This window comes from Notamacropus eugenii, chromosome 2, assembly GCF_028372415.1.
Source record: "Notamacropus eugenii isolate mMacEug1 chromosome 2, mMacEug1.pri_v2, whole genome shotgun sequence".
Classification (NCBI taxonomy): Eukaryota; Metazoa; Chordata; class Mammalia; order Diprotodontia; family Macropodidae; genus Notamacropus; species Notamacropus eugenii.
The window spans coordinates 81,685,771-81,829,949 of NC_092873.1; the positions used below are offsets into that span (position 1 = coordinate 81,685,771).

The 144,179-nt window shown below is 38.6% G+C and overlaps 2 protein-coding genes and 3 pseudogenes across 7 annotated transcripts; 2 read left to right on the forward strand and 3 right to left on the reverse strand.

Moving 5' to 3' along the window:
* Nucleotides 1-21,138: 21,138 nt before the first annotated feature.
* LOC140522690 (heterogeneous nuclear ribonucleoprotein A1-like) lies at nucleotides 21,139-30,893 on the reverse strand (annotated as a pseudogene).
* Nucleotides 30,894-34,501: 3,608 nt separating this feature from the next.
* Nucleotides 34,502-51,700, reverse strand: LOC140525801 (serine/arginine-rich splicing factor 7 pseudogene; annotated as a pseudogene).
* Nucleotides 51,635-75,314, forward strand: MGAT1 (alpha-1,3-mannosyl-glycoprotein 2-beta-N-acetylglucosaminyltransferase). 6 transcript variants are annotated; one of them, XM_072641484.1, is made up of 3 exons: nucleotides 51,635-51,721; nucleotides 53,763-54,251; nucleotides 72,319-75,314. In XM_072641484.1, the coding sequence occupies exon 3, from the start codon at nucleotides 72,508-72,510 to the stop codon at nucleotides 73,849-73,851; it is 1,344 nt and encodes a 447-aa protein (XP_072497585.1). In that variant the 5' UTR covers nucleotides 51,635-51,721; nucleotides 53,763-54,251; nucleotides 72,319-72,507; the 3' UTR covers nucleotides 73,852-75,314. The 6 variants fall into 6 exon arrangements, with proteins under 6 accessions (XP_072497585.1, XP_072497582.1, XP_072497586.1 ...); XM_072641481.1 differs by having other exon boundaries at nucleotides 51,719-51,883; XM_072641485.1 differs by lacking the exon at nucleotides 51,635-51,721 and adding an exon at nucleotides 51,950-52,681.
* A 2,301-nt stretch (nucleotides 75,315-77,615) lies between these two features.
* Nucleotides 77,616-81,081, reverse strand: LOC140522691 (etoposide-induced protein 2.4 homolog; annotated as a pseudogene).
* Nucleotides 81,082-137,543: 56,462 nt separating this feature from the next.
* Nucleotides 137,544-138,479, forward strand: LOC140523582 (olfactory receptor 2Y1B-like). Its single transcript, XM_072638393.1, has one exon. The coding sequence runs from the start codon at nucleotides 137,544-137,546 to the stop codon at nucleotides 138,477-138,479; it is 936 nt and encodes a 311-aa protein (XP_072494494.1).
* Nucleotides 138,480-144,179: the final 5,700 nt, after the last annotated feature.

Consider the following 144,179-nt stretch of genomic DNA (forward strand, 5'->3'; position numbering starts at 1 on the left):
CACTTAACCCTGTCTGCCTCAGTTCCTCATTTGTAAAATGAGCTGAACAAGGAAATGGCAAACCACTCCAGTATCGTTGCCAGAAAAACCCCAAATAGGGTCATGGAGAGTCAGTCACTGAAGTAGCAACACACGTAGCACACTTAAAAATGTGTCATTTCAGGAATTGGGGATATTTGAAGATGTGGCTATTTACTTCACCTTAAAGGAATGGAAACTTCTTATTTCCACTCAGAGGGTTCTCTACAGAAATGTGATGCTGGAGAAGTATGGAAATGTGGTTTCAGTGGGTAAGGACTCACTCCCCTTCAATTTTCCACTTACCCCTACAAGTTCTTTTATTACATTATTTGCTAATGGCTCTGGGGTTTCAATGACAGCCACTTAAGAATGGCTCAGCTACACTCTCAGGGCCTGTCAGGGAGTTTATTTTCCAGCGGTTTCCCCAATTCTGTGGGACTTGTCCCTGTGAAACTAGGTGGCTTATGTATATGTCCCCATTCTTCCACCTCCCTGTCAAGGAACTTGACCCTGCTCCCTTGGGCCTGAGACTGTATTCTAACTAACTTCTGGGTCACTTAACACATCATCTCGTGCTTTTTCTTTCCTAACAAGTAGGATTCCCATTTTCCAAACCTGCTGTTTGGAAACATCTAGAGCAAGGGGAAGAGCCCTTTGTTCAGCATCTCCAGAAAACTGAGAGTGAAGATGCCCAGAAGAGTCTTTGCTCAGGTAAGTAATAGAGAACCTGGTATTCCTTCCACTATTGTCCTTCCTTTCTCTCTTTTTACCATTGAAAACTGGTCATATGAGCACACATGTTGAGGTCTGTTCCAATTCTGTGTCTGAGTAATTGATTTAAACATTCAAAAAAAAAAAAAAAAAAGGAAAGGAAGAAACAGTCCTGCACTCGAGGAACTTCCATTCTACTCAGGTGCCTTTGTGCACATAATATCCCATATGCCTGGGTTTCAGTCCCTTCTTAACTTTGCTTCTTAGATCCTTAGCTTCCTGTAAGGCTCAGTTCAATTGTTACCTCCTACAGGAAGCCTATCCCTATCTACCTGTTAGTATTCTCTCCTTCCTGATGACATCTTGCACTTATTTATCTGTATGGATTTGGCATTCCTCTAGTAGAATATAATCTTCTTCAGGGCAGGGACTTTTTCATTGTCTATAAACCTATTGCTTGGCAACTGGCAGGTGCTTGGTAAATGCTCGTTGAATTATTTTGAAGCTCCCCAGAAGTGGGACTTTATAGAAATTCCAAATATTAACAAAGAGAATCAGAGTATCCACCCTCCTACACCAGTGAGTCATAAGAATAAGAGTTCTTCATATATGATAAACATGGCCTGAGATCTCTTCTTTCACATTTTCAGTTTAGCAAAAAGCTGGATAATTAAGTCATTCTGAAGAACAGTTCTAGAATTATGCTAGAAAATGACTAAACTATCCATGCCCTTTGACCCAAAAATCCCATTCTTAAGTATAGAACCTAAGGAACCCAAAGGTATTAGCACTTTAGTGGTAGCAAAGTACTAGAACAAGAAGGTGTGCATTAAAGGAGAGACAAACTGTGCCACATTTGTGTAATGGAATATGCTGTACCACAAGAAACAACAAATGTGAAAAAGAGTGCTAATACCTTTCAAATGCAAAAAGGACATGACTTAATTATTTCACAGCTTCAACAAATGTATGCTTGACTTCCTACAGCAACAGGCACCCGCTTTTGTTTCCAGCTTGTTGCTATCCTGAAAATGTACTACTACAAATGTTTTCATAGATATGGGACTGTTTTAGTTTTTACTTCCTTGGGGTATATTCTCAGTAATTTTTCTTTCTTCTTTCCTGGGTAACCATATCAGAATCCTGACTGATCTTCCTGACTCTTGGTTTTCATGCCTTCTTTTAGTCCATAACTTCTTCATAATTTTAAAACATTATGCAGATGTGACATTGCCATTCATTCCTGATCTGGTAACTCATTTCTTGGCCTTCTCAAGTGCCTTCTCCTTTTTTTTCTAGCAGAGTGAACAGTTAACATCTTATTTTTAATTTCTTTTAGGGTCAAATGTTAAAATGAGGATTGAAGATGAGGAATTGACTACAGAACAAAGAAATTTTAGAAATTCAGACTATAAAAGACTCCAAGATAATGTTTCCCACATACCTGTGTTTAGAGAAGCTAGCGAATGTGATGGTAAAATACAGAGTTCATGGGGTAAACCCAAGGCAGAGAGCCTGAGAGAGGAAAGATGCTTCACTGCAGTGACTGCCCAAACTAAGAAAACCCTGAGGATAAACATAGGGGGAAAAGGTAAATTTGGGATGTTTCCATCAGAATGCTAAACAACTTTCATATCATAAAGTTGCTATTAGACTAAGAAAATTCACAAGTGAAAAATATGACCACAGCTCCAGTTCACCACTTCCGCTACATCAGGAGATGCACATTGAAGAGATACCTTATGAATGTAAGGAGTGTGGAAAATCCTTCAGGCACAACTTGGGCCTTAGGAAACATAAAAGAATTCACAGGAGGCTTAAATTCTACGAATATGATGAATATTGGAAAGTCTATTATATGAGCTCAACTGTTCAGAAGCATAAAAGAATCCACACTGGAGAGAAACCCTATAAGTGTGATAAATGTGGAAAAGACTTCAGTGAGAAGTATTACTTTATTGAACATCCAAGAATCCACATTGGAGAGAAGATTTGCAAATGTAAGGAGTGTGGAAAATCCTTCAGTCACAGTTCTATACTTATGCAACATAAAAGAATTCACACTGGGGAAAAGCCTTATGGATGCAATGATTGTGGAAAAGCTTTCAGAGGGAGCTCAGCACTCATAGAATATAAAGAGTTCATACTGGGCAGAAGCCATTTAGGTGTGACCAGTGTGGGAAATCCTTCAGTGGGCGGTCAGATCTTAGACAGCATCAAAGAATCCATACTGGGAAGAAACCCTATGAATGTAAAGAGTGTGGAACAGCCTTCAGCCATAGGTTTGGACTTAGACAACACAAAATAATCCAGTGGAGAGAAGCCATATAAATGTAATGAGTGTGACAAAGCATTTAGTCAGAGCTCACACCTCACAGGACAAAAAAAAGTCCATACTGGGGAAAAGCCTTATGAATGTGGTCAGTGTGGGAAAGCTTTCAGTCATGATTCACACTTTACTGTGCATAAAAGAATCCACACAGGGGAGAAACCTTATCAATGTAGTGACTGTGGGAAAACTTTTAGAGTGAGTGGAGACCTGCCTGTATATAAAAAAAGAAAACATGGGGAAGAAATCTCATGAACTTGGTGAATGTGGAAACTTCTTTAATTAGAGTTTATCTTTCCTCTGTATCATTTCATACCAATGTGAAAATTGATAAACATAAATATGAAAAATAAAGGCAACAGCTGCGTATATCAGTCATAAACAAGTTTCCTACATCAGTCAAAGAGTCCACAGCGGGGTTGCAGTAGGTAGATTCAGGGATGGGAGACTTACCATTTTTAGTAGAAAGGAGAGGCCTTCCTTAATGTAGACAGTAGATTGTTGTAATTTTGGGAGAGTTCTTAAACGAAACTTAAAGCTTTAGGAGGTAGAAATCTGTAAAAAGACCAACAAGACAAGATAAGTAAGAATGTTGTGTTTCATGAGTTTGATTATACCAATTGGATTATAAGCAAATGTACTATTAATGATATAGTAGATATATAAATGTTATGATGTAAAAAGTGCTCATCTTTGTTCTAAACACTCTGCCTTGAGAAGGACAAGTAGGTGCATTGAGTTAAGAAGGTGGACATCTAATAAAGCAGTTTCATATGCAAAAAGTACATGATTTTGAATTGAAACATTAAGAGGAGAACTGTTATCAGTGCCAGGCTTTGCCTGAGTGTATTTGTAGTTAAAATCAACCAAACCAGGCACTACAGTATATTAGAAAGAACATTGAAATCAGAAAACCTTGGTTGAAGTCCTTACTCTGTGTAACTAGAAAAATGGGTCAAAGGAAATGACTTTTTAGCATAATTCCATAATGGGTTTTGAGAATGATTGAATTGATTTACAGCTTCGACCATTGTATATTACTATGCTTGTCTTTCTGCAACAGTAGACATCCACTTTTTTCCAGTTTTTTTTGCTACCTCCAAAATGTGCTATAACAGTTTTCACATATATGGGACCTTTCTTGTCTTTGACTTCCATAAGGATAGCATGTGAGACTTTACCAAATACTTTGCTAAAATCTAGGTAAACTAGAGATGTAACAATCACCTTTAATAAACCTTTCAAAAAAGAAAATGAAGTTAGTCTGATGGCATGACATTTTTTAAATTCTAAAATATATTTTTGACACAAATAATCTTAATTGATAATTTTTACATCCTATATTTCCCAATTATCCTTCCTCCCAAAGAAAACAGTTTAGCAAAATTTAGAAACTTAGGGGAAAAAATGACACCTTTTGTACATAGCACCCTTTATCCCCCACCTCTATAAAGAAACTAGGAGGGGTTCTTTTACCATATTCATATTTCATCACAAACACCATTTCTTGCAAGTCATATTCTGTTATATTCACATACTACACAATTAATGAGCATGTATTTTGTTTCCAGTTCTTTGTTACTACAAAAAGTGCTGCTCTAAATATGATGGTGCATATGGAGCCTTTTCTTTGATCATACCTGGTTCTTGATGAACCTATGTTGCTCTCCATGGTTCCTTTCTTTATAGGTATTAATAATTGACATTACATAGAGTCACAAGGTTTGTAAAGTACTTTTACATACAGTATCCACTTTGGGACCCACTACCCTGTGAGGTAGATAATACAAGTAGTATGATTTTCACTTTAAGTATTAGAAAACAGGTAACATGTCTTGTTCAGTGTCACTGAGTTAGTAAGCACCAGAAGCATTCTAATAACACTTCAATTTTGGCAGAAATTAAAGTCAAGTTAAGCAGTCTAGTTTTCAGACTCAGTTCTCCCCCTGTCCTCCACTTAAAAAGAAATCAGGATGTTTGCTAGTTTGCCAACCTGTGCTATTTCCTCAATTTTCCACATATTTTCAAAATCGCTAATAGATTCAGTATTTCATATCTACCAGTTCTCTCAGTTCCCTAGAATGTGACTTGAATTCATCAAGAACAACTATGTGCTCCCATCCTTATTCAATCTTGAGTATCAACTCCTTATTAGCAATATTTATTTGTCCTTTCTAGTCCAAAAACCATTGTCTCTGGTGAAGAATGTTAAACAAGGTAAGAAATAAGCAGTTCTGCCTTCTGTCATTCTATTTTTTCAACTCTCTGAGCTTCAGTTTTCTCTTTTCTAAAATGAAGACATAATAATAGCATTTGTATAGTGCTTCAGCATTTTCAGAATGCTTTACATGTTATTTTAATCCGCACAAATGTGTGAGGTAGGTTGTGTTATTTTTAGCATTCTACAGTGACTTACCCTGGGTCACACAGCTGGTAAGTGTCTGAGACAAGATGCAAACTCTGGTCTTCCTCACTCTATGTCCAATGTTCTATTGGGCCACATAGCTACCTGTAATAGGCTGATAATGCTTTTTGCCGCCTATCAGCATTGTGACAAAGCTATAAACCTTAAATCATTTAGAGCAAATTGGAAATGTTTTTAATTTTGTTCTCATATTGCTTCAAGAGAACATCAAGAGAGCAAGTAGAATGTGGTAAAGACTGCAAGTTAGGAGCCCTGAGTTCAAATCATTTCTGACAGTTATATGGGTACCCTGGCCTAGACAAATCACATAAAATTCTGAGCCTCATTTTCTGAGACTTCATTCTACAAAGTGAGAAGAATATTGCCACCAACAACTTTAGGTCTGATGTTGGGAAAATGCTTTACAAAACCTTCAACACCTATATAAAATATGACACAGTACCTTAGTGTGCTATACTAGAATGATATTGGGAGGATATTGAATATTTGACCATATGTGTGTGTGTGAGGAAATTATTGCATTAAGGAATATTGGAAATAAAGTGCTCCTCTTTATTCACAGTTTCATATATAAACATCGTTAATCCTTTGTTTAATTTTTTGGTTAATTGTTAAGTTCATAATTAAAAAATACATTTTTATTTTCTTTGAAAAATATCTTTTCTGGCAGAACACTACTTGCATCCCTCTCAGATGTGAACTGGTTGCTAAATTTAGTGCTGAATTAGTCCAACCCCTTTATTTTACAGATGAAGAATCTGAAGCACAAATTGCTCCAGTGGTTTACCAAGAGTTACATTGGCAATGAGTAGAAGAGCCTGGGCTTCTGAATCTAAATCCCATACTCTTTCAATTGTACCCTATTTTGTATGGCTAACTATTAAAGGCTTTATGTAGGAAGGCTTTGATTGAGATCAAATTTGTTTTGAATTCAAAGAGAAACATTTACCTTTGGGGGATAAAGAGAAAGGTGGCCAGGCAGAGAAAGTATGGCCAATCTCTATATGGGAGAAGGGGAAGAACATCAATTATTGTATTTCAAACCTAAAAAATGAACAATAGATTACTGAGGATAGTGTGTTTCAGAGCAAAATCTGTTCCTTCAAAAAGGGACAGAAACCTTAGGAGGAAAAGTATGGTGATTTAGAACAGTTTAAAACTCCTAGTTTTTAGTTTAAAAGATATTAAATACCTACTATGGGCAATTACAGACTTATCATTGGAAGGAATTTGTCATTCTATTTGCACTCAGACTTATAAAAGTCTTATAAAAGTTTTAGGTATTAATCTGTAAATATTTCATGGAAGAAATGATATCTGAAGGATGGCAAGTTTTCAGTGTAATTCTGAGGCAGGTAGAGAAGAATATGATAAATGAGAGACTGCAAAAGGAAAGTAAGCGGTATAACAAAAAACTTTTGATATCAAACTATTTGTGGATCAGTGGAAGAAACTGGAAATGCTTACCTGGAAGGAGACTGACATAGAAATAGATGTCTTTCAAATATTTAAAGGGCTAGTATGTAGAGAAATGATTAGAAGTATTTTTTATATCTGGTACCAAAGGGTAGAGCATGGGTGGAAGTGGCAAAGGCAGAAGCAAGCTTGATGAAGGAAAGAAGCAGCAGCACACAGAAGAAAGAATAATGAATTTTGAATCAGAAGATCTAAATTCAAATTTTAGCTTTGCCACTTAATACTGTGTGACCTTGAGCAAGTAGACCTGAATTTCCATATCTGTAAAATGAAGGAGTTAGGGAATGGAGCCCAGATGGAGTAGGAAAGGTAGGGACTTACCTGAGTTCTCCCAAATTTTCCTCCAAACAACTTTAAATATGCCTCAAAATGAATTCTGGAGCATCAGAACTAACAGAAGGATAGAATGAAACAATTTTCTAGCCCAAGACAACTTAAATGTTCAACAAGAAAGATCTGTTGCATTGGGGTGAGAGTGGAGCTCAGTCCAGCACAGGCTACACCCCAGCAGGCCAGCAGCAGACCTTGGAATAACTGATTCAGCAGTGGTAGCTTCTGGAGCTCTCAACCCACTAATAGTAAAGAGGTTTGACAACTTCTGGCACCGGGAGCAGGACTCTTGCATCATCCATACATTGTTCTGGGTCACAGTGCTATAGTGAGGAAAAGTACTAGCACACTAGAGCATACAGCCACAGGAGAGTGGAGACCTTGGTTACAGTTCCAGGGTGAGAAGAGTACTTGTGATCACTCCCAGACCAGAACACAGGCCAAAAGAGCAGAGACTGCACCTCTCCTTAGATCATACCACCATGGAAGAACTGAAAGCTTACAGACCCCAAGAATTAGATCTAGAAACAGCGGCATAAAAAACCCGAAGCCTGGGACAGTGCTCTCCTCCACCCCAGAAGCAGATCCCAGTTTTAACAAAGTTAAAAGTCAAGAAATAGACTAGAAAAAAAGCAAAAAACAAAACAAGTACCTTACCATAGAAAGTTACTATGGTGACAAGGAAGATCAAAACACAGAAGAAGGCAAAATGTCAAAACTGTTAGATGCAGAACCTCAAAGAAAAATGTAAATTGGTCTCAGATCCCAAAAGAATTCATGGAGGCACTCAAAAAGGAGTTTATTAATCAAATAAGAGGGAAAAATCAGGAAAAGAAAGGAGAGTGATGCAAGAAAATAATGAAAAAAGAATCAGCAGCTTAGTAAAGAAGACACAAAAAATACTGAAAGAAAATAACATCTTTAAAAAATCAGAATTGGCCAAATGAAAAAAGATGTGCAAAAATTTACTGAAGAGAAAAACTACTTTAAAAAACTGAATTGACCAAGTAGAAAAGGAGGTACAAAACTCAGTGAAGAAAATAATTCCTTAAAAATTAGAATTGGCAAAGGGGAAGCTAATTACTCTATGAAACATCAAGACACAATAAAACAAACTCAAAAGAATAAAAAAAAAATAGAAAAAAATGTGAAATACATTGGAAAAACAACTGATCTGGAAAGTAGATCAAAGAGAGATAATTTAAGAAGTACTGGACTACCTGAAAGCCATGATTAAAGAAAAGTGTAGGCATCACATTTCTTTCCAGCTGCTTGCAGTATTTTCTCCTTGATCTGGGAACTCTGAAATTTGGCCACAATATTCCTAGGAGTTTCTCTGTTCAGGTTTCTTTCAGGGGGTGACTGGTGAATTTTTTCAATATCCATTTTGCCCTCTGATTCTATAACATCAGGGCAGTTTTCCTTGATAATTTCATGGAAGATAGTGCCTAGGCTCTTTTTTTGATCATGGCTTTCAGGTAGCCCAATAATTTTTAAATTATTTCTCCTGGATCTATTTTCCAAGTCAGCTATTTTTCAATGATTTCTTTCACCTGATCTTTTACTTTTTATAATTTTTGGTTTTGTTTACTAACTGCTTGGTTTAACTCTTAGTCATTCTTTTCCCTGGACTCAATTCTCTCTTTCAATGAATTATTTTGTTCAGTGAGCTTTGGAACCTTCTCCTCCATTTGGCTAATTCTCCTTTTTAAAACCTCCTTCTCCTCATTGCCTTTTTGGACCTCTTTTTCCAATTGAGTTAGCCTCTTTTTGAAGCTGCTATTTTCCTCAGCATTTTTTTGGTTCTCCTTTATTAAGCTGCTAACTTGTTTTTTAAGGTCTTCTATTTCCTGAGCCAAGTTTAAGTTCCCTTTGGAGGGAGGGCCCTTGACTTCTTCTGGCAGTATGCCTTGTTCTTCCTCATCCGAAGGGATGGGGGGAGACACCTGTTCCCCAAGAAAGTAAGCTTCTATGGTTTTATTTTTTTTCCCCCTTTGCTGGGCATTTTCCCATCGAGTTACTTGACTTCTGAGTTTCCTCTCCACACCCACCTCACCTCCAGTTCCACTCAGCTAGTGCTTGGGGGCTGAGAATCAAATGCTGCTTCCCAGCCTCAGGGCTTTTGGCGGGGTCGGGGCTGCTATTCAGTGTGAGATTAAGTTCAGGTGCTCAGGTGGGGGCAGGGCTGCCACACAGGGCTCACTTCCTTCAGGGGGTTTACAAGGAGACCTTCAACAATGGATCTGAGCTCCTGCCTGCTTAGGGAGCCCCTGTCCATTGCTGCCTCCGCTGCTGCCTTCTGAGGGGGCCTGAGTCATGGGGACACCCTGCTCCCCCCTCAGCGAACTGAAAAGACCCTCTCCCTGACCTTTGGCGCCTGTGGGTGGAGGGACCTACGCTGCTGCTGGATATTCTGCCCCTGAAGCCTGCTTGGATCTGCTCCTCTCACAAGGCAGGGCCAGGCTCTGCTCTGGTCCCAGTGCACAACAGACCTTTCCTGTCAGTTTTTCAGGTCTCTCCAAAACAGAAATCTCCCCCACTCCATTGTTCTGTGCCTTCCACTGCTCCAGAATTTGTTGGGAGTTCTTCTTTACAGGTATTTTATGGGCTGTGGGTTAGGAGCTAGCATATGTGTGTCTTTCTACTCTGCCATCTTGGCTCCTCCCCTAGACATCACATTTCAAGAAATTCCTAGGACTATTCCTATTACAGTAAAATAGAAATTTTAAAAATCCACCAGTCATCTCCAGAAAGAGATTCCATGTTGAAAATGCCCAGAAATCTTATAGCCAAAATCCAGAGCTCCCAGGTTAAGGAGAAAATACAACAAGCATCTAGAAAGAAACAATTCAATATTACAATCTCCCTGATGCCAATCATAATGACTTTAAAAATAAACAAACAAAAACATTGTCCCAGAGTGCCTACATTACTGCACTGAATACTAGAGTATGTTTTGGTAAGCACTGAGATGACATCATAGAGGAACTAAAAGGCATAGATAGTAGGGTTACCAGGGACAGGAGATAGCTAAGAAATGGGGTTACACATAGGTAGAAAAGTCACCAGACAACTTGGGAATCATCCTGGAAAACTGAAGTGTAGATCTTGCTCCTCCCCTAGCAGTGGGATAATTAAAGGGAAGAAAACAAAGTTCATATCATTTCTGTCTGACCTGGGCCACACACTCCATAGATAATGGCAGCTCTAAGGCAAGGTAGATCAAGTGTTGGGCTTGGAGTAAAAAAGACCTGAGTTCAAATCTTACCTCAGACACTTATTATGTAACCCTGGACAAGTCAAGTAATCTCTCTCAGCCTCAGTTTCCCCACCTATAAAATGTAGATAATAATAGCAGCTACCTCACAGGGTTGTTGTAAAGATCAAATGAGAGAATACATGTAGAGTGCTTTGCAAATTTTAAAGTGTGATATAAAAGCTAGTTATTATTCTGAATAATATGTAAATATTCATAATAATATGTGAATATATATTCACGATCATAAGGATGCATATTTCCACTCTCTATTTAGAATGATAGAAACTTTCCTTCTAGCTAGTTTAGAAATATCAAATTCTCAACACTATATTTATGTGTAATCCTTCTGAAAAGGTAAAGGAGAAAGGGGAATGGCAGGATGCTAAGAGATCTCACTCACCTTGCCAGAAATTTCTCTGGACATCTCTCATCTCAGCTTCCTGCAAGTCTTGAACAGAGTTCCTCTCCTCACTCCAGTTGAGAGATCATAGCAATTTTGGGAAATGAGAATCTTCTTTATATGAGAGATCTGAGAGAGGAAGATACAGAGCCGTTTTTAACACTTAGTTTGTTGCCATGTTGTAGGGCACATAGGAGTGGGAAATATCTATAGATAACCTGTAGGTAGTTTAATACTGTTCCTTAGAGGGCTGTGTGGGCAATGACAGAAAGTCAGTGATTTGGGCCAATGTAGTCACAGATATATATTAGTTTTCCTAGGTTTTTCTCATTGGGAGAATAGGAAACTGCCTCAGGTAGGTAATCTACACTGGGATTCTGGAGAAAAGCCTCAGATCAAGGAGAGTTAAATATTGTCTAGTAAAAAGAACTAAGAGGGCAGGAATGATGAGGAATTAGGTGAGAAAACTGCACAGCTTAACTCCCCTGGAAAAGGGAGATATATTAGAAGAAATATTGGAGAGGATCCTTACCTAGTGAGACCACACTCTCATAATTCTCCAGCATCACGTATGTGTAGAGGTCCCTCTGAGCAGGGGACAGATGCTGCCATTCCCTCTTGGTAAAGCAAATAGCTACATCATCACACAGCAGGGATCTGCTATCCTGATGACAGCCCTATAGGTCTCAAAGGTAAGGACAAAGACATTGGCTGTGTCTGTGCATACACTTTGGGTAAAAGTAAACACAGAAGAGACCAGAGACCTAGGGAGATGATATGTATTTCCTAAGGGACAGGAAAATACTTAATACAGAAGCCTGGTAGCCAACCCTAACTAGCATGTACCATATGTATCCAAAGAAAGAAGGAACCATGACTCACTGGGACTCAGGCAACTGCTTTTGACTGGCATCCTGGTTTTCCCTCCTGGATCAATACAGAATCCTGGGGGAAAAGTGGGTCAAAGTTGAGACTAGCTTCGCCCAGGATTTTGATTCTCAACTTTTCACTTTTTCAAAGAAGAGACTCTACCCATCTATAGTAATGGCTAATTCTCACTTCTTGATCTACAATCTCATAGCCCTACATTGAAACCCGCTCCCTCTATATTTCCCAAATTAATTTTTCATCACTTCGTACCATTACTATTACAACGAGTCACTAGATAACACAGTAAAGTGGAATCAGGAACACCTGAGTTGAAATTCAGCCTCAGACACTTACTAGCTTTCTGGGCAAGTCACTTAACACTGTTTGCCTCAGTTTCCTCATCTGTAAAATAATAAAAGCACTTATCTCCTAGGATTTTTGTGAGGATCAAATGAGATGATAATTGTAAAGTTCTTAGCATATAGTCACACAACTGGCAATAGTAAGCGTTACATAAATATTATCTATCATTATCATTACCCCTTTGTTTCAGTCAAGTTAGTCTTGTTCATTATGAGCAAACTGAGATGGGAGTGGAGGAGGGAAGAAAATAAACATTTATTTACATGTGCCAGGTACTATGCTGAGTTTTACAAATATTATCTCTCATTCTAATATCAACTCTACAAGGTAGGTGCTGCTATTATCTAAGGATAATAGGAATGTAAGGCAAACAGGGGTTGTGACTTGCCTTAGGTCACACAACTTACTCCCCTGTTCACCCTCTCCATCCCATTGCCTTTGCTGAATATTACGGTTTTCCTGTAGAAAATATTCTCCATCACAGAGAAACCTTCATAACTTTAGCCACTACTCTAATCATGTCTTTCATTTTGTCCCATGGATAATGTGAAAAGAGTTCTCTTTGCCTGGATGATTCTGTAGAAATAAATTTTTAGGTAGAGGTTTCATAAGATAGAGCTAGCTACTAGGTAATTCCTTTGCTGTTCACAAGATCATCTCTGAGAGTAGTACTTCTTTGTGAGCAAAGGCTCCATACAGCCTGGAAACAGGAAACATCATGGAAGAAGGTTAGAAAAGGTGGGGAAGGCTGGTCTTCCAAAAGGTGGAGAAATGTCAGGAAATCACAATTAAATTCATCCTGGAAGAAAAAAAAGACATAGGAAGGGGGAAAAAAATCACAGTTTCATTCAGTTTCAAAAGGCACAACCTGAATAATTTCCTCATCTATGAAATGAAATAGAAGATATGGCAAACCACTCCAGTATCTTTGCCAAAAAAAAAATGTCAAATGGGGTTACAAAGAGACAGACATGACTGAAAATGACTGAACAAGTAGATAGACACCGCTTAGAAGAAACTACAGACTAGCCAGGGAAGACAAGAGCAATATGTCATCATCCATGTTTCAACTTGTTTGGAGACCATTTCTTCCTAATGATCAAGCAAGCACACATACTCATTCCTCTCTGCTATACTCCTTGGAAGTATCTTTTGAGCAGAGTACAATAGACTAAGAAAATTATCTTTGATGTATTGACAAAGTATCTCAGAGAAGTATAAAAAAACTTATTTCCCCAGAGATACCCAAGGCCTAAATAATTATCAGAAAACTCCTGCTCCCATATGGGGTAACTTACAACGTGATCCCATGATAGACACACTAGACACTTTCTGGGAGAAGAGAAATTGTCTTACAGAGCTAAGGGACTAAAAACTGCCCAGCAAAACGCAGGTCTTTTCACGGGGTACATGAATGGATTCCCTCAACCCACCTGAACCTCTGGGATATTATCATTCCCATTTTACAGATGAGGAAAGTGAGGAAGACAAAGGCTTTGTGTTTTACCCAGAGTCACACAGCTAATAAATATCTGAGGTAAGATTTGAACTCAAGTCTGACTTCAGGTTCAGTGTTCCATTCACTTGTGCCCCTGTAAGTGTCTCTGTTTAAGAATATAAGTACATAAGAATCTACCTATCCTTACATTTTTTTTCTCATACCTCTCGATCAAGGCAGGTCTCCTATTTTTATAAGAAACAGAATTAAATATCGTAGTGACATCAATAATTAACAGCTTCATAAACTTGTGATCAGAGGTGACTGTTTTTTGACAGATAAGGTAAACTGGAGGCTCATGAAGATTTTTTTTTAAAGGACCTACACAAGGTCTTCTATAGGATTGTCAAATGTGAGAGGAAGATGAGGTGAAAGGGGCAGGTTAAGATAGATCCATCAATCTATGTATCCATCGATACATAGTGTTTTGAGGGGGTAAGGGTTGGAGAATAAGAGGATAAACTGAGGAAAGGGATAAGGAGATGTTAAAGGGAAAGAATGGAAGCCCAGTCTCCTGTGAGGCTGGGGTCCTCAGCAGGCCCTTCTCCATGTAGGGGAGCAGGGATGATGTACACGGCTCCCTCACAGAAATAACAGTTTTCTGGGGTGCTGCGGGGCAGGGATAGAAGCAGAGAGGGGTCAACGGAGGAGTTGTGGGGGCAGAGGAATGCACGCGCCGGGCCTCAGGCACTCACCTGACCTGAAGACCGTGCTGAGAGTGTGGGAAACTCGTCTAACATTTTCTTCATGTCTATCTATGATTTCCCTTCTAGGAAACCCGTAGGACTGACTCTTCATGTCGTTGGTTCTGTTCCATGGTATTTGGGCTCACGGTGGATGAATCCTCAAAGCATAGGTTCCCAGTCTTTTAAAGTACTCTGACACACACACACACACACACACACACACACACACACACACACACACACACACACACACTCCTCTGCTTTCAGCAGATCTTCTTGTACCCTCTTATTGAATATGAAAGGAAATAAATTGTAGCATTTAGTATGTATATGGATATGTATATGTATATGCATGTATATATGTATGTACATTTTACCAGCATATGTGTCTGCTGGTAAAATGTTTTAACAAGGAGCTCTCAAAAAAAAAAAAAAGTTTGACAGTTTTAAGTTTAAATGCTGCATTATTCAGCATTAACTTTTTTTCTGTCACTTTCCTAAGTCTAGACAATGAATGTAATAATAAACCAAGCCTGGATATGCAGTGTTTGCCTATTTTCAAGGTAAAAAAATAACTAAAAATTTGTCAGCTCAAATTGGATGTGGTTCTAGTATATCCCTGCACATGGGGAATATATGCAAATATATATTGAAATGAGAATAGGGAATCGATGGAAACATGAGTTTATGAGTAAAAGCAACTTCCTTTACCAAAGCAGACAAGCAATTTATAGTTTTAGAGGATTGCCTGGTGATGGTTGGATGGGAAAAGGAACATTTATCTTTATAGTTAGCATCTGTTTTATGTCAGACACTGTGCTAGGTGTACAAATATTATCTCATTTGATCTTCACAACAACCCTGAGAGGTAGGTGCTATTATTATTTGCAGGTGAGAAAACTGAGGCAAGCTCAGGTAAAATGACTTGCCCATGGGCACACAATTAGAAAGCATCTAAGGCTACATTTGAACTCAGGTCTTCCTGACTCCAGGCCCACTGCTCTATGAATCACACCATCCAGCTGCCTCTGAGCAGTAAGTGACTGGCCCAGTCACTTTTGTCAAATGGTAAGACTTGAACTTGGGTCTCTCTAGTTCAGAGGGACACTTTGTCTCTGCTGCCAGGTTGACACACACAAAAAATGCACAAAAGAAATAAAGTAGATTTTTTCATAAAGAAAGCTGTTTGGTACAAAATAACATTTTGATTATCAAAAAGTTGTTGAATGTTTATCAGAACACAAAATAGATTAGAGAGACCCTTAATTCTGTTTCTTGTGATCTAGTCATTTTGTTCTCAGAGTACTTTTTGGAACAGATACCCACATAGGTTCAGCTTCCACTTTGGTCTTTAAATTTGATTGAGAATAGGACTGAGAATCTTGATCTACAGAGATAAGTTGGAGAAATAAAGGCTTATGTCTTCGTACAAACTTAGGGAGGTTCAGAACATGCCAAAGTCTCAGTACAAGGAAAAGTGGCAGTTTCCTTATCTGCCACTTATGGTGCCAAGAGGATAAGCCCAAGGGGTACCCTGGTTTGGTGGCAGGAATCCCTAATCACAACCCTGGTATTAGAGAGGAGGGCACCAGGAGCTCCTGCTTCAAGGCACTTCTGATTTCAGCCTTTGCTTTCTAAGTAAAAGACTTTGGTCATACATAGGGCTTGCCAAATTGCTTGTCATGGTTGGCTGATGTTTCTAAGGAGAGGCTACCACCATCAAAATGAGATTGAAGAGAAAGTGAAACAAGTATTTTTGAAAAGGACAGTGCAGGGGTAGTCAGGGAGGATGGATAATAGGCTAGTCTGCTGGAGTCTTGGATGGAAATAGACTGCCAACATAGGTTAAGCAGACTGCGTTTTTAATAGGGATCTTATCTGGGTCAAGGGACACCAAAAATCAGAAGCAGGGGCTTTTAGCAAAAACCATCAAAAGGCAAAATCCATCAAAAGGCAAAATCCCCAAATGCCTCATACCATGATTTAGCAAAAAGCTTTCCCTTTAAGGAAACAAATACATTTCTTGAACACTTACCATTTACATTCAAGGCCTGGAACTATGAAGGAAATAAAGTTATAAAGAAATGTAAAGAAGTGGAAAAAATAATATATTGGAGGCAAGTAAGAGACTCAGGTTCACTTGTGACACAATAGCAGCTTTATTATTTGCAAATAATTTAATTGTTCTGAGTCTCAGTATCATTATCTACATAATGAGGATGTTAAAACTTTCATTATCTGCCAAAGGTTGTCATGAAGGAGACACTTTATAAACTTATTAATGGGAGTGATTGTATATGGTTTCTATAATGACTACCTTCAAGTAGATTTACTATCTAGTAGATGAGATAAGATATGCAAAAAAACCGAACAAAACCAAAATCAAAACCAAAACCTTAAAACAGAATTGTACAATAGATATGAGTTTAATGAGTCTTGGGGAAATCACTTCTTAGCTTAGCAGAACAGAGAAGGCTGTAATAAAAGAGATGTCATTTCAGTTCATTCTTGGAAAGATACTTAAGATTTCAGCTGGTAGGCATCAGGAATTGAGGGGGAGGCTACTACAGACAAAGGAAATATATAGGGACAGGCAAGGTGATGTGTGGGTATGGGTGCGTCCAAGGTGTAGATGGGTGAGGAATATTGGATATGTGTGGGAGATAGCAAAAAATCTAGTATGGATGGAACAAAAAGTACTTATAGTTGAGGCCTGGGATATAAGACTGATGAATATTATTGTGACCATTGAGTTTCAGAACAGTATTTTTTTTGTACTCCCTATACCCTGCAATCCCTCCTCCCCTCAGGTCTTTTCCAGTCCATCATTCTTGCATTGGCTACATTCTGTTTTCTTCTCTATCTCTATCCCTTGGTAGACCAGTTAAACTTTATACTGTCCTCTACATTTGGTCCTCTATATTCAGCCCCATTGTCCTCTTACAGATCTTTCTTTCCCCCCAAATCCCAGCCTTTGTTGATTACATCCACTACAAATTTATTATACGATCCCAATTGAGCTTTTACAAGAACAAGGTAATCTTTTTACAACTCCCTAAGCAATTCATTATCCCATTCACAGTGACAATTCCTACCTCAACCCTCCCATGGCACTACATTTTAACACCCTCTCAACTGAGGGCTTCGACTCATATTTCACAACAACAACAAAAACCAAAAATGAAGTCTTGAGCTATCCTTTCTCCTCTCCTAATCTCACATCAGTCCATACCATCTCTTCCATCACCCCTGTCTTAAATGAAGAGGTATTCTTTTCCTTGCACAAATGATCCCAATCTAGTCTGTCTTTTCCAGAAGAATGCCTTCCAATCATCCCCTCTCACTAATGCTTAATTTCTTCCTATCTTTCCTGTTGCCTATAAAACTGTTAAAAAATGGAACAAAAGCCAAATACACCAACATAATCCATCCTAAATAGCTGTCATCCTTTATCTCTTCTCTCATTTGCAACAAAACTCTTTGAGAGAGCCCTCTACCTTGGTGATTCTATTTTTTCTCCTCTCATTTGATTCTAAACCTTCTATAATCTGGCTCCCAATTTCATCATTAAATTGACACTGTTCTCTTCACAGTTTCCCATATCTCTTAATTGCCAAAGCCTTTTCTTAATCATCTTTCTTTTTAAACTTTTTGCAGCCTTTGCCACATCTCCTTGATATTCTCTTCTCTCTAGGTTTTCACGACACTGCTTTCTTCTGATTCTTCTACCTATCTGACCATTTCTTATCAGTGTCCTTTGTTAAATTTTCATCTAGGTCATGACCACTAACTTAGGGTGTCTCACAAGACTCTATCCTACACCTTCTTCTCTTCTTCCGTTCTCTTCATCTCATATTCCTTTTCTATCACTCCCACTGTCTCACCCTTTGAAGAGGTTTCTAATGAGGAGGTAGCCTTTCTCTTTGTTAAGCCAAACTCTCTACACTCACCTGAAATTCCATCCCCTGTCATCTTCTCCAGCAGAATGCCCTATCATCTTCACCTTCTCTCTAATTAATCTTCATTCTTTATCTACTGGATTCTTCCTTACTGTCTACAAACATTCCCCAGGGCAACTAGGTGGTGCAGTGGATAGAGAACCAGTGCATGAGTCAGGAAGACCTGAGTTCAAATCCTACCTCAGACACTTGACACTCACTAACTGTGTGACCTTGGGCAAGTCACTTAACCCCAGTTGTCTCATCCTGGGTCATCTCCAGTCATCCTAATGAGTATCTGGTCACTGGATTCAGATGGTTCTGGAGGAGAAGTGAGGCTGGTGACCTGCACAGCCCTCCCTCACTCCAAACAAAGTCAAGTGCAAGTCATGTCATTATTTCTCTGATGGCATGGTATTCTTCAGGCAACGAAGGAAGAACACACACAAATATCCCCATAAGTTCCCCACCCTTAAAAACCCTTTCTTTTATCCTACTATCCCAACTAGTTGTAATCACATATCTCTCCTTCCTTTCCTAACAGATTCTTTGAAAAAGTCATCTACATCCCCACCTCCTCTCCTTTCATTCACTTTTAAATCTTCATCATTTTGGCTTTTGGCCTAATCAGGCAACGAAAATTACTCTGTTCAAAGTTACCAGTGATTCTTTTGTATTTTCTACTTGGGTGCCAGATCATTTTAGGTGGTCCGAGGAAGCGCAAAACCCTTTTCACACTTTTTTTTTTACATTTCCTAAATTTCCCCTGTATACCTCTACCACCCCCACCCTATCCCCTTTCTAGAAAGTCATCTCTTGTAATATATAAATTTCTGAAAGAAAAAGAGGAAGAGGAAAAATTTCAGCAAAATTGGTCAGTTGTAAACAGCAGAAAAAAAAATATATATCTGACAATATATACAAAGTTTCACACCTGTGAACTCACCTGTTGAAATAAGAGGAGGGAGGAGTCTTCTCATATTTCTTCTTCCAAGTCAAGTTTGTTCTTTGTAATTTTACAACCTTAATTTTTAATTGTTTTTGTAGCTGTCATTCCTTCCATTTATACTGTTCTAGTCATTATGTATATTATTTTACTGGATTTGTTAATTTCAATTTGCATATACTCCATTTTGTATCAGTTCATTTAAATATTTCTGTGCTTCTTGTATCCATCATTTGCTCTTTCTTAAAGCACAGTAATATTCCATTATATTCATGTACCATAATTTATCGGCCAGCCCCTAACTGATGGGCATTTATTTTGTTTCTAATTCTTTGTTACCACAAAAAATGTTGCTATATGTATTTTGGTGTATATGCAGCTTTTCTTTTTTATCAGTGACTTTCTAGTAGCAGATTCTTTAGGCAAACCAATTATCTTTTAATTGTCAAATTTATCGGCAAATTGTCAAATTTATTTTCGTAGTCCCCATCCATCATGATCCTTTTGCAGCATTTGGCACTATTGATCACCTTCTCCTCCTGGATATTTCTCTCCTTTCTGGGTTTTCATAATGCTGCAAACTTGCTGCTACCTGTCTGACAGCTGCTCCTTTTCAGCTGTGGGTATATGCCAAGGCTCTCTCTCCTGAGCCTTATTCTTTGTTCTCTTTCTACTATCTTATTTGGTGATCTCATCAGCTCCCATGGGTTCAACGATAGTATCTATGCAGATTTTTCCTGGATCTATAAATGTAAGTCTCTTTCTTGAGCTATAATTATCAACTGAACATTTGAACTGGATGTCCCATAGTTACTTCAAAGTTAATACTTCCAAAGCAAATCATTGCCTTTCTCTCCTTTCGCTTTTCTAAATTTCTCTATTTCAAGAGGGCCACCTCCTACCCAGAACCCAAGTTTTCAAAATCACTGTTATCCTTGACTCCTCACTCTCACTCACCTCAAATATCCAAACTGTTGCTAGTTGTTTCTATTTCTGTCTACACCACATTTCTCTAACGTCTCCATCTCCATTCATGGATATATTTCATGGGTGCACTGAAGCCACTTCTAACCACAGAGTAAGCATTTGCACTTCTGTTACAAATCAAAGTTTGATTTTTTATTTGTTGAGGGTCTAGATAAGAAAGGATTAATAATGCAGATTAAACTTGAAAGTGTGTGTGCACATGTATTTTTCCCCAGAGAGGCTAGTTGTTAAATATTTCCCAGCACACCCCTGTATTACTCTATAAACACTACTTGAGCTGAGCAGGAGGTCAGTAGAAGGTTCAGGGAGTAAAGTCATCCTCTGCCTGGAGGCCTGGTGACTGTAGGCTAATAATAACAGTAATTGGCATTTATACAGAGCTTTCAAGTTTGCAAAATGCTTTATATTCATTATTTCATTTCAGTCTTAAACATCCCTGAAGATATCATCACCGGTCTCTCTTTTCACTCCATTATGTCCTTCTCACAACTGCCAAAGTGATTTTTCTAAAGACTAGGTTATATACCATTCGATAAATTTCAAAGGCTCCATATTATTTTTAGGATCAATTAACAACAAATATTTTCACATATTTAAAAAAACACTTATTTAGCATCATAATTAGGCTATTACATTCAGCCAACAGCATGGGTATAAAAAAAATCTTCATTTAAATTTTTTGTTAGAATGTTCCCACAGAACAGAAACTAAAATAACCCGTTATAAAGTTAGTCACAAATACAGTCCTGATGTTTTGTGGGTTTTTTGCCCATTCATAAAAAGTATCATCTAAAACATGTCTTGTTTTAATTGCACCCTGTCACCACTCTTCTAGGCTGAGTTGACAAATTTGTTGTAACTTGTAGCTTCCCTGTCACTTCTTTGGCTCTCCTCTCCTGTTAAGCTTTGTTTCCTAACAGCAATTGAAGTCTTCTGCAGCTGTCATAACTACTGTTCCTACTGGAACCACCATAGCCATGTTGGTTAGATGGTTTAGCAAAGTATTGGCCCCCCACCATAAGTGCTGGAGCTCCTGCCTCCAAAGTTTTTCCCTTCATGGGACCAAAATTTTAAAACATTGTAGTTTCCAAAATTATTGTAGCTTCTACCACCTCCAAAGCTGTTTCCATCATTGCCAAATCTATTGTAGCCATCTCCCCTTCCACTATATCCTTCACCATTCCAACTGCTGCCCAAACCACCACAATTACTGAAGTTTCCATCACAGCCAAAGTTATCATTTCTACCAAGCCACCTTCATGGCCACCACCAAAGTTTCCAGAACCACTTTGACCTCTTGGACTACATGAAGCACTGACTATTTCTTGCTTAGATAAGACTTTCCTTACTTCACAATTGTGGTCATTTAAAGTATGGTATTTTTGAATGAAAATCTTATCCACAGTCAGGGTCATCCTAAGTGACGAAAGCAATACCCTGCTCCCCTAACCCTTCACTTTCCCCACTAACTTAGTCAGTCATGATTTCAATCACTTCCATTTTCCTATAATGTTTCAAGTAGTCTCTTATGTGATACTCCTACGTGTCTGTCTTAATGCCACTCACAAAGATCTTTTTCACAGTTAAATGAGAACCTGGTCCTTGAGAGACTCTCAAAATAGCTCTTGTTCAAAAACTCTGCCATCAACTTTGTGAGGTCTTGCATTCATGGCTGCATCTTCCTCTTCCACTGTGGGATATGGAACAAAAACAAAGCCCTTGGAATACTTGGCAGTTAGATCTATCATTTCCCCCCACTCAGTGAGTGGGTCCCATGGGTCACAATGACTCCTTAGACCCTCATCTGTCACCTTGAAGCTTCAAGCCTCTGGTGAAGAGCTTTCAGCTGCTTGAGTTTCTTGGGGGACTCTAAATTCAATATGATGAGAGCAGACTCTTCAGTGATCCTTTTCTACTCTTCGTTAAGGATGGAAAGCAAGTATTTACTAAGCACTTCCTGTGTGCAGGCACTGTACTAAGTAATAGGGATACAAGTTAAAGAGACTAAAACATCTTGCTTGCAATGTGTTTACACTCTACTAGGGAAGATAAGTATATACACAAATATATGCAACATACATATAAAGTTAAATACAAACATTTGCAAAGTAGCTAAATACAAGATACTTTGGAACAGAGAGCACTTGCAGTTGAGGGGAAATCAGGAAAAACTTTGGGTAGAAAATGGGGCCTGAGCATCTTAAAGGGATAAGAAGAGGATGCTTTTCAGACACATGGAAAAGCCAGTGCAGTAGTAAGGAGACAAGAGATTGAGTATGTCATGTAAGCTAACCTCAATCACTGCTTGAGCCTTGCCTCAGTCAAACTGAGACCTGGGAAAGACTTTAACTTACAAAGGTCAAGATCTCCCACTGCATCCCAGGCCATCTCCAGTTGTCCTGATCTATGTCTTTTCACTGGGCCCAGATGGTTCCAGAGGTGAGAGTGAGACTGATGACTTTGCACAGTCCTCCCTTGCTTAAATTCCATTCATTTGCAAGTCATGGTATGGTCTTCTTGATGTCATGGTCCTCTTTAAAGAAGGAAGGACAAATAACAATGTTATGTATGAGGAACAGATTATATGTGCAGTTTGATTGGACTGCAAACCGTGGAATTGGGAGTCACATCCAGAAAACTAGTTTGGGGATTGGTTGAATAGAACTTTAAAAGCAAAGAGAGGATTTTATATCTAAGCTTGTAGACAATAGGAAGCCACTAGAGTTAATTGAGTAAGAAAATCACATAGTTCTGTGCTGAAGGAAAATTATTTTGGCACAGTGTATAAGGTGGATTGGAGGCATAAGCAACTTGAGATAAGGAAAGCAATTTAGGCAAGAGGTGAGGAGGGTCTGAGCTAAGTTGGTAGCTATGTGAGTGGAGAGAAGGTATCAGATGTGAGAGATGTGGAGGAAAATATAGTAAGATTTGGTAACTGACTAGATATGGAGGGTGAGGGAGAGTGATGAAGAGGTTATCCTACATTTCTATTTTTCATATTCTCTGACCCCCCTCTACAATCCAGCCATATTAGTCTATTTGCTTTCCCTCACATACAATAGTCCATATTCCCCATTTCCATGCCTTTGTACTACTTGTCCCTCATGCCTAGAATGCTTTCCCTTCTTCCAGACTTAATTTAAACATTTCTTGGTCCTCTCAGCTGCTAGAGCTGTCCCTTTGAAGGCTAACTTCTGAAACTGACAGATCTGACTCAAGCTGGTCCCCTATTTGTTTTGATTTGGTGTTGGAATGAAATGATGCATTTAGGGGCCATTCAGTAATTAATAAAAGGAGGTTTATGTAGACATAGCATAGAAATGGATATTCAGCAGGAATGCTAGCAATGGGGATAGGATCTGGATCTCTAAAAGAAAAAGACCATATCTTTGGGAGCTGGATTCCAAAGCCCCTGAACCCAGATCTGTGGGGTCACTTGAGGTACCCTGCCCATCCCAGTTAATAATTCTTTTAACTGTCACTTCATTGTGACTCTCCAGCCACTTAATTCCCTCAATTGCCTGTACTTGGCCTACCCAAGGCTACTTGCCACTCCTTAATCCCATCCAGATCTTCCACAGTCTTTCTGTATAAAAGTATCAATTTTATCTTTATGAAATGCAAAGATTCCTTAAGAATCTGGCAGGCTTGTATTGGTGTCACAATATCACAGACTCACTAGGAGGCAGACCGGCTTGATATTACAATATTCACTACTTGGACTTAAAGAAGGCTTGAGTGGTCAATTTTTTATTTTTGAGGCAGACTCCCTCTCTGTATCCAAAATTCTTGGATTTTGGGGCTCCTACCACCCTAGACCACAACACTAGCACCTTTCTTGTTATTTCTAACATGATCTCCTTAACCTCCGTATGGAAACACATCAAGTCAGTAGGGCTGGGCAGCAATCACAAAGGTGATTTGTATAGTCTTGGTATATCTGCCAAGTCTGAAAGGCACTGACTCCATGTAGGTGGACCTTTTTATTCAATTAGGTGGCCAGAAAACTGCGCCAATTTGGTTATAGGTCACTAAGAAGCTGAATCAAGGAAAATATAGCTTGCGCCTGAACCCCCTGGACCAATCAATTCCTGGGGACAGCCATCACTTTTCAGGGGAAAAAACAAGTAACAAAACTAGTGTAACTCATGTATTGGGAAAAATGGAGGGGAATAGTTGTAGATAGTGGTCCTATCATACTCTTGCATCTGCTCTTGTTTGTATATCACATTTATAAGTAGATATTTACTGTTGTTTCCCTCCTTAGAATATAAATACTTTTAGATAATTTTTGCATTTCTTTTTTCCCCCAGAACTTAAAAGAATATCCAAAACACAATAAATGCTTTTTGATTGATGATCTTCAATTTCTCCATCCTAAAATTATCTCATAGTATAGTGGAAAGAGATGAACTCTGAATCAATAGACATTGGTTCTAGTTCTAGTTCTGCTGTGTAACCTTGGTCAAATCCTTAAAACCCTCAGGATATCAATTTTCTCATTTATAATCATGTGGTTAGATCAACAATTCTTAAACTTTTTGGTCTTAGGACCACTATACACTCTTAAAAATTACTGAAGGCCCAAAAGAACTTTTCTTTACATGTATTGTACGTGTCAGTATTTACTGTATTGAAAATTAAAACTGATAAAATTTTTAAATATTTGTTAATTCATTAAAAATAACAATAAAAATCTATTATATGTCAACATAAATAACTTTTATGAAAAATAACTTTATTTTCCAACAAAAAATAATAATGACAAGAATGGCATTGCCTTATATTTTGCACATTTCTTTTATGTATGACTTCATGGAAGATTGCTATATTCTTATATCTGTTTTAACATTCAATCTGTTGTGATGCTGTTTTGGTTGAAGTATATGAAGAAAACCCAGACTCACACAGATATGTAATTAGAAAAGTGAAGAATTTTCACAGCCTTTTCAGATAATTGGGGATATTTTCTTTGATACCATACCAAAATTTGACAGGTAGTAGTTTCTTAAACGTTAGATACCTTATGGAATCTAGAAGCATTTCAGCGAACTTTTCCTACTGAAAACTGTGAAATTTTACTTCTTTTCATATAGGAGCCTAAGGCTTCATCAATCCAGTTCTAGAAGAAATGCTGTTTGCAGATATGGGGAGCACAAGGATTTTGTTGCAGGGCAGAAGTAGAAGAAAACCACAGGTTCCACAATGTATCATTGTGGGTGCATGGGGGCAAGTAGAGCAAAGGTTGTCATTTTCACCATAAATTTAGCCATACCCTTTCAGTATTATACCTGGGGCGTTGAACAACTCAAGATAGAAACAAAAAATAAGAAGGGATTCATAATATAGCATATGTTGGACTCATTCTCCCAACCCACACTAGGACTGATGGGTCAAGGCCACACAGCTTTACTGACTACATCTCACCTCAGAGTTCTAGAGGTATTTGTAATGTTAAGGTAATTTGAAGATCTTTCCTGCCCCTTAATAGGCCCATATGACCTACTTTGGGCTTTGGCCCAACCCACAGCCTGAGTCACATAAAGCCCATGGTGGGAGGAAGCAGTAGGAAGAGAGAGTGAGGTGGAACTGAGAGAGAGGCAGCAGGCACAGCAGTTACTGTGAGTGGGGAAGGGAGTGATTTTGCCTAAGAGAGCTTGTTTGTAGGGAGGCCTGATGGAAAAAAGACTTGGGGATGGTGGTCCTCACTCTATTGGTAATATGTACAAACTTTCTTGTTACCACGGTGGAATTGGCTTTCTGCTATCTAAATAAATATTTTGGTTTTGTCTTTGAGGAAGAGAGTTTATATTTTGTGAATTTACCCTGGAAATATGCCTGCATATCCACCACAACTGCTGTGGGTATTGCATTGGTGCTATGGTACCCTGGAAGTGATTGACATTGTCTTTGTCTTATTTTATAGCTCATGAACCCCAATGCAGGGTGTTCTCCCAATATCATTTGTCCATTTACCATCTTAATATCATCTAACCAGTATATGCTGCCTTGGTCGCAACTGATCAATTATCTCTTCAATATCATTAATAACCAGTTGACATCAATTAGTTTTTAACAAAAGGATGTTTCCTCAGAAATATATAGCCAGAGTAGAAATACAATATTCTAGCGCCAATGTAATACTCACCGCAGCCTATGGATATACATGTGAATTTGCAGGGTAAATTTGCAAAATATAAACTCTTTTCCTCAAAGGCAAAACCAAGATATTTATTCAAACACTAGAAACCCAAATCCATCATAGTAAGAAAGAAATCTATACACATTATCAATGCAACAAGCATGGCCATCCCCGAGCCTTCCCTCTATCAGTCTCCCTACATACAAGCTCCCTTAGGCAAAATCATTACCTCTCTCACTCACAATAGCTGCTCTGCTCTCTCTCAGCCCTGCCTCCTCTCTCTCTCTCTCTCAGATCCACCTCACTCTTTCTTCCTGCTACACCCTTCCTGCTCTACCCATTTGGTGGCAAGCTTCTTCCACCATTGGCTCCATGTGAGTCAGGCTGTGGGCTGGGCCAGAGCTCAAAGCAGGTCAAGTGGGCCTATTAAGGGGGCAGGGAAGATCTTCAAATTCCCTTACCACTACAAATACCTCCCAAACTGGGAGCTTACTCTCCTTGAGCACTTGAGTCCCTGGGGAGAGTGGGCTCAAACTTAACAGTGATTGCTTCAAATATTCCTGCCACAAAATTCACTTCTGAGTATGCCACAGCATATGGATGAGTTAAGTTCTAGCTTTCAGGACATCATATTTCAGTGGTTAGGTAAATTCACTGCTGCGCTGGGTCAAGCAGTTTGGTCCTTAGGATTGGCTTAGGTTCTGCAGTGGTAATGGAGAGACTCTACTAGAAACTCCAGCAGCTGGGTGGTTTTTTCAATTTTTCTAAGCTCACAAGTTTGTAACTTGGTACGGCTAACTTGTTCACCTAAAATTAAGAAAGAATAGACACAGCAAGGACAGAAGAAACAAAACCATCATGTGTTCTTGGCTATGTGGCTATCTGGTGGAAGAGGAGCTCCCCCATCTGAAGAATTTACAGTATTTCATTCTCTTCACTTGAAACCTGCCCAGAAGAGTGGTACACATTCAATATATGCTCAATTCTGACTCCAACAGGCAGGTAAGAGGTTTGTCATCACCATTCAGCAAGCCAAAAGGACATAGTCACAGAATATTCATACATGTTCTGAATTCCGGGTAGGGGTCCCTAATATTGTTTATAATTATAAACCATCACGAAGTTCTGGAATCTGGCTCCATGGATTGCCAGCACGCAGAGCATACTGTACATGATTCAGGGACCAGATGCTCATTGGTCACTCTTAGAATCATAAGATCATAGATTTAGAGCTAGAAGGAACTCAAGGGTCATCTACTCAAACCTCTTCATTTCACAGATTTGGAAACTGAGGTCCAGGGAAGTAAAGTAACTTGTTTGAGATCACACAGGTAATAAGAAGGGTTCGTTATAAGAGAATTTCTGGTCCAACTTTACTGCAGTCATTTGCTTAAGACAGGAGTGTCGCATAACTAGCTATAGCTGCAATGTCAATGATTAGTCTGAAAACTCCAGCTATATCCTCAAGATTTACTGTCTAGTTTATTATTTTGCCTAATATAGATCTTCCCCTTCTGCTATCTGTTCTTTGATTCATAAATCATTATCTTCTGTAAATTTACATTGTATCCTTTCTGCTGAAGGAGTCAAAACCTATATAATGTAGTTTAAAACTGTTGCTAAGGATCTACTGGCTTTTATATACCATGGGTTTATGCTTCAAGCATATAACAAGCTAGTTTTCACATGTTTCTGCATGTTGATAAATGTGATAGGTGGCAGTATCTATCAGTGAATCTCTGGACAATTTCTGTCACAGGTTTAAACACAAGTCCTCTGGGAAGGAATTTTTACATCACAGCTACAGAACTTTCAGTTCTGCTCACAGGACAATTTGCACGGACTCAAGCTAGTGAACTAAGTATGATAAGAATTAAAATGATGTTCTCTGGTGTTGTTCAGTTACAATTTCATTTGGGGTTTTCTTGGCAAAGATACTGGAAGGATTTGCCATTTCCTTCTCCAGCTCATTTTAAAGATGAGGAAACTGAGGCAAACAGGGTTAAATGACTTGCCCAGGGTCACACAGCTAGTAAGTGTCTGAGGCCAGATCTGAACTCAAATGGTCTTGACTCCAAGTCTGGTGTTCTATCCACAGTGCCACTTAGCTGCCCTATAAATGTACATACCATAACCTAAAATTTTAAACTGCGAGAGTCTGAGTGGCAAATGAGGAAAAGCAATTCAAAACACATACTTAAATGCCTAAGGGGTTCTCTGGTCAGCACACTAGGTGTGGTTTGATATGGTCTCAAGTCACAGAAGAATTATGAGGGAAAAAGAAACCACACTGGGTGGGAGGGGAATAAATATTTATATATCATGTTCTTTGTGTCAGGCACTGTGTTAACCACTTCACAGATATTATCTCCTTTGATCCTCACAACAATTATTTGTGTAGTTGAGGAAAATGAGCCCAACAGAGACTAGGTGACTTGCCCAAGTTCACACAGCTAGGAAGTACCTGAGGTCAAATTTGAACTCTGGTCTTCCTGTGATACCTAGCTGCCACCAGTACTCTCTTAGTTCAGGCCCAGTTTATTTGGTAATGTCCTCGTAAGTCATCCAGCACTTAGCAAAAGGTTTTTGTTTGTTTGTTTGTTTGTTTTTGCTTTTGGAGCAGCTAGGTGGCACAGTGGATAGAGTGCTTGGCCTCTATGAGTCAGGAAGACTCAGAAAATCTGACCTCAGATACTTACTAGCTGTGTGATCGGGCAAATTCCTTGACCCTGTTTGCCTCAGTTTCTTGTCTGTAAGAAGGAAGTGGCAAACCACTCTATTATCTTTACCAAGAAAACCCTGAGTAAATTAATTTTTTATCCTATATTTTGTATTTCATTTTTTACTATGACAATCTGTCAAGTCTGAAGCCTCTTCTCTGAGGTTTGGGTAGAGAAGCATATATATGTTTAAAATTCAGTTTCTCTCTCTCTGAAGAGAGATACCAAGGGTAGATTGCTTCTAGTAAAAGAAAAACTTTGTTCTCAAAACTGTTATAAAACATGGTCTCAGCATTTCCTGCAAGGTTTTGGGAGTATCCCTGAGAAGCTAGGATAACCTGACCTTGTCCGATCTTTAACAATTAAGGTGGTTTTATCTAATTCTCCAGTCCCTAGTAAGTCGGCCCTTATCAGGAACCTCAGGATATAGCCAGGATCCATGCATTTATAAAAGTATTCCTTAGAGATAGAGAGATGGTCTTCATGATATGTGGGGGCTATATCTCTTTCCTTTGATTCATCCAATAATGATCTTTCATCTCTGTGATGCTCGCCATTTGGATGATTTCTGTTTTGTTCTTTGTTTTATACTTATAAAAATGAATTGTACTCTTAATTAGGAGTCTTTTGGCCAAAGGCAGGGCCATTAGACCGGTCTTTCATTATAATGTCACATATCCCTTATATTAAATGACATCTAGACCAGAGATTTGCCTCAGTTTATCCTTCTGGTAAATTCAATTAAAACAACCCCAAATGGAGTTATAAAGAGTTGGACATGACTGAAAACAACTAACAACTTACTTTGCTTTAATGTAGCAAGGATGTGTAATAGGGATACAATGGGACTTCTTTTCAGCTTTGTTAGATGAGGCCTTCCTTTTCTCAAGAAAACATATCTGATCAGCAGGTTTTTAGGGATGTCAGTATATGTATGCAAGTCTGAGAGGCCTTCATTCCAAGTATCAGGGATTTTTGATACCCCGAGGAGATATCAGGGAAGCAGGGACCAATCAGATCCCAGGGGCAACTTTTAAGTAAACCCTCCCTATTTCATGGGTGGGTGGAAAGAAAATGCTTCAAGGAAATACTGTTTTTTTTGTTTTTGGTCCCAACAAAGAAAATTAATGGGTTTGCTGGGGATCAGTTTATAGTAGGACCATTACTTTAGTAGTAACTAGGTGGTACAGTGGATAGAGCACTGGGCCTGCAGTCAGGAAGACTTCATTTTCCTGCGTTCAAAACTGGCTTCGGGCACTTACTGGCGGTGTACCTTGGGCAAGTCACTTTACTCAGTTTCCTCATTTATAAAATGACCTGGAGAAGGAAATGGCAAACCATTCCAGTATCTTTGCTAAGAAAACCCCCAGTGGAATCATGAAGAGTCAGACATGACAGAACCCACCTCCATCCTTTCCATTCTGAGCTGGGAACCAAGGTGTGGGGAGGTAGTATTTTGGAAAATGAATGGTGAGATGGTAGCACTGTATTCTTTGTTGTCATTTTTCTCCATCAGCTGCTTTGTTTGGCTTCGACTCCAGGAAACAACTATGCCAAGCACTTTACAAATATTATCTCCTCTTACCACCTTGTGAGGTAGGTGCCATTGTTAATCCTATTTTATACTTGAGGAAATTGAGGCAAACAGAAGTTAAGTAACTTGCCCAAGGTTGCATAGCTAGTGTCTGAGGCTGGCTTTGAATTAAGGTCTTTCTGCCTCTAGGCCTAGTGGTCTAAGAGGGGGAAACAGCAACAACTGCTGACCAATTGCCACCAGCATGTATGTGTTCATCCTTCGTTGCCCGAAGACCATGCTATCAGAGAAATAATGACATGACTTGCACTTGACTTTGTTTTGAGTGAGGGAGGGTTGTGCAGGTCACTAGCCTCACTTCTCCTCCAGAGCCATCTGAATCCAGTGACCAGATATTCATCAAGATGACTGGAGATGACCCAGGATGAGGCAATTGGGGTTAAGTGACTTGCCCAAGGTCACACAGCTAGTGAGTGTTAAGTGTCTGAGGTGAGATTTAAACTCAATAGGCATAAAAACCCAATCCGTTGCTCTTGCTTCCAGTCCAGCCATCATGGATGTCATGCAGGGAGTGTATTGTTAATGTATTTTTTTTTTTTTTGCATAATGAGATCTTTCCCAACCATTAATGTGCATGTGACCTGCTTGAGTCACATGGAAGCCTGGATCACATGAGTCTGTGGTAGGAGGAGCTTGCCAAAAGGGTGGAGCAGAGCCAAGAGGAAGTTGGACAAGGTAGTTAGAGCTGAGGGAGAGGAAGCCCTAGCAGGAAAAAGAATGGTGGTGCCCCCAGCATTGTTATTGAGGATAGATTTCTTTGTTGCTATGATAGATTTGGCTTTCTGATGTTTAAATAAATGTTTTAGTTCAGTCTTCCACGTGGAGAGTCTGTTATATTTTGTGATTCAGAATTATGCCAGCATATTCATAGCCACCATAGGCTCTGTGAATATTGTGTTGGTGCTACAGGCAGGCACCTCTTGTGGAAATGGGGCCAGCCATCCCTACCAATTGCCAGCCACTCACTTACCACTCATAGAACCAGGTAAGCCAGCCTAGTTGAAGTAGCATGTTTTAGGCAAGTCAAACAGCTACCACTACCTTAATCACTATTTTTTCTCAGACCCTGATGGAGCCCAGGATCCTAGGTCCAAGAGAATTGGGATAAGCCATGCTTCCAGCCCAGTACCCTTGGTCATCATCCTGGGAAGCAACCCTTGTGAAGATGCAGCCCGTTAATAGCACAGGTGCTACAGCTACAGCTAAGGACCCAGAAGGAAAGGTCTTGCCACCAGTCATTGGCATAATCAAATGGTTTACTATCAGATCTTATTTTTTTTCCTGTGGAAATGACATTAAAGAGGCATTACCATCTATTTTGCTCTTGAACCCTAAGGGCCATGGGCCCTTTCTCTGTAAATTTAGGCTGAAATGTTCCATATGTTGTCTTCCCCTTTACAGTGTGAACTCCTTGAGAGCAGGGATTGTCTTAATTTTGCACTTTGCATCCCCAGTGTACTGTTGTTTCAGTCTTGTCTAACTCTTTGTGACATTAGGGGTTTTCCTGGTAGATACTGGAGTGGTTTGCCATTTCCTTCACCAGCTCATTTTAGATGAACTGAGGCAAATAGAGCAAAGTGACTTGCCCAGGGTCACACAGCTAGTGTCTGTGGCTAGATCTGAGCTCAGGAAGATGAAATCTTCCTGACTCCATGCTCAGCCCTCCATCTATTGTGCCACCTAGTTGCCCCTCATTGTGCTGTACATAGTGCTTAATCAATGCTAACGTTACTCTCTTCAGAAAGAAACTGAAATTTTTTTACCATCACATATTCAGCGTTCTTTCTTCCCTGCCCCTTCTTGTAGAATTCTACTACCCAATAGCCTAAAATTGGTCAGAAATTCCCTTACCCTTCAAATCCTCCACTGATGGGCCCACGTGATCCAACTCTTGATAGCCTTGTTTTTAAAAGAAAATGTCATTGTCCCTGAAGACTTCATGTGGCATTTGAGTCCTTTCATTTCTTGTAGGCCTTGATTTTTAGGCATAATGCATGTCTACTCAGGTTGATTGGCTCCCTATCAAACAGATTATAAACTTGTCATGCTATAATCTGGGTCTGAAATACTCGTTCGGCCTCATCTCATAATACTGACCCAAGCTGAGGGTCCTCCAAGACTCTAGGTTTACATGAATTGAAGGCTGACCTCAAAGGGTCAGTTTCTTCCTTAGCATATTAGCTGGAGTTATTCAGGAAAATCTCTAAAGTTGAGGTATAACGAGCTAAAATAACTCAAAGATGGAAAACTGGGTTGCCCAATCTCACACAGGGACTCAATGTACAATACTGGTACTGGGTAGAAAGAAGCCTTTATTTTCACTCACCATAGAAAATGTATAAGATGCAAAGAACTCACAGGAACCCACAAACAACAAAAGAAACATAAAGTATTCAAGCAGCCCATCAGATTCTCTTGAAGGTATATATACTTTGGGGACAACTGAAACAAGTATGCCCCATGCACCTTGGACCTGCACTGTCTGCCTGACTCATAGGCCTAGTACACAGGGTTGGCAATCTCTTGTGCACCCACCTATGACATGGTTTCAATTTTCCAGCTGCAGGGACACTTCCTTTTTTTTTAGCTTTTTAATCTCTGCAGATTTTACAGCCTATTTGTTTTAATATACTACAAAACAGTTAAGCTGATAAAATGCAATAGATAAAATCAGGACAACTGCAAGCGGCTCCTATACCAAATCATTGCTCATTCAATACTCAAACCCTCAAACAAAAATGCTTCTTTAAATAACTTTAGCATATTAAAAAAAAAGTTCTTAGGTATGTCAAAGCATTCAAAAAATGAACTAAGAAATTTAAATTATTGACTTGCTACCTATTTTAAACTTATGGCAGATGTCATTATCAGGTAGCCTGGAAAATCATGGCCCTCAAAAGCTAAGCTTCATGTACTAAAACTAGAAATGGCAAACAAATATTTTCAAATAAAGAGATCACTTATGTCTTTTAGTGAGAGAAGTGATCCAAGAGGCAAGTCAAATGTATTGTTGGTGTATGAACCATGTTTTATAATCAATAATATATTTAAATACTTTGCACTGGCCTTCCAAAATCTACTTTTTTGGTGGGAAGAGATAAAGTTAGTAGATGTGGGAGACGAAAACAGTGCCTAACATGGAAAAAGAATCATTTTGCTAAGATGGTTTACATTTATCTAAGTCCTCAATACAATCAAGTCTTAAAATATATTTCTGGCCAATTTTAAAAAATTTAAGTTAATACTAAAATGTATTTATTACTTAAAAAAAATAATTGCAGTCCTGGAACTTTTTCAGCACTTCTTAGTACCATTTCACCTGATGAACACTCATCCAATAATGTTCTGCTTGTATAAACATTTGCTGCTACATAATACAATTGTCCAGAATTCAGATTTGTGCTGTTGCCTATTACTTTCCATGGACTTTTCAACATTACTACAAATTTACTTTTATCTTCTAAAACTGTCATGCCAACTTAGTTTAACAAATCATAGTCCCCTGGTGATAATTTCAAGGGGCATTTAACAATGTAGTAACTTTAAATTTAAGATTCTGATACAGATGACAGGCAATTATGAAAAATTAAAATTCTTTTAACTCTCTGTAACAACCACTTCCAAATTTATATAGTAGGAAAAGATATGTTTTCAATGTATGACAGATTTAATTAATGCACTAAATGTAACCATTTTTATCACCTTCTAGTCACATCTAGCTACTCGACCTGAACAGGCCTAACAAGCTTCCTAGGCTTGAGACTTGCCCAAGCTGCATGTTAACAGTAGTGATCACAAATCAGAACTCTAGTTAGAAATACCCATTTTTATTATTAATGTGTCAAGAAAATCACCACATCTTCAGATCAAAGGATACGTGTGTGTATGTAAAATTAATACTACTTTGTTGACGTAGGTTTACAGAACTCTTAAAATATCCATATCCATTCTGATTAGATGATTCAAATACCCTTCTAGGTTACAATGAACATACATCACAAAATCTCTTATAATGAAGTAAACAAAATAACTTTTTCCCTAAAAGGCAATTTTTTTTTTTCATTTTAGTCCATTCTATCAGGACTTGCACTCCTCCGAGGACTTCCAGAAGGTGAGTGGCTTCTCTTTGGAGAGGGTGATCTAGACTTTGATTGACTGCTTCTAGGTCTTGACGGAGATCTGGATCGGGATCTTGAACGGGATGATCTCGATCTTTTTAAAGAACCTGATCGAGACTGGACTGAAGCAGATCTGGATCTACGCAGAGAGGCAGATCTTGGTCTTCGAGGAGATGCAGATCTTGACCTCCTTCCCCGGCTCCTGCTTCGTGATCGAGAATATCTTCTTCCTCGGGATCTTGAGTGAGATCTAGATCGTGACCTGCTTCTTCTTCGCCGGCTGTAGCGGTGACAATCATAAGCATAATGACCTTTCTCACCACACTCGTAACACCTGTCATTAGGATCAAATGGGCAGCGTGCAGGTGGTCTATCATACCGAGATCTTCGAGGCAGGCCTGTTGACAATTCGACTCTTACACGGGAACCACAAATCACCTTTCCATCTAGTCCCTGGACTGCATCTTCTGCATCTCTTGGATCTTCAAACTCCACAAAGGCAAATCCAGGAGGATTTCTGGCAATCCATACGGTTCTTAAGGGACCATAATAACTAAAGGCTCTTTCTAATTCTCCTTTGCCAGCACCAGTTTCCAGGTTGCCAACATACACTTTGGTCTCTCCTCTGTACCTCCCATAGCATGACATAGTGCCTGGCTTTTGGACTCACTACACTTTCTAATAACCTAGTTTGACTGAGGTGCTGCTTTCCTACACTGGGTGGTTCCAGCAACTACCAAGAGTCCTCTTCCTTCTTCAGACGGCACAATGTAGAGGAAATATTATTTCTGTGAGGATGGTGCCTGAAGAACTCTTAAACTTGGGAACTTTCAAACTCAAGATTATCCACGAGATAATTTACAAGGCTGAAAGCTGAGAAATTCCATTCTCGGGAATTCCAAACTCTGACTTATTCTAAGAAAAGAAAACAGAAAATCATAAGAAACATTTAGGAACTGGAGGTCTAAAAAATTTCTATTTGGGCTTCCCATGTATTTCTCCCACCATTCCTGCTCTTGGTGGAAATTCCTCCCTCCCACCTTGAAGAACCCTGGCCTGCAACAAAAAAAACTCAACCCCTTTCAGTTTGTTTTTATAGTGTGAAGGGAGGCATGTCTGCAATCAGAGGGATTCCTTCAGTTTTTCAATAAAGACAGTGTTCATGTCTGTCCTGTGGGAGAAACTATTCAGACAAAGGTTTATGCCCTATAATTTCATTAAATTGAGGGGCACACCAAACTGACTAAGTTTTGCAATTAACACCCTACTCCTTATACTAATCTTTCTCATTTATTTTATGTTTCAGCCAAACAAGACTGTTCTTGAACTATCTTCTACCCCTTTATCTCTGTTTCTACCATTTCCCACACCTAGAACAGCCTCCATTTACTGAAATCTTCCTCTTCTTTACAGCCTAATTTAGGTGCTATCTCTTTCACTTCCTTCTGAGATGAAAATGATCTTACCCTCTTTCAGTTTCATAGCACTTTTCTATCTATGCATTAATCTCATTCTCTTGTATATCACAGTGGTATGCATTCTTCCCCTATTCCATTAGACTATAAACTGCAAAAGACACAGAACTGTCATTTTTCATCTTTATATCTTGAGAATTTATACATAGCAAGTATTTAATCAATGTTTATTGAACTGAATGGAGTTATAGTCCAGGCTCCATTCTATCTCTTAAGTTTTGTAATTCTGTAATTTTCAGAAGATAGGTATATGGCCCTTCAGAAATTTTCTCTAGTTAGAAAGAAAAGCATAAATATATGATGTTAAATAAAAAGGAAAAATTTAAAATTATAAAAAGGAAATGTGTGTAACCTCTCTCCTACATTGAGTTCAGTGAAAGTCTTTTCATAATTCTAATTAAGGAAATCACATTTCAACTTCCAACCCTCTGACAGCACACCCTTTATTGACAGATAGTGATGCCATAAATCAAATAACTACTATTTATATAAGACACAGCAGTAAGTGATGAGCTCAAAATAGTGATAAAACAAAGTCCTTCTCAGCCCACTATGCGCAAAAAAGTTTAAAGAGAACTGGATTTGGATTCTGAGGACCTGTGTTAAAATGTGGACAGTTGTGGCAAAACAACGTATAAATGAGGATATAGGAAGAGAACACTTAGCTATGAACTACTCTTCTTAGTAGTAAAATGTAGGCCATCAGTGGGAGCTCAGGAGAAAATTTGGGGTGAAAGATACCTTGAATCTTGAGGACACAAAGAGAGAAAGAGGGAGAGAGAAAGAGGGAGGGAGGGAGTGTGTGTGTGTGTGTGTGTGTGTGTGTCTGTGTGTGTGTGTGTATGTGTGAAAACCAACCACAGAGTCCACTGAATGCTGATTAACTGTAGCTACTTATCTCAATCCTGGTGAACTAAAGATGAGATACATCCTCCTCTCAGAAAAGAGGTGGAGGACTAAAGATGTGGAATGTGGTATACAGATGCAGTCAATTTGTCTATTGGTTCTGTTTAAAAAATTATTTTTTCTATTACAAGGGAGTAGTAAGAATAGCACTGAGAAAACATCAATAAAACCTTAAAATATAACAATAAAAACTTAAAATATAACAATATTGGGTACCAGTGCAGTACTGACTTATATAAAGTTCAGGTTCCTGTGTGTCACATAGCTCACTATCAAACTTCGTTATTTTTAATGTCCAGGGCCTACAGGATTGTAGTGTATACACTTTGGTCTTTTCTGAATGGTAATGCAAGCAAGGATAGTTGTCAAGTGCTGATAATCAAACTAGCTGGTTGTTAGTACTTGGCAGAATGAGAGTTAATTATTATTTGTCCATGACTGGAATTGAGTTCAGTGCATATAAAAATAGCAATAACAAAAGTGTTTTACCATATGCAAATGTAGATTCAAGCCTGGATTATTTTTATAAGACACTGCTCTTTTGGGATTGATGTTGCATGTGGGGCAGAAGTGGAATGAGAGCCTGGGGGGAGAGGGACCTTGTTCCTCCTTTCTTTGAGAGAGGACACACATGCTTCCATTTATTCTCTTTGGGGTGAGAGGAGACTTGAGAAAGAGCAGTTGTTAACAGAAGAGCTCTTTAACATGTTTTTCCAATATGATTTCTAGCTTGCCTTTCTAGAGATTTGGGGGAATTTCCTCTTGGGTGAGATCACAGCCTCCTTTCCTTGTCCTACCCCACCACTGAGCTATTTTCCTCCCTATGTAGGAGGGCTCACACACTATGCACAGTCTGGTATACTCTAATCTGTATAATGTGATTTCTATTTATTATCTGTTCAGATAAATTAGTTTATTCGCTATTCACAATTTCTGATGGTCTTTTGTAGTAACTAGCATTTGGTAGGAAAGAACTAAGCGTTGGGTATAAATTAGCCCAGGGAGAAGCTGAAGCAAGCTCAAAAAGGCTTGTGAGGGCCTATAGTTAAACTGTCAATAGGAATATTTACACCTCGGAAATCAACAAATGCTAAAAACCAGGGCTTGGTTTACCATTTTATTGACTGAATACATTCAAGTAAGTGATCAAGAAAATGTTAATAATGCAGATTAAACTTTAAAAAAAAATTTTCTCTACAGAGCCAGCTGTTAAACATTTACCTACACATCCCTGGCTATCTATACACCCTTTCATTTTTAAGAGATAACCAAAGAAGCAACTCAAACATAGGAAGTTATTTTCCCTAAACTATTGGGGTGGGGAGAAGGGGCAGCAGATAGAGAAATAATATCTATCTAATGTATATAACATACAATTCTAGTTTAAGATGTCCTCTCTGAGAACTAAGTAGTCAGCTTAATGGCCTCAATCTTCCCTTCCACTCTAGGTAGGAATGATAATAGTTAGCATTCCTATAGCTCTTTAAGATTTGCTAAGCCCTTTACAAATATTATCTCATCTTATCCTCACAAATACCTTTACAAGTAGGTCCCATAATTATCCTCATTTTATAGATGAGAAAACTGCAGTAGACACAGGTAAGTGACTTGCCCAGGGTCTCACAGCAAGTAAGTGTATGAAGCTGGATTTGAACTCAGGTACCACCTAGCATCTCCATTGCAGAGTGGGTGAAATGACAGAGATACCAATTCAAGTCTCCATTTAGATAGAATCATGTGAACAAAACCATAGCCTACATGAGCATGCTCACACATTCTTACAACAATCTTGAGCTAAGTTCCATTTTTATCCTTATTTTACAAACCAGTCTCAGAACTTATCAGTGGCAGCCTTCTTCAAAGAAAGAATTATAATTGAGACAGGATACTGAATTTAATTGTCAGGGAGTCCTCTACGATTAAGGAGCAATAGGCTTTGATACTCAATGCTCTCATGGAATATAATTGAGGCTCCCAAGCCACCTAAGCAAGTGTCACTATATACTCTAAAGTATTTCTTTTGAATCTATAAAAGGGAGTAACAATTTATATGAACAAGTCCTTAAAGGACCACTTATATTTATTTTTTTATTGTGAATTTTATTCTCAAAGACAATATTTCAAATTACAGTGCATAAGAAACTTTGGAACTTCTGTCACTTCTGATTTTTTAACAGGAAATATGTACAATAATTTAAACACCATTCATTAGAGCAGAGTACTGCATTTTCAATCCTCACTGTCACTGCTACTAGGAGGGAAGTTAGAACGAACTCAGGAAAGATTGATGAGGTAGAAACTTAAGTTTTTTATAGCCTAGAGTAGCCTCCAACTCCATCTATCTTTCTGGATGTTAGCATGGTGAATTTTAGCTTCTGGAAAACCTATGCTGGGGCTGGGTTCCCTATTAGTTCCCTGACCAATAAAATGGCCATCTTGTCCATGGTTATAGTAAAAATCAGCCTGGTCTTTTTGGCTACCCCTAGTGATGTTTCCAAAGTAATGTGCCCTGACCTCTGGTTCCAAGTCTCTTTAGTATTTTGAGAGGAAGGCTCTACCCACTGCTCCATTATCCAGCAGGCTTGATTCAACTTTTTTCCCCCACATGATTTGATAGATCTGAGTTAGTCTCTCGAGGAGAAACTCTGTAATCTCCTAGGGACAAATATTTTAGCTTTTGTCTACTCTCTCCATTACAGTAGTCTTTGACTAACCGTATACACTCTGCAGACCTGAAGGGCACCTTTTGCTTATACACACTGCTAATTTCACTTAGAAGGCTCATTCCCTTGATCTCTTGGCTCCGTCTACCATGATCCAAGTTTTCCACAAGTATTGCCCTTTTTCATTACTGCTCTCTGAATCAAGACCTCTCTTCTCCCATTTAGTGTGATGATATTAAGAAATTTCATAGAGCTGCCATATTTATTCTAAGAACCATCAAAGTGACCATCCAGCCTCTGCAAACATTTGAGTTCCGTAGTTATAAGAGATGTATGGTCAAGGAGCAATGGCAATTAATCAACAAGTACTTACTGAGTACCTGCTCTAGGCAAGGCACTGTGCAGGGCTCTGAGGACACAAGGACAAAAGTGAAAGAGCCCCTGATTTTGAGGCCCTACAATCTAGGGGGAGACAATGCATATATATATATATATAGAAATATACAAGACTCATACAAGATATTTTGGGGACAGAAGGCACTCGCAACTGCGGGAAATCAGGAAAGGCTTTTGGAAAACAGTGGCACCTGGGGTAAGCTTTAAATAGGGATTCTAAGAGGTGGCTGTGAGGATCAGCTTAGGTGAGAGAAATGTTCCCAAGTGGTTATCCTGAGTGACTGTAACTGAAATCAGAACTTTTCATTTAAACTCCCTTAATCTAAGTAAGAGTGAAACAAATGGACTTAGGGATCATTATTTTGCCCCATAAAATGAGCTAATCATTCTAACACTGTTACAGCATAATAAGGCATACAAGATAAAAGATAGGTCCCCTGAGACTTTCCATTAATTTTCTGTTTATTTGAATCCCTCCCCTTCCAAATCCTGTATTACCTTCCAGGTATATCCTGGTCAGGTCTCAGTGTGTTGCACTCCTGATGTTGGGATATCCTCCTGAAAAATAAAGTTGTTTTCAATGTTGAGTCTATCATGATACAACAATCTGTTCCCCAGACTACCCCTGATACTGTTTGCATGGCTACTGAAGGAAGCATCTTTTCCCCCAGTAAACCCTTTACATTTTTATCAGTTCATTCTATTCTTATCAGGAGGGCCTTAAACTCATTCAACAATTATTAAGTAGTATCTGTGTTGTGATAATAACAGAAGGTAGCCACTAATTAATTTTTGAGAATATACAAGTTTTAAGCAGCTCAACTAATGCTGTAACAGACTTGTCTTCCTTCTTATATTTTATAATTTCCCAGAACTTATATTTCCCCAAATATCAGAATACTATATCTTTAAAATATCTTTGCCTTCATATTCAATGAGTATCCCTCAAATCAACAGTCTCTAATGAAGGTCTAATCTCACCAATAACAGCTACTTTTCAAATAAGTGAATAGATATAGTTATTCACCAGTGTTCAGATGTGCATAGTACAATGAAAGTTTGACAATGTCATTTTTTTTTAAACAAGATTTACAAGACTTCCAAGTAGGCAACAATTCTTCCATTAGATATTTTACAACACTTAAAAAATGACTTTCCATCCCCCTTTGCCCAAACAAACCCAAACCCTATGTGTAGCAAACAAGCATGGAAGTTATTAATGTAAGTAACTGACTCAGTTCTGGGTTGTTAGTTAGCAAGTACCATCAATGCAGTAGATTCTAAGGAGGTTCAAAAGCTCACTGAAGAAAACAGTTCTTTAAAAATTAGAATGGAGCAGATGGAAGCTAGTGACTTTATGGGAAACCAAGAAATTACAAAACAAAACCAAAAAAATGAAAAAACTGAAGATAATGTGAAATATCTCATGGGAAAAACTGACCAGGAAAACAGATCCAGGAGAGATAATTTAAAAATTATGGGTCTACCTGAAAGCCACAATCAAAAAAATGAAATTATCAAGGAAAACTGCCCTGACATTCTAGAACCAGAAAGTAAAATAAATATTGAAAGAACCCACCGAACACCTCCTGAAAGAGATCCAAAAGGAGAAACTCCTAGGAATATTGTAGCCAAGTTCCAGAGTTCCCAGGTCAAGAAAATATTGCAAGTAAGCAGCTCAAAAGAAACAATTCAAGTATTATGGAAATACAGTCAGGACAACACAAGATCTAACAGCTTCTACATTAAGGGATCAAAGGACTTGGAATATGATATTCCAGAAGTCAAAGGAATTAGGATAAAAGCCAAGAATCAGCTACCCAGCTAAACTTAGTATAATACTTCAGGGAAAAAATGGTCATTCAATTAAATAGAGGATGACTTTCAAGCATTTTTGATGAAAAAACCACAACTGAACAGAAAATGTGACTTTCAAACACAAGAATCAAGAGAAGCATGAAAAGGTGAACAGGAAAGAGAAATTACGAGGAACTTACTAAAGTTGAACTGTTTACATTCCTACATGGAAAGGTAATATTTGTAACTTGAAATTTTTCTCAGTATTTGGGTAGTTGGAGAGATTACACACACACACACACACACACACACACACACACACACACACACACACACACACACACACACACACACACACTCACAGAGCACAGGGTGAGTTGAACAGCAAGGGATGATATCTAAAAAAATACAAGTAAGGGGCAAGAGAGAAATATATTGGGAGGAGAAAGGGAGAAATGGAATGGGCCAAATTCTCTCTCATAAAAGAGGCAAGAAAAAGCTTTTTCACTGAAGGAGAAAAGGGGGAAGGTGAGAGGGAAAAAGTGAAGCTTACTCTCTTCACATATGGCTTAAGAAGGGAATAACATGCTCACTAAATTTGGTATGAAAATCTATGTCACACTACAGGAAAGTCGAAGGGTACGAAGGGTGAAGGTGATGACAGAAGGGAGGGCAAATGGGAGGAGGGGAATTAGAAGTAAACACTTTTGGGGAGGGACAAGGCCAAAAGAGACAAGAGAATAAATGGGAGCAGGATAGCATGGAACAAAATATAGTTAGTCTCACACAACATGACTATTATGGAAATCTTTTGCAAAACTACACATATATAGCCTATATTGAATTGCTTGCCTTTTCAGTAGGGATGGGTGGGGAGGGAAGAAGGGAGAGACGTTGGAACTCAAAGTTTTAGGAATGAATGTTGAGAATTGTTTTTGCATACAATTGGGAAATAATACAGGTAATGGGATACAGAAAACTATCTTGCCCTACAAGAAAAGAGAGAAGATGGGGATAAGGGAAGGGAGGGGTATGACAGAAGGGAGGGTAGATTGGGGGAAGGGGTAATCAGAATGCAAGGTGTTATGGAGTGGGGGGAGGGGAGAGATGGGGAAAAAATTTGGAACTCAAAATTTTGTGGAAATGAATGTTGAAAACTAAAAATAAATAAACATAAAAAAAATAGCTCTCTCATCTATCTTTGTAAATGAAGTCAGTTGGGAGTCAATCATTATAGGACTGCCCCTTCTACAAGCCAGATGAGACATAAATGCTCTGAATTGTGACTACATCTATAGCAGGAATGTAATCTCAAATTTCTTTCCCAAACCAAATCCTCAAATCATACCTCAGTTTTTAAGTAAGTATCACTTACCACTGACACTTAGAATTTTCATTCGGGCTCTTCTAGTCACTCAGATTCTTTCACAAGTTTATAAAAAGGTCTATACTCTGTGCAGAATTTCTCCCTAACCTTTACCCTGGGTGGTGTGTCCTTATGACACACCGTGTAGGATGCTTTTTCAATACAAATACAGTCATTGCCAGAAAAAGGCAGAAAACTAAGGGAGGAAATAGGAACGGGAAGTTAGGGTGGGAGAAAGTGAGTTTTCAATTTTTTCAGTAAAAACTTGCTTTCCCACTTCCAAGAAGCTGCCAAGGAAGGCAGATTTCATGTCTGAATAGAGACAAGAACAAATAATGGAATTCCAAGAAAAAAAATGAGGCAGACTTAAAAATAAGTCTGTCATTTTCAGTTGTGTCTGACTATCTGTGATCCCATTTGGGGTTTCTTGGCAAAGATGCTGGAGTAGTTCGCCATTTCCTTCTTCAGCCCAAAGGAGAATGTACACTTACTTCGATGGCTAAAAGCTGCCTTTTTTCCTTTGGATTTAGTAGCTAGATTTCTTGCTCAAAGACCAAGCCATAAGCCCAATTCACTCTGGAGCTCATAGACTGGACAACAGGTCTGCGCCCTCCTAGAATAGAGTGAATGTCTAACTAAATAGTGACTGTTTCTCTTTTACCCTAAGGGAGGGTCTTCCCCTCCTAATTTATCTTTTTTTATTAAAGGTGCCATCCAGTGAGTAACTACTTAAAGAAGACTATTCATTGGATCTCACTCAAAATGAGAATCTGATAAGACCTTAGCCTAAAATGGTCAGGATGTCCCATTGCATCCTAGACCATTTCCAGTAGTCCTGATGAGTATCTGGCCACTGGACCCAGATGGCTATGGCGGAGAAAGTGAGGTTGGTAACCTTGCACATCTCTCCCTCACTCAAATCAAAGTCAACTGCAAGTCATGTCATTATCCTGATGTCATGGTCCTCTTTGGGAACAAAGGACAAACAAAACAACAACACAAAATGAGGAAAATGAGACAAATAGGGTTAAGTGACTTGTCCAGGATCATACAACTAGTAAGTGTCTGAGGCTAGATTTGAACTTAGGAAAATCAGTCTTTTTGACTCCAGGCTCTGGCACTATCTACTGTGCCACCTAACTGCCTACAAACAAAATAAAGGAGAAAGTAAAAGGGAGAGGGGAAGCCTTGTGGGAGAAATTCAAGAGAAAAATTGAGGTTAAAATAGACAAAAACTGAGCCCACTTGTCTGCTTGGTGAATTTTCCACAAGCAGGATGGGATAAGACTGCTTCACAAGTACAGATCTGGTGAAGGGAGGCAGAAAGATCCTATTTTAGAAGTAACTTAAATTTACCAAACAAAAAGAATCACCACTTTTGGGCTCTTCATCTACAATGTGAACACATAATCACTGAAGCAAACCTTGTCTTTTCCTTATAAAAAGTGGAAAGATATCAACTCTACTAGAGTTATTCCCTCCTCTCCACTTAACCAAATACAAGAATTATAGATTACAAGTCAATGCTCTATATCCCTTTGGTCAGATCCCCAAACTCATCCTGATTCCATCTCCCACACCACTAGAAATTCTAAACTTTCCCTGTGAATACTATAATCCCATCTCCCTTTCCATGAAGATCTACATTAACATTATAGTAGAGGCAAAAATAAAACCCAGAACAACCTTCGAATTTAAGTCTAATTGTTTTCAAGAAAAACTACTATGGAACTAAATGAGATTTCTTTGGAAGTACATTGTTCAGAGAAAACATTAGTCTTAAATTGAGTTTTCAAAGCTCTTCAAACCACACTGCAAACTCCATCACTGCAACTTCCTCTGAGTCTGGTCACTGGCAGATCTTTACCCCATCCTCTTTTCTCAGTTCCACTTACCTGGCTGGGAACTAAAAATACTGTGGAAGACCTCTGTCTTTTGTCCTTGGACAGTACAGATGGGGCTGAGGGAAGTCCAAGGCTTTCTGCTGATGGGAATGTTGGAGTAAATAGCTTTCTGTCACTAGCCAGGCCAATGTGGATATAGCTGAGGGTGAAGGAGTGTTTTCTTCTCTGGCTGCTAAGTGACGAGTTTGAGGAAGAAAGAAGTCTTCTACTCCTGATAAGGCTCTGAATGGGAGAATTTTTCTATTACTGACCAGTAGGTAGATAAGAGCTTTGAAATACAGTCAAAAGAAATCTAGAAAGCTAAGTTTATTTGAGCAAGTGAAGGAGTTGTATGAAAAGATGTAATTCAAACATTCTAACAGGTAGAGAAGAAACAAGTGGCCTTTTGAAACCTTAATGTTTTCAAAGGATAATGATGAACTTAAATAAGAAAAACAGGATCTAAGGGTAGATTGGTCTGTTCTGAGTTTGAAAAGAGAAAAAAGAAGAGAGAATAAAAGATATTAAAAGATAAAAAGATATAGTATAGAAAGGAGTAAGAAGAAGGGGGCAAACTTACCTCCCCCCAGACCCCAATTGAAGGGCCTAAGAAGAAGCGTACACAAACACAAAAGGGGTGGGAGAAGGGGGTGTCAGATGAACCTCACTGGTACCTGTAATGGATAAAGAAGGACTGAATATACACACAGTTCGGAGAATAATTACATTAAGCTTAACAGGGAAACAAGTGGGGATGGAGTTGTAGATAGCATCTGGTTTAGGTCAGGCTTGTTTTGTGGTTTCTGGTTTGGAACTGGAACAAAACAAGACATTTGAATTTTACCTATCAACAAGGATGTAGTACTGATGAATTTCAGCACAGCTTCTCTGCCTCTGTGTTGGTACAATTAAATGTGAGGGAGAATACAAGTCTTGACCCCAAGTGGACTGGCTTCTTCACTTATGTTACCAGAAAGCTATGCCAATCACTCATTCCTTAGACCTCTCAGTAATTTAAGTCCCAAGATTGGTTTCATTATCTTTTGAGAGAGAACTAGCCTATTCTTCAGGGGAGATATTGTTCCTACCAATAATAATAATGATAATAGCTAATGTTTATATAATGGTTTAAGGTTTGGGAAGTGTTTTACAAATATCACCTCATTTTATCCTCACAATAGCTCTGGGAAGTAGGTACTATTATTATCTCCACTTTACAGATATGGAAACCTAGGCAAACAGATGTGAAATTGATTTGCCCACACAACTAGGAGGTATCTAAAATCGGATTTGAACTCAGGCTTTCCTGAATTGTAGCCCAGTGCTTTATTCACTGGACTACCTAGCTGCCAAAGGAAGGCTGCTAATTACAGAGCAGGTATTTTAGTGCTTACAGAAAGGGTGGGAAGATCTGGAGTGGAACACTATAGGGTTAGGGTTCTGGTAGATGGGAGTTAGGAGAGCAGCAGGCAGCTGGGAATGGAGAACAAGGTTTACGTATTTGCAGCTGGGGTTTGGAATCACTAGGATGGAAAGAGTATAAGGAAGTAGAAGTGTGTTAACCATTGAGTGAGTCTATGTGAAATATCAATGGTTGGAGAGAAGTTCATTCTGGGATGAACATGACTAGATTGTTTGAGTCCTCCCAGGACCTTGTGGCAGGTGATAATGTTGTGTCTTATGAGGCCTTTAGGAGACCTAGCTTACAGCAGATAGGAACAGAAGAAATCTGCAGATGACAAAAAGTTGGGAGGGATGTCAGATTCAGACTCGAAATGGTTCTTGACAGGCTAGAACATGGAGATGAATCTAATAAAACGAAGGTTAATATGGACAAATGTAAAATTTTAGACTTACTTCAAAAAAATCATTGTCACAAGTACAAGATGAGAAGGTGTGGTTATAGAAATTTTCCTTTAAAAAAATCTAGAGCCTGAGTTCAGTGACTTAATAATATGACACAGCAATCAAGAAAATGAAAATGATCTAGGTATGCAGGATGACAGCTGTAGCTTCTGGGAATAAGGATGTGATAAACTGTGCTCTACTCCACCCAGACTCTGTTCTACATCTAGATAGTTGTGGGTACCATATTTAGAGGGAGAACTGGTAAATTGAGGGTGTCCAGGAGACTGCAATCAGAATAGGGAAGGGCCTCAAATTCATGCCATGAGTCTGCTGCTGGAAATGGGTATGCTTAGCCTGAAGATGTGGAAGACAGAGAGTGTACATAGTTGTTTAAAAATATTTACTAAGTTGTTATGTGCAAGAGGGATCAGATTTATTCCATGTGGTACCAAGAGAAAGAATTTGGAATTCTTCCTTACTAGAGGTCTTCAAGTAAAAACTAGATGATCATGTATTAGATGTGTTGTAGTGGGCATTTTTTTTAGGGTCATGGGTAGGACTAAAATGGCTGTTTAGGTCTCTTCCAAATCTGAAATTCTAATGATAGGTCTGAAACTTACCATCTCATAATATGACTATTACAACAGCAATTGATCTCCCTGACTCCAGTTTCTTCTCACTTCAATTTATCTTGAATACTGTTCAATATTAATGTAATCTTAAACAAGATTTTCATTATTTCACAACTCTATTTAAAAGTTTTATTTTGCCTAACACAGCAAAGATAAAGTGGTATTAGGGAAACATGGTCATCTTGCCATCTCTGACTCCCCCAACTCCAAATAGAAATTTGTCTGTTCATCAAGGCAGGATGTAGTGAAGGACATGTGATTCATGAGGACTTTAGAAATCTACTACATCAGAGGGGGCTAGTGGCTAGAGTACTTTATGCCTCTAGGTGAACACCAGGAAGTCAGGGACAATCATGTTCTAGGGACAACACTGACTCCTTTTAGGGAAAGCTAATCCTTGACAAGGGGCAGTCATCTAGGCTGGAGTCAGGAAGACCTAAGTTCAAATCCGACCTCAGACACTTACTAGCTGTGTGGTTTTGGGCAAATCACTCCAGTACCCTTTGCCAAGAAAATGCCATGGACAAAATGAGGAGTTTGGGTTTATCCCATGTTATGGGGGGGGAGGAGGAAGAGAAGGAGAAGATTTCAGGGAAATGTTGCTAAATAAAATATTAGTCCTATCACACCCATCTCTTCACCATGTCATCCCTCTCAAACTCTAGGAATGTTTTGCTCTAGATGGCCTGATCTATTTACTGTGTGTCTTACCCTAAAATAAAATTAAAATTACATAAAAAAGCCTTGTCAATTCCTACATCCAAGCCTGGGTATGTGATGCTCTCCAAGTTTGGTATATTCCTTCTCCTTCTACCCTCCCCCCTCAATTCTCTCTCCAGGTTTTAATCACTGGATTAGCACAAGATCTATATCTTCTGAGATCAATGTAATGATTCCTTTGTTCTTTGAATGACTATAATGAAGGAGAATAGCCTGAGGGGCTATTGTAGACCAGGTCTGAATCAGGTCCAGTGGTTCCGGTTTAGGACTAAAGACATGAGACTCCTACTAGATCATCTAACAATTAAAAAAAAAAAGTATACTTAACCATAGTATGGAAAAAGATATTCAACAAACACAGCACTGGTCCCTGCCTTTGTCTGTGCCTTGGTGATCCATCAGTTTCAAGTCTAGGGAAGGAGTTCCTGACTTCTCAATGGTTCGATTCTTAGTTTTCTGGGTCAATGAAAAAAAAATCTAGGACAGTTTTAATATCTTTTAGGGAAAAACTAGCTTAACATTTATCGGATGGTTGTTGTCCAGTCATTTTAGTCATATCTGACTCTTTGTGACTCCATTTTGGTGTTTTCTTGGCAAAGCTACTGAAGTGGTTTGCCATTTCCTTCTCCAGCTCATTTTACAGATGAAGAAACTGAGACACAGTTAAATGACTTGCCCAGGGTCATATAGCTAGTGTCAAGCCTTCCTGGCTCCAAGCCCAGAGCTCTATCCATCTGGCCACTTAGCTGCCTATTGGGTAAGAGCTTAGGAAAAGCTAGTCTAAATGGCAGGGCCTTAGAAAAAACTAGCTAAACTATGTAGCAGATACCCTAAGAGATAATACTGCCAATACATGTGCAATAAGCTTGAAGGGCTTTAAAAGCCAGGAGTCTTTATTTTACTTACTAGCCAAGAGGGAAACGCTAGTTTCTTGAACAAAGGAATGACACTGTCAGATAGGTGCCTTCTACTATCACAATCTGCGAAATGTTCAGAGCCTTTGATTTGCTCTCACTCATATCCATATATTTAATTAACTGCCAAGTCTTGCTGTTTTCTACCTTCAAATGTTTCAAATGCTCTCTGCCTTTCATTCACACAGTCACCACTCCAATTCAGGTCCTCAGCACCTTTCACCTGTACTGCAATAGCTTCCTATTGGTCTTCCTGTCTCAAGTCCCTGCTCCAAATCATTCTCTATGCAGCAGCCAAGATTCTTGGTCACCGAGAACTAGTTCTGACCATGCCACCCTTCCTCTATACTCAATAAACTCCAGTGGCTCCCTATTACTTCTTGAATTAAAAATAAAAACAAGCCTCCTCTAACTTGGCTCTTTTCTACTTTTACATTTTACTTCCCTTAACATGCTCTACAGTATAGCTATGTGGTCATGTATGCTGCTCCTTTCACACAACCCTTTATCTCCTGTCTCTCTGTGGCTATCCTCAAAGCCTGAAGTGCTTTCTCCTCACTGGTGACTCTTAAATTTATCTGGCTTACTTCAAGATTCAGCTCAAACCACTTTTAGCAGGAGGAAGTTTCAGCTCCCTCTCTCTCCCCCAGTTATTAGTGCCACAACCTCCTATCTACTCCACAGCTTGCCATTGTCCTCTTGCTCAAGTTAGCAGCTGGAGGTCAGAAGCAATGTTTTTACCTTTCTTTGTATACCCGGCACTTAATTACAAACCTGTTACACAATCTTTAATAAATGCTTTCTGACTGATTCAGATATTTCTCTGTGAAGAATATACTCCATCTGAAGGGTCACTAATAAAAACCAAGTCCCCATATACACCAAAATATTTCTAGCAGCACTTTTTGTAGTAGTAAAGAACTGGAAAGTAGACACCTATGGATTGAAGACTGGTTAAGTGGTATGTGAATGATATAAAATACGATAATATTGTGCAGTAAGAAAAGATGACTATGAGCACAAACTTACCCAAAGCCTTATTCTGGGGTGGGGAAACTGTGGCCTGGAGGCCACATGTGGTCTTCTAGGTCCTCAAATTCTGCCCTTTGACTGAATCCAAACTTGGCGGAACAAATCCCGCTAATAAAGGATCTGTTGTGTAAAACTTGGACTGAGTCAGAAGGCCGCACCCCAGGAACCAGGTCACACCCAAGGAACCCGAAGGCCACACGTGGCCTAAGGGCTGAAGGTTCCCCACTCCAGCCTACATGAACAAATGCGAACTGAACTAAGTAAAACGAGGAAAAGTCATACCTACACACTTCGGAAAAAACGTGGTCCGGGGCTCGTGGAACTGACTTTTAGCGCTTGTTCTGCTTACAATTAAGTTCCTGTCTAAGGCCTGTTTCCTCCTAGCGGGGGTAGGAGTAAGTGGTGGTTTTATTATACGATTCCAGATTCCTGAGCTCATGTATACTCAAGGGACAAGTAGGCAGGGGCCTATGCAAAGACTTAATAACCCCAAGCTCTCCCTCCCTTAACAGGCACATATTTTTTTTCCACAGTAGGGTCACCTTTAGGAGCAAAAGCAAAAACAATAAAGTTTGAGCTGCTCGTCCCAGATCACATCTAAGATCTTCAGTCCACCGGAAAAAGGCCACTCAGCTTTCCCCTAACAGGCAGACTCTCCCTTTACTGGTGTAAATTGTTATAAAATACAGCGGGGCGCGCGGCCGTGCAACCCGGGAGGGGCGCCCAGCGAGGTCTGAAGGGTCTCTCGGGGAATCTGCAGGCCGCTAGTGACATTCACAACAGAAGCAAACAAACTTTACAAAGTAGAAAGGCCTGAAAGAACCGAGCCACAGCACCCCCTCCGCCCCGCTTCTGCAAAGACCCACGCATGCGCTCTTCCACAAACCCCTCGCTTGGCCCAACAGTCCCCTCGTCACCCCAACCTCCCTCTGTTTTTCGGGGGTGGGGGGGAAGCGCATGCGCTCCTTTTCAAACCCGGCCGGACTTGCGCAGTTGTTTACGCTCTCGGCCCTTTGCCTTCTCGCTGCCTCCCGCCAACTTCCCTGCCCCGCTTTCTATTCCCCACTTCTCACTCTCCGCCCCCCACTCCCCACTTCCCCACTTCCCGCTCCCCACACCCCACACCCCAGGCCCCGAGGGAGGGGGGGAAGGTCAGTCAGCTACTAGCCTGTCGGAGTCCGGACCGCGGGGAACATGAAGAGGCGGGGCTCCGGGCCGCTGCAGTTGCCCTGGATTCACTTCCGGCGGACCCAGGCGGAAGTGGCTGTGGAGCATGGTGGGAGGGGGAGTGGAAGGCGAGGGCAGGGCCTCCTGGGGGGGGCGGGGAGGGGTGGCCGGGGGCCACGGGCCAGGATTGGAGGGGCCGGGACCCGGAGCTTAAGAAGATCCCGAGGGGCCTGAGAGCCTGGCTTGGAGCTAGGGGAGGGGCAGGGACCAGGTAATGATCCGATGGGGGGAGATGATAGGGCGTTGTGTACCTGAGGGCTGGGGTTTTGATCTCTGCAGGGGGCAATGGGAGTAAATGTAGAACTGTATGCATATATACATGGAAAGAAGTATTTATAACATGTCGTAGATGACGGAGTTATATCACAGGAGTGACATATAAAAAGTTAGATAGTAAAAGGAAAATGACAACTGGGGAGGGGAGGTGAAATGAATTTTTAGTGTATATGGTAAGAGGAAAGGTGCCTGGGATAGTGTCACAGAAAGACTTTGGGGGCCTAGTTTGGCGAGAGAGTAAGGATTTCCTCATAATCTTAAAGGGAGAGGGAAGGAAAAATAAGCTCAGGCTGGAGTTATGTTATATAGAAAAGGAAACTAGAGCACTGTGTCACAGGAAAAAAAATGTTGACGTAAACATCCAAAGAAGAGGTGTTAGGAGGTGTCATCCCATTGAAAGGGGTTGAATTTTTCGAATAGAGAGAACTATTTTCTTCACCAGTCCTGGAATGTTAGAGCTGGGAGGGACGCTGAAGGTCATATTGTTTTAGGATTTTAGATTCAGATGCTTTGTTCAGTGAATGATTCAAGGGTCAGCATAACTTTAGTCCAACCTAATTTTATTCATCAGGAAACAATCCCAGTAGAAGTGATTTATCCATAATCCCACAAGTGATAAATCTGTGCCTTGAACCTGGCCTTTTAACTCCAAATCTAAGACTCTCAACATTGTACCACACTGACTAGAGAACTTGAGAAGAAACAAGCCGGGAAGAGTGAACTGATGGCTCAGGTGACAACAATAGCTATGGATAGAGCCAGGATTTGATGCCAGTTCTCCTTTTGGAGATTTATAGGAGTTTTCTTGTATCCCAAAAAACTGAAGCCACTTAACTACCTGTTGGACTTTGGGCAAGTCAGAACTTCTTTGGAGCTCAGTTTTCCCGTTTGTGAGTTTCGGGAATCAGAATACTTCCATGACAACTAAGGTCTCTATCTTTAAATCCATGATCCTAAGGAAAGCAGGTAGGAAAAAATGAGAAAAGAAACCCATATTGGATAGTACTGTAGGATTATAGATTTTTAAAACTGGATTTTAGAGTGTCCCAAAGTGCCAATGGACTTTTGAGGACAGCTAAGCTGCCTCTTATTTTAAAGATGAGGAAAAGGAGGCCCAGAGTTTAAGTGGCTATTCAAGGTCCTATAAACAAAAAACAAAGCTAGAATTCGAGACATTTGATTTCTAATCCACTGCCTTTTTTTCTACTGAAGTCAGTCTTCTTTTTAATCTGAACCAGATAGTCATAAAATGATATTTGTTATATGCTTAATAAATATTTGTTGTTTTAGTTTGTAGTCTGTGACTAGGTAACAGTGTCTTCCAGATGTAACATAGCTAACAGAGGTGAGACCTAAAAGTGTTTGAGTAAAAATAATATTTATAGTTAACATATAGAACTGTCTACCAGGCAGTGCTAAGGCACTCTTTACAATTATTTCATTTGATCCTCACAACAATCCTGGAAGGTAGGTGCTATTATTGTCATCCCTGTTTTACAGATGAGGAATCTGAGGCAAATGGGTTAAATGATTTGCCCAGGGTCACCCAGTTAGTTTCAGAGGTGGGACTTGAACTCAGTCCTGATTTCAAGCCCTGAGCTTTATCCACTTCACCATCTAGCTACCAATTGAGCTGACATATAGACTGTTGGGGAAAGAAAAGCCAAACAGGAATTTTGTGTAATTGTACAGTTACATTCTGCAGAATGGGGAGAGGTGGAAGTGGGGATGTGGGAAATAGGTGCCTCGATAATTTGTCCTAATTAAGCTTTGGAACAAGAAGAGAAACCTGATATTGTTTAAATGTCCCACAGGTGTCAACAACCTATATCAGCTCTTTAGTGTGTGCTAGCTCTGAAGCCTACCTCTTCTGATGCCCTTGAGGAGAAGACAGACATCATTCTTCATCCAGAAGAAGATACCCCTGCTCTGGAGTAGGAGATGGGATAATACCTCAATACCATCGACTCACTGGACGAAAAATTTAAGATGCCTGTTGAACTCATAATACTGACCTCTGGGAAAGACATTGAAGCCAGAGGTTGGGGGGAGGGGCTTGGATACACCCCTTCACCCCTAAGCTCCACCCTTTCCTTTTCCCCTCCCTGCCAGGACAATCCTATTTGTCCTCTCTCCACAACACACCTTGCATTCCTTTGCTCTCTGGACTTTGAACTAAGACCAAAGGAGAGGAAGCTGCACTTTATTTTTGTGGGTTCAGATTTGGGGCTGTCATCTAAAGCTTTGAAATGGGATTGATGATGCCCATTGGAAAAGTGTGCCACTGAGAGAAGAGAAGAGTGGTAAGATGTTATCTCCTTTTCTTCATGGGGTCTTGATGTCCCTGGTTCCAGAGAAGTATCAGCCTACATTGGGTCTAGAAGTCTGTGTGGGGACTTTGTACTGGTATACAAATCCTCTTGAAGGGGGAATCCATAGTACGTTCCTAGTTAACCTTTAGCTTAAAAACTAGAAGGTGGTTTCCAGTTCTCTAGTATATTCCATTTAATTTCCCCTTCCATTCAGTCATAAGAGGTACTGTGTGAAAGTGAAGAACAACTGAGTCCCATTTTATGCTCCAGTCAGGACAAGGTGAGAATGGGCAGTAGGAAAGATTTAGGTATTCTTAGGAATTCTTCTACTACCACCACTTTAGAATGAGACTGTTAATAAAAAATCAGGAACTGTCTCTAGAGATGTTTAATAGAAAGTGAAACAGATGTTTTTGAAAAATTATGATTGTTTTTGTGGCACTGGGTGCAGAGGGTCAACTACAGGTTCTTCCCCCTATGGCTTCTAAACTTGAGAAGTTGCAGTGTGATGGTATAGTGGGAAGATGAGGACCCTCCACTAGGAGTCAGGATATACATCTCCTACCATTCCCACTATAACCAGTTTTGTGATTGTAGTCAAGTTGCTTAACTTCTAAAACTAGTTTATATTATCTGTACAGTGAGACCAACCATACCTGCCCGACCAGCCTCATGGAATCAAGTGAAGTAATACACATAAAGCTCGTTTAATAACTAAAAAGTGCTATACAAATGTATTGTTATCATTAAATGTGAGGAAAGGCATTGTGTAATAGGTGACAAGGAAGATAGGGAGATCTGGGTTCAAGACCTACCTCTGACACATATTGTGACATTGGACAAATCACTTAATGCCATTATGCTTTAGGTAAGCAAGACTATTGCAGACAAAGTGCTGACCTGCATTGATAAAGAGAGTTCTCTTATCTGGCAGTTACCTATAAAATGAAATTATACGTCCTCTCTGTATTGCTGTAGTAAATATGATGCTGTGTTGAATTCTTAGAGAAGAAATCTGAATTTTCAAAGACTCTTTGTTGTTACTTTAACATTTTGGAGGTTATCCTATAATTAAAAGCCTATGTTGAATTTGGCTCTTCCTATTTCTGAATAAACCCTGGAATCTCTTGGATTGAGAAACAGTTGTCTTCTCTGTTAGATGAATAGGCCCCCAGGAAAATTAGCATTTAATAACTATATAAGATTAATTTATGATAGCTTTCTTCTGTTAGTTTAGTAGCTGATATGGGGGAGGGGGAGATTAAGTCAGATCAGATTGGGAGTCATTCAGCATGATTTAGTGGGGATCAGGATATTGGAAAAGTGATGACATATAACACAAAGGTGTTATGGTACAGCTTTGTACACTTTAACTCTGAGCTAGGTGTTTTATTCAGTGGACACTTAATAAATACTTTCAATCAACTGCGATATATGGCATGTGAGAACTCCAGGGCAAGAGTTTCATTTTTATTTGTTAGGCAGCTGCTGAAGATTTTTAAAGAGATTATCACGGTAATGCTATGAATAATGGGGACCAAAGAAGAAAGGAGAGCATTAGTAATACCTCTTAAAAGGCTGTTGCAGTAGAGCCTCTCTGTTCTAGGCAGTGGGAATAGAGAGGAGGGTTCAGATATGAGAGATGGTATAGAGGTGAAGCTAGTAGGACTTGATTACTTATTAGTAACCAGAATTAAGAGAGGGAAAAGTCAAAGATTAACATAAGGTTTTGAACAAGGGCAACAGGAAGAGATAAGTTATAAAAAGCAGGTTTGGGGGGAAAGAAAAGAAAGCTCAATTTGTGATAATATTGAATTTGAGGTGCCAGTGAAATATTCTTGTGGAGCTGCCCTGTATGCAGTTGGAGAAGTAGGTCTAGAGTTCCACAGAGGTCAGGAATGGATTTGTAGATTCAGGAGTAAGCTACATCAAGATTGAAGCTGTCTGTGGAGTAAATGAGATTGACAGGGTAAAGGAGTATAAAAGCTTTGGACCGAGCTTTGGGGAAGGGATTGGAAGTGATAGAGGAGCCGTTAGTGAATTAAAGGGAAAAACTAGGAGAACATCTCTGAATTTGAGGGAGGAATAACTCTTTTAGGTCTGGTGGTTCTCTCAGTAGCTGCAGAGAGAATTAGGAGAGTGTGAATTGGAAACAACAAAATTTTTGGTGATTAGGAGGTGCTTGGTGACTTTAGAGAGTGGTTTCATTAGCCTGGTGGAGGTGAAAACCAAATTGCATTTGAAGTGACTGAAGTGAATGAAAAAGCACATATTAAGCACTTAACTATGTGCAAAGCACTATGCTAAGGTCTGGGGTTACAGATATAAAAGTATGCCAAAGAGTTCACATTTTAATGGGAAAAACAATACATATAGGTAGTCAGTAGACAAGTCACATGAAAAAGCTCCATAGACCTGAAAGTACAGAAGCAAAGAAGTTATTAATGTAATTTCTTTAATGTCACTTAAGTAGAGAAAATCATATACCTTTATGTTGTTGAGCCCTATGACAGTGCTAAGGACTTTGGTGGCAAAATTTTTTTTTCTGGGTCCTCAGTAGCTGTGGTTGCTGGAGGAGGTAGGAGTTGTAGTACAGTACTAATAGAAGCAGTTTCTTGGTCACATCTCCACAAAGATGCTTCCTGTGATGATGGCTGTGGGGGCTGGGCTGGAAGCAGAATTAGTAGTCTGGTTCTCCCTGGCCTTTTGGTGGCAGCTGGTCGGTAGGCCATTTCTTCACAGTGATTGTACTCTTCAGTGATGGTTGTGGTGTCCAGGTTAGAAGTGGCATTGGAGGTATGGGGAACATTGGCATTTCCATGGTTCTTCACTTCAGGATCCTGGGCTATCTCCATTGGGGACAAAAAGGAGGTGGTGGGAAAAAAAATACTGTGTGAAAAAAAATACTGTGTGCTGTGTTTTGACCACAAGTTTTCCCGAGATTAATTTATTAATTAAAATATTCTAATTCTAAGCATTTCTGCTTAGAGGGGGGGAAAATCTAGAAAGACACAGCAATCCATCCTGTCTTTGAAAAACTCTTAAGCCATTTTGAAATTACTGTTTATAGAATTCCCAGAGATACAGAGGCTCGGTGAAATAAAATATATTTTCAGAGCTCAGGTGACAGTTCAACAAACATTTTGCTTTGTCAAATAAAACAATCTGTATACTCCAGGAGAATCGTTTAGGAGAATCATTTCCTAAAACCATTCAATCTGTCTTTATCCATTCCTCCAAGAATTCTTTCTGCCTGATCAAAGGTGAACTCAAGCTACTTCTGTTAGCTGAATTAATCAAAGACTTCTATTTTTTCTTAGTTGACCATTGACCTAATCACTTCCAGGACTATCTAGCCTTTCCTGGTAGAAACAGGTTGTCCTCAGTAAGAGGAATGTAAAAAGTCCTCAATGCAGAATGTTTTTGGGAACTTGATAAAGACTGATAAGATTTTTCATTCTGATTGGAGCAAGGACTTCAGACTAAAAGATTGTCCTAATATTATTTGGTATTATATACCCTAAAGAGAGAAGGGGGATGACTAGGGCTCAGTATGCTTCCATAGTCATAAGTAGAAAAATGAAGCAAAGACAACTTTTCCCCAGAACTTTATCAATGAAAGGGAGAAGAGGGATGGGCTAGTAGTTAGATGGGGTTAGGATTAAAGGAAAAGTTTTTTGTAGAGTTGGGGAGACCTGGGCATGTTTGTAAATAGATGAGAAGGAGCCAGTCAGTAGGAAGAGGTAGAAGATGTGTGTGACAGAGGGAATGACTACTGAAGAAGGTTGTGGAGTAGGTAGGCACAAATAGAGTAAAGGGTGCAGGTACAAAGATTAGCCTTAGTGAAGAACAGGGATACGTCTGTGACTCCAGAGGGAAGCAGATAATGGGTGAAACAGCTAAGTTTTAAGGATACAATATCAGGTCACTTAAGATCCTCCACAGTCTTCCTCCTGCCCACTTTTCCAGATTTGTTTCATACTCCTCATCTACATTCCAGCAAAACTAAATTACTAGCAGTTTCTGAAAACTCAATATTCCATCTCCTAACACAGGACTTAGTGAATGGAATGCACTTCCTCCACATCTCTACCTCTATGAATTGTTACATTCCTTTAAGAATCAACTCAAATAACATCTCTTGAAAGCATTTCTTGATTTCCCCAGGGTGCAGTGGTCTCCCATATTTCAGTTTTTCTTACTACTTATTTGTGTATACACTTTATCTATCCAGTACAATGTAAATTCCTTGAGGGTAGAAACTTTTGTTTTTATATTTGTACCCCCTAGCACAGTGCCTGGCACATAGTAAGTACAAAGTAAATAGTTGATTAGAGTTTAATCGTATCATTTGGTTTATTGGTTTTAAATTCCAGACACAGAGAACAAAAACAGAACCTTTTGAGTCGCAGAAGGAGAATATCATACAGATTTGAGAACTGTAGACAGAGAGTAATGAGAAGGCAGAATTCTTGGGTTATGGGAGAGAAAGTATCTGGATTGAGAAGCAGAACATGAGGGTCTTGGAGCCTTAATTTTGAAATGTAAAGGAGATAAAGGAGAAGAGGCTTTGCTGAATGGTGGAGGGGAATTGAATTGTAAATACCAGACAGGTCACATGCCTACCTTCTGGTAGCAGTCTAGGGGTTCAGGTGTTTAGAAATTGAAATGTTAGCAGTCTAAGAAAGGTCATGGAAAGGGAGCAGAATTTGAAGGTTATGAGATTCAGTTCAGTTCAAAGTCATGCGAGGAATTTACCATGCGCTAGAGATTTAAAGAAAAAAAGCAGTAGCTACGTCACATTCAGTTGCGTCTGACTCTGTGACACCATTTGGGGTTTTCTTGGCAAAGATAGTGGAGTGGTTTGTCATTTCTTTCTCTATCTCATTTTACAGATGATGAAACTGGGGCGAACAGGGATAAGTGACTTGCCTACGGTCACACAAGCAATAAGTGACCGAGTCTAGATTTGGACTCAGGAAGATGAGTTCCTGACTCTGGGCCCAGCACTCTATCCGCTGTCACCTCACTGCACAATCTATTCTATAAAATAGGTTCTTAATCTTACATATAGATTTTATTTCAATATAATTGAGTTCCTTTGTGATTCTGTGTATTTTATGCATTTAAAAACTTTATTCTATTAAGGGATGCATGCCATACAAAATGGTTAAGGCAGATCAGCACAACTTGTAAACTTCTTTGGGCTGCAGATAGGTTAGACCAGAGACAGACTGATGATGGTTGGTTGCCAAGGGTCACATGACAAACAGGAGAGTGCCAAGTGGCAACCCTACATTTTTCCAGGGCTGCCTGAAATCCTTTGGCAGGTAATGTTGTGTGAGCCTAGGTTAAGGACTCCTGCTTTGTGAGCTTGTTGTGTTCGTCCTTCATTTTCCAAGAAGACCATGACATCAGAGAAATGATGACATGGCTTGCACTTGATTTTGTTTTGAGTGAGGGAGAGCTGTGCAGGTCACCAGCCTGACTTTTCTCCTCATGATCCTTCTGGATCCAGTGACCAGATATTCATCAGGATAACTGGAGATGGCATAGGATGCAATGGGAAATCTTGGCCTTTTTAGACTGGGCCTTTTCACATGCTCACTTAGGGGGAAGTAATGACCTTTGAGTGGGTAGGCTTCTTTAAGAAATATGGTCAGGGAATGGCCTTTTTAATGAGCCAAAGAAAAAAATAACTAAATCAAACTGGGAGGGAAACAGAAGCTGTTACTATTGATAATCTGAGTCAGCCATAAGTGGAGCTTGGACAGGGTCTGATTGTTGTTGAACATATGGGCTTCAGAGTGCACTGGGTTTAAGGTTTGGGGAATGACCAGGAAGGAAGGGAGGATGGAGGGAGGGTAGGAAGGACATCTAACCAGTAACCCCAAAGGAAGAGGAAAGGGAGACAGAAGGGAGAGGATGAGCTGGGTTACCCCTGAGGGAACTCAGTCTCCTCACAGGTTGTGTTTGTCCTTCATTTTTGAAGGAGACCATGACGTCAGAGAAGTGACGACATGATTTGCACTTGACTTTGTTTTGAGTGAGGGAGGGCTGTGCAAGGTCATCAGCCTCACTTTCTCCCTTTGTGAGCTTACATTCTACTGGAATGATGTAATGTGCACACCAATAAAGGCTGTTGAGAGAGTGTACAACACCTGGGAGGTGAGAGGGAAAAATCAGGGAGGGATTCTTGGAGAAAGTGACACCTGAATTGAACCTTGAAGAAAGTAAGGTTGCTGAGAAATGCAGCAGCCTTTGAAGGCATTGACTACCATGTCCAACTGGATCCTTTCTTCCTCAGTGAAGGGAATGTTGTATTCCAAGATTTGGTGGTGAGAAGGGAGAACATTCCAGGAATGAGGGACATGGTGCTTGCACAAAGGCATAGCATCAGGGGATGTACTATCATATACACAGAATATCAGGTATGTCAGTTGAGCTGGAGAATAGTGTATGAATGTTGGTAACGTGTAATCAGTCCAGAAACATTGACTCTCAGAAGACTGAGAAGAGTCGTAAATTTCTAACATATTTTAAGATGCATTTGTACTTTATTCTAGAGGCTCTAGGTAGCCATTGAATGGCCTCAAGATAGGGAAATGACTTGCTTAGGCTTGTGCTTTAGGAATAGCAATTTGGCAATTGTGTGAAGGGCAGAATGAAGAAGGGAGAGGACAGTTAGGGAGACAGAGGCAATTTTGGTAATCTAGAGGAGTGATAATGAATCCTTGTAAGAACGAGGGGTGTGTGTGTGTGTGTGTGTGTGTGTGTGTGTGTATAAATGTGTGTGTGTGCATGTATATATGTGTGTGTGTGCGCGCAGAGAAGTAGGGTTACTTTTGAGAGACTTAATGGAGGAAGAATTGACAACACTTGGTAGCTGATTGGATGAGAGGAATGTGAATGTGAATGCAAAGTCAAACATGGCTACTCTTTCATATCTGAATGTCAGGAAGGATGGTGATATCCTTGATAGAAATAGGGAAGGCACTGCTGAGAATTTGGGGGAAGAGTTGGTGAGTCCTTCTTTGGATGGGCTGTGTTTGAGATGTTGATGGGTCATATAGATGGAAGCAAAGAACTGGAACAGTTGTCATCTGCATAGTGTGAACCCTTAGAAACTGATGATATTCTTGGGTGAGAGGAACCAATGTAAAGCCTGCAGATACACCTGTACCTAGCAAGAGGAAGGGCTGTAGATGATGATTCTGAAAAGGAATCTGTTAGAGAGGTTGAAGGAAAACCTAAAGAGAATGAACAGTGTGACCGAAACTCAAATAGGAGAGAGTGTTCAGAAGGAGAGAACATTAACAAGAGAGTCAAATGCTACAGAAAATTCTAGAAGAATGAAAGCTAAGGGGGGACTATTGGATTCAGCAATAAAAAGATCATTAGTGGCATTGAAGAGGGAAATTTCAAGAGGTGGGGATGGAAGTCAGATTACAAGGGCTTGAGAAGTGAGTAGGTAGCTTTTTCTAGAATTTTGGCTTTGAAAATGAGAAATAAAATTTGGGCATAGTTGTAAGCAATAGGGAAAGAGCTAATGGAAGGTAAATAGGGAGAGAAATTTAGTACAAAAATTAAGGAGAGAGGGTGGATGACCAGAGGAACAAGCTTCTGGAGGAGATGGGGATAGACAGGACTGAGGGCATGAGTAGCAAAGAGAATAGCCCCCCTTTGCATCTGATAGAGAGCAAAGGAAGTGAGAATAGGGTGTGATTGTAGAGAGGGAGCTCATCATGAGATCTTTTGTTCAGTCAAGTATAATTCGAGGCTTTCTGCTAAAGAAGGGGGAGAAAACAAAAAAAAGACTTTGAAGAATGAGAGAATATAGGCAGGAAAGGGATTGATAGCACAGTAATGAGGGCGCAGACAGATGGAATAATTTAAATTTGTAGTGGTTCCTATTGGCATTAATGCATGTTTCCTCCAGCAGTGGTCAGCAACAAGGGAGTAGGAGTGGAGAATTCAGATGTTCGGATTTAGTGCATGGAGTACAAGACTTGGAGTTAGGAATACTTGAGTTCAAACTCTGTTTCAGATGCTGATAGCTCAAGTCACTTTCAGGGACTTTTCTCTTTTAGTATTAGTTTCCTCATCTGTAAAATGGGAATGTAAAATGGCACTTTCCTCACATGATTGTAATATGGATGAGATAAAGTAGAATGAAGGTCCAGGGGGCTCAAAGGTAGAGGATGTTAAAATTGAATTGATTAATCTTAGAGTCAAAGTTTTGAAGGGAGAAGAGTGAGGACAAAACAGAGATGATAGAATAGCATACAGGGAAAGATAGAGTGACTGAATGCTGTGTTGAAGACCAAAAATAGACTTAGGAGGGGTGAGTGTGTGGCATAGGAAGAGATGTAAGGAGTACAAGATGATGGTCAGAGCAGTTTCAGACATAGGGGGTTGAATACTTGTAGGTGCTGTTGAGATCAAGAATATATAATTTGGGTACACAGTTAAAGTGATGTGAATGTGCAGATCATAGGAGCTGAACTGTGAAACAAGGGATATCAACATGTAAAAAGTTTATTGGGAGTAAATAAAATTGACTAAATCAGGACAAATACTCATCTCCCTCTTCCCTGTCTCCTCTTCAATCTCTTTCTTTCTTCCTCTAAGTAAAACTGGTTTCTGGAAAAGGATCTTTTTTAAAGACATTAATTTGCCGCATCAGTGGGAATTTGATCTCCTCCACCTTGAGCTTTTTTTTCTACTCCACCTTTTTTTTTACAAGTTGATTCCAGGTTCTTTTGCTTTGGGTGTTGAGACAAGTGCTTTCTACCTTCATAAAAATGTTTTTTAGCTTTAACAATAGGGATTTTTACTGAGAATATATAATAAGGGTAGAGCATAAATATCCTTTTGAACCTGGGGCACACCCTTCCTCTTTCCCCCCATCAGTCCTTGGGGAGAGTAGGCTCAGATTTAAAGCGGTTGTTACAAAGCATTTGCCCCACCAGGTTCACTTCTGAATGCAGTAGACACAAGAAGAGTTGTTCCCTTGCTGAAGAGTATGGTTTTTCAGTTGCTGAGGTTCCACTGTTACAGAGAGTTGATCCTCATGGAGTTCAGTGACAGACTTTGGCAAGGACTACTGTCATTGTACATCTGCTCCTTTAACCTTTTGAAATCTCACAAGACCAGAGGTCCCTCCCCAACTTGGAGGCCACCAGCTGTTCATCCTCCTCACTTCAAAGTAGTCAGAAAGAGTATTTCTACCCTTTTTCAGTCTATGGAAACTGCCAGTTTCTTTGTTTTGGCACACTGGCAACTTTAGTGGGATGGTGTTGGGGGGGAGGGCACACAAGCGCACTAACTTGGATTATAATGAAGCCTGCTTAGGCATGTCTTGAGTTTCATCTGCAAGACAAGGAGTTGGAAGAGAGGTAACTTCTAATGCCAAGATTTTATAATTCTTTGATTTAAGAGAGGGGTCAAGGTGCAATGAATTTTGTAAGAGGCACAGATCAGATGCCATATGCAAGAGATGCTCAGTTTAAGAGCTACAAGGCTCCTATTCTGAATTAGAGGGAGAAAAGAATGGATTAAGGAAGAAGGTCTGGGAAAATGGGACTAGTGGTAACCACATAGGCAATATGGTATACTAAAAAGATTTTATGAATTCAGGTTTTCCAACCCCTAGTTCAGTGAGCTTTCTACTGTGCCAGAAGTCATTCCCTTCCAGGATCTAAGCATCCTGTTTACTCTTTTCTTAAGACTTAGCTCCTAAACAAGAACCCTCTAAGTGCCTATACCTACTCCCAGATACACAGTTCAGAAACTAGAAACTCTCTCAGTTTTGGCTACAGATGTTTCCTCTCTGCTTTTCTCTCTATGTTCTCAAGTTCCTGTTTTCACTTCCCTTCCCTAATCTTCTCTTTTCCTTCCCCTCTTACCCCCTCCCCTTTTTTCTTTAGCCTCTCTCCCAGATTGGAATTAGAGCTGGATCTAGAGATCTAGTTCAACTTCCTCATTTTACATATGAGAAAACTGAGGCCCTGAGACGTTAATTGAATTACCCAAGGTAAGTGGTGATTACTTACCCAAGTAGTAAGTGGCAGAGCCGTGATTAGGTCTGAATTATACTCCTTTGTATATAATAAGCCTTGGTGCAATAGAAAGAAAATTGGATTTTGAGACAGAAAACCTAGGTACAAAATTTAACTCTGACACATACCCAGTGACCTTGGGCAAATCATGTAACCTCTTTGGGCTTCATTTTCTTCATCTGTAAAATAAGGGGATTGGATCTTGCCAAAGCCCAACCTTTAATTAAGCCCATCATCTAGCATCTCAGATTTTGCTTATATACTGCTAGAGCAATCACACAACCTGCTGACTATTTACTGTATGTTTATTTATTTAATTGCTAATTAATCAAAGCTGAACTTTCAGTGCCAAGACAGTCCTTTTGATTTTCTCTAAGTGATTCTTGTGTTCATCATAGTGACTGTTCCAAACTTCCTCTCTCCTCTCTCCTCCTCTTCTCTTCTCTTCCACACCACAGCTCTCTCCTCTCTAACATCAGAAGACCCTGGCTCATAATTTACTGAGAAAATAATGGGGTAGTCTTCGGGAGCTTCCTTTTTTCTGAAACTCTACATCTCACAACTCCTAACCATTTCCCATTCATTCCTCCTTTCCCCCATTCTATGGCTTCTCTCCTTCCCAAGGACAGCCCCCTCTACTTGTACCCTTGTTTCTGGTCTCCTTTAGCTGCTTGCCTCATGGTTATTTCTTGTCTATTCAGTCTTCATTCTTTTCACATACTAACTTCCTCTCTGCTGCTTATAAATAAGCTCATATATTACCCATACTTATAAAACAAAACAAAAATTTCTGTAAGCCTGTCATCCCCTCAAACTATCATCCTATGTTACTCTTCTCTCTTTTACAACCAAATTCCTAGAAAATCTTATTTGTTCTCTTTGCCTCTACTTCTGTTCTTGCTTGCTTTTGACTCGCAGAAGTCTGGCTTTTTATCTTAGCACTTAACTGAAACTGCTCTTTCCAAGGTTACCAGTAACTTCTTTGAGTCCAGTGACCATTTCCTAATCCTTTTCCTTCTTAATTGTCTCTGTAGCATTTGACCCTGTTGACCACACTTTCCTCCCAAGTACTCTTTTCCTTTCTGGGTTTAGATGACGTTTTTCTCTTGGTCCCTGTACTAGCAATCTAATTGCTCCTTTTTAGGATCACCTTTGTTGGGTCATCATCCATGTCCTGTGCCCTAACTGGGTGTGTAGCCCAAGACTTTTGCCTCTTTCCTCTCTATACTTTGTGGGTTTAATTATCATCTCTATACAGATAGCTTCCAACCCTAATCTGTATCTGGAGCCTCAGTCCTATATTATCAGCTGCCTAGCATATCTCAAAAAATATTCATTAAGTTTTCCCCTAACCCACTTATCTTCGTAACATTCCTAGTTGTGTTGAAGGTACCACTGCTGCTAAAGTCTCAGTTTTGAAATTTTCAGGTTCTCCTAGACTCTTCATTTTCAATTCTCCCCAAATATCCAGTCAGTTCTACCTTCATTACATCTGTCTCCTCTCTGTTAAAACACAGCCACCCTAGTTCAGTCTTGAATTACTTTTTTTTTCTTTAACTGTGTGGCTCCTGAACTTCTTAGTTGGGCTTCTTGCCTCGAATCTCTTTTCCTTCCAATGGATCCTCCATATAGCTACCGAACTGAAAATCTTAAGAGGTCCGACCATGTTACTTCCCTGTTCAGAAAAAAAAAAAAGCTTCAGTGACTCGATTGCTTCTGTGTTTTCCCTTAAGAACAAAACACAAACTCTTCAGTCCAGCCCCAACCTATCTTTCCTGGCTGGGAAAAGATGTATTCCCCTTTACGCCCTCTACGTTCCACCCAGACCTTCCTGTTTGCTGTTCTCTGCATGCACAGCCCTGTGCTGCCGTCCTATCTGCTTCCTTTGCCTGGAAGCCCCTGTGGCCTCTCCTCGACCTCTCACAGTGCCTGGCTTCCTTCAGAGCTAGAGCTTCCGCCTCTTTTTTCTTTCCCCTCAAAAACACAAACCCGGTTTGGCTTAGGTGTCATTTCCTACATACAATGTAAGCTGGAGTGCGAGAACTTAACTGTTCCTTATTCTGTTTTCCAGTGTCTGGCACACACTGGGCACTTAATAAATGCTGACTGATGGACTTTATCGCCTCCAGCGTCCGGTGATCCTGTGACCCAGCTCTCAATCCCTAGCAGAATGAATGTTTCGAATGGAATGAGAGACGGAGCGAAATGGGAGGGGGGCGGGGGGCAAGGGAAGGGAGCTGGGGCCCGGCGTGCGTTAGGGTTACATGGTTTGGCTAAAGAGCGGGGTTTTCGACGGAGAGAAGGGGCAGCTTTCCGCCCCAGGACTCGGCCTGCCACCACCGTTTGCGGTCTGCTGGCGGCTGGGTCGGCTCCCGGGCTCCGGTTCTCGGCCCGGAGGCGGCCCCGGCCCCCGGCGACCCCGCCTCCTGGGCGGAACTCCCCCCCCTGCCCTCCCTCCCCTCCCTTCCTCGGGGGAAGGGCCACGTTGCCTTGCCGGGGCGGGCCCAGCTCGAGCCTCAGGAAGGGGTATCCTGGGCGGAAGGCGCTGGCTGCCGGCCGTCCTTCGGTGCTCTGTCGCTCCTGGAGTCGGGGTCGTGCGGGCGAGCGGCCCCCGGCCCTCGGCAGGCGGCGACGGGCGCGACCCTTCGGTAACTGGGGAAAGTTTTTAGTGGCAGGAAGTTTAGGGGACCCGCGAAGGCGGCTGAGGCTCCTGGGCTGAGAGGGAGGGACCGAGGGACTCAGTCAAAATTCACTGGGACCAGAGGCTTTGAAGTGCCCGCGACAGGGAGGCAGGCACCCGGGGTGCGAGGAGGCTGTGGAGGGGCGTCCCGGACGGGAGGAAGGGGCAGTGTCTGTTGGGTCCCAGGACTCCCCACCCCCACCCCGTCCGGGACAAATCAACCCAACCCCAACCGCAGCCCGCCGGCGTGGGGGCTGACCTCCCCTCGCTGACCAGTGCGGGCTGGGGAGCCCGAGGTGTGCGTGCGTTGGGGCGGTGAGGCTGCGGGAGCTTGGAGTGAGCGAGGGCTCCGGCTTGTGGGCACTTCGCAGTTTCTCTTTCGTGCGCTGGATTTTATTTACTTCATTTTTTCCCCTGAGGGAGAGTTCAGGAAAGTCGGAACACTGAGTACTCTATTTGGAATTCAGGCGACCAGATGTGGAAAGGATCTTCTGGAGCGAGGAGGGAGTTGTTGTGAAACGGAAGGGAAGTTGTGTGTGGGGGAAAGAGGAAGGCAGAGAGAAGGGCCGGAGAGGTGTAAGACGGAGTGCGCTTTTAAGCTTGGCTTAACGGTGGCTTTTCAGACCAGGAGTTCGTATTGGGAGTTTTTGTTTGACCTTTTCCCAGAGCCCCGTATTTATTCTTGTCCGTATTCTAGTTTTGAAAGAGCTAGTAATTGGTGAAGAATGAGGGGGATCTGGGGCTGTGATGTCGATGAATTTTGAAGTTGGGGGAGAAAAACTAGAGAGAATTCTCCAGCTCTAAAGCTATGATCCCATATAATATTTTGTTTGGAAAGGGAAGAATGTCTCTATATCCTGAGGAAGGAGGAGCAAGTAATTTGGAGACAAGGAAGGGGAGGGAAATTACTACTTTGTGGGACACCAGGTTCCTGGAAGGGACTTAGGGCTGGGGAGAGAGAGGAGGAACTAAAACTGATGTCACTGCAGAAGTAATGTGCTTGGAATCATTTCTGGAATTTATTTTCTTTCTGGTAATTTTTCATATTAATTTAGTACATTATAACTTACAAATGCTTTTTTCTCCCAACAGTTTTGTGTGGAATTAATAGTATAAGCATTATTGTACCTCATTTACATATGAGAAAAAACTGGCTTTCAGAAGTTAAAGTGAGTTACTTACCCGGAGGCACAGGACTGATAAGGATCTCTATTTCAGTCTCTAACCCAGGTCTTTGGAAAACCCTATTACCTTCTTAAATGAAGCAAAATCAGATTTTCATGATTATAAAGGAGCACCAAAAGCTGTTTTAGCTTTTGGCCCTATGTAGTATAAGCTTCCGGGCAGTACATTGCCATTCTTTTTTTTTCTACTTAATTTTTCCAATTACATGTAAAGGTAGATAGGTTTCAACATTCACTTTTATAAGATTTTGAGTTCCAATTTTTTTTCTTCCTCCTCACCCCCTTCCCCAAGATGGCAAGCAATCTGATATAGGCTATACATGTACAGTTATATTAAATATATTTCCACATTAATCATGTATCATTTCTGGAATTTAGTGCAGGTGGAGGGAGAGGCTCTGAGATGGGATAGTTGGGTTTGGGGAGAAAATAGACTGAGGAGTGGATGGTATCTAGGGGCAAGACACTTTAATTCTGGAGGCCAAAGAGATGGTTTTGCATATTGGCCATATTTTCATAAATACTTCCTTTTTCCCCTTTTTACTTGTTTACTTTATGGTGTAGTAGGGGAAAAACCCACTGGATTTGGAGTTAGAAGACATAAATTCAAAATTTAGGTTTATTGATTACTTACAAGTATGTGTATGTATGGTGGTGGAGTACTGCACTTGAAGTCAAGAAGGCTACGCTTGTATCCTCCCCCTAGATAGTACTTATTTGTTCCTTTAAGCAAGTCAGCTTTTCAGAGCCTCAATTTTTCTCCATCTGTGAGACTTGTACTAGCTTGTGCAGTCAAACATAACCTCCCTGGGCTTCAGTTTCTCCATCAGTGAAATGAAGGGTTTGGGCAAGATAATCTCTCAAGACCTTATCCCAAGTTGCTAATGCCTCTCTCTAAAAACTTAGCTCATGTTTATTTTTGTACATGCCTTCTCTGATATGGAATGTAAGTCCCTTCAGGTCAGTGACTGCTTCACCTTTGTCTTTGTATCCCCACAATAGTATGTAGTTTCAGCCTTCTAGGGTTAATAAATGTTCACTGACTGATGGATCTTACAGTTTTGCCTGAGTGTTTTTATGTGTGTTGGAAGAAGGGAGAGGGTGGGGCTTCAATTCTATAAACTTTTGGCTAAGAAGGCCTTTGGAGAGGTCATCATCTTCTTGTCTGTTTGCCTCCTGACAGAATATACCTCTCTTTCTCAACCCACTCCCTTTCTATTTTATACCCCAGATCAGACTTTTTCTTCTCTTCAAAGCCCTTTCTTACAACCTTCATTACAACTTTTCTTAATTCACTTTTACTAATGTCTTGAAGTCCTTATTGTTGGCAAGTGCTTTCCACTTATCTAAGTGCTTTGTGTTAAGTGCCAAACCCGTTTCTAATATGTTCAAAGTAATCTCAAATGAGATTTCCAGATTATCTGCTATTTGGGGTTATTTTATCACAGGGCGTTTGTTTATATCTGTTGTTTTGTTATATCTATTTACAAGCTATTCTTTGAACCCTTTTCTCCTTGTGGGTCTGGAGAGAGAAATATTACCATAATAGCATAGAATATTAGTAATGAAAAGGATTTATTCCAAACCCCTTATCCCACAAAGGAACTAAATCCTGAAAAGGTTAGGTGGTTTGCCCTGTGGTCACATATCTAGTCACTGTGAATTATAACCCAGGTCCCCTAATTTCTAGTATGCTTATTACATTCACTTCATACCAAAGGAATTTCAACACAGTAAAGTTAAGCATTTAATACCACTGGATAGAAAGATAGAGTGCCAGGCCTGAAGTCAGGAAGGCTCATCTTACTGAGTTCAAATCCAGCCTCAGGTACTTACTATTTCCATGACCCTGGGAAAGTCACTTAGCCCTGTTTGCCTCAATTTCCTCATTTGTAAAATGAGCTGGAGAAGGAAATGGCAAACCACCCTAGTATCTTTGCCAAGAAAACTGGACTTGACTGAAAGGACTGAGCAAAGTTCTAGAAAGTGAGTTCATCTTACCTCATATTCTTCCATTATTGGGGATGAGAAGGAGATGGGGTTTGGATTGAGGGCAGGGATCTTATTTGAGGATCCAGGAAACCTAAGTGACTGGGAAAGTGTGATTCAAGTTGCATCTTTTTAGGGCTAAAGAATTAGTTGTGGGTCCTGGAAGACCAGTGGCATGACAGGTGAGTTCCCTCTACCACTACAGATATGTGTCTGAAGTGCTGGTTTGGAAAAGAAGAGGTAGCGGGAAAGGGAAGAATTAGCAGACCACATGGGGTTTTGATTTAGGCCCTCAATATCCTAGAGGACTTAAGAAATTTGCCTGTTAGCACTGATGGTTCAGAATTAACCAATGTGTTTTGGCCACTCCTTCCTCCCCTGTCCACTCTCATCTCTCCAGAAGGTTAGGTTAATTCAGCAAAAGAATTATGGAATGGGGAAGTAGCTGCAAGTAGGCTTGTTCCTGGTATTTACCAAGTAGGCTGTGTCACCAGTTTAGCTCCTCGTTATTGGGAAAGAAGGCACCTTGATGGTCTGGAATCTGCTCACTGCTCTGTCAGCAGCTGAGAGGATAACCTCCCAGACAAAGCATAATACCTTATCCTTGGAGTTGGGGCTGGAGGGAAGCTGCAGGAGAATATTATGAAAGCAATGAACTTATAAGCAAGAATAAGAGCTGTGGACGAATGGGGGGTGGGGCGGGAGGGTGGAAAGGAGGAGGACAAAGGGATATTTATCTAGTTTGTTATGTAGAAAGTAAGAAGTAGAAAGCAGAAGTCCTGGAAACTTTTGTGAGTTGCAATAAGAGGAGATTGATGTTAAAGTTAAAATTTCTGGAAAATTAAAGTGGACAGTTGGGGATGTGAACGATAGGCAAATTACAGGGGCAATGTTCGAAAAGTCTTTGATGTGGTCACTTTAAAGATCTTTTAGGAAGGTATTAAAGTTCTGAAGAGATCTGGGTGAATGAGAATCCAGATACTTGGCAAAGGAGTTAAAAGAATGACTGGATAGGTTATTAAATAGCTAGTCAGAGGGTAGTAATGATAATACTTTACATCATCCATTAACTGCTTTATAGTTTCCTGTAAAGTACTTATGCCTACTAGATCCCATTTGATCTGTATATTATCCTATAAATTAGACTATTCTGTACAATATTCTATGATGATCTTTTGAAGTAGAAAGAACAGGTATTAAAATCCACTTTATAGATGAGAAACTTGGACAAGTTGAATGATTCAGCCAAGATAGTATTAGGTAGTAAGTGTCAGAGGTTAAGATTTGAATTCAGGTCTTCTGACTAAAGGGCCTGGAGCAAAAGGACATTCTAGTGGAAATCTTGTGGAAAGTAGGGGAAGAGATGGAGTGGAAAGAAGGGAATGAAATTAGCTGGGGATGAGGAGGGACCTCATAATGAAAACAGACTGCTCTGTTGCATAGACTGGCTTGGTTATAAAAGGTAGTTTGTTGCAGATTATTGAATCTGTAAAAAAACTTTACCACATCAGTATACTAGACTGTTCAGAGTTGTGGACCATATCCCTTTAATTTTGAAATAATTTTTTACACCAATTTTTGAGTCCTCTTACTTGAGTATATCAGAAGAGAGGAATGGAGGTGTTTGGAGGCTCCCAAAGAGAGTGGAGATCGTGTGTGGATTTGTCAATACAGAACCAAATGATGACTGTACTTGGGACCTCATGCTTCAAGTCTATCCCCAGACCAATCTATCTTTCAGGCAGCGGCCAAATGCTTATTTTCCTAAAGTGTAGCTGTGTATATGCTGTCGCCTCTATTAAAATAAAGTCTCCTTGAGGGTACAGGTTGTTTCTGCTTTTTCTTTTGCTTCTTGTTTGATTGATTCTCTCCCTTATTACTAGTCCTTATCAGTTGACTGTCTTTGAAAACTTGCTTTTTAGGGGTATCCCATTATAATCTTTTGTCCTATATATTGGATGGCCACATTTGGGGGAAGTGAGAGGGAGACTTGTTCTGAGAATTCCTTCAGGGAAGGAGACATCTTAATATCCTTCATTCCCTTGCTTCTGTTCCTATGCCTCTCTAGCTACCATTCTTGAACTGTGTATGATCTTGAATTAACATTCATTTTTTATGTTTACTATACTTTTCTCTTTCTCCAGGTCCATGGCTGCTGTCTGATCCTCCAGACTACCGAAAGTATCTTCTCAGACACCAGGCCAGTGGGCTGAGCAAAGAGGATAAAAGGTGCTCCCTCTCCAGCTTCACCCCTCTTCTCCCATATCATCCCCCCTACCCACCCCAGTCCCTTCTGCAGCAACTTCTTCTAACCCCTCTTGTGAGGGGTCAGGATGCTGAAGAAGCAGTCTGCAGGGCTGGTGCTTTGGGGTGCGATTCTTTTTGTGGCCTGGAACGCCCTGCTCCTCTTCTTCTTCTGGGCCCGACCCTTGCCCGGTGGCCCATCATCTGAGGACCCCTTTGCTGATGACCCCGCTGGCCTTACCCGACGAGTGATCCGTCTGGCCCAGGAAGCTGAGATAGAACTGGAGCGACAGCAGGGGCTGCTACAGCAGATTCAGAAGCACAGTGTATTGTGGAACCGGAGACAACAGGTGGCTACTGCAGGCCCTCCTGCTGTCTCCCACCCAACCCTAGCCCCTACAACATCTGTTCTCCCCATTTTAGTCATTGCTTGTGATCGTAGCACAGTCCGTCGTTGCCTGGATAAGCTTCTCCACTACAGGCCATCAGCTGAGCGTTTTCCCATTATTGTGAGCCAGGACTGTGGACACAAGGCAACGGCCCAGGTCATTGCATCGTATGGCAATGCCATCATGCACATTAAACAACCTGACCTTAGCAGTATACCTGTCCCAACTGAGCACCGAAAATTCCAGGGCTATTATAAGATTGCCCGTCATTACCGTTGGGCCTTGAGCCAAATCTTCCGTACCTTCAAATATCAGGCAGCTGTGGTGGTGGAGGATGACCTGGAAGTGGCTCCAGACTTTTTTGAATATTTTCAAGCAACATACCCGCTTCTGAGGACTGATCCATCACTGTGGTGTGTTTCAGCCTGGAATGATAATGGCAAGGAGCAGATGGTGGATGCGACAAGGCCTGATCTTCTCTATCGAACAGACTTTTTCCCAGGCCTGGGGTGGCTACTACTGGCTGAGCTGTGGGATGAACTAGAGCCCAAGTGGCCAAAGGCCTTTTGGGATGACTGGATGCGGCAACCAGAGCAACGTCGAGATAGAGCTTGCTTAAGACCAGAGATCTCTCGGACAATGACCTTTGGTCGCAAAGGGGTGAGCCAAGGGCAATTCTTTGACCAGCACCTTAAGTTCATCAAGTTGAACCAAGGTTTTGTGCCCTTCACACAGTTGGACTTGTCCTATCTGAAACGGGAAGTCTATGATCGGGATTTTTCTGCCCGAGTCTATGCAGCTCCCCAAGTGCAAGTGGAGGAGCTAAAAGGCAACCAGAAACAGGAATTAGGGGAAGTTCGGGTTCAGTACAGAGGACGGGACAGCTTCAGAGCTTTTGCTAAGGCTCTAGGGGTCATGGATGATCTCAAGTCAGGTGTTCCCCGAGCTGGCTATCGGGGCATTGTCAGTTTTCTGTTCCGGGGCCGCCGGGTGTACTTGGCACCTCCACAAGACTGGACTGGTTATGATCCTACCTGGAGTTAGCAGTGGCAACTACTCTCCGGTCCTCTATAGGAAGAGTTGGAGAGTCTTGTCTATAGACTGCATTGTTCTTTTTGTGTGTGTGTGCGTGTGTGTGTTTTTTTTTACCAGTTCTGATTTTTTTTCTTTTTCCAAGTGGCATTCGAGTGCATTTTCTCCACCTGGGCCAAGAGTGTGAGATACTTGGTTTATATACTGTCAGGAATGGGAAAGCTTTATTGTGGAATATTGGGGCTCTGGGCAGGAGTTTTGTAAGATGGAGAAAAAGATTCAGCCCCCTACCCTACAGAAGCCAGGAGACCTAGTCTTTCCTTTAGATAGTTTTGGTTTTCTCATGAAAATCTTAAGAAAGTTAAAATCTTCAGAGGTTTTTCTCTGGTTGAGACTTCTTTATTATGTGCTGGCTTGATTTTTTTCCCTCTACTACTGTCCTCTCTAGCTAGAGTGTGCTTCCCCCCTGCTGGGCCTCAGTTTCTTCATCTCTTGATTGAAAAAGTTGGACTAGTTGACTTTTAACAGTTCTAATTCTAAATCTATGATGTTACGATCCCTACCCCTGTTCCTCCTACTTGATCCATCCCCTTTTCTAAGGGCTTGAATTGGGAACATATATGTGCTTGTGGCCAAAACAAGAACACACCAAAGGGGAGCCAGGGAACACATTACTGAATTTTAGGTGTTTGTACATTTTTTTTTTTTACCTTTATCCTGTCTCATTCTCTTTGTTTCTCCTGTATGTGCAGTGTGTGTCATATGTTCTTATTGGTATAACCTTTTATGTTTATATTTTTGTTTTCTTCATTTTTTTTTTTTTTTTACATTTCTGTTGTCTCATTTTCCTGCTTCCTCTGAAGTTTAGTAATTCCCAATTCTGGAAAGAAAAGTTGAATGAGGAAAAGTAAAATCTCTCCAGTTCTCTATTCTCAGGACTAAGGGAAGATTGTGGGGTGGGCTTAAAGTTGGGAGAGTCCTCATTTGATTTGGAGGAAACTCTTCAAGGTGGCAGCCTCTGGCCTCCATGAAACTAGTTCTCCTAGATTATTTAGGAGGGTGTAGCTTCAAATGGGTGATGAAAGAGTGAGAGTCTCGTTCTCTGTGCCCCTTGCATTTTCACCTGGGTTCAACTCCCTTGTTGATTATGTAGGTTGGTTTGTCTCTGGATGTGTGACTTTTCTGTTTTCCCTCTTCCCCAATGGTGGAATCCTGAGGAGCAAGCATGGTCAATGCCATTAGCAGCTAGCCCCTCTTCTCCACTTGTGTAACTGTTTTCCTAACACAGATAAGGGAAGTTATACCCTCTCTTATCTTCAACCCCTTTATTTCTTGGGAGATGAGGATAGTGATGGTGGTTGGATGAGGAATTTGGTCATTTATATTTTTCTTTCCTGCCTGACCTCAACTTCATGGAAGAAAATTGAAGTTGCGTAATTATTTTCCAGAATAAAATAAAGATTGTCATTTGAAAAGCTCTTGTCTCTCTGTTCTGAAGAAGGATGGGTGTGAGAATAGCTGAGGGATGATGGGAGAAAAAGAGAATAGAGAAAAAAGCAAGAGAGAAGGGAGGAAATAAATGAAGGAATATAGAACACAAGGGATGGAAAGAGATAAAGTGGCATAAAGGGAAAAGGGAGTGCTGGGAAAATGAGAGGAGAAAAACCTAGGGAAAGAGGTCATGAAAATGGGAAAAGAGCTTTCAGTCCTATGGAATAAAATGGTTAATTCTCCCCAAGGGAGAGACTGGAAAGGTTGAAGCTCCCAGGAATCCAGATTCCCATATATTTTGAAGGTTTCGGAAAGGATATTAGAGCCTTAGACCTTGATCTTACCAAACTGAAGATAGCAAAATGAGAGTGCTGGCTTTATTGTAAAAAGTAATTTACCTGACAGGAAGACTTCCAAAGGTTAGTAGAAGTGGTAGAGAGGAAAGCTCTCAAAATAGTTGAAGAGTTTATGAAGAACCTGTCATAAATTAGATGAAAGTGTCCTCAAGGATGCTGAGAGAACTTGAGCAGAAAGACACTCTAGAAAGCCTGAAGAAATTTCCGGAATCAGAGTTTGGAAAGGGACCATTAGAATGCTGGTGATGAAAGAGATTGTGTGTATTTGGAGGGAGAAATTAATGAATTAAAAAACTTTTTTTTTAAATTATAAAGACCTTTAATTTTATTGTGGAAAACAAGTCCAGAAGTTTATATTGACTTTTCAAATTACTGAAACACTCAACAATTTTAAATTTGCCTCCCCCAAATTGCCTCTGCAGCTGCTAGACTAAGCGATAGAAGTGATTCTTTGTAAGGTTGCTTTATAGAAGTGATTCTTTGTAAGGTTGCCTTAAAATCTTTTACAAAGGATCTTAGAGCATTTTAGAGGCACTTAAGTAGAAGTCTTTTAACCATATGCTTTACAAATAATTTTTGGGCACAAAATCTCATTGTGTATCATTTTCTATTTGATGCTTAGGACCAGAGTGATGAGCATTAGCCTGGCACATAATAATAAGTGCTTAATAAATGTTTAGTGACTATTTCCCCAATTAAAATCTCACAATCACCTACCCACAGCCAACTCTTAACATTTTCTGTAACATTTTTTCTTGTGAAAAATTCTGAGAGGAGTTTCATCGGCTAACTAACCTTCCTCCCCAGGGACTTTCTTAAATGTTTAGAGTAAGGGGAAGAGGAAGAGAAAGGGTGGTAGTGGCAAACATAAGCATTTATTTTGTGCCAGGCACTAAGTACTTTTCCAAATATCTCATTTGGTCCTCATAGCAGCCCTGTGAGGCAGGTGCTATTTATTCACATTTTACAAGACAAAAAAGTAACTTGCCCAAGGTCACACAACTAGTAAGCATCTGAGGCTGAATTTGCTGAGGTCTAGGGTTCTTATCTATTGTACCACCTAGCTATTTATCTCTTTTTCCCCCTTGCCTTATGGGAATTTTTTATGTATGAGAAGTGCTCTGGAACCTAGATCTATCTCCCTTTATGAAACAGAAGAGGTGAATATACATAAAAACCCTTTATCCGTGAAAAAGTGAATTGACCAATTGCAAGCTCACAAAAGAGTTTTTGAGAACCAAACTACTAAATGTGTGAAACATGAATTTTTATGAAAACAGACAATACAACAAAATGGAGGTCTTTAACTGGGGCAAGTGAATTGCAGCCCAGGGAACCACACAGCCAGTGCTGGGGTGTCCTAGGAGGGAGCTGGGAAACGGTTTATTTGTAAAAGGTGCTAAGGCAGATAGAATGATGAGGTTGTAAGTGGGAGGAATTAGGCATCTCAGTTTCACAAGGTATGTTGTTTTACATAGCAACCAAAAGTCCATAAAGAAAGCTTGGGAATCTGGAGAGGAGTTTGGGAGACCTACAAAGTAATCAAAGGATGGAAGTGACAATGTCTGGTCAATTTCAGGCAATTCATTGGCCTGGGAATGGAGACCAGGACAATTTCACTTAGTTCTTAGTCAACTGAGTTTGTAAAGCCAATCCCTTTTGTGAAAGAGATGAGACCCTTGTTTCATATCAGTACTGTAGAACTCCCATCAATTACATGTGATAAACAGCCCATTTACTCTAAATTCCCCCTTTTTGGACCCGAAAAAGATCTTGGGTTCTTTAAACATCATGATATTCACAAATCATTCCACACTTATTCCCACAAGAAACCTGAAGTCCCCTCTTGTTTAATTTCTTTTAAATTGTACTTTTTTTTTGATATGCACAGGACCAAGGACTAGACCCTGCACCCCCCTCCCCCCCATCATAGAAAGGAAACAATTACAGAAAAATTTGCAGTCATTTTAGAAACACAATGGTGTTAAAAAAAAAAATCCACATAGTGGTGTCAAAAAGATTCTAATGTAATAAAACATGAAAATTCCAAATCCTCAAAGGGAATGATAGGAATGGGCAGAAGACCCTTGACAAATTGAGTACTGCTTTCCTTGCATGAGGGGAAACAGAGGAAGGAGCAACCATTGCCTCTCATCAAACCCATCCTCTTCGGAGGCAGCTCAGCAACCTTCACTTTAGCAGGAGATGGGTGTGGTAAAGGGAGAACTTCTTGGCAGAGGTTGAGCTACCCAGGGCAGACTGCAGGTAGATTCTTTTGGAAGTCTCTTGCTTAGGAAGGTCATCAAGGATAAGAGGTGTAACTGAAAGAGGTAGATTTTCTCAGGGGTCTTTGCTTCATTGGTGCTGATGGTGGACAAAGAAGATAGAGAAGAAGCAGCTACTGATGATATAAGAAGACTGCATTGCTTTGAAGAAACCTGAGAGGAGACCAAAACAAGAGCCGCACAGTCAGTTCCTTTTAATGTTGTATAATTGCTGATGTATTTTAATTCCTTTGTTAAACTACTGATACTCAAAATAATAGAGTGAGTAGAGAAGAGACATACAAAAAAACCGACCAACTGGTGAATAAGATAGATCGGGAATAGAAGAAGAAACATTTTCTGAGTCAGAGAAAGGGTGTGTCCATAGTAAGAAGTTGTCAAGGATGATCTTGCCAACACTTGGAAATGACCTAGGCTTCCTCCCAGACCCCTCAAATGCTAGATTAACACTATCCTGAAGCAATGTGGCATTCACTTTTGTGGTTTAGTTGTTTTTCGGTCATGTCTGACTCTTCATGACCCCTTTCTTGGGGGTCTGGAGAAGATGCTGGAGTGGTTTGCCATTTCCTTCTCCATCTCATTTTACAGATGAGTAAAATGAGGCAAACAGTTAAGTGACTTGCCCAGAGTCACACAGTCTAAGACTGGATTTGAACTTAGGAAGATGAGCTTCCTCATTTCAGGTCCCCCACTCTCTCCACTTTCCCACCTAGCTGCCTATTCTCAACTTTACTGAGTACAAACTGAAGGAGTATCCAGACAGCGCTGAAGCTAGAGGTGAAGATACTCTCAAGCCAGGACCAGATATCTCCACAAAGAAGGGGATCAGTAATTTGAGCTGTTACTGACTGAAGCACAAAGATAGGATACTCAGCCAGAATACTCCTTTCCAATCATAGAAATGGAAAACTCTGCTCAGTCTCCTTGGTTCACTTTCATGTTTACATTTCTGGGCTCCTCTTTGTGCTAGAACACAACATGCTCTTCAGTGCTGCTCTTCCTCTTGGATTCAGGCATCCAGCTTGGTGAAGGTTGCAGAGGCCCCAGATGGAGTCACTGATTCCCCTGGCAAGGACATGGAGAAACATTCTGACACTGTCAGCCTTCCATCCCTTGAGCAACTACTTAAAGAAGCCTATTCATTGAATGGGTGTATCTCACTCCAAGTGAGAATGCTATAAGACCTTAGCCTGAAAGGGTCAGGGTCTCCCATTGCATCCTGGGCCATCTCCAACCATCCTGATGAATATCAGGCCACTGGATCCAGATGGCTCAGAAGAAGAAAGTGAGGTAGGTGACCTTGTACAGCCCTCTCTCACTCAAATCAAAGTCAACTGCAAGTCATGTCATCATCTTGATGTCATGGTCCTCTTAGAGAACGAAGGACAAACACAACAACAACAACAATTATTTGTGCCACACAAACTATTAACTACAGTGAAAAGAGAAGGACCCTGGAATTTGTCATTATGAAGAGCCTAGAATGACAGAGCCTACTCAGTTGCCCTGATAAAAAAGCATTTTTAAAAATTATCATGTGCCACACATTTGCTAAGGTGCTGAGGATAAAGATATAAAAGTGAGACAGTCTGCTCTCGAGGAATGTATGTTCTTAACTGGGTCCACTATAAATTTATTACATAATTTCAACTAGGCCCTCACTGTAGCAAAGCAATGTCTTACACTGCCCTAATCTCCTTGCTCTCCTTCTTACCATAGAGGCTATTCCAAACCTTTTTATACTTAGTCAAACCTTCCATGGTATTCTCTCTCTACTCTGTCAGCTGAGGACCTTGCCTTATACTTCACTGAAGAAACTGAATCCACTCAACCAGATCTGAGCCATAGTTCCTGGTTTATACTTCACACTCTAGTATTGACTAATTGAAAATTTGATGTCTGAGAAGGGGATTTGGATTTTTGAACCACGGTTTAAAAGAAAGAATTGATGGCTTCTTTACCAGGGATGGAATGTACCTAACAAAGGAAAATTTATACACACACACATACCTATATACATATGTATATAAATATAAGTGCATGCACATATATGTACATACATATGCATATACAGGCATACCTACATGCATAAGTTTGATACCATAGAGAATAGCTTTATTGTAGGAAAATGGATAGCAATATTGTAGCTATCAGTGCTACCTAGTAGTTAACACCATCAATTTACATCGATTACTTCTAGATTCTGAAAAATCAAACTTTAATTTGAAGTGTATATATATATATATATATACACACACACACACACACATACACATACATACATATATATATATATATATATATATATATGGTTTTTCTCCCAGTCCTTTTTATTCTGGATACATTATTTTTGTTGTACAAAACATTTTATATTTATTTAAATCCTCAAATTCTTTCAATTTCCAACAATTTCTTCAATTTATTGAATATACTTTCCACCTCTCCACAATTAAAATAGCTATAACATTCCATTAAATTTTTTTGTTAAATTTATACTAATATCAACAATCCATTCTAAAATATTTCACTACTGAGATACACAACTTATCCATTCTTTTGGCTATCCTATCCAATTTTCCCAACAATTTTTTATTATAAATTCTTTCCACATTGTTTTGTATTTTAAATTGGTCAAATACCAGTCTAATGTATTATTTATATTAGTTTTCCCACTTTTACTCTTCGGATGACTAGCCTTTGTTTGGTAATTAGCACTTTTGTGCCAAAGGTCCCAGTACAATCAGAAACTATTTGGCAAAACTTAAATCATAAAGCATTTGAAGAGTTATTCCAGTTTGCCCCAGAATTTGAAACTGTATTTAGCACATTGGTGCTTTGGAGGAGCTAAATGGGATTTCTTCTGTAGATACTTTTCTCTCCCTTAATGATGGAAGTGAAGCTTCTGGATTTGCTTTGGTGCAGAGATTGGTAATGGGTGACTAATATTAAGTATGAATGATGCAGCCACTCCACAGAATTTGTTCAAGTGGAGCAATTATGTTTTGTCTTCATTCTTTCAGAACAAGGGCTGCCACATCTTCCTGGGGTTCTCAGGGTACCTTGAGAGCTTTGAGGTCTGTAATACCATCAGCCTGAGCCTCCTCAGTCATGTCAATCAACAAACATTTATTAAGTGCCTTCTATATACCAAGCATGCTGCTAAGAACTGAAGTACAAAAGGTACTTTTTGCTCTCAAGGAGCTTACAATCTAATGGAGGAAGATGACATGAAAAGGAAGCTGAAAAGTTGGAGTGAGGACAGGGAAAGATATATTTGGCATATAATGGGGGGAGGGGAGTGCTTCATGTGCAAGGAGTGCAAACTGGTGGGAAATGAATGGATGCTTGGCCTGCATGCCCTTTTCACATGGGGGCTTTAACAGAAGTTCTTTACTCCACTCTCCAGCTCCCCAATCAGGAAGGCAGAAGTTACTGAGGGTACTGATGGGGTATGAGTACCAAAGCTGATGATGTTTCCTAATGAAGAATTTTCCTGGGAATATGGTAGTTTAGCAAGAATACAAGTTGTGACTGATGGCCCAGTTTCATTTAACCATTGACAAAGAATTTTTCTTTAATTCATTAATTAGAGAAATTTAAAGAAAATTAAATTCATTAATCCATTAACAAAGAAATATAAACTTCGAAAATATAGCAAGAACAAACACAGTCACATTTCCCTCCATTACCTCAAACATACACTCTACTCTACATTGGTCTCTGGGGATAATGGGCTCAGACTTAGCTCATCTAGTGTCTCCATAGCATTGATTCCTATATAACTTTGAGTCTCTATTCATGTTCATCTGTGACTTAATGTCCAGACAAGTTCTTGTATCTATTAGTTGTATGTCCCAAAGGTCATTCAAGAAGGTCTCTCCTTGTTCCTTGGGGGCATTGATGCCAGGCTGACAGTCAAATCTGGATTTTAGAGTGTCAGGATTCAACTCTATTGACCTTTTCAAACTTATGCTTAAAATGAAAGAATAAAAACCAAGGGAGGCAAAGTGGAGAAGAACAATTAGTGGAGAGGGCATGAGACTTCTCCCCTTACAGCATTGTCTCTCACCAGACTACTAGCAAAAGGAATCAGATTGATGAAGGCTGGAAGGGGGAGGTTGGGGACAGTAACTCCAAGCCTGGAGCTCTCTGCATGGGTCTTCTGGAGACAAATTCACAGACAAGCATTGTTGAGGTCAAAGTGAAGATTTATTACACTTTTCAGTGGGTAAGAGTTCTTAGGGAACCTGAAATCTTAGAGGGAGGGGTACAGGTAAAGTTTATATAGGATATTCTATAGGAAACATGTTCCAAATATGCTAAGTAGGTGATTCAGGGTGGGATTAGGGAGTGGTTAGTTCTTAAAGGAACATGTACTTTGGGTATATACTGCACAGGTATTTTACTGAAAGTTCATCCAAAAATAACCCAAGGGTGGGGAGGGGTTACATGGAGGTGTGGTTTTTAGACCTGAAACATCACTAAGTCAACCAGCTGTCAGGGCTGGCACAGGAATACCAGGTTGCTCTCATCAATGTCTTGTTAGACAAGATAAATGTAAGGGAGTATAGGTTTGTCTAAATTTAGGATACATATGATTAGTCAGTGAGTTGTAAATATTGTTATACCCAGTGCACGGCCCATTCAGCCAGTACACGGCTGGTTCAGACTAATAAATTCTATAGGTACAGCTAGCTGCTGTATCAGGAAAAGAGGTAAGTTTTGCTGGGGCAGGCTGTGTCCTTGGGCTGGGGAAAAACTGCCTAGGATATTGTTTTGAGGCTAGGGAAAAATGTGATTTTTAAAGAGAAATGTGATTTTAGAATTGGGGCCCAAGCACATGCACCCAAGCACCCCAGCACCCCATCAAGATCAAGAGCATAGCAGCCAGAAAGAAAATGGCTGAGGTTGTTCTTGTTCTACAATTTCATTCAAAGAGGTTGCTGCCTATCATGTAGATGATAAGCAGATAAGAACTAGTTACACAATACATATGCATGATTTAAGTTCCCCATGAAACATTTCCCTTACATGCTATCACTACTCTAGAAGCAGGCTCCCCAGCCTGTAGATAGGGAGGCTAGAAGTGTAAGGTAATCCTGTCAGATGTGTTCTGTTCCTTTACCAGATGTCTATTATACTAATTCTACATGGAAATGAATGAATGAGTGAATGAAAGAATGAATGAGTGAGTGAAATATAACTATATCCTTAGAGAAGCAAGGGAAGTGAGGTGGCACAGTGGATAGAGCACCACGCTTGGAGTCAAGGAAACTTATCTTTCTGAGTTCAAAATCTGGCCTCAGACATTTACTAGCTGTATGAACCAGAGAAAGTCACTTAACCTTGTTTACCTCAGTTTCCTCATCTGTAAAATGAGCTAGAGAAGAAAATGGTAAACCATTTCACAGTATCCGTGTCAAGAAAACACCAAAAGGACTTGAAGAGTTGACGTGACTGAGATGATTGAGATGATTGAACAACTAGAGAGGCAGTGTAGTGTAATGTATAGATGTCCAGCTTTGGAGACACACAGTCCTGGGGTCTAATCCTATGCCTAACACACAAAATAGCTGTGTGATTATGAGCAGTTTACTTAACTTTTTAGTGCCCTAGGTAACTCACTAAGACTATAAATTGCAGAATAGTCACTAACTTGCATAAGTAAAAGAAATTTCCACATCAGGAATTTCCTATACCAATAAAATCAGAGCTCTGTTTCAAAATAATAGATTAAATAATCAATATAATGAAATAGATACGGATATACATCATGAATATTTTGTCTTTAACAAAAGGTATATGACTAGAATATGAGAAGGTGAGGAATAGTGGAAGAAATGGCTCTATGATTGAGCAAATGTAAGCTTTTCTAGACCACACTGTAGTTAGGATACGGACTGGATCTATAGTTTAATTCTCTAGAGAGCTGGATACAGAAATTCCCTCTATGAATCTAGGTTGGCAACTCATCTGCAGTTTATAGTATTAGAGGTTTCACTAGAGTTCTCAGGAGATAAGTAATTTGTATAGGGCCACGTGGCCAGTATACATCAAAAGCAAGACTGAAATCTAGGTCTTCCTGAGTCCAAAACTAACAATCTAATTTTTTTTAATTTTTATTTTTTTATTTTTTTATTTTTTATTTTTTTTCAATAACTTTATTATTTAATTTTTAACATTCATTTTCACAAAATTTTGGGTTACAAATTTTCTCCCCTTTTCTCCCCTCCCCCCCAACCCAAGCATTCTAATTGCCCCTGTGACCAATCTACTCTTTCTTCTATCATCCCTCTCTGCCCTTGTCTCTGTCTTCTCTTTTGTCCTGTAGGGCCAGATAGCTTTCTTTACCCCTTTACCTGTATTTCTTATTTCCTAGTGGTAATAACATTACAGTTGATCCTAACACTTTGAGTTCCAACTTCTTTACCTCCCTCCCTCTCCACCCCTTCCCTTTGGAAGGCAAGCAATTCAATATAGGCCAAATCTGTGTAGTTTTGCAAATGACTTCCATAATAGTTGTGTTGTATAGGACTAACTATATTTCCCTCCATCCTATCCTGTCCCCCATTTCTTCTATTCTCTTTTGATCCTATCCCTCCCCATGAGTGTCGACCTCAAATTGCATTCTCCTCCCCATGCCCTCCCTTCTATCATCCCCCCTACCCTGCTTGTCCCCTTGTCCCCCACTTTCCTGTATTGTGAGATAGGTTTTCCTACCAAAATGAGTGTGCATTTTATTCTTTCCTTTAGTGGAATGTGATGAGAGTAGACTTCATGTTTTTCTCTCACCTCCCCTCTTTATCCCTCCACTAATGAGTCTTTTGCTTGCCTCTTTTATGAGAGATAATTTGCCCCATTCAATTTCTCCCTTTCTCCTCCCAATATATTTCTCTCTCACTGCTTGATTTCATTTTTTTTTTAAGATATGATCCCATCCTCTTCAATTCACTCTGTGTACTCTGTCTCTATGTATGTGTGCGTGTGTGCATGTGTATGTGTGTACTCCCACCCAGTTCCCAGATACTGAAATGTTTCAAGAGTTACAAATATTGTCTTTCCATGTAGGAATGTAAAACAGTTCAACTTTAGTAAGTCCCTTATGACTTCTCTTTGCTGTTCACCTTTTCATGGTTCTCTTGATTCTTGTGTTTGAAAGTCAAATTTTCTTTTCAGCTCTGGTCTTTTCAACAAGAAAATTTGAAAATCCTCTATTTCATTGAAAGACCATTTTTTCCCCCCAAGTATTATACTCAGTTTTTCTGGGTAGGTGATTCTTGGTTTTAGTCCTAGTTCCTTTGACTTCTGGAATATCCTATTCCATGCCCTTTAATCCCTTAAGGTAGAGGCTGCTAGATCTTGTGTTATCCTGATTGTATTTCCACAATACTTGAATTGTTTCTTTCTAGCTGCTTGCAATATTTTCTCCTTGACCTGGGAACTCTGGAATTTGGCCACAATGTTCCTAGGAATTTCTCTTTTTGGATCTCTTTCATGCGGTGTTCTGTGGATTCCTTGAATATTTATTTTGTCCTCTGGTTCTAGAATCTCAGGGCAGTTTTCCTTGATAATTTCATGGAAGATGATGTCTAGGCTCTTCTTTTGATCATGGCTTTCAGGTAGTCCCAAAATTTTTAAATTGTCTCTCCTGAATCTGTCAGTTGTTTTTCCAATGAGATATTTCACATTATCTTCCCTTTTTCCATTCTTCTCTCTTTGTTCTGTGATATCATACTTTCTCGCAAAGTCCTTAGCCTCCATCTGTGCCATTCTAGTTTTGAAAGAACTATTTTCTTCAGTGAGCTTTTGAATCTCCCTTTCCATTTGGCTAATTCTGCTTTTGAAAGCATTCTTCTCCTCATTGGCTTTTTGAACCTCTTTTGCCAGTTGAGTTAGGCTAGTTTTCAAGGTGTTAATTTCTTCAACATTTTTTTTGGTTCTCCTTTAGCAGGGAGCTGATCTGCTTTTCATGCTTTTCTTTCATCTCTCTCAATTCTCTTCCCAGTTTTTCCTCCACCTCTCTAACTTGATTTTCAAAATTCCTTTTGAGCTCTTCCATGGCCTGAGCCCATTGGGTGGGCTGGGACACAGAAGCCTTGATTTCTGTGTCTTTGCCTGATGGTAAGCATTGTTCTTCCTCATCAGAAAGGAAGGGAGGAAATGTCTGTTCTCCAAGAAAGTAGCCTTTAATAGTCTTATTTCTTTTCCCTTTTCTGGGCATTTTTCCAGCCAGTGACTTGACCTCTGAATATTCTCCTCACACCCACCTAGCCTCCTGGTCCTCCCAGCCAGTGTTTGGGGTCTGAGATTCAAATGCTGCTTCCTGCCTTAGGGCTTTTGGCGGGGGCAGAGCTGCTATTCAGTGTGAGAATTAAGTTCAGGTGGTCAGGTTGGGGCAGGGCAGCCTCTCAGGCTCAGTTCCCTCAGGGGGTTTATGCACAGACCTTCCACAATGGATCGAGGCTCCTACCCGCTTGGGGAGCCCCTGTCTGCAGCCGCCTCTCAGCTTCTACCTCCCGGGGGGGCCCGAATCATGGGGGCACCCCACTCCCCTCTCCACCCGCCAAAGAGACTCTCTCACTGACCCCCGTCACCTGTGGGTGGAGGGACTTGTGTGGCCGCTGGAGATCCCGTCCCTGAAGCCTGCTCGGGTCTGTTTCTCTTGGTGCCGTGGCTGCAGCAGGTCTGGGCTGGGCTGGGCTCCGCGTCTGCAGCGCAACGGACCTTTTGCGAGAGGTTTGCAGGTCCCTCTGTGGGTGGAGGGACCTGCGTGGCCACTGGAGATCCCGTCCCCGAAGCCCGCTCGGATCTTTTCCTCTTGGTGCCACGGCTGCTGCAGGGCTGCCCTCAGCTCCCAGTCGCGGCGCCCAGTCTGCAGCACGAAGGACCCCCCGCGAGAGGTTTGCAGGTCTCTCTGGAACAGAAATCTCCCTCGCTCCAATATTCTGTGGCCTCTGGGTGCAGAATTCGCCGTGAGTTACTCCCCTGTAGACGTTCTGTGGGTTGTGGGTTCGGAGCTATGTGTATGTGCGTCTTTCTACTCCGCCCCAAAACTAACAATCTAAGTCAAGTAGTACACAAGATGCCTCAAGGTCACATTTTTCCCATAGGTCAAAACTTTTTGTAATTTTGCAAAGATCAACTATGGAAATCTTGAAACCTGTAATTATACAGCACAATGTAGCAGTAAGCACCCCAGCATACACAGGAGGGCCTGCTGCACAGGTTCTTAGATCTGTTTTTCTAAAAGGAAAGCAACTTTTGAAGGGTCAACAATCACTTTAATAAAACATGTATACTAACAGAGAAAATACAAGCAGGACCAACAGACAGGGCTTCCAACTGTCTGACCATAGGCAATGTATATATCATTACCAGAGAGAGAAGCACCAACATCTGGTTTTTCAAAGCTCAGCAAGCTTCTTAAAATGGATGTCCAGAATCTCATCGGGCACATGAACCTTCTTAAAATTAAGCCCCAAAGCAAAACCTCACCTCAGAGAATATATACTCTTTTCAGAGACAGAGGGCATGGTCCTGGTGACCCAGTGCCTCATTAGCAATCAGCAAAAGTGTGGGCCTTCATAGGAAACAAGCCTCCCCTAATCAAGCCTCTCTCAATAGCCCCACCTGAGGCCTCTCAATTGGCAGAAAAGATTTGTAACTCCCATTGCACATAAATAAAAATATCATATGTGTAGAAGGATTTGAACCAAGTTCTCTACTGAATTGCTTTAAAATAAATCCATGATGATAGAAGGGTCATGAATATTCTTGTTAAAGGCACATGGCTAGAGCATAGGAAAATGAGGAACAGAGGAAGAAATAGTTCTATGATTGAGTGAATGCAAACTTTCCTAGATCACTGTAGCTAGTCAGTCCCAAACCAGATCATATTTTACATGCCACCCAGGCATTTACCCAGGCCATCTTATAGTTCATTCTTCTTCCATTGTCCTGATTTTCTTCAGCTGGTCCTTTTCTCTCCTACCATGAACTAAGTTTCTCAGGAAATTAATCTACTCAGCTTTGGAATTCCAACCTTGGGGCTAAGCCAACTTGATTGGTGATTTAGGGCACACTTACCTAGCCCACTCAGTCTAGTTGGCTCTAGACAAGACTATACTTCATCTACCATCTCATCCTCTAAACTAAGTCTTTATCCTTATTGTGACCCCAGCTACTTGATCTTTTGTAGTTCTCCCTATCTCCCTGAATGTCCTTAATTTCATTGCTACAAGTAATCCTCCTAGAATCTCAGAAGCACGTAATTTGGGGTTGTAAAGGATCTAAGGCAGGGGTGGGCAACCTGAAGGCTTGAGGCCACATGTGGCCTTTGACTGAATCTAAACTTCACAGAACAAATTCTTTTATTAAGGATTATTATGATATTACATATTATTATTATATAAGAGAAGACCCACCCGGTTCCAAAACTTCTTGCAGTCCCATTCTTACCCAAAACATGAATACTCACTTCTTCCCCAATAAATAGTTGTCTAACCTCCACTGGCATACATCCAGAGATGGAGCATTCTCTTCTTCAGACTGTCTCCAATATTAAAATCAATAATGAAGCAGTTTGATTATAACCATTTCGATAACAACCAGCTCTGTGTTAACAGACTTGGTTTAATGTTGGAGACCCTCTCCTCTTCCATACTCTTTCTCCTCTGAATTTTTGTTAACACTGACCTCTCAGTTTTCCTTCTACCTCGGTGACCACTCCATAACATGTGTTGCTAGTTCATTGTTCATATCATGACTCCTTATGTTTGTCCTAGGCTTCATTCTATATGCTTTCTCATTCAGTAATCTCATCAAAAATCTCATCATTTTATGTATTTAATTATGATTATTCAGAAAATGTATGTATATATATATGTACACATGTGTATGTGTGTGTGCGTGTATGAATAGTCCTACTCTCTCTCCTAAGCTCCAGTTGTGCATCTCAAATTATTTAATGGATATTTCAAATTAGATATCCCTTGTACATCTCAAACTCAACAAAATTCAAAGCTGAATTCATTACCTTTCCCCCCAAATATATGAAATTTGTGACTTCTCTGTTTCGATCAAGGGCATTACCCTCCTCACCATGTTAGTTTAGGTTTACAACCTTGGTGTTATCCTTAACTCCTTACTCTCCTTAACCTCATGCAAATTGCTAAATCTTATTTCTGCATTCACAAAGTCTCTCACAACCATCCTCTTCAATCTACTCATACAACCAGTACCCTTATTTAGGCCCTTAACATCTCTCACTTGAACTATTGCAAGAACTTTTTTATGATAAGTCCTTTCCCTCTCCAGTCCATCTAGAGAGAGGACAAAATGGTTTTCCTAAAGTACAGGTCTAACCATATTACTTCCCAGTTCAATAATCTTTAGTGACTCCCTATTTTTTCTAGAATCAAATATAAACTCCTCCATTTTACTTGTAAAATCCTTCACAAATAGCACCAACCTACCTTTTCAGACTCACTATATTTGACTCACATTCTTTTACTTGTTGTAACAGTCAAACTGGTCTTTCTATTCCTCACATGCAACATTCCACCTGCCAATTTCAAAGCTTGGCTGGCTCTGGCTGTCTTTTATGCTGGGAGTGCACTCCTTACCTTCTTAAAATATCCTTTCCCTTCAACACTCTGTGCAAGTGTTGTCTACTACATGAAACCTACTAGTGTCCTCTCCCATTGTTTTTTATTTATCTTATATCTATATATATTTTAAGAATTTTCAAAAGAAACTTTATAGTCATCAACAAACATTTCCATATTGTATGTTCTTTGCACACATCTATGTATATGTTATCTTCCTGGATGAATATAAGCCTTTAAAATAAGGAACTATTTCCTTTTAGCTTTTTCTCTTGCTTCTGACAGAGTCCCTGACACATTATAGTCATGTACTAAATGTTTGCTAACTGATTTTTTAAAAAACAATTTTATTGGCATCTTTTGTTGTTTATATCACCAAAATTTCTTCCAGTTATCTCTTCCCCTCCCTTGCTCCTTCCAGATCCATTCCATATATATATGTATACACATATATGTGTATACACACATATATGTACATATATGTATATATGTAATGTATGTATATATAATGTATGTATATAATGTGTATATGTATATATGTATACACACATGCATATATATGAAATGAAAAAAGGAAGAAGAGAAAAAGAGATCACAGGAAGTAAAATGGACTATTTAATTACATGATAATTACATGAAATTAAAAAGGTTTTGCATAAACAAAACTAAAGCAAATAAAATTAGAAGAAAAGCAAGAAACTTGGAAAAAATTTTTTATGGCAAGTTTCTTGATAAAGTCCTCACTTGCTTTCGTTTTTTTCTTTCACATTAATTAAAAAAAAAATTCCAAAGTTTCTCTCCCTTCTGCTCCTCCCCTACTCATTGAGAAGGCAAGCAGAGTGCAATTGTGTTTATATGGTGGAATAGGGAAGGAAACTACCTGGTTCTCCCAAATTCTCAACAAATAACTTAAAATAATGCCTCAAAGTAAATTTTAGAGTGGCAGAAATAATTAAAAGTCAGGGTAAAGCAGTCATCTACCCTTAGACAGCTTGGGAGGATTTTAGAAAAGGTCTGACCTTTCAGGGTGGTGGTCTGGTCTGACTGAAATGCAGATACCTCTTGGCAAATTCCTCTGAGTCAAACCTCTGGGGGCAGCTGTGTTGGTTTCAAGAACTTTTGACTTGCAGACAGTGTGGGGATTGGGTGGCTGATCAGAGTAAGACGGTGGGGATCCTCCACTGGTGCTGGATGGAGTGGCCCGTATGTTGACCAGACAGGGTGCCAGGATGTGGATGAGTGAGGAAGAGAGAGTATACACTGGTAAGTGTGGTCACAGAGGGGTAGGAGCCCTGCTGGTTGTGGTCACTCTTACAAGAGTGGAGTCCCTGTTTCAGTTCCAGGTCAGAGATGTGAGCTGATGCTTTCAATCACCTAAAGGACCACAGGGAGCAAGAGCATTTGCAATGGCAGTGGTGGTAGGGACCCTGGTCTCAGCTCAGGGGAAGAGAGGAGTACCTGAAGTCACTTATAGATCAAGGCTTGAACTGGAGCAGTGACCACACCAGGCCTTGGATTGTAGAATATTGGAAGAACAAAGAGGCCCCTTCCCCTCCCCAAGATAGAGCTCAGAAAACAACAGCATGAAAAACCTGAAGTCGGAGACATTACCTTTCACACACAGGGAGCAGAGCTTGACTTTAACATAAAGTTTAACAGTCAAGAAATAGGCCATAAAAAATAAGTAAAAAACAGAATGAACCTGCCCTTAGAAAGTTACTCTGATGATAGAGAAGATCAAAGTTCAAACTCAGAAGAAAAAAAAGCAGCTTCTTGTAAAGCTTCAAAAAAAAAATGCAACATGGTCATTAATCTGAAAAGGCTTTTGAAGAATATTAAAAGGATTTAAAAATTAAATAAGAGAAGTTGAGGAAAAATTTGGAAAATGAGTAAGAATAATGCAAGAAAAACAAGAAAATTCTGAAAAGAAAGTCAAACAATTGGAAAGAGAAATTACAAAAAAAAACTTACCAAAGAAAATAAATCCTTAAAACTTAGAATAGGGCAAGGGGAAGTTTAAGATATAAAGCATTAAGCATAAGGCATCAAAAAATAATAAAGCAAAATCAAAAGAATAAAAACAGAAGAGAATGTGAAACATCTCATTAGCAAAACAACTGACTTGGAAAAAAGATGGAGGAGAAATAATATAAGAATTATCAGACTACCTGAAAGTTACCATAAAAAAAAAAGAGTCTAGATGCAATATTTCAAGAAATTATTAAGGAAAATTGCCTTGAAGTTCAAGAACTGGAGGGTAAAATAGAAAAATTTTGATTTTTTAAATTCATTTTAAACAAATGCAAAATGAGAAAAAAAACAAAACCTTTTCATGTACCCAGCAGAATGAAAGAGAAGATTCAATATAAAGCAATATATTTCCATTTCAAGAAAATCGATGTAATAGATAATAAACATTGTTTTCAAGGTATTGAGCTTTTCTGTGCTTCCTCCTAGGGTTTCTTTTGTTCTCTGCTGGGTATTTTAAAATTTATTTTATTTTATCTCTCTCCCCACCTCCCTGCCCTAGGGAAGGCTACAGTTAAGTGCAAACAAACACACACACACAGAGTCATTCACATCTATAAATGCACACACACACACACACACACACATATACATATGTATATATGTAAAACTGTATTATGCATATTTCTATTTTTCACTTCTTTCTCTGGAGGTGGATAGCATGATCCTCAACAGAGCCTAGTCTTTCCATGTTTTTCTAAATCAAACACCTCATTATTTCTTATATATTTTAACAATCATATATACAGTTGGTTTAATCATTCCTGATTTGAGGGGCATCTATCATTTAGCCAATCTGAAAGATGTGAGATGATATTTCACAGTTGCTTTAATTTGCAATTCTCTAATCAAAAATGATTTAGGGCATTTTTTCATATGATTATATAGTTTTTATTTCTTCATTGAAAAACTGCCTGTTCATATCCCTTCACCATTTATCAGTTGGGGTTTAACTTTCACTCTTCTAAATATGACAAAGTTCTTTATATATTTGAGGAATGAGACCTAAACAATATTAAATAATATTGGTGATACATAGTGTAGTTTCCTTATTTTTCTCTTTTAGTTAAATCTATTTTAGCTTTTACTAAAATTGTCTAAAATTGTGATTACTATCCCTGCTTTTTTTCACATAATAAAGTTTACTCCAGCCCTTTATTTTAACTCTGTGGATGTCTAATTTTTATTGTGTTTCCTGAAAGTGACATATTGTTGAATTTTTAAATTTTCAGTTAAAATTTTTAATCCATTTTAATCCATTCTGCTGTTTCTGTTATATGGGTAAATTCATACCATTCACATTCAAAGTTATAATTGCTTGTTGTGTATTTCCTTCCATCCTATTTTTCCTCACTATCCTTCTCACTCTTTTTACCCTTTCTGTCCTCACTTACTTAATTTACTTCTACCCACTATCCACTACTTTAATCTACCCACCCCTCTAATAGGACCTCCCTTATCCCTTCTCCCTCCTAATTCTTAGTTTGACTGGATTGAGGCCCTTATAATTGGTCTTTAATGTTTACCTTATATTTATCCTGGATCTTATATGTTGAATTTTCCATTAAATTTTCCTCTTTTTGTCACAAAAATTTAAAAGTCTGTCAGTGTCATTAAATATCCATTTTCTTTTCATCTAGGGATTATATTTAACTTTGCTGGGTAAGTTACCCTTAGTCATAATCTCAGCTCTTTTGATCTATGAAATATAGTATTCCAACACCCATGGTTCTTTGACATAGAAGCTGCTAGATTTTGTGTAATCCTGATTGTCATTCTGTAATATTTAAATTATTTTTTCTTGTTGCTTGCAATGTTTTCTCCTTAACTTGAGAGCTTTGAAATTTGACCTTGATATTCTTGTAAATTTTCCTCCTGGGATCTCTTTCAGATGGTGATCAGTGTTTTTTTTTAAATTTGTGCTTTACCTTCTTGTTCTGAAACTTCAGAGCAGTTTTCCTCAATAATTTCTTGTAATATTGTAGCAAGATTCTGTTTTTATTGTAACTTTCAGGTAGTCCAACTAATATTGTCTCTCTTTCATCTGCTCTCCATATCAGATGAGATATTTCATATTCTTTTATTTTTTCATTCTTTTGATTTTTAAAAAACACTTCTTGATGTCTTATGATGTCATTAGCTTCCCCTTGCCCAATTGTAGTTTTTAAGGAATTATTTTCTTCCTTAATTTTTTAATTTTATTTTTTTTCAATTGGTTGACTTTCTTTTCATACTTTTCTTGATTTCCTTGGATTGTTCTTATTTTATTTAATAACTTTTCCTCCATTTCTCCTAATTGATTTTTAAAGTCCTTTTAAAAGTTCTTCCAAGAACTCTTTTTGGGCTTGTTAGTATTTGATGTTTCTCATCAAAAATGGAGTGACTTTTTAAGCTCCACTGTCTTCCTATGAATGTGAACCGAGATCCTCTCTATCCCCATAGTAGCTATCTGTGGTTGAGTTCTTTCTCCTTTGCTTACTCACTTAAAAAAGAAATTTTATTTTCAGCAGCTTATTATATAATTGTATTCTAATATGTGGGAATGATGATGCCCCAGGTCTCAGGTCCTTCTTACTGTTATTTTATGACCTCTGTCATAGGGTCCAACCTTGGGCACTCCACCCCTAAGCCACAGTCAAGGCCCCCAGCTATGCTATCTCGTAAATGTTTTTGCTTCCCATGGTGCTTCCAATGACTGCAAATGTCAACTCTCCTCTCCACCCTGGAACCAAAACTAGGGACTCTGTTCCTCTGCAAGTGCTAATACAAGTAGGGTCCCTGCTGTTCTGCTACTGCACTCACCAGGTGCATGCCAACTCTTTCTTCCCTGCAGCTATAATGTGGGTGTTGTCCAGTCAGCACAGCTGTGCTTAGTATCCCTTTACGGTGGAAAGTCCTACAATTTTCTCTTTTTCAGCTGTCTGATCCCCACACTGCCCATGAGGTGAAAGTTTTGGAGGCTGAGGCTATGTCCAAAACCAGCTGCCTCCAGGGCTTATTGTTCGTTCACTCACACCAAGCCTCTGTCCCTGTAGGTTGTCTTTCCTGGGGTCTTTTTAAGTTGTGTTAGGAGGACAGCTGCTTTACCCTGACTTCTGTTTATGTCTGTTACTCTAAATTAACTTTGAGTGTTCTGTCTTTTTTTTGGAGAGCCTGAAGTTTTCTGACCTACTCTGTCATTTTCCTAGAATTCTCTTGTAAAATAGAAATAGAAAAAAAAAAACCCACCTATCACCACCTGAGAGTAATCCCAAAGTGAAAATGCATGGGAGCTATAACTAAGTTTCAAAGTTCACAAGTCATGGAGAAAATATTACAAACAATTAGAAAGAAATAATTTAAAAATTTGTGGAGTCATAGTCAGGGTAACACAAGATTTAGCAGCTTCTTATCTGAGTGTAATTTTGCAAGGGAAAAATGGATATTTAATGAACTAAAGGACTTTTAGGTGTTCTTGAGGAAAAGAACATAACTAAACAGAAACTCTGACTTATAAAAATCAGGAGAAAAATAAAAAGGCAAACATGAAAGAACAAATATTTAATAAAATTAAACTATTTGCTTCTTATATGAGAAAAATGTTACATGTAACTTTTAAGAATGTTATCATTGCCAGCGTAGTTCAGAAAAGTATATATAGATAGGATGTTTGAGGCTGAGTTAATTACGATAGGATGATCCTAAAAATTAAAATGGTGTGGGGAGAGGTAAAATTGAGCAAATTATCTCACGCGAAGGAGGCATAAATAAAAGAACTATTTTAATGGAGGTGTGGAGAGGTAGTGTGGGAACCTTATTTTCATCAGAACTCAGTTAAAGAGGGAATAACGTATACATTTAGTAGGATATAAAAGTCTTCTTAATTTATAGAAAAATGAAAAGGATGCAATAAAGGAAAGATTCTTACAAGTGTGTGTGGATTAAGAAATAGGGGGACTAACAGATAGGATGAAAGAGGGACTTTTAGAAGAGTGTGCAGATTCGAAGGGCAATGGTCAGAAGAAGTAAATTAGATTTCAAAGAAGGGAGAGGGGGAGAGAGAGAGAGAGAGAGAGAGAGAGAGAGAGAGAGAGAGAGAGAGAGAGAGAGAGAGAGAGAGAGAGAGAGAGAGAGGATAATCAGTGAGGAAAAATAGGATGGAGGGAAATCTACAATTAGTAATTATAACTTTGAATGTGAATGGGATGAACTCCCTTATAAAACAGAAACTGATAGAGAAATGGATAAAAAAACAAAATCTGACAATATGTTGTTCACAAGAAAAACATTTAAAAATGAGAGACACACAGAGAAAAAATAAAGGGATGGAATAGAATTTGTGATTTAGTTAAAGTAAAAAAAAAAAGCACGGGTAGCAATCATGATCTCAGATAAAGGTAAAGCTAAAATAGATTTAATTAAAAGAGATAACCAGGGAAACTACATTATGTTTAAAGGTTCCATATATAATAAAGAAATATCTATATTTTACATGTATGAACCCAATGATATAATATTCAAAAATTTTAAAGGAAAACGAAAATGAATTAAAGGTGGAAATGGATAGCAAAATTGTCATAACGGGGAATGTTACACTTCCCTTTTCAGAACCAGATGAATCTAACAAAAAACAACAACTAGGATAGAAGTCAAGGAGATTAATAGAATCTTAGATAAGCTAGATATGACAGACATCTGGAGAGAACTGAATGGGAATAGAAAGGAGTATCTTTTTTTCATTGTTACTTGGTACCTTTATATAAATTTACCATATATTAGTGCATAACAACTTCAAATTGCTCCCTCCTCCCACTGCCCTCCTTTCCATCATCCCCCCACCCTGCTTATCCTCTTCTCCCCCACTTTCCTGTATTTTAAGACAGGTTTTCATACCAAAATGAGCATGCATTTTATTCCTTCCTTTAGTCGAATGTGATGAGAGTAAACTTCATGTTTTTTCTCTCACCTCCCCACTTTTTCCCTCCACTGAAAAGTTTTTTACTTGCCTCTTTCATAAGAGATAATTTGCCCTGTTCCATTTCTCCCTTTCTCCTCCCAATATATTTCTCTCTCATCGCTTAATTTCATTTTTTAAGATATGATCCCATCCTATTCAATTCACTCTGTGCTCTCTCTCTCTCTCTCTCTCTCTCTCTCTCTCTCTCTCTCTCTCTCTCTCTTTCTCTGTGTGTGTGTGTGTGTAATCCCACCACCTATGCAGATACTGAAAAAAGTTTCGAGTTACAAATAATGTCTTTCCATGTAGGAATGTAAATAGTTCAACTTTAGTAAGTCCCTTATGATTTCTCTTTGCTGTTTACCTTTTCATGCTTCTCTTCATTCTTGTGTTTGAAGGTCAAATTTTCTTTTCAGCTCTGGTCTTTTCATCAAGAATGCTTGAAAGTCCTCTATTTCATTGAAAGACCAATTTTTCCCCTGAAGTATTATACTCAGTTTTGCTGGATAGGTGATTCTTGATTTTAGTCCTAGTTCCTTTGACTTCTGGAATATCATATTCCATGCCCTTTGATCCCTTAATACAGAAGTTGCTACATCTTGTGTTATCCTGATTGTATTTCCACCACACTTGAGTTGTTTCTTTCTAACTGCTTGCAATATTTTCTTCTTGACCAGGGCACTCTGGAATTTGGCCACAATGTTCCTAGGAGTTTCTCTTTTTGGATCTCTTTCAGGAGGTGATTGGTGGATTCCTTCAACATTTATTTTGCCCCCTGGTTCTAGAATATCAGGGCAGTTTTCCTTGACAATTTCATGAAAGATGATATCTAGGCTCTTTTTTTGATCATGGCTTTCAGGTAGTCCCATAATTTTTAAATTGTCTCTCCTGGATCAATTTTCCAGGTCAGTTGTTCTCCCAATGAGATATTTCACATTGTCTTCCATTTTTTCATTCTTTTGGTTTTGTTTTGTGAATTCTTGGTTTCTCATAAAGTCATTAGCCTCCATCTGTTCCATTCTAATTTTGAAAGAACTATTTTCTTCAGTAAGCTTTTGAACCTCCTTTTCCATTTGTCTAATTCTGCTTTTGAAAGCATTCTTCTCCTCATTGGCTTTTTGAACCTCTTTTCCCAATTGAGTTCGCCTATTTTTAAAGGTGTTACTTTCTTCAGCATTTTTTTGGGATCTCCTTTAGCAAGGTGTTGACCTGCTTTTCACGCTTTTCTTTCATCTCTCTCATTTCTCTTCCCAGTTTTTCCTCCACCTCTCTAACTTGATTTTCAAAATCCTTTTTGAGCTCTTCCACAGTCTGAGACTACTGAATATTTATTTTCGATATTTGGGATACAGAAGCCTTGACTTTTATGTCTTTCCCTGATGGTAAGCATTGTTCTTCCTCATCAGAAAGGATGGGAGAAGATATCTGTTCACCAAGAAAGTAACCTTCTATGGTCTTTTTTTCCCCCTTTATTGGGCATTTTCCCAACCAGTTACTTGACTTTTGGGTCCTTTGTCAAGAGTAGGGTATACACTGGGGACCTGTAAGATATCAGTTACTCCAAGATGGCCCAATCAAGTGTGTACTGGTCTGGGCGCAGAGAAGGATTTTTGTACCCAGAATCCTAGCAGAGTTTCCTTTCCATAGGCACCTGATCTCCAGTTCCGCCAAGGTAGCCCTGGGTGGGGTGGGGAGTGGGAATTCAGTCAAGCTGTGGGGTCAGGGTCACCATTCAGTGCGAGACAAAGACCAGCTCCCTCAGTGCCCCCAGGGGTTTTTATGATCCAGCAATGGTCTCGAGCTGCTGTAGGGGCTGCTGTGAGAACTCCTACCACCTGCCTGATGTGGCCTCTGTGTGCTGCCGCCTGAGGCTGGAGCTATGGGAAGGCCCTTCTCCCTTCCCTGCCAGCTGAATAAACCTCTGTCACTGACCTTTGGCACTTGTGGGTTGAGGGATCTGGGAACTGCTGCTGCTGCTGCGACTGGAGCTTCCAAGACTGGATATTCTGCCCTCTGAGGACTGTTCACTAGCCTTGCTGCAGGGCCAAGGTTGGGCTGGGCTCTGCTCCACATCTGGTGCAACTGACATTTCCTGTGGGCCTTTCAGGTCACCCTGAGCTGGAAATCTCCCCCACTCTGTTGTTCTCCACTTCTGCTGTTCCAAAATTTGTAGAGAGTCTCTCTCTACAGGTATTTTATGGGCTGTGTGAGGAGACCCTGCTTATGTGTGTCTTTCTACTCTGTCATCTTGGCTCTGCCCCCTTGCATACCAACTTTATAGATAAAAGCAGAAATATTAAAGACATCTTTTTCAGATCATAGTGCAATAAAATTACATTTAATAAAAGACCATCAAAACAGAGATTAAAAATTAATTGGAAACTAAATAACCTAATCTTAAAGAATGAATGAGTTAGAGAACAAGTCATAGAAACAATACATAATTTTATTAAAGAGAATGATCTTTAGACAACATATTAAAATTTATGGGATTAGGCAAAAGCACTAATCAAAGGAAAATCTGCATTTCTAAGTGCTCATATCAACAAAATAGAAAAAAAGCAGATCAATGAATTGGGTATACAATAAAAAAACTAGAAAAAGAACAAATTAAACCCCCCAATTAAACACTTGAAAAACCTAAAAATTAAAGGTTAAATGAATAAAATTAAGAGTAAGAAAAGCATTGAATTAATAAATAAATCTAGAAGTTGATTTTTTAAAAAATCCAATAGGTAAACCATTGGTTAATATAATTTTTTAAAAAGAAGAAAATAATGTCCCTAGTAAAAAAAAAATGAAAAAAGTTGAATACACCACTAATGAAAATGAAATCAAAGCAATTATTAGTAGTTATTTTGCTCAATTATATGCCAGTAAGTTTAACAAGTTAAATGAAATGGAAGAATATTTACAAAAACATAAATTGCCCATATTAACAGAAGAAGAAATGTAATGTTTAAGACCTACTTTAGAAAAATAAATTGAACAGGCTACAAATGAGCTTCCTAAGGAAAAAAAGCATCATGACTAGATGGATTTACAAATGAATTCTACCAAACATTTAAAGATCAACTAATTCCAATATTAAACAAATTATTTGGAATAATAGGCGAAGGAGGAGCCCTACCAAACTCCTTTTATCAAACCAATATAGTGCAGATACCTAAACCAGGAAGAGAAAGATAAAACAGAAAGATAATTATAGACCAATTTCACTAAGGAATATTGATGCAAAAATTCTAAATAAAATATTAACCAGGAGACTACACAGCATATCAGAAAGATTATACATTATGATCAAATGGAATTTATACCAGGAATGCAGAGCTGATTCTATATAAGGAAAGCTATTAACATAATTGATTATATCAGTAACAAAAGTAACAAAAATTATGTTTCATAAATGTAAAGATTTAAGCTTTCAGGGTAAGAATATACTGTTTGGTTAAAAATTGTTGGGAAAGCTGGAAAATAGTCTGGCAGAAACTAGGTATGAACTGATATCTTATTTACCAAAGTAAGGTCAAAATGGGAACATAATTTAGACGTAAAGGGTGATACCATAAGCAAATTAGGGGAGCAAGGAACAGTTTATCTGTCAGATCTATGGAGAGGAAGAATTTATGACCAAGCAAGAAAGAGAGAACATTATAAAATACAAAATGGATAATATTGATTTCATTAAATTAGTAAGTTTTTGTACAAACAAAGCCAACGTAATCAAGATTAGAAGGGAAACAGAAAACTGGAAAATAATTTTTATAGCTAGTGTTTCTGATAAAGACCTCATTTCTAAAACATATAGAGAACTGAGTCAAATTTATAGGAATACACGTCATTCTCCAAATGATAAATGGTCAAAGAATATGAAAAGGTAATTCTCAGATGAAGAAATTAAAACTCTCTATAGTCATATGAAAAATGTTCTAAATCACTATTGATTAAAGAAATGCACATTAAAACAACTCTGAGGTAACATATCACCCTTCTCAGATTGGCTAACATAATAAAATAGGAAAATTATAAATATTGGAGAAGATGTAGGAAAATTGAAACACTAATGCATTGTTGGTGGAGTTGTGAAATCATCCAAGCATTCTGGAGAGCAATGCGGAACTATGCCCAAAGGGTGATAAAGCTGTGTCTACCAATTTGATGCAGCAGTACCATTTCTATAGAGCTCTCTATCTGAAAGAGATCATAAAAATGTGGAAAGGACGCACACACATAAAAATATTTATTTTTTGTTTGATAAACCCACGGACCCCAGCTTCTGGGATAAAAAAACCTCACTGATAAAAACTGCTGGGAAAACTGGAAAATAGTGTGGTAGAAACTGGGCATAGACCGACACTTGGCATCATGTACCAGAATAAATTCCAAATGAGTACATGATCTAGGCCTAAAAGCTGATACTATACACAATTTAGGGGAGCAAGGAATAGTTTATTTATCAGATTCATGGGGAATGGAGGAATTTATGATCAAACAAGAGATAGAGAACATTATGAAATGCAAAATGGATAATTTTGATTGCATTAAATTGAAAAGTTTTTGCACAAAGAAAGCTAATGCAACCAAGATTAGGAGGGAAGCAGAAAACTTGGAAAGAATTTTTGTAACTAATGTCTGTGATAAAGGCCTCATTTCTAAAATATATAGAGAAGTGAGTCAAATTTAGAAGAAATTAGAAGAAGCCATTTCTCAGTTGATAAAGAGCATATGAACAGGCAGTTTTCAGAGCAAGAAATAAAAACTGTCTGTAGTCACATGAAAAAAATGCTCTAAACCACTATTGATTAGCAAATTAAAACAACTCTGAGGTACCATCTCACACCTAGCTAATATGACAAAACAGGAAAACGATAAATGTTGAAGAAGCTATGGAAAAACTGGAACACTAATGTATTGTCTATGAAGCTGTGAACTGATCCAACCATTCTGGAGAAGAATTTGGAACTATACCCAAAGGGCTATAAAACTGTGCATACCTTTTGGCCCAGCAACATCACTATTAGATCTGTTTCCCAAGATGATCAGGGAAATAGAAAAAGGAACTATATATTTTAAGATATTTATAGTAGCTCTCTTTGTGGTAACAAAGAACTGGAAATTGGGAGGTTGGCCCATTAGTTGGAGAATGGCTCAATAGGTTGTGACATATGATTGTGATGGAATACTGTTATGTTATAAGAAATGAAGATCAGATTTATTTTAAGAAAACATAGAAGAACTAGTATGAACAAGTATACAGTAACAACAGTATTGTTAAAGAGTAAATGTGAATGACTAAGCTATTCTGAGTTACATAAATATTCAAATCAACTACAAAGGATCTATGAATGAAGATGCTATTCCCCTCCAGAAAAAGAACTTATTTATGGATATATATATGATTGTGTATGTATGTAGGTATATATGTGTATGTATATGTGAATGTAAATATAAAATATAAACACATATACATATATGCCCAATACTGGCCTTCACTAGTGTGGGATTAGGAGAAAGGGAGAGAATAGCTTAGAACTAAAATGTAGCTAAAAATTTTTTTTTAAAAAGGAAAAGGCAAGCAATATGATATACTACATGGGAAGTCATGCAAAACAGATTTCCATATTAGCAATGTTGCAAAAAAACCAAACAAAACAGAAGGTAAATTAAAGTGAAAAGAAGTATGCTTCAATCTGTACGCAGAGATTCTGTTCTCTTTTTGGAGATGGGTAGTATTTTTCATTATGAGTCCTTTGTCTTGATCAGAGTAGCTAAGTCTTTATGGTTGGTCATCCCTATAATTGTGGTGTTAATATGTACAGTGTTTTTCTCTTTTTGCTTGCTTCACTATGTGTCACTTCATATATCTTCCCAAGTTTTTCTGAAATCATCCTGTTCATTTCTTTTTAAAATGTCATATAAATTTATTTATTTTCAATTTTCAACATTCACTTTCACAAAATTTTGAATTTCAAATTTTCTCCCTATGTCCCTCCTCTACCCAAACCAGGACAGTGTGCATTCTGATTGCCCTTTCCTCCAATCTGCCCTCTCTTCTACCTCCCCCCCCCCTTCCCCTTCCCTTCTATTTTCCTATAGGGTAAGATAAATTTCTATACCCCATTGCTTATATATCTTATTTCCTAGATGCATGTAAAAACAACCTCTAACATTAATTTTTAAAGCTTTGAGTTCCACATTCTCTCCCTTTCCCTCTCTCCACCCACCATCATTGAGAAGAGAAGCTATTCAATAAAGGTTATACATGTGTGCTCGTGCAAAACACCTCCATAACAGTGATGTTGTGAAAGACTAACTATATTTCCCTCTATCCTGTCCCACCTTCCCTTTATTCAGTTCTCTCCTTTGACCTGTCCCTCTACCAAAGTGCTTACTTCTGATCACCCCTTCCCCAAATCTGCCATCCCTTCTATTACACCCCTCCCCCCGTAGCATTTCCCCCTGCTTTCCTGTAAGGTAAGATAAACTTCCATACCCAATTGAGTGTGTATGTTATTCCCTCCTGACATCAAATCTGATGAAAGAAAGGTTCATTTATTCCCTCTCACCTTCCCCTTCTTCCCCTCCTTTGTAAAAACTTTTTCTTGCTTCTTTTACGTGAGATGATTTACTATATTCTACCTCTCCCTTTTTCTTTCTCCTAGTATATTCTTCTCAACCCTTAATTTTCTTTTTCAGATATCATTCTTTCGTATTCAGCTCACCCTGTGCCCCCCTCTACATACATATGCATGCACTTATACATACATATGTATATATGTATATATACATATAAACATGTGTATGTATATACATTTCCTCCAAGTATCCTAATACTAAAAAAGGTCTTGTGAGTTACAAATAACATCCTTCCGTGTAGGAATGTAAACAGTTCAACTTATTAAGTCCCTTTTGGTTTTCCTTTCCTGTTTACCTTTTCATGCTTCTCTTGATTCTTGTGTTTGAAAGTCAAATTTTCTATTCAGCTCTGGCCTTTTCAACAAGGATACTAGGAAGTCCTCTATTTCATTTAAGTTCCATTTTTTTCCCCTGAAGTATTATACTCAGTTTGACTGGGTAGGTGATTCTTGGCTTTAATCCTATCTCCTTTTACCTCTGGAATATCATATTCTAAGCCCTTTGATCCTTTAGTGTGTTATCCTGATAGTGTTTCCACAATACTTGAATTGTTTCTTTCTGGCTGCTTGTAATATTCTCTCCTTGACCTGGGAACTCCTTTGGCTAGGAGTTTTCCTTTCGGAATCTCTTTCAGGAGGTAATGGGTGAATTCTTTCCATTTGTATTTTACCCTCTGATTCTAGAATATCAGGGCAATATTCCTCAATAATTTCTTGTAAGATGATGTCTGGGCTCTTTTTTTGATCATGGCTTTTAAGTAGTCTAGCAATTTTAAAATAATCTCTCCTGGATCTATTTTCCAGGTCAGTTATTTTTCCAGTGAGTTACTTCACACTGTCTTCTATTTTTTAATTCTTTTGGTTTTGTTTTTATCATTTCTTGATTTCTCATAAAGTCATTAACTTCCATGTGCTCCATTCTAATTTTTAAAGAATTATTTTCTTCAGTGAGCTTTTGGACCTCTTTTTCTATTTGGTTCATTCTACTTTTTAAGAAATTCTTCTCCTCATTGGTTTTTGGATTTCTTTTGCCACTTGGGTTAGTCTGATTTTAGACTCATTATTTCTTAAGCATTTCTTTCTTTCTTTTTTTTAAAATTAATTTATTTATTTAACTTTTAACATTCATTTTCACAGAATTTTGGGGCTCCAAATTTTCTCCCCCCTTGTCCCCTCCCCCCACCCCAAAACACCGAGCATTCCAATTGCCCCCATCACCACTCCGCTCTCTCCTCCATCATTCCTCTCTGCCCTTGTCTCCATCCTCTCCTCTGTCCTGTTGGGCCAAATAACTTTCTATACCCCTTTACCTGTATTTCTTATTTCCTAGCGGCAAGAACAGTACTTGACAGTTATTCCTAAAACTTTGAGTTCCAACTTCTTTTCCTCCCTCCCTCCCCACCCCCTCCTTTTGGAAGGCAAGCAATTCAATATAGGCCAAATCTGTGTAGTTTTGCAAATGACTTCCATAATAGTCGTGTTGTATAAGACTAACTATACTTCCCTCCATCCTATCCTGCCTCCAATTACTTCTATTCTCTCTTTTGATCCTGTCCCTCCCCATGAGTGTCGACCTCAAATTTCTCCCTCCTCCCCATGCCCTCCCTTCTATCATCCCCCCCACCCTGTTTATCCCCTTATCCCCCACTTTCCTGTATTGTAAGATAGGTTTTCATGCCAAAATGAGTGTGCATTTTATTCCTTCCTTTAGTGGAATGTGATGAGAGTAAACTTCATGTTTTTCTCTCACCTCCCCTCTTTTTCCCCAAACTAAAAAAGTCTTTTGCTTGCCTCTTTTATGAGAAATAATTTGCCCCATTCCATTTCTCCCTTTCTCCTCCCATATATTTCTCTCTCACTGCTTGATTTCATTTTTTTTTTTTAAGATATGATCCCATCCTATTCAATTCACTCTGCACACTCTGTCTCTATGTATGTGTGCATGTGCACGTGTGTGTGTGTAATCCCACCCAGTACCCAGATACTGAATAGTTTCAAGAGTTACTAATATTGTCTTTCCATGTAGAGATGTAAACAGTTCAACTTTTATAAGTCCCTTATGACTTCTCTTTGCTGTTTACCTTTTCATGCTTCTCTTCATTCTTGTGTTTGAAAGTCAAATTTTCTTTTCAGCTGTGGTCTTTTCATCAAGAATGCTTGAAAGTCCTCTATTTCATTGAAAGACCAATTTTTCCCCTGAAGTATTATACTCAGTTTTGCTGGGTAGGTGATTCTTGGTTTTAGTCCTAGTTCCTTTGATTTCTGGAATATCCTATTCCATGCCCTTCGATCCCTTAATGTAGAAGCTGCTAGATCTTGTGTTATCCTGATTGTATTTCCACAATACTTGAATTGTTTCTTTCTAGCTGCTTGCAATATTTTCTCCTTGACCTGGGAATTCTGGAATTTGGCCACAATATTCCTAGGAGTTTCTCTTTTTTGGATCTTTTTCAGGTGGTGATTGGTGGATTCTTTCAATATTTATTTTGCCCTCTAGTTCTAGAATATCAGGGCAGTTTTCCTTGATAATTTCATGAAAGATGATGTCTAGGCTCTTTTTTTGATCATGGCTTTCAGGTAGGCCCATAATTTTTAAATTGTCTCTCCTGGATCTATTTTCCAGGTCAGTTGTTTTTTCCAATGAGATATTTCACATTATCTTCCATTTTTTCATTCTTCTGGTTTTGTTTTGTGATTTCTTGGTTTCTCATAAAGTCATTAGCCTCTGTGTGTTCCATTCTAATTTTGAAAGAACTATTTTCTTCAGTGAGCTTTTGAATCTCCTTTTCCATTTGTCTAATTCTGCTTTTGAAAGCATTCTTCTCCTCATTGGCTTCTTGAACCTCCTTTGCCAATTGAGTGGGCCTATTTTTCAGGATGTTATTTTCTTCAGCATTTTTGGGGGTCTCCTTTAGCAGGGTGCTGATCTGCTGTTCATACTTTGCTTGCAAGTCTTTCATTGCTCTTCCCAGTTTTTCCTCCACCTCTCTAACATAATTTTCAAAATTTTCTGAGCTCTTTTTGAGCTTTTCCCAGGTCTGATCCTATTTAGTGGGCTGGGATACAGAAATCCTGACTTCCGTGTCTTTCCCTGATGGTGAGCACTGCTCTTCCTCATCAGAAAGGAAGGGAGGAGAAATCTGCTCACCAAGAAAGTAACCCTCTATAGTCTTGGTTTTTTTCCCTTTTCTGGACATTTTCCCAGCCAGTGACTTGGTCTCTGAATATTCTCCTCACACCCACCTCACCTCCAGATCCTCCCAGCCAGCGCTTGGGGTCTGAGACTCAAATGCTGCTTCCCAGCCTCAGGGCTTTGGGTGGGGGCAGGGCTGCTAGTCAGTGTGAGATCAAATTCAGCTGCCCGGGTGGGGGTAGGGCGACCTTACAGGCTCAGTTCCCTCAGGGGGTTTATGCAGAGACCTTCAACAATGGATCCGGGCTCCTACCTGCTTGGGGAGCCCCGGTCTGCTCCCACCTCCACTGGTGCCTCCCAAGGGGGCCTGAGTCATGGGGGTACCCCACTCCCCTCTCGACCCGCCAAAGAGACCCTCTCACTGACCCCTGTCACCTGTGGGTGGAGGGACCTGCGTGGCTGCTGGAGATTCTGTCCCTGAAGCTTGCTCGAATCTGCTCCCTGCTCAGATCTGCTCCTCTTGGCACCGGGCGGTGTGGAAGGGCTGTGCTCGGCTTCCCAGTCCGCAGCGCGAAGAACCTTTTGTGAGAGGTTTTCAAGGTCTCTGGAACAGAAATCTTGTCCGCTCCGCTGTTGTGTGGCTTCTCCTGCTCCTGAATTTATTGGCAGCTCTTTTCTACAGATATTTCATGGGCTGTGGGTTCGGAGCTAGCATATTTGTGTGTTTCTACTCCACCATCTTGGCTCGGCCCCCGTTTCTTAAGCATTTTTTTGGAGTTTCCTTTAGCAAGCTCTTGACTTGCTTTTCATGATTTTCTTACATCACTCTCATTTCTCTTCCCAATTTTTCCTTAGCTTCTCTTATTTGATTTTCAAAATCCTTTTTGAGCTCTTCCATGGTCTGAGATCAAATCATATTTTTTGGTAGAGACTTTAGATGCAGGAGCTTTGAGTTTTTTGTCTTCTGGTGAAATGTTTTGATCTTCCCCATCACCAATGATGTAAGAAAACACCTCTTTACTGAGAAAGTAAAAGTCTGTAGTCTCTTTTCTTTCCCCCTTTTGCTCATTTTCAGAGCCAGTTACTTGACTTTTGAGCTTTGGTTAAGTGGAGGGCTCCAGAAGCAGTCTCTGCTTCAGCGGTGGCTGCTGCTGCCCTGGGTCTGGGACAGGCACTAGGGCAGGGGCCAGGCTGAAGGCTGGGCCTGGACTATGCTCCCTTCTCAGCCAGGTGAGAGATCCTTTCCACTGACCTTTCAAGCTGTCTTTAGTGTTTTTCAGTTGAGACACCTGGAATCCACAGCAGCTGCCAGCAATTCAGTCCCCTAAGGCCTGCTCCTGCTCAGTCCATGCTGGCATGGCCCACACCAAACTGCATTCTTCTCCTGGTGCAATACATTCTTCCTGTCAACCATCCAGATTATCTTGGACTGGAAATTTGCTTCAGTCTGTCATTTTGTGGCTTCTGCTGCTCTAGAATTTGTTTAGAGTCATTTTTTACAAGTGTTTTTGAGGGGTTTGAGAGGAGAATTGTAGCAGATCTCTGCTTCTACTTCACCATCTTGGCTCTGCCCCCTGCTTATTATTTCTTATAGCACAATAGTGTTCCATCACAATTTTATACTGCAACTTGTTCAGTAATTCTATAATTTGATAGGCCTCCCTTCAATTTCCAATCTTTGACCACAAAAAAGGAGCTGCTTTAATATTTTTAGGCGTATAGGTTTTTTTCCCTTTTCTCTGATCTCTTTGGGATATGACCTAGTCGGGATATTGCTGGGTCAAATCGTTATGCTCAGTTTTATAGCTCTTTGGGCATAGTTCCAAATTGTTCACCAGAATGGTTGGACTAGTTCACAGCTCCATCAATTGTGTAATATTGTACCTATTTTCCTATATCCCCTCCAACATTTATCATTTTCCTTTTCTGTCATATTAACCAATCATTTAGGTATGATGTGGTAACTCAGAGTTGTTTAATTTATACTTCTCTAATCTAGAGCATTTTTATGTGATTTTTTATTTGATTTCTTCTTCTTGGAGACTGTTCATATCCTTTGACCATTTATCAGTAGGGGAATGACTGTTACTTTTACAAATTTGACTCAGTTCCCTATAAATTTGAGACATTTGCTGTAAAATTTCCTCTACTTTTCCCACTTTTTAAAAAATTTTGGCTTTATTGATTTCATTTATGCAAAAAGCTTTTAAATTTAATGTAATGAAAATTACTCATTTTGCTTCCCATGATACTCTCTATCTCTTGTTTGGTCACAAACTTTTCCCTTATCCATAGATATGACAGGCAAATTTTTCCATACTTTTTTTCTTATGATATTATATTATGCCTGCTATGTTATATTATAATTTGTTTATAATATAACCCTGTATGGCTAAAGCAAGTACCCCTTTTAAACTTATCTTGTGTGTAACATGTTGTGAGATGTTAGTCTTTGTCTAGTTTCTGCTATATGGCTTTCTATATTTCCCAGCAATTTTTGTCAAATAATGAGTTCTTGACCCAAAAGCTTGAATCTTTGGTTTATCAAACATTAGATTACCATGCTAATTTACTACTGTACATTTCATATCTAATCTGTTTCACTGACTGACCACACTATGTCTTAATCAGTACCAGATTGTTTTCATGATTACTGCTTTGTAATATAGTTTGAAATCTGGGGCTGGTAGGCTCCCTTCTTTCACATTTTTTTTCTTTGATTCCCTTTAAATTCTTGACCTTTTTGTTCTTTCAGATGAATTTTGTTACTATTTTTTTCCAGACCTATAATATAATTCTATGTAGTTTGATTGGCATATTGCTGAAAATGCAAGTTAATGTGGGCAGAATTATCATTTTTATTATATTGATTCTATTATATTATACTGCTCATGAGCAATCCATATTTCTCCAATTTTGAAGATATCTTTATTTTTGTAAATATTGTTCCTATCTTGGTCTTGGTAGGTAGATTCTCATGTATTTTATGTTGTCCACACTTATCTTAAGTGGAATTTCTCTTTCTATCTCTTCCTGCTCTGTTTTGTTGGTTATATATAGAAATGCAGGTGATTTATGTGGGTTTATCTTACATCCTGCAATTTTGTTAAAGTTGTTAATTGTTTCAAGTAGTTTTTTAGCTGATTCTCTATGGTTCCCTAGTTATACCATCATGTTACCTAGAAAGAGTGGTAATTTAATTTCCTTTTTGACTATTTTTATTTCTTAAATTTCTTTTTCTTTTGGTCTTGTTACTATAGCAACATTTTTAGTAAAATATTAAAAAATAGTGATGATAATGGTCATTCTTGCTTTACCCATGATCGTACCAGGGAGCCTTTTCATTTATCCCTGTTACAGATAATTCTTTCTATTGGTTTTAGATAAATACTACTTATCATTTTAATATAGACTCCATTGATTCCTATGCTTCCTAATGTTTTTAATAGAAATGGGTACAGTATTTTGTCAATAGCTTTTTCTGCATTTATTGATGTAATCATGTGATTTTTGTTGTTTTTGTTATTGATAGTTAATTATGCTTATAGTTTTCCTAATATTGAACTAGTCTTGCATTCCTGGTACACATCTTTGTAATAGTGTATTATGTTTGTGGTGTATTATTATAATCTCCTTGCTGGTGTTTTATTTGAAAATTTTGCATCAAGTTTCCTGTTGGCCTATGGTTTTCTTTCTTTATTTTTGTTCTCCCTGGTTTAGGTATCAAAAGTATATTTATGTCATAGAAGAAATTTTGTAGGACTCCTTCTTAAACTATTTTTTCAAATAGTTTATATAGCATTGGAATGACTTGTTCTGTAATTGTTAAGTAGAGTTCACCTGTAAATCCACCTGGTCCTGGAGATTTTTTCATAGAGAGCTCATTTTGGCTTGTTCAATTTCTTTTTCTAAGATGCAGTTATTTAAATATTCTATTATCTATTCTTTTAATCTGGGCAACTTATATTTTTGTAAAAATTCATCAATTTGATTTTGTCAATTTTATTTGAATATAATTGTGCAAAATAACTTCTAAAATTAATTTCACCTTCATGGTGCATTCACCCTTTTCACTTTTCTTACTGGTTATTTGATTTTCTGCTTTCTTTTTAAAAATAAAATTAACAAGTAATATATCTGTTTTTAAAATAAAATAAGCTCCTAGTTTTATTTGTTAGTTCAATGTTTTTTTTCTTTTTTTCAAATTTATTAATCTCTCCTTTGATTTGTAGGATTTCTAGTTTGATATTTAATTGATGATTTTAAAATTGTTCTTTTTCTAGTTTTTAAAAGTTGCATGCCCAATTCATTGATGTGCTTTTTGTCTATATTATTCATGCAAGCAGTTAAAGATATAAATTTCTCCCTAAGTACTGCTTGTTGTCTCATTGTTATTCTCTTTAATGAAATCATTGATTGTTTCTATAATTTGCCCTTTGATCCACTTTTTCTTTACCAGTATAAAAGAGCCTAGACATCATCTTTGAAGAAATTATCAAGGAAAACTACCCTATTATTCTAGAACCAGAGGGCAAAATAGAAATAATCCATTCATCACCTCTGGAAAGGGATTCCAAAATGAAAATTCTCAGGAATATTATAGCCAAATTACAGAGATCACAGGTTGAGGAGAAAATATTGCAAGTAGCTAGAAAGAAACAGTTCAGGCATCATGGAGCCACAGTCAGGATAACACAAGATTTAGCAGATTCTACATTAAAGGCTTAGAGGGCTTGCAATATGATATTTTGGAGGGCAAAGAAACTAAGATTACAATCAAGAATCACACTCTCAGTAAAACTGAGTATAATCCTTTAGGCAAAAAAAAAATTGATACACAATGAAATAGAGTACTAGCAAATATTCCTGATGAAAAGACCATTTGACTTCCAAATACAAGAATCAAGAGATGCATTAAAAGGTAAATAGGAAAGCAAAATCATAAGGGACTTAATAAATTTAAACTGTTTACATTCTTACATGGGAAGATGATACTTGTGACTCCTAAAATCTTTCTCATTATTGGGTCAGTTAGAAGGACTATATACATAGACAGAGGACAAAGGTGTGAGTTGAGCATGAAGGTATGATATCTAAAAAACAAAATTAAATGGTGAGACAGAAGAATGCACTGGGAGAAAGGGAAAGGGAGAGGTAGAATGTGATAAATTATCTCACATAAAAGAGGTAAGAAAGAATTTTTACAGTGGAATGGAATATGGAGGAAGTGGCAGGGAATGCTTGAAACTTTCATCAGAATTGGCTCAAAGAGGAAATAACATACACATTGAATTGGGTATAGAAATCTATCTTACCCTACAGGAAAGCAGACGGGGAAGGGAATAAGAAAAAGGGGGGAGTACTCATAGAAGAGAGGGTAGATTGAGGGAGGTGGCAGTCAGAAACAAAACACTTTTGAGGAGGGACAGGGTGAAAGGAGAGAGAATAGAATAAATGGGGTAAATAAGGATGGAGGGAAGTATAGTTAGCAATCATAACTGTGAAATAAAATTGAAGCAAATTTTTCTGAGAAACTCAAATATATAGAGAACTGGATAAAATTTATAAAAATAAGAGCCATTCCTCAATTGATAAATGTTCAAAAAATATGAACAGTTTTCAGATAAGGTAATCAAAGTTATCTATAGCCATGTGGAAAAATGCTCTCAAATGATACTGATTAGAGAAATGAAAATTAAAACAGTTGTGAAGTATACCTTAGAATATAATAATAAGTACACCTATTAAATTGGCTAATAGGATGGAAAAGGAAAATGACAAATATTGGAGGGGATGTGAGAAAATTGAAGCACAAGGGCATTGTATTTGGAATTGTGAAACGATTCAATCATTATGTAGAATAAAGGGTTATAAAACCACTTATATCTTTTGTTTCAGCAATATCACTACTAGTTCTATGTCTCCAAAGAGATAAAAACAAAAATATATGTACAAAAATATTTATAATGGCTCTTTTTCTGGTGCAAAAGAGTTGAAAACTGAGGGGATTCCTATCAATTGGGAAATGACTGTGCCACTTATGGTATATGATTGTGATCAAATACTGTTTTGTCGTAAGAAATGATGAGCAGGATGCTCTCAGAAAAGACATGGAGAGACTTACATGAACTGATCTGAAGTGAAATGAGCAGAATCAGGCAAACATTGTATATAGTAACAGCAATATGATAAGATGATCAACTGTGACTGACTTAACTATTGTCAGCAATACAGTGATTCAAGACAACTCTGAAAGACTCATCGTGAAAAATGCTATTTATCCCCAGAGAAAGAACTGTTGCAATCTGAATACAGATTGAAGCATAGTTTTTAAACTTTACTTTTCTTTGGTTTGTATTTTTGTCTATGTTTTCTTTTACAACATGACTAAAAATGAATGTTGAAAATTGTTTTTATTGGGGAAAAATAAAATACAGAATAAAAATATTAAGAAAGAATAAAACATCACCACCAAATAAAAGATCTGTATTAACTAGTGTAAAGTAAGCAGATTCAAGAAAAGAATATACACAGTAACTACAACAATTTAAATGGAAACAACAATGATGCACTAAAAATTCAAGAGTAAAAAATCAAGTGGGGCTCAAAGAAATATGAGAAGATATTTCCAAAGTACTTCTTTATGGAGATGGGAAGTCTGCAGGTGTTACACATTGCATATGTTTTCAAACTTTTAAAATGTATAGCTAAATCATGCTGATTTTTTCTCTCTTTTCCTCTCAAAAAAAATGCTATTTGTCATATGGCATAACTCTATGGGAGGGGAAAGCAGCATAGGACACTATAGTGATTTAAGAAATAGAAAATGTCAATATTTTGTATTAAAGAAAAAGAAAAACCCAAGGATAGGTAGGAGTAAGTGTTACTTCCATGCGAGGATGAACAACGTTCACAAATTTCCATAAAATTCATAGGTAGAAGGGACCGATTGCCCTTTTTTACCTTGCATAAACCTGTGTGCAATGCCTGCATCCTCTGGTGCAGTGCAATAGACTCAAAAAGTCTCAAAACAAAACAAACAGCCTGTTTATAGAGAGAAGGGAATATTTGTTGTTCAAGGATTTGTATGATTCACTTTTAAGTCCATGTGGACCTAACAGTAGTTTTATCCTTCTATGGGAAATTGACTTGCTCAATTAAATTTTCCAAGGTTTTATTATTTCATTTATCCCTTTCTTATTTTGTTATTTTGAATATTTTATGTTTTATACATATTTACGGTTTTTTTCCAGTTTTGTTGCCATACTCCAGTATTTTAATATTCTCTGTGATCTGATGTGGGTATTTCCATGGCAGATGCAAATTACAACCTATAAGGGACTTCCTAACAGATTGTTACATTTTGTTTTCTAAAGCATTCTGCATTTTCCTTTCTCTATTTTTTTAGGTGAATATAGCTCATTAATATTTAAAGTCCCTGCACAGAGACTCCCTACTACCATTGTGTACATACCAAAAATAGATAAAACTCATTTCACTATATAATGAAAAAACCTTAATTAACCCCATACCAAAGAGATATCTTTGGATTCTATGTTTATTGATGGAATTTTCATTTTTATTTTAAAAATGTTTAATTGTTTACCTTTTCTTGCGTATGCCAAATAAGAGTTTTCAGTTGAAAAATCACTTTCTTCCCAACCTCTTATCCGCTTTTAAAATTAACTTTCACTAAAGCCCCAAAGTGACTATTACAATAATTTTCTACCCACGTTTACCTTCAAACTTCTTGAATGCATATTCTAAACTTGGTACTTCCACTTTATTATTTATTCACTTCTTAACACCTGATAAATAAGGCAGAGCCAAGAAATCCTTACAATGATTTTCTGAATTTCACCAGTGACTTCCTGATTGTCAAATCCAAAGTTCCTTTTTTTTAAATTTGCAGATCACATTATCTTTGACATCTGTGACATTAGAAAATGTTGACTACTTCCTCTTTAAAAAATTCTGAAGATAATATTTAAAAAGGAGCACAGAAGAATGTAAAAAGAGATTCTATTTGAAAATGTTAATCTCCATTTTATGCCATTTACTTTTCAAAAAGTGCATAATTCTATATGTTGCTTTCAAAATTGCTCTGTTTGGATGCTTTCTTCTCTGTTATTTCATGCATTGAAATAATATTATATTGGTCTTCTCCTTTGTACATTGCTGCTGCTAGCTACTCTCCTTCTATCCTCCTTCCCCATTAAAAACTGACAAAAGAAAAAAACCCTTGAAACAAATAAACATGGAAACAAAATGAAGTCATACGATGGCTACATCTGAAAATGTGTGTCTCTGAACTTTGTTAGGAGTTAGGAGACATGACATTGGTCCTTTGTAGACATAATTGGTCACTGAATTGATCAGAGTTCTTATAGCTTTCATTAAAAATAATCTTTACAATGTTGCTGCCTTTGTATAAATTGCTGTCTTGGTTCTGATCTCTTTCCTCTGGATTAGTTCATGCCACCCAATATTCTCTGAATTTTCTTTCATTGCTATTCCTTACGGTGCAATAAAATTCCATTACATTCTTATACCACATTTTATTCAGGTATTCTCCAATTGTCTAAGACACAAACTAAGGCATCTCCTTAGATTTTAGTTTATTGCTCTTCTTTTTCCTCCCTTCTTATTGTACCACTCCCTCAAGATCAGGAAGTTTGTTTCGTTTCTTTGTCTATTCCTTCCTCCCATTTACTGTGCCCCCAGCTTCCCTATTCAGTTTAATGTATTTCTGCAAAACTCTATGTGTGCCCAATCCTTTTTTTTTTTCAGATAAGAGTGAGGTTTATCTGAATACTTATGAGAAATAGCAAATCCCAATCCCTTCTTCCTAATAGTGTATTCCTTTTATCCTCTTTCCCCTCTTAGAATCCGTGGGAAAAAACCAATCCATTTCCAGGACTTCTATTTTCCTTTTTTAACTCCCTCAATACCTTTTGCAAAGATTAAAGTTCTGAAGTGACACTTGTTTCCTCACTGACTATTAGAAACAACAATGGACATCATTACAGATCTCCTTCCAATATCTCAAATATATTTATTTTTTCTAGGTTTCTTTGTACTTGTGTATTTGTATATCAAAGTTCCTATTTAGTTTTAGTATTTTCATTAGAAATGTTTAAAAGTCTTCTTTTACTTTACCAATCCATTTTCCCAGTTGCAGAATTAAACTCAGTTTGGAAGACTATTTTTGCCTTTTTTGCCCTTTTACCTTTTGCCTTGTATTACAAGATCTCATTTCATTTACTGTAGGAGCTGCCAGATCTTGTGATCTTGATTGTAGTACTTTGGTTCTCAAATTGTAATTCTTTGCTTCTTTTTGGATGCTTTGAGTATGTTTTCTTTGATGTCATTCCTTTCTGGAAACTTTTCCGTCTCTTGACTTCTCTGACACTACAGATCCTGCTTCTCCTAGAGAAGCAGCTGGTGGCATAATATTTAGAGTTCTGAATCTGTTAGGAAGTCTGAAGGACCTGCGTTCAAATCTGGTCTTAGACACTTACTAGTTGTGTGACTCTGGGCAAGTCATTTAACCATTGTTTCCCTTAGTTTCCTTAACTGGAAATTTGTTTTGTGGATCAAATGAGATATTTGTAAAGTGCTTAACATAGTACCTGGCACATAGTAGGTGCTATGTATGCTTATTCCCTTTCCCTTCTCTTACAAACTTCATAGTTTAATGGATAAAATGTTACACTTGGGTTCAGGAGGGTTTGTATTTCATTCCCAGCACTTACTAATTGTGTCACAATAGGCAAGTTGCCCAACATTTCCAAATATATTTCCTCATTAAGAAAAATTATGCTTTGTAGAGTTGTAAAGATCAAATGAGATAATACAATAAAGTATTATACTAATATCAGACTTTATCATTTATTATCTCTTTTACTTTCCCTTACCTGTCTTTCATTGGTTTCATTTCCTCCTTATCCCTATGGAATGCAGGCTTTCCTTATGGTTCTGTCTTTGACTCTTTTCTCTCTACATCTTCACTTGAATTTTTCCTCTTGGTATCTACTGCCAAGGGAGATATTTAAGCAATTACTTCTATATTTATTTCTCTGTCTATGTCTTCCTTCTTGATTTGCAGTTTCCTATTTCCATTTGCCTAGAAGGTGTCTTTACTTGGATGTTTTGATAACTCCTCAAACTCAATATGTATAGAACTAAACTCTGGTCCACATTTCCCCAAAGCAGGTCCTTTTTTCAGATTTTCTTATTCTTTTTGATACTAACTTTATAGCTTCCACTATGAACACCTATGAGTAAGACACTAAATTATAGGATGGGGGCCTCGGGTTCTCAAGGACTCAGTTGAACACATAAATTGATCTTGGTCTCTGCAAGTACCATAGGCATTAGGGAGTATTTTTGCCTTTGCTTTCATCCAATGGATATAAAAGTTATGCTGGGGGGGAGGAAAGCTTAGGGTTCCTAGAACTTAGTGAAGAGTATGAAGTTGATAGGAGGCTATGGTTGTCTGTTTCTTCTTTCAATTCTATGTCTTCCTTATGTATGCTTCTTTATTTCCTTATTCTTAACTATCAGGTAAGGTAACTGTATCAGTAAGCACCCCAACATACACTAGGGGGCTTGCTATCACAGGTTCTTAGATCTGCATTCATATAAGGAAAGGCAAAGTTTGAGGGGTTAACAGTCACTTTAATCAAGCACATATATCATATGTCATTCAGTTAGTTAAGGGAGTCAGCACCTGAATTTCAAAGAAAATATAGAGAAATCAAAAGGTCAACAGACATGGCTTCCTTTGCCTGAATTCAACAGACAATTGCACCCCAACTGTCTGACCATAGTTACCAGGAGCATTGCATCTGGGTACTCAAAGTGAGGGGAAGCGGTGAGGGGGTGGGGAGGTGGGGCAAGCTTCTTAGCAGCTTCCCAGAGTCCTCATCTACCACTCAAATCTTCTTATTAAAAAATAAGCCCCAAAGTAAGACCTCACTCTCTGAGTATTTATACCTTTTTTAGACTCAGAGGGTATCTCAACCCTTGAGAACCAGTATGTCATTAACAAAAGCTGTGGATGCTCCTACAAATCTTCCCCAATCAAACTCCTCTTAATAGGCAGGCCCATTAATGGGGGGGGGGGGGATCTTTAATTACATTAACAATACAAATGCATATACTCTTTCTAGTTAAAGAAACTCTTATTTCTGTACTTTACTCAGGAAAGACTCTTGATTGATAAAAGCAAGATTCAGACACCTGATTATACTAAAACAAGTACAGTAAAAGATTCTAATTTTATTTGCCATTGCAGTAATATACAATAATAATGAACTACACTTCTAATCAATAGAGACATGGGTTCAAATTCTGCTTCTCATACTGGGTGTATGACTGTAGGCAAGGCATTTAACTTTTTTGAACCTCAGTTTCCTCATCTGTTAAATGGGAAGAGAAATAATCACATTGCCTACTTCACAGGATTGTGCTGAGGATCACAGAAGATAATATATTTGTAAATCTTAAGGTATTATATAAATGGTAGCTATCATTGTTATTGTTCTTATGCTCACACACACACAAAAGAATCTATCATTTAGCTGATTAATCAACAATAATCAGTTAAAAGAAAGGAGAATTTTCGTTCTTCATCAAGCCAAATTATGATGAGCAAATGTCTGTTTTTCTCACAGTCTAATGAGTTTACCACCTGGATATTAGAGGTGTGAATTTAATAGAACATAAAGATAAACTCCAACTTTGCTCTATAGTTTAATTGTGACTCCTATTCTTCTTCCTTTATGAGTGTGTGTGTGTGTGTGTGTGTGTGTGTGTGTGTGTGAAGTGTCAAATGGGATTCATGCAGAGAGAAACAGAGAGAGAGAGATCACAACACTTGTTCATTTTTGCTTTTATATCCCTAACACAGTGTTTTTCTGCCCACAGTAGGTACTTTAAAAATTATAGTACATTAAATTCATGCTTCTTGAGAACAGAAACCATTTATTTAACTTCATATTGAGCTGCCATTTAACACAGCATCTATTTCATAGAAGTACTTCATGAAAATTTGTGTAATTGAAGAGCCAGAGGCAGAGAGAGAGAAATTAAAACAGAGAGACACAGATAGATAGATAAAGAGAGACAGAGACAGAGACAGAGACAGAGAAAGAGAGAGAGAGAGAGAGAGAGAGAGAGAGAGAGAGAGAGAGAGAGAGAGAGAGAGAGAGACAGAGAGAGAGAGAGAGAGAGAGAGAGAGAGAGAGATCCTTGTGGAGAGTAGTCCTCTCACTACATAATATTATGACTTCTGTCAAATTGCCTCTCTAAGCCTCACTTTTTCCTTGTCTACAATGTGGAGATAATCAGACCCATCTTAAATGATCTGACTTCCAGGTGACTATTGAGGATTACACAATATTATAGACAGAGTGGTGCAGTGAAATGAAAATTAGGAATCAGAAGAGGTAGAGTAGTCTGGAAGAAAAGACAACGGATTTACAGCCAGAGGACCAGGATTCAAATCCCTAGTTCTATTATTTATAATACATATAGGACATAGGCAGCTCATTTAAACAATAGGGATGCCAGTATTTTTAAATTAAAAGGAGGTGTAAGAGATAATAACTAAGGTCTATTCCAATTCTAAATCCTTCAGTCTAGGTTTTAGTCCTGTCTCTGCCATTTATCAACTCTGAGCAAGTTATCTTACTCTTCTGAGTTTCAATTTCTTCATCTTCATCTCCATATGTCAATATTGCAGAGTTCCATGATTTTGTGGGTGTGGTTACTATTTTCCACTGATACAGGATACAACTTCTCGAAACTTGGTAGTTGATCTACAAGAACTGGGGTGGTTAAAAAATTAATGACCCAACGTCAATCTGGTCATGAGCTAGGCTAGCCCTTTAGTGACAGGTATGCAAGATGTCATTGGGCCTATATTCAAAGCATTTTCAGCTTGGCTAGTACTTATTCTTTACTCATATAATAGTCTGATATGTTGAGACTTAGCCAAACAGAAGGTGAGTTAAAGGGGGAAAACTGGAATTAAAGTGAAAAGGGTAAAACATTTCACATCGAGAAAGGACCTAAAACTTCTTGTTTCTGGCTTGGAAGTCATAGTCCAGCAACTGAATGACTAGCCCACCTTGGCGGAAGAAGCCCAGGAGCAAAGCCTGTCTGGCTTAGCAGATGCAGCAGCAGCAGTAGCAGTAGAGCAGCCTGCCTGCCTCATCCAGCAGCAACTTCCCAGTAACAGATTAACTTTCCTAGTCCAATGTAACAACAGTGCAGTGGCTGAGTGACCTGTCTAGTCCAGCAGTCATGATTAGTGGTCAAGCTACCTACCTGATCAAGCCTAACAGTGGATCTATATAATCAGGGGAAATAAACATTCTCTAAAAGGAACAAGCCCAGTGGATATGTCATTCCCTCTGAGGTATTTCATCCGTCACTGATGCCCTGCCTTTCAGCAAAGACGTGCATTAGGACCTTTAGGGGACAGAAAAGAAAGAAAGGTCCTGAAGTTCCAGAATTGTGTCTCACATATATTGCACTTTAGGTTCATGCCTACTTCCTTCACCTCTTCTCCCCATGGACCCATGAGTACTTATGAAAAGGTATGTCCTTGATGTTTGGTGGGAAATGTTTTGTAACTATGGTCCTTATTATGCCATTTGAGTAAATGTCTTTGCTAAATAACTATATCTTGGCTGGTTATTAAAGGGAAGCTCACTGAGGGGAACTTGTGAACTAATATTAGGTAAACTCCAAGATTACTTCTAGGAATTGGGAGTTCCAGGAGCCCTGAGAATAGGGGCCATCCCTGTGGAGACTTAACCTGCAAATACTATGGTGGCATAGCCTTAAAAAAACCCCAACCATGACGAAGCACCTGAGGACTAGTTTAGTGGACGTGAGGCTTCAACTGTAAAATAGAAATAATAATTAGTGGCCACTTTACAGGGTTGTTATTAGAATCAAGTAAGATAATATATGACTGTAATGGTAATTTGAATGGGAACATCTTCCCCATTCATTAATAGGCCATGTGACCTACTTAAGTCACATAGAAGCCTAAGTCACATGAGTTTGAGTCACATGAAGCCTGTGGTGGGAGGAGTTTGCTGAATGGGTGGAGCAGGAAGAGGTGGAGCTAGAGCAAAGCTGAGAGGAAATTTGGTCAGAAAGCAGTCAGAGCTAGGAAGGATGCAGGCAAGTAGGTAGCTGGTTAATGTGAGTGAGAGAACTTGTTTGTGATTTGTTTAAGGGAGCTGGTTGGTGGGAAGCCAAGCAGGGGGAAGGCTTGGGGCTTGTGTTGCCCTCTGCATTGTTATTGTGTATAGATGTCCTTGTTACTATGATGGATTTGGCTTTCTGGTGTCTGAATAAATGTTATGATTCTGTCTTCCATGTGGAGAGTCTGTTGTATTTTGTGATTCGAAATTGTACCAGTATATTCATGACTGCCATAGGCACTGTGAATATTGCATTGGCATTACAATGACTTTGGGTATCATGACCACTTTTGGGACAGACATCTAATAATATGTCCTTCTCCAGAGCTATCTTTATTTTGCTTGTCATGGTATGGGAATAAACATGAATCTTAGATGATTCTGGTGGAATGTAAGCTCTGGAAGTTTCTACCAAGCTGGAAAACTTCTGAATATAGAACTAGAGGGTAGACTTTGTTTACTTTCTGAGAACAGGCTGAGCTAGTGGGGATGCTCATGACTACATGGTTGGCCACAAGGTGATGAATTCTTTGTACATGTCAATCCATAAAATAAAGGTAAACAAAAACAACCATCAGCCTCCAGCTTTTGCGGTGATAAAGACCAAGTGCCAAGAAAGGGAACAGGAAGTGCTAAGAATTATATAAATTGAAGATTTTCTTAAAAAAAAATACCACTTTAACTATTTGTTATCTTTGAGATATTTGTCCAGTGACCACTTAGATAATATATTACTGGAAGAATGATGCCATCTACTACATGAGGTATTTCTTGATTCCAGTATTTGCTGGTGTTCTTTCTTTTTAGAAATGTTTTTATACTGCTTTGAGTATAGTGTGGCATAGTGTCTAGAGTGCTGGGTTTGGGATTAGGAACACCAGTATAAAGGTACACTAAGTAGTTGTTGAGACACTAAATAAGTCACTTTACCTTAAAGCAAGTAAGGATTTACTTTAAAGTCCTCTAAATTTGCTCTAGGCATATTCCTAGAATTTACTTACTAAATTATAGGTAAGTTGTGAGTTCCCCATGCCAACAAAAATCACAGATAATGTGTGTGTGTGTGTGTGTGTGTGTGATAAGTGTATTGCCTCTCCTTGTATCTCCACTTAGTATAGTGCCTGACATATAGTAGATACTTAATAAATGATTATTGATTAACTGGCTGACTGCGTAGTTGTGTTATTTGCTATTCTGTTCAGTTGTTTCAGTTGTATCTAACTTTGTGACTCAATTTGAGGTTTTCTTGGCAAACATACTGGAATTATTTGCCATTTTCTTCTCTAGTACATTTTACAGATGAGGAAACTGAGGCAAACAGGGTTAAGTGACTTGTGAAGGGCCACACAGCTAGTGTCTGAGGCCAAATTTGAATTCAGGAAGATGAGTCTTCCTGACTCCATGCCTGGCACTCTATCCACTCAGTCATCTACCTGAACCTCACTTACATATACTTAAAAAGTAAAATAAGCTGTACATAATAGAGCTCTATAGTTTCATCTACAATCTTTTTTCTTTACATTCTACTTTGTATATGGAAACACCCATTTTATTTGGTGTTTGTTAAGTTCAGAGTAAAAATAAAATAAGAATGAAACACACACATGGAAATATATTACTGGAGAAGAAAGCCTTTAAATTTTCATTTTGTTCATTTGAGTCCAATGTTGGAAGGTTTTGGTAACCAAGTGATATAAAAAATTGTCCAAGAATTCGTTTATAGATATTGGTGGAAATTTATGCCCCATGCTTGCAATCCTGGCTCCCAGATTGCCATGGATTGAACAACTAGGTCACATCAGGATTACCTCTGATACCTGAAACTGAGGACAAAGAACACTGAAGAGAGTCAGATACCCAGGATCTCAGAACTGGGAGAAGGAGTAAGGGGAAGAATAATCCTTCCCTTCTCATTGCTTCAGTTACATGTTAAAACTTGGCATCCTCAGAGAAGCCCAGCCTATACACTGGTTCTTAGTTATGTTGGCAGGCATAAGCACAATGAAATTGTACAGAAGACAGAAGGGCAAGGTAAAGATTTATGCATCAAAGGACAGCAGAATTAAAAGATATATGTATCTACATATATCTATTTATATCTCTATCTCTGTATATTTATATGTGTGTATACATATATATATATACATACACATAATGATAGACAGATATCAGGCTAAATAAAGCGATCAATGAACACTGGGGACTATGGGACACTAATTTGCAGATTATCCCTTAACACTGGAGCTTTGGTTAGTTACTTGACATGTTCATCTTAAGTAAATGGAGGTAATAAAGCTGAGCCAGAAATTCTCTTATCACTAACCAGTTAATCACCTAAACTAAAGTCTGATATCTCAGTTAAATTCTGTAGATCTTTGCTAGTTATTTGACTTTCTCTCAGGCAAATGGCAATGAAACCAAATCAGAGAAATTCTCATGACATAAGAAACAAGAAACAGAATGTTTATTATCAAAATGATACCTACATATAATGTTGGTAGTGTTACTTACTTTATTTTATTTAAGCCTCACAATAAATCTAAGGTAAATTATATTATCCTGAGTTTATAGATGGGAAAGGTGAGGCTCTGAGAGGATACACAGATACCATGGGTCAGAGGTGATACTTAAATCTGGGTCTTCTTGACTTTAGGTCCATCACTCTATCTAAACACCTGCCTCTCAAAGGCAGACTGTTAGTGATAATTATCTGTAGCAGAACATCTTTTACCTAGTGATGGACTGAAAAGTACAGAGAATATATAATTTCCTTGTGTTTGTTGTTTACCAACTCCCAGGTCCCTTTTGTCCCCAGTATCAGTATTTGATTCACTAACGAAATATGGTTTAAAGGTTCTCTTTAACAGTGTGTATCCCATACTTGCATGTAATAAGATCATGTAACCTTAAAGATAGCTTTGTTCAGTAATGCTCTGATTACCAGTATCTACCAAGGTATAAAACAAGCAAAGATGTTTACCATTGACCTGAAGGGTATTCTTTACATTGTCCAAGTGAAAGATAGCTTATGGATAGTATTCTGGCATGATTCTGTTTATAGGTGACACATGCTCTTTGGCTCAATTCCTAGAATGCTATAGGGCAGCCTTGAAGAGATTTGCAATCTCTGAAAAGATATCAGTGTAATCAACTATGATAGAAAAGCCAAGTAAATGAAGAATTCCTGTTGTTCAGGTTATGTTTGACAGTTACTACACCTTGTTAATCATCAGCACAGCTAGAACTAGAATTCAGGTTTTGTAACTCAGTCTAGGGTTTTTTTTGCTTGTGTTCATTAATAAAATACCTTTGGGCAGAATTCATTTTAATGTTGATGAGTTGAAGCTGTAGACTTAGGGCCTGAGAATATACAATAGTAGAGATGAAACCATGGCCAGAAATTCAGCAAGTAAGTATGAATCTCCAGTGCTTCCTTAGTTAAGCCCCAGAAAAAATTAGGAAAAAATCTCCAAACTCTTTGTTGTCTCCAGTACCATTTTAATCAAACAACAAATATTTGTTGTCTACTAGGTTTTATATCTTTCAAATTTATCCCCTCCTTTCCATGTTTTCTTCTGCCAGTGCCCCTTCTTCATTTTGGACCCATGTTTTACTTTGCTCATGTCACTATGCTCATCTCATTTACAGTCTTGCCACCCTCCTTTACACCCTGGAGAAACTTTTACCTTGGAATTTCTCTATAATGAACAAGTTCATGTTAAATGTTTATTAGGGCTAATGGTATAAGACTCACAGTATCAAGGTATGCTTTAAAATTTTATTGATTATTCAAGAATATACACATTAAACCCACAGAAACAAAAACCTTTAGCCTGATTCATGGAGGTCCTGATAAGGAAGCATTTCTCATACTAGTGCTTGTGACGAGGTTTCCTCTCTGCCCAGTCAGATGCCATGTCTCCCTCTGAGGTGGCTTTCTGGCAAGTTTGTATTACCCAGTACAGCTCTCAAGTGGACAGAAGATGCTTGAATTTCCAAGTTGAGGGAATACATTAGTCTGTTCTGTCATAACCCAAGATGTGGTTGATGACTAGAGCCTTAGATGGGATTTTATGTTCTAGCTAAGGACTTTTGGGCAGCTAGGTGGCCCAGTGAATAGAGTACTGGGCCTGAAGTCAGGAAGACTCATTTTCCTGGGTTCAAATCTGGCCTTACGAGCTGTGTGATCTTGGGTAAGTCACTTACCTCTGTTTGCCCCAGCTCCTTGTCTGTAAAATGAGCTGGAAGAGGAAATGGTGAACTACTTCAGTATCTTTGCCAAGAAAACCCCAAGTGGGATCACAAAGAGTTGGACATGATTGAACAAGAACAAAGGTGTATACAAATTATATCTGATTGGCAATTTATTGCCTAAGCTTCTGATGAAAGGAACCTACAATCAAAGCTAACATCATTAACAAGCATTATCAGTTATTTACCTGATTTGAGTCACACATGCATCATTAACTGTGTACCAGATTTGGGGGGACACATACACATATCATTAATAGTTGTTTACCAGATTTGGTAGTCATACGAATCATTGTCAAACTATACCACCCAAGTCCTTATCTTATTACAGAAAAATAACTTACATAACTCCTATATAGACACAAAATGGAAGCCTAAAATAAAATGGAGTTACTCATCCTAGGTTATCATATTTATTTGTATTATACTCTCTTAATTGATTACAACCTCTTCCATACCACTACTTCAGGAAAAGTCTTGACTTCATTTAACACCAAATACTTTCAGGTCTTCTTCTTCATTGCAGCTATTTTGGTACCCTTCCCAACTCCTTTCCAGAACCATGAACCATGGTCAACCAATTCTGCCTTCATTCCTGTCAATCTGTTCTTGTACAGCCCTACTCACCATCTCTAAAACTTTCAGTGTTCCTCCATGTTTTCCCTTTGTATGTTATTTCATCCATTAGAATATTACATTTTTCAAAGACCATATCAAATTCTGCTTCCTCCATTTATTCTCCCTCTCTCAGAAGGAAGTGATGTATTCCTCCTCTGAATACCCTTGGAATTACTTTTTTTTGTACTTTCTTATGCCTTTATGGTACAAGGAATTATATAGTATCTTTGCTCTAGATAAGTTTATTATTTATTTGGGGAAATAATTATATATGCACATAAAAAGGTGACAACAAAAAGTGATAATGTGTGACACAAGAAATGAGTTTTATAGTGGTGCACAGAAGGGAGAAAATTTTGTGATATAATAATGAAGGAAGTCTACACTGGGAAAGGATATTTGAATTTGGTCTTAGAACTTTGGCAGGGGCAAAGGTCAAAAAGTGTAAGATGCATTCAAAAGACAAGTTTGGCTGGAGTTCAGAGGTTCATGGAAAAGGCTTGAGAGATATAAGGTACAAAGTTCTGACTGGAGTCAGATTGTAAAATATCTTTCAGTTAATTCTAATTGCTACATTGGGATTCAGATATTATCTGAGGTGTCAGTCAGGTAAACAACCTGTATCCCCTCTCTGGCTCCCTCATTGTGCCAAGGAACAACTCCCTGCTTCCCTTGGTGATTTCCACTGGGATTGATATAACACTTGAAGATGGGTGATGGTTTTATGAGATAGTGTCTCCTTTCTTATTTTTTCCCTATCCACCAGCTATTTCCACTGAAAGAGGTACAAATTCAAGATTACACAGTTATATCCCAAACCACCAGTAGTATCTCTGCTACAGAGAAACCATCTAGCAACTCAAACTTTGCACATACAGAAAAAGAAATTTTTTTGAATAATATTCAAATTTTATCAGCCTGAATTTTGAACACTTTTGTGCCTTCTGACTCAATGGATCTGAATTAATGTGAGTCTCATTTCTTTGGTTTATTTTGTTTTGTTTTCAGTAGACTTACTGTTATGCTCAAAGGAAGAAAACTGTTGCTTCCTCACGAATTACAATCAAAATTTATCCACAAAGATCCTCTAATCTTATCATTTTAATGTTCTTTCTACAGGAATGTCTAGTCAATCAGTGCCATTGGCAGGACATTTGCTGGGTGCCAAACTCTATCCTTTGTGTAGGGAGAATCAATTCATTAAAAAAAATTATGGAGCAACTATGCTGTGAAAATTACTATTCTAGAGGATCTAAGAAACACAGATGAATAAAATAAGCCCCTCAAAAAATTGATAATCTAGTGTGTGTACATATATATTTATATATACACACACATATATGTACATATACATGTGTGTTGTTATATATATATGTACATATATATGTAATAACATCTACCTCACAGGATTATTGAGATCAAATGAAATAACATAAAGTGCTTTGCAAATGTTCAAGTGCTATAAAATGTTACCACTACTTCTAATACTACTACTACTACAATTATAATACAAAATAGTATAAGTGCACAAGAGAGGAATAATAATAATAGCATTTATGTTGTACTTTAAGGTTTTTAAAGAGCTTCATAAATATTATCTCATTTTATCCTCACAACAACTCATTTTATCCTCACGCAACAGTAGGTGCTACTTTTATCCTATTTTACAGATGTACGAATTACAGATTTATAACCCTAGATCACACAACCAGCAAGTATCTGAGACCAAATGTAATCTCCAGTTTTCCTGACTCCAAGTCTAGCACTCTGTCTGCTATTGTCACTTAGCTACCTTTCTGAGAAAGAAGGAATGATTTCTATTTTGGTAGATATGGTTGGTGGACAAGGAAGAAGAAGATGCCTACAAAAGATTCCTGGACATTTGATTTAAGATAAACCTTGAGAAATGGATATAATTTTTAAAAGGTAGATATGGGGCAGAATGGAGGAACTGAAGGTGGGAGACATCATTCCAGGCATAAAATAAGTAGTTGCCAAGAAGTGTAAAGGTACAAAGATGTCTTTGAAAATAGTCTAGTTTATCCAGAGTGCAGAATATATGGTGGGAATCCATACAAGACAAGGTGAGAAAATTTGTTTAGAGCCCAAATATTCAGGGTTTTTCATATCAGCCTAAGAAATTTGGAATTCATTCAGTAGACCCTGGGGCTCTGTGGAAGATTTTTAAACACTGATACTACATAATCAGAACTGTGCTTTAGGAGATTTATCTAGTACAAGTGCATAGGATGTATTGGAAGGGAGAGAACCTAGAAGAAAAAGAGGGTAGGAACTTATTGAGATAGTCTAAATCAGTTGCAAATGAGGACCTCACCAGTGGAAAGGAGGGAATAAGACAAAGAGATATTACTAAGGTAGACTTAACAGGTCTTGGCAACTGATTAGGGGAATTCAACACATATAGGAGACTTCAGCTGCAATTCAGATTAAAAGACCCCATAATCCATAGGGTATGGAAGCAGATGGTAACACGTCTTTAATGTTATTTCCACTGATAAAATCATATCCATTTATAATGTTGAATAATTTAACAGTGCCAAAGACTTTTAACAGTGACAAGAACTTTATGTTCTGAATCTGCCATAGCTGTGGTTGTTGAGGACTCAGGGGTTAAAAGCACCTATAAAAGCATTTGCCTACTCACATCTTTTCACAGTTATATTGCGTAGATAATGGCTTCAGGGCCCAGGATAGAAGCAAGGCTGCTTATCTGTGGGGCTATGCTATTGCCAAAACATGTGGGGCTCAGGATCCTGGGCTGTTTCTATTTGAGCCTAAGATTAAGGTGATTTGACATATTTGGTCCATGCTGGGTTTTTTGTTTTTTGGTTTTTTTTTTGCCACTTTAGCTATATTGGATTGCTTGCCTTGTGAGTGATAATTAGTAGTAGAACCATGAGAAATGTATAAGATATTTGTAGTGAGTTCTTTGCTGAGATTACCTTCTTATGAACCCATTAATTTGTTATGGACCCATTCAGCATGGTTTCATCACATTCTCCAACAACTCTCAGTGATCTGTGAGTAGGAACAGAAGCTTCATTTCATTTAAATTTACTAAATATTTAAAAACTTGTATTAGGAACTGGAATACAAATATGAAAAATGACATCCTTTCTGCACTCATAAACTTAAAGTCTACTATGTGATATATCATATATAAACATAAGCATGATAGAAAATAGGATGTGTGAAAAAGAATGTACTCTAAGAAAATTTGAAGAAAGAGATCTCTTTTAGTTGGGAGATATGGGAAAGTTTCATGGATGAGTCTGTGCTTGAGGTGGTCCTTAAGGGAAGAGAAGGACTTTAAAAAATGGAGATATTAGTAAAGTGCATTCCAGACATTGGGAATGACCAAAAGGATGAAGATGGGAAAATATATGATGAGATTTAAAAGCTAACAATTCAGTTTGATAGAAATGAGGCACTTATGTAGGGGAGTATAGTAGGAATAGAAGTATAGTACAGAAGAGTGAGTAATACTGAAAAGTAGTTTGTAGCTAGATTATAGAATATTTTAAATGCCAAGACCAAAATTTTGTATTTATCCTAGATGTGACAGGGAATCACTGAGAATTTCTGTGCAGAGCAGAAATAATGATCAGACTTGTACATTTAGGAAGAGTATTTGGTAGTTGAGTAAAGGACAGATTCAAGGGAAGATAATTGAAGCAAAGAAAAAGTCATTAGGCTATTGCAATATGATAATAGTCCAAGCAAATGGTAGCAAAGATGACAGAGAAGGGGTCTAACAAAAGATGTTTTGTGAAGATAGCATCTAAAGATTTGGGGATAGTTTGGGGATAGAAAGGCAAAAGTCAAAAGTGACTCCAAGATTGGGAACATAATGACAGGTAGGATTGTAGGGAAATTTGAAGGAAAGAGAGGTTTTAGGGAGAATATGAGTTCAGTTTTGGGTTAGTGGAACATTGGGGTAAAGGTATATAGTAAGTAGTTTGAGATGTGGGAGTGGAGCTCAAGGGAAAAATTGTGATTACCCACATAGATTTGAAAATCTGCTGCATGGAGGTGACAAAACCATGGAAGTGGATTAGATAGACAAAGGAGAACACAAAGAAAGAAAAGAAGAGGACTAATGTCAGAACCTTGGATGACATTAACAAATTAAAAGCATTTGTAAAGTGCCAAGTATTGGTTCCATCATTCTATGTTTATACCATTGTATATTTTATCTAAACCTTTCTAATATTTCAATATTTTACTTTATATATACTTTGTATTTATTATATTTTAAAGTATTTTATCTAAATTTTATCTAAACCAAGATTCTTGCTTGTGCAATCAATTTAATTGATCTACTTTTTTACTTAAAAACCGTTATGGACTATTCTAAAACTGATTACTGTTTAGAATATAATTTGAGATCTGGAAGTGTTATGCCCTTTTCATTCATTCTTTTGTAAAAAATTATTTCCCTGGAGATTCTATACCTTTTGTTATTACAAGTGGAATTTGTTATATCATCTATTAGTTTGATTGTCAGTGTTAAATCTACAAGTTTATTTAAATAGTAGTTTTAAAAACTATGTTGGTATGGCCTGATCATAAACAATGAATTGTTACTTCAATTATTGGCCAACTCTGATCATTACAGATTTTTCTCAAACTCCCATGAGTCGTGCCTCCCTATAACTTTTACCCATTGGGTATAATTCTGTCTTTTGGAGTCACAGAGAATCTCTTACATATAACAGTTCTTCAAATATTTAAGGCTCTCATCTCTCCCTTGAGTCTTTTCTTCTCCAGCCAAATGATCTTTATTTCCTTCTATCCACTGAACATGAAAAACATATTCAGGTCTCTTTCCCTTCTGGCCATCTTCCCCTTAATACACTAAAATTGGCCAATTTCCTTAGTCTTATTGTACTCATATCTGAACACTGTGCCTGATATATTTGGGATTGTTACTTCCCTTGATATTGTAATGCAGTGGTTCTTGAAAACTTCAAACTTAACCACAGGAAAAGGGCTAACAATGTAATTATAACTAATTGCAATTGATCAGTAACTAATTGTAATTAATTGTAAAAGATTAGATGCCAGACGATCTCTTTTTGAGGTACAAATTGGTTCCTTGAATGAATAAGAAGGTAAGTAAGTATGATAGGATGAAGAATGACATTCTGTGCCTCAGCTAACTGAGCCTTGAAATCAGACTTAGAAAAGGTACCCAGTTCTTGAGGGAATGAGCAGAGGATAAATAGACCCAGAGAAAGAGAAGCTATAAGTAATCCCATGAAGCTGAGAGAGCAGATGCACAGGTAAAGCCATCAAGAAAGGAAAGTCACTAAGAAACTCTGGAACTAAAGTTTTAAGGTTGCATGGATTGATAACATAAACTATGGGAACAGAAGCTGTGTTCTTGAACCTTCCCACCCCTTTGCCCCATCTTCTCTTGTAGACCCCAAGACCTTTGCTCCAGCTCCCTTTTCTTCATCCCCATGCTTCTGTTCACCCCCTAAGAAGCTGAGTTCCCCCTTCTGGTCTGTCATCTGGACTTGGTGAACTCTCTTCCTTTTACTTGCAGCACTTTTGTTTTTCCTAATACAATGATGTTATTGATGATATTGGACTTTATACTTTATAGCTCTTAGGAAGACTGATGTATTTTTAGTTTTCTATTGTCATGTGAGGACGTTAAGATAAAAGATCTTATACAAATTAACTAGATGTACAAATGTGTAAGTATCCAAACTTTTTGTAACTCAAGGTTGAATAATAACTTTGTGACACTGGGGAAGAACAGTGGGGAAATAATCTAGTTCCTAAGGCTTGGATTCCATAACTATTCCTGCGAGAATGATAGCAAAATATAATACTCATTTATGAACTCTTTTTTGTCAGTCTTAGGACAGAAAGTCTGGAATAGTAAACTCTTTTAGATAATGGAAATTTGACCTTTAGATATTCTATATAGATATGATACCTTATCAAACTAAACTGTCAAGTGATGAGTAAAAACCAACCAGAGATATTGCCATGTTGTTGGGTTAATTCTCTGTATAGGTTAATTCTTAGCCTTACTTATCACTTGAAGTGGTCTCTATCAAGTTTAGACTAAAGATCTAAAAGTATGCTAAAAATCACACAGAAAGAACAATTAACTTGAATGAGGTCAAGCTCGTAATAGCTTAACAATCTAAAGTGTGATGATATTTGTCTAATATCAGATACAAAATTTCTCATAGACAAATTAATTTTCTTTTTTTAAAAATTTATTTAATGTTTTATTTTCCCCAGTTATGTGTGAAAACAATTTTTAACATCCGTTTTTAAAACATTGAGTTCCAAATTCTCTTCCATCCTCCTTCCAACCACCATTTAGAATGCAAACAATTTGATATAGGTTATGCATGTGTTCATGTAAAATATTTTCACATTATTCATGTTGTGAAAGAAAACATAGACTCCTCCCACAAAAAACTCTCAAGAAAAATAAGGCAAAAAAAATTATGCTTCAATCTGTATTCAGACACCATCAGTTCTTTCTCTTGGGGATGGATAACATTTTTCATTATAAGTCCTTCAGAGTTATCTTGGATCATTATATTACTGAGGTTAAGTCATTCACAACAGATCATCTTACAGCGTTTCTGTTACTTCACACACAGTACATTTCATTTTGCATCAGCTCATGTAAGTCTTTAGAGGTTTTTCTGAGGGCATCCTGGTCATCATTTCTTATAGAATAAAAGTATTCCATCACAATCACATAACAAAATTTGTTCAACTATTTCCCAATTATTGGTATCCCCTCAATTTCCAAATTTTGCCCAAGAAAAGAGCTGTCATAAATATTTTTGTGCATATAGGTCCTTTTCTTCTTTTAAAAAAAGTTTCTTTTAGGATATAGAACTAGTAGTGGTATTGCTAGTTCAAAGGGTATGCATAGTTTTATAGCCCTTTGGTTATAGTTCTAAATTGCTCTATAGAATGGTTGAATCAGCTCACAACTCTACCAACAGTACATTAATGTCTCATTTCCCCCATCCTCTCTAACATTTGTCATTTTCCTTTTCTGTCCCATTAGCTGATCTAATAGATATGAGATAGTGCCTCAGAATTGTTTTAATGTGTATTTCTCCAATCAATAGTGAGTAAGAGCATTTTTTTTTCATTTGGCTGTAGATAGCTTTGATTACTTCATCTGAAAACTGTTCATATCTTTTGGTCATTTACCAATTGCAGAATGGATCTTTTATAAATTTTACTAAGTTCTCTATATGTTTGAGAACCTAGGCCTTTATCAGAGAAACTTGCTTCAAATTTTTTTCCACCAGTTACTATTGCTAACTGTATTTTCCTCTATCCTATTCTTCCCCACCCCGCTTATTCTATTCTCTCCCTCCTTTCACTCTGTACCTCCTCAAAAGTATTTTGCTTCTGGCTACCCTTTCCCCCAATATGCCTTCCCTTCTAGCACCTCATTGCCTCTTTAATTCCCCTCTCCTCCCACTTTCCTGTAGGGTAAGATAGATTTCTACACCCCATGGAATGTGTATGCTAATTCTCTCTTTGAGTCAATTCTTATGAGAATAAGGTTCACTCACAACTCCCCTCTTCCTTTCTACTATAAAAACTTTTCTTGCCTTTTTTGCATGAGATAATTTACCCCAGTCTACCTCTCCCTTTCCCTTTCTCCCAGTACATTCCTCTCTCATTCCTTAATTTTATTTTTTACATATCATCCCTTCATATTCAGCTCACATCTGTACCTCTGTCTATACTCCTAACTGTCCTAATAATGAGAATGTTCTTGTGAGGGACAAATATCATTTTCCCATGTAGGAATGTAAACAGCTTTACCTTATTAAGTCCCTTATGATTTCCCTTTCCTGTTTACCTTTTTGTGCTTCTCTTGAGTCTTGTATTTGAAAGTCAAATTTTCTATTCAGCTCTAGTCTTTTCATCAAGAATATTAGCAAAGTCCTCTATTCCATTGCATGTTGATTTTTCCCCCTGAAGGATTATATTCAGTTTTTCTGGGTAGGTTATTTTTGGTTGTAATCCTAGCTCCTTTATCCTCCAGAATATCATATTCCATGCCTTCATATCCAGAGTTTGGTTGTAATACTAGATCCTTTGTCCTCCAGAATATCAAATTCCAAGCCTTTAATGCAGAAGCTTCTAAATCTTGTGTTATTCTGACCATGGCTCCATGATACTTGTATGGTTTCTTTCTGGCTATTTGCAATATTTTCCCCTTGACCTGGGAGCTCTGGAATTTGGCTATAATATTCCTGAAAGTTTTCATTTTGAGATTTCTTTCAAGAGGTGATCAGTGGATCCTTTCAATTTCTATTTTACCCTCTGGCTCTAGAGAGCTGTTTTCCTTAATAATTTTTTGAAAGATGACATGTAGGCTCTTTTTTGATCATGACATTCAGGTAGTACAATAATTTTAAAATGCTCTGTCCTGGATCTATTTTCTAGGTCAGTTGTTTTTTCAATGAGATATTTCATATTGTCTTCTATTTTTCATTCTTTTGGTTTTGTTTTATTGTTTCTTGATTTCTCATAGTCATTACTTTCCACTTGCACAATTCTAATTTTTAAGGAATTATTTTCTTCATTGAGTTTTTGTACCTCATTTTCCATTTGGTCAATTCTACTTTTTAAGGAGCTTTTTCTTCAGTGAATTTTTGTGCCTCTTTTTCCATTTGGCCAGTTCTGCTTTTAAAGTCATCTTTCTTCTCATTGGATTTTTGCACCACTTTTTTTACCATTTGGCCTAATCTGTTTTTTAAGGTGATATTTTATTCAGTAAATTTTTTGCCTCCTTTACCAAGTTGTTGATTCTTTTCTCATTGATTTCTTAAATCACTCTCATTTCTGTCCCCAATTTTCCTCTACCTTTCTTATTTGATTTTAAAAATCCTTTTTGAAATCTTCCATGGTTTGAGGCCAGTTAAAATTTTTCTTGGAGGCTTTGGTTTTTGGGGTTTTGACTTTGTTGTCTTCTCTGTGTGTAGCTCAGGAAGAGTAGAGTAATAGGTTATGGGAAATGAGTAGAGTAAGAATGTAGTAGTAAGGGCTTTTGAGGGGTCATCAATATATAGGCTGAAGTCTTCTGGCATGAGAGTAGGAATTGTGGAGGAGAGAAAGTCTGTGAGTCAGGTATTTAAGGAAGAAAGAATTTTTTGGAAGTCAATAGTTAATAAGATAAGGATTGGGTGATAAATTTGACTAGCATGAAACTCATTGCTCAGTGATGATAGTAGGGGAAGTATGGAATTAAGGAATATTCTGATTGCACCAGTACAATGAATATGCATGTATGTGGGTGCCCAGGAGCAATATGAGTGAAAGTATTTAAAAAGGTGATGAGAGAATTATTATCACAAGAAAGCAACCAGGTGTTAGAAGATGGAAGGAGTTAGAAAGGAAGAAATTTAAGATAAAGGAAGATTGCTAAATATGGAACAGGTATTCTAGTAGATATAGTAGAAAGGGTGAACAAATAGAAAAGGTGAACATTGTGGAGTTAGGGTTGAAATAGATGGAAACAAGAGACTGGGAATCTGGGTACAGGGAACAAGATTTGTACATTTGCAGCTGGAGTTTAGAATCACTGGGATAGGGAGGGTGTAAAAAGGTAGAAGTATGTTAACCACTAAAGAGTGAGTTCATGTTGAATGCCAGTGATAAGAGAGAGGTTTGTTGAAGGAAGTTGTCCTTTGACTTGTTGCAAGTAGTGATGTTGTATTCCTAGGAGGCCTATCTCTCAGCAAGCATGAAAAAAAGGAGGTATGGATGTCTACTCAAGAAGTGGAGGAGCTAGGCACATACTAGAGAATGGGATGGAAGGGATGGGAGTTGGAAGGCAGTTTCATTCTGTAGTGGTTTAATACTGGATAAGATCTTGGAGGGCATAGACACAGGGAGGTAGGTGGAATTGCCTGGGTCTGGAACTGGAGGAATGTCAAAGAGCTGTCTAAGAGAGCTGGGTGGGATCTTATACCCAGGTCTACTATTGTTGATGGTCCTAGGGGTAGGGACAACTGAATCAGGGAGGTAGGTGCCAGGGTGCAGTATATGCCTAACACTGGAAATGGCCCTGGAAATAGATCAGTCCCTAGGTTGAGATCAATCCATTAATCAGAATTCCTTGAATATAGTAGTTCAGTTTGCTATTAATTCATCCAATTCATGTTTCTTCATGTCATCTGTCTTGGTATTAGGAAAATATTAAGAACTATTATAGTTTCTCTATTTTTATACATACCATCATGACCCTAGGAATAAACTCAGTCTTTGACACTAAGAAAATATTCTATGAAGTATTCCCCACTGGGGGCAAGTTGAGTTTGAGTCAAGTTCTTTGGTATATGATCCTTTAGTAAGAGACTCCATCTAAGTCACAAAATATCCCTCTCATCTCTAACAGTAGGCCACTCATCTAGGGCAAACTTGGTGCCAACTATCACATCCTGAGGTTTCAGGATAGACTGGAGCTCCAGTGGTCTGTATTAAAGAAAACATGTGAATATTGTACACTACATTTTAGGAACAACTTTGTCAAACAATTTTAATTCATGTAACATTAATCTATAGGCAAATTCCAATTAGCATGAACAATGAGTCGCATGTAGTGGTATTATTCAAATTTCCACGGCATATTTCCATTGGTCTAAAACCAATGATCATATCTTATATAATTATGACTTCAAATAATGCAAATTTGAATATATACAAAAATATTAGGGGATTCATGATTTACACTAGGTGGGACCTGACTCCATATCCATGCCATTTGTAGCTTGGAGAAAGAGCTGTCCAAATGAGCACAGTTCCCCTCCCACTCTTCCTCCTGACCCCATTATACTCAGATAGGACTCTATCCCAAGATGATTTGAGGTAGCATTTATAGGAATTTTGAACAAGGAAATAATCCTAATATGTTCAAACACTGTGGTTAACATTGCAAGATAATGATCATTCCCAAAATGTGATCTTCTGGAACAGTTAAAGTGAATTTTTCCTTGAGATCAAGATCTTGATCCTTTCTCAGTGGAGAATGTAGGTAGTGGTACCAGTCATTTCAAGGGTTAGAGAAAGATGACATTGCCCTTAGGTCAGACTTTGTTCTAAGATTTAGTTACCAGCCTTAGTCTATTTCCCGAGGGAAGGAACTTTGTCCTCTATCTAACCCACCTTCAAACCTGGGAGTCTGGAAAGTAATTTTTAGATCAGAGAAATATTATTTCTTAATATTTTCAGTTTTACCAAAAAGGAGATTTTTAAAATATGCTTCCACATTACTTAGCAGCATCTGGAGATTGATTACTCTTTGCTATCTCCAACTACCCTTCAATAAACTCTTTGTTTATGAACCAACCATGAATTTTTTCTATAGCATCAGGAAATAAGAAATTCTTTGAATCTAGGATCAGAACATCCTCCAGAAATATATCTGGCAGGTCTTAATATTATGGTATATCTTATTGCCATCAAGATATATTGTAGGAACAGAATTCTCTTGGTTTACCAGTTTAGTTATTCTATAGAAAAAGAAATGAAGTAAGCATAGCAAATGCCCAGACTTACTCTTTGAATTGGTTGGTACCATTTAGTTCATAAAAAGGATATGTGGTTTTAGATTGTCTAATAGCTGAGATAGATTGCTTTATCCACAGAACAACAACAATAGCTAACATACAATGCTTGAAGATTGGCAAAGCATTTTACTTACATTATCTCAATAACATTACTAGAACATAGGTGAAGAGGCTAGTTAGGATTGGAATGTTGTCTGTTGCCAAAGAGCTGAGAGAAGCTAATGGGTCATAAAAGGAAATCACGACTGTGATCTTAACTTCACTAAATCTTGACTTCAATCAGCTGAAGCAACCATAGGCAAGTTGAAAGAGCAAACAGAATGATGTATAAAATAATTAAGTAGAATAGAACACAATTAAATAGAGCAAACATTGATTATTATGAACAGAAGAGGACAGAACATTAACATAGACATAGAAGAGTAGTAAAGTAGAAGGGGGAAAGGATGAAAGTATTGGGAAACAAATGGAAAATTAGCCAAATTCTTCCTGTGAAGTATTCAATTTATGTTTTAATGTCTTGACAGGTAATGGGCTATGAGACAATTCAACACCAGTTCCCAAGGCTTCATTTTGTTGGGATTCTCAGATTGGCCCCATCTGGAACTTCTTCTCTTTGTGATCATCTTGATCTTTTACCTCTTAACCTTGGTTGGCAACACAACCATCATAGTTTTGTCTCATTTGTTCCCTCAGCTCCATACCCCCATGTATTTCTTTCTCTGTCACCTCTCTTTCTTAGACCTTTGCTATACAACTAGCACTGTCCCTCAACTGTTAGTAAATCTCCATGGATCTGATCAGACCATCACTTATGGAGGATGTGTGGCTCAACTCTTTATTAGCCTTGCCCTAGGTTCTGCAGAGTGTGTCCTTTTGGTGGTAATGGCTTTTGACCGCTATGCTGCTGTTTGCCAGCCCCTCCAGTACACTACCATCATGCAACCTTGGCTCTGCTTCTTGCTTGCTATTATCTCCTGGTTTGGAGGTATTGTCAACTCAGTGGCACAGACAGGGCTTATGATGACTATTCCTCTCTGTGGCCTACCCTATCTGGACCATTTTTTCTGTGAGATGCCTGTACTCTTAAAGCTGGCATGTAAGGATACAGAACAGACAGAAGCCAAGATGTTTGTAGCCCGAACCATCATCTTGGTGTTACCTGCTTCACTCATCTTGGGCTCCTATGTGCACATAGTACAGGCAGTACTAAATATTAAGTCAGCAGCAGGGCAAAAAAAGGCATTTGAGACGTGTGGGTCCCATCTCATGGTGGTCTCTCTTTTCTATGGATCTGCCATTTATACCTATCTTCAACCCACTCATAGGTACTCCACAAGTCATGGGAAGTTTGCTGCTCTCTTTTATACTATCATGACTCCAATGCTCAATCCTCTTATTTATACCTTGAGGAATAAGGATATGAAAGCAGCTTTGAGGAAGGTGATAAAGAGAGAAAAAGCCTTGGGGTAGAGGAAACAATAAACAACTTCCACTAATAAGTGAAAAATTTCAAAGACAATTGACAAAGTTGAGTATAAACAAATATAAAGATCATTGGAATAATTTTACATATTGAATAAATGAAGAACTTAGCTGGAATTCAAGGCCTTCTGGTTCCTACTTACTTTTCCAGTCTCATCTCATTTTATTCCTCTTTTATGGTGCTCTGTGTCCTGGTCAAATGGAACTATTAGCTGTTCCCTAATCTTTTTTTTGCCCTCTCCGGTTTCCAAGAAGTTCTATAGAGTCACTGTGGTCCATATCTGGAATGCATTTTTTCCTCTTCTCTTATTGGTTTAAATCCTTCTCTTTCCTTAAGGCTTAGTTTAGTTGCAACTTTCTTCATGAAGTCTTCCCTTTGTACTTTGTCTCTGTTCTTTTTTCTTTTGCTACCTTATATTGATCTGCTTGAGGTATGAAGAATTAATTTAGGAAAGAAGATAAAGATCAGATGAGAAACAGCAAGTAGGAAAAAACAAAAGGACACAGAAATGCTATTTGTTTTTAATTATGCGGATGAAATCCTGATGCAGCTCAGAGCAACCTAAAGAGACAAATGTTATAACATCTAAAACCAAAAGGACTTGGAGTATAGAAATTAAAGATCGATTTTATTTAGTTTAAAAGAAATGTAAATAAATAAATGAATAGGCCAATGTGGTGACAGGATTGGAAGAGATAAAAAAAGAAAGACAAATAGAGATTATTAAGAGTGAAGAGTGAAAGGTAGTAAGAAAATGGTGGAGGTATAAAGTATAGAGAGCACAAATGGGAAGGGGGAAATGAGCGAAGATGATAAAAGACAAATATAGTCAAGGAGGAAAAGAAAATCAGTAACCTTGGAAATAATAGGAATGAAAAAGAATGATAAGGCAAAATAAAAGGAAGAAAGGGAGGAATGAATGGAAAAAGCTTGGGAAGAGAAGAAAAGATCTTTGAATAACTCTCATCTTTGAGTAACTTTATATTCATGAGTTGTGGAAGGCTAGGTAGCCAGAGATGGGAAAAGTAATGATCATCTAAAAGTTAATTATTCACTTACTTTCTTCAGAGAATTATTAGGCACTAGAATGATTGTATTAAGAGAGAGAAAAGTAAGACAGAGAAAAAGGGCTTTAAGGACAAAGAGAAGGAAAAAGACAAAGGAAAAAAGGTAGACAAGAAGAAGAGTGATGACTATAACCACTGTCCCAAAGCCTATTGGTATGGGGCTCTTTCCTTATTGGTGGAAATGAATGTCCTGCCTTACATGGAGGATGGAGTGGAGCTGATGAGAGTGGGAGAGCTCTAGCCTTCTTCAGTGCCTTCAGGATTCTTCAAGGTTCAAGTCTTTTTCAGAATTCTTCAAGTGAAAGTTGCTTCAGGTGCTTCTGGCTTTCAGCTTTGAGAGAGAAGATGAAAGAAGCCAACCCTACCTCAGGTTGCTGAAGGAAAAGAACCTGGGAAAAATATAAGAGGAGCTGGCAGTATTCATCATGTTCCTACTCCCAGCTATCTATAGTATAGACTTTGAGGAATTTCCTTTGGGTGAGATCCGGGTTGAGATGATTTTTCTCTCTCCCAATGGGAGCATTCCTTCACTTTGTATTGACTGGTATATATTCTCCTGTGTATTTCTAGAAATCACAATATCTTGCTAAAAAATGAATAGCAATTACATTTCCATGGATGGAACTCCCATGTGTAAGGAAAGCATCTCATGTGTAGTGAGGTCCACCTGCGTCAGGCATCTCTTGTTGTGTAGTGAGGCTCAAAGGGAGGAAGAATAGATATCTCTAGCCTCTTCTCCCCAACCCTCCTGTCTCCCCATTACTTCTCCAAGAGACAGTTTCATTCCTTCAAGAAAGGGAAGGAGGAAGTTGGAGCTAGAGGCTATTCTGATCTTCTCAGAGTGAAGGTGTACTGGGTGAGAATTATATTTATCTGCTCTCTTAAATACCATTAGTACAGAAGATGTGATCAAGTTTAGTCTAACTTCTGATCATGTTATCATTATTATTGGGGACAAGGAGCACCTAAAGTTTTATATCCTAGGTTTTACCCCTTTCCCACCAAATCCCAGTGGACAATGAACATTCATAGTAAATAGGGCTGCTAGGGGGTGCAGTGGATAGAGCACCAGTGAGGGAGTCCGGAGGATCTGAGTTCAAATCTCACGTCAGGCATTTGGTACTCACTAGCTGTGTGACCTTGGGCAAGTCACTTAATCCCAATTGTCTCATCCTGGGTCATCTCCAATCATCCTGATGACTATCTGGTCACTGGATTCAGATGGCTCTGGAGAAGAAGTGAGGCTGGTGACCTGCACAGCCCTCCCTCACTCAAAGCAAAGTCAAGTATAAATCATGTCATTATTTCTCTGATGGCATGATCTTCTTCGGCAACGAAGGATGAGCATACATACACACATAGTAAATAGCAAAGAAAATCCATTTATCCAAATCAGTAGCAAACCAGAAATCTGAAAAAGTATATGTAGGGGAATATATACCAGATAATACAGAGTGAAGGAACTTTCCCATTGGGAGCAAGATAATTCATCTCAACTGAGAGAGAAATACAGGTTTCTCTCAAGATCACTCATTCCTTGAAAACTCTACTGTAGCTAGCTGGAAATAGGGACAGGTTGGAGACTACCAACTTCACTCATGTTTTCCCAGAGTCCTTTTCATCAGCAACCTGAAGTGGAATTGATCTCTTCCATCTTCCCTCTCAAAGCTGAAAGTCAGAAGCACTCAAAGTGACTCATGCTTGAAGATCCCCAAAGAAAACTTGAAGCTTGATGAGTTCTTAAGGACACTAAAGAAGGCTGGAGTTCTCCTCTTCTCATCAACTCTTCAATTCCCTTCACATAGGGCAGGATATTTAAAGGTTAAGAAACAATTGATAAACAGAAAAAAGATACACACACACATATACATATGTATATGTATGTGTGTATATGTGTATATGCTATATATAATGGTAATATAATATAATGTATACTACATACATACTATAATGGCTAGAAGACAAGAGTTAGAAAAACTTTGGGAGAAAGGAGGGTGAAGATTAAATAATTTTAAAAGATGAGAGAAATAAAAAGGAATATTAGAAATAAAAAAGGAGAAAATTATTAAAAGCTGAGTAGGAATTAAAAGAAAAAAGGCTAATGAAAAAGAGAAAGAAGGGACAGAAAAATAGGGGAAGGAGAACAGAAATAATTGAGAGGAATATAATATTAGACAATGACAGAATGGAGAAAAAGAGAAGAGGAAAAAAATAAAGAGATAAAGAGTATAAAAAGGAGAAAGATATAACTCAACTGCTTGAGAAAAAATAATATTTGTCATCAGAATAAAACTTAGATTTAGGGACTACTGTGAGGAAACCTTGTAAACAAAGCTATTACTTTAAATGTTTTAAAATAAAAAAATATTTATTTTAAATGTGGTCTTTTTTCCATTGTTGAGTTCTTCCCAAAGAACCCAAATCTCCATTTTGGAAAATGGCCCCAGACAAGTTATCCTTCATCCTTGTTGTTTAACCTCCTTGCTCCTGCCTGGACACTTTCTCTCCCCACTCCCTGCTTTTTGGCTCCCATTTCATTTGTTATTTTCCCTCCTTAAAATGTAAACTTCTTGAGGAAGGGACTATTTTGTTTTTGCTTAAATTTATATTTTCAGCACTTGGCATAGTGCCTGGCACCTAGTAGTTAATAAATTCTTTGTGATTAACATTTCAATTTTTTCTTTGAGTGGGGAAAAAAAAAGTCTCTAAAAATTTCCATTAGATGCAATTTATTTGACTGTTAAAAGTTCCCCAGCAGATTCTGAAAATATTAGCATGTAGATAGATTCTCAAAGTCATGGACAGACAACTGTTAATATAACCCCAGAAGAGAGTTGGGGCAAACAAGGTAAGAAACATAAGAAGAAAACAGGTATCCAATATTTCCAGTTCATGCCTAATTCTCCTCTGTTGAGGAACGGAGATATGGTGTGACATTTCTACCACCTAAGTTAAATAATATAAACTATGTAATTATTTTGGAAATAAAGATTTTTAACATAAAAACAAGTTGTAGTCCAAAAATACTTTTCCAAGAGTCAAGGAACCTTGTTTTCTAGTCCTAGTTTTGGTGCAGATTATCTATGAGTTTCAGGGCAAAATTATTTTACTTTTCTGAAACCTATTTTCCTCAAATGAGTAAAAAAAAAAAAAAAAAGACCTGAGAGTCCACCTGTAACCTCTGAGAAGCACTGTTTGTTAAGATTCCTCTTTATTCATTTCTGTTGAGGAGAGGGCTGTGTGGACTGTGCTGCCAAAAGTAAGATCACCATCTAGCGGTATTTTCTGCAAACTGCACACACAAAATCTTGGACCCAAGAAAAAACGTTATGATTAGGTAAATAAACTCAGAAACATACAACTTTAAGAGTGTGAAGAGAATTTAGAGATAATGTAGGGCATCATAGACTCTTTTGGGATATACAAAACACAAAAGATCAGAAAAATTAGACCAAACAGGAAGAAAATTAACTAAAAGTAAAACAGAGAAGAGAAAGATCAGTGAACATGCATGTGGTGGTCTGTGAGCTTGGAAATTGAGGTCATAGGGAAATTAGAGGAAAGGGAGAGAGAGAGAAAGAGAGAGAGAGAGAGAGAGAGAGAGAGAGAGAGAGAGAGAGAGAGAGAGAGAGAGAGAGAGAGAATGAAATGAAAGAAAACAAAAAAATGAAAAAGAAAACAAAAGGGAAGAGGGAAAAATAAAAAAAGAAATAAGGAAAATAGTATAAGTGATAATGTACAAGGGGAGGGAGGAGAAATACTATAAGATAAAAACAGAGAAAAGAGGCCTTCTCTTTTTCCCTAGCAGCTAGGTGGTGCAGTGAATAGAGCACTAGTGCAGAAGTGAGGAGGACCTGAGTTCAAATCTCACCTCAGACACTTGACACTCACTAGCTGTGTGATTTTTGGCAAGTCACTTAACCCAATTACCTCATCCTGGGTCATCTCTAGTCTTCCTGATGAATATCTTGTCACTGGATTCAGATGGCTCTGGAGGAGAAGTGAGGCTGGTGACCTGCACAGCCCCCCTCAGTCAAGACAAAGTCAAGTGCAAGTCATGTAATCATTTCTCTGATGGCATAGTCTTCTTTGGCAATGAAGGACAAACACACACAGGTAGGTTCCATCACCCAGGTTCTTCTTTCTACCATCAAATTAATCCCCGCTGGCATTTTCTCTTATTTCTTAGGGGGTCAGTGACTAGCATTCCAGTTCTACTTAACCTCTTAACACATACACACACACACATGTATGTGTGTGTATATATATTACCGTATAGCAATGTACACACACACAAGACAGAGCAATATATATTAACACATCCTCCAACATTTTGGGGGCATAATTTCCCCTTCTCCCATCATCTTGGTGTTTGGGGGATTAAACTCTTAACATCTCCTTTCTTATTCTGTCAAGATCACATCCAGCTACATTATGACTTCTGAGTCATTCATTAGGCTGGAGTTATGTTGAGGATAAAGAACAGTGTAAGTAAGGGGTAATAAGACAGAGGGAAAGTTGTAATGATAAAATATTATGATCAGATAAAGACATTTTGGAATTCATATACATGGAAGTGGAAAAAAATTCACTCCAAATGGTTATACAATATATAAAATA

Bases quoted from the DNA above. Each gene is read 5' to 3' on its own strand.
- LOC140523582 (XM_072638393.1), top strand. From the start codon at position 137,544: ATGAGACAATTCAACACCAGTTCCCAAGGCTTCATTTTGTTGGGATTC.
- MGAT1 (XM_072641484.1), top strand. From the start codon at position 72,508: ATGCTGAAGAAGCAGTCTGCAGGGCTGGTGCTTTGGGGTGCGATTCTT.